This window comes from Schistocerca americana, chromosome 5 (genome assembly GCF_021461395.2).
Source record: "Schistocerca americana isolate TAMUIC-IGC-003095 chromosome 5, iqSchAmer2.1, whole genome shotgun sequence".
Taxonomy (NCBI): domain Eukaryota; kingdom Metazoa; phylum Arthropoda; class Insecta; order Orthoptera; family Acrididae; genus Schistocerca; species Schistocerca americana.
In genome coordinates this window covers 608255932-608400110 of record NC_060123.1, presented here as the reverse complement: position 1 = coordinate 608400110, position 144179 = coordinate 608255932, and the positions used below count along the sequence as shown (strand labels likewise).

At 44.8% G+C, this 144179-nt stretch overlaps 1 protein-coding gene across 1 annotated transcript; it reads left to right on the top strand.

Moving 5' to 3' along the window:
• Positions 1-31884: 31884 nt before the first annotated feature.
• LOC124616583 lies at positions 31885-76983 on the top strand. Its single transcript, XM_047144904.1, has 3 exons — positions 31885-32253; positions 35555-35662; positions 76609-76983. Exons 1-3 carry the CDS (start codon positions 31885-31887, stop codon positions 76981-76983), a joined length of 852 nt encoding a protein of 283 aa, XP_047000860.1.
• The last annotated feature ends 67196 nt before the right edge of the window (positions 76984-144179 follow it).

The following is a 144179-nucleotide window of genomic DNA, read 5'->3' as shown; positions in this document are numbered from 1 at the left end:
CTGTGGAACGGCTTGCCATGCCATTTCCACCTGGCGCCTCAGTTGGACCAGCGTTCGTGCTGGACGTGCAGACCGCGTGAGACGACGCTTCATCCAGTCCCAAACATGCTCAATGGGGGACAGATCCGGAGATCTTGCTGGCCAGGGTAGTTGACTTACACCTTCTAGAGCACGTTGGGTGGCACGGGATACATGCGGACGTGCATTGTCCTGTTGGAACAGCAAGTTCCCTTGTCGGTCTAGGAATGGTAGAACGATGGGTTCGATGACGGTTTGGATGTACCGTGCACTATTCAGTGTCCCCTCGACGATCACCAGTGGTGTACGGCCAGTGTAGGAGATCGCTCCCCACACCATGATGCCGGGTGTTGGCCCTGTGTGCCTCGGTCGTATGCAGTCCTGATTGTGGCGCTCACCTGCACGGCGCCAAACACGCATACGACCATCATTGGCACCAAGGCAGAAGCGACTCTCATCGCTGAAGACGACACGTCTCCATTCGTCCCTCCATTCACGCCTGTCGCGACACCACTGGAGGCGGGCTGCACGATGTTGGGGCGTGAGCGGAAGACGGCCTAACGGTGTGCGGGACCGTATCCCAGCTTCATGGAGACGGTTTCGAATGGTCCTCGCCGATACCCCAGGAGCAACAGTGTCCCTAATTTGCTGGGAAGTGGCGGTGCGGTCCCCTACGGCACTGCGTAGGATCCTACGGTCTTGGCGTGCATCCGTGCGTCGCTGCGGTCAGGTCCCAGGTCGACGGGCACGTGCACCTTCCGCCGACCACTGGCGACAACATCGATGTACTGTGGAGACCTCACGCCCCACGTGTTGAGCAATTCGGCGGTACGTCCACCCGGCCTCCCGCATGCCCTCTATACGCCCTCGCTCAAAGTCCGTCAACTGCACATACGGTTCACGTCCACGCTGTCGTGGCATGCTACCAGTGTTAAAGACTGCGATGGAGCTCCGTATGCCACGGCAAACTGGCTGACACTGACGGCGGCGGTGCACAAATGCTGCGCAGCTAGCGCCATTCGACGGCCAACACCGCGGTTCCTGGTGTGTCCGCTGTGCCGTGCGTGTGATCATTGCTTGTACAGCCCTCTCGCAGTGTCCGGAGCAAGTATGGTGGGTCTGACACACCGGTGTTCATGTGTTCTTTTTTCCATTTCCAGGAGTGTATTAGCGTCCGCGCTAGATGTGCATCTATACAGTTACGTAAATTATATAAAACAAATGTCTTTCAAAGAATAGGTCTCATGTTGATCATGTAATATACATCTAGGTGAATGCCTTTCCAAGGGTACTCACGGCTTTCATACGACGGAAATCCCAATGATATTACAACTTACAACGCATGCAGGTCTTGACACCTATGAATTTGCGTTCATGGTGACGGTTTTGTCAGGGGTTCGTCACACACGGCGCGCATGTGCAGGGCTTACTGTCATCCATCCTTCTCGCGGATGAGACTACCTCTACAAGGGGAGACAGCATCAACTTTCAAAGCACCCACGTGTCGGCTCTGGTGACTCTGCTGGTACGGTGGCAGCGAAACATCAGCACCAGTTCGGCCTGAGTGTGTGATTGGGATTATCAGCGACCACCTACTGGAATCAGTCACCTGTCCACATCGCCTCACAGGGAGGGCATATCTGCACTTGCTGCCTCCTTTGCTGCAAGACGTGCCTTTGGTTGTGCATAGGGTAGCACTGCTACTGCACGATGGTGCTCCAGCTCACTGCCCAGCTGAGTGTGAAGCTCAAACATAGGTACAGACTGAACATTCCCACTCTCCTGGTATGTCCTAATGTGTACTTTCAACTACTGAAACCTGCTCTGTCTAATATCTGTTACCTTCACCTTCAAGTTGATGAGCCTCCTTTGGAACGCATTTTCGACCATGTGTCCATGGGACTTCTCTTGCTCCTTGTCACCAGAATTTCCTAAAGTTTGACGTCATTTAGAAAAATCGCCCTGTGTAGAGGAGAACATATTACACTGCTGGCCACCGTAAATGCAACACCAAGAAAGACAAGAGGTAGCACAACAAAATTTATTTTGTAGATAACATGTTTTACAGACGTCTGTGACATGTGGCTCCTGCCAGAATCAGTAGCCAGAGTAGCCGTCATTGTTGGAGATCACCGCTGCCACACGTCTCGGCATTGAGTCAAAGCGACGTTGGATGTGTTCCTGGGGTACAGCAGCCCAAGCAGTTTCCACACGTTGCCAAAGATCATCTGGTGTGGCAGCTGGGGATGTAATCTGGGTCACTCGTTGAGCAACCATGGACCGCATGTTTTCTATCGGCGAAAGATCCGGAGAGCGAGCCGGCCAGGGAAGCAATTCAATCTGGTTATTGACGAAGAACCTTTGGACAATGCGTGCCACGTGTGGTCGCGCATTATCCTGTTGAAATATGGCTGTGGCCGAGCCCTGAAGGTAAGGAAGGACAACTGGCTCCAGCACCTCGGATATGTAGCGCCGGCTATTTAAAGTACCGGCAATGCGTACTAGAGGTGTGCGAGAGTAATATCCAATACCGCCCCATACCATAATACCCGGTGCAAGAGCAGTGTGGCGGTGCATAATGCAGCTGTCCAGCATCCTCTCTCCACGCTGTCTCCACAGTCGAATCCGACCATCGTGGTGCTGCAGACAGAAGCGTGCCTCGAAAGTAAAGACAACGTCATTCCATTCTGCCGTCCAAATCCGTCTGTCATCACACCATTGGCGGCGGAGACGTCTGTGGTTCTGCGTCAATGGTAGACGAAGCAATGGACGTCTTGCGGACAGACCACTCTGCTGTAAACGGCGTCGAATGGTACGCGCAGACACTGGATGATGCGTTACAGACGCAATGTGCTGTGCTATGGTTTGGGATGTCACTGAGCGATCCGTCACTGCCTTGCGCACAATTTGCCTATCAGCACGTGCAGTGGTGCACCGAGGTGAATGCGATCGACCACGTCGGTCCGTCGTGCCCGCCTGCGTCCAACGGTCACATATCCGCATTACAGTTGTTTGGTTTCGTCCAACACGACTAGCGAATTCTCTGTATGATAATCCACAAGCTCGGTAAGCCACAATCCTTCCTCTGTCGAACTCGGATACTTGATCAAAAGATGTTCGCTGTTGTCTACGAGGCATAACTGATCGTCTTGTGAAACAACCACAAGGTAAACACACGTGCCGAACGTACACTCGTCGAAATCGCCAAGCGTTAAATGGCGCTATGAGGTGGCGCCACAGGCGCGCGTGATGTGCGTCTGCGCTGAAATTCTAATCAGTTGCATATCTCATCGCTGCAAACCCATGGTGTAAATTTCACTTGATTCGGATGCTTCCTTCAGGGTGTTGCATTTACGGTGGCCAGCAGCGTAGTTTCCACCATTCAGTTGGTTCTCACAGCAGATCACAGTAGCAACCAATGTCGAAATGTGGAGGACAACTGGAGGAGCGGAACGATGGCGAGCGGATCGGAGTGGTGGTTCGGCGAGGGCGAGACGCACTCGCGGCGATGGCGGGCCGGTGTTATTTGTTTAGTGGCGTGCCGGCGTGGCGCGGCGCGGGGCGAGGCCACCTGCGGGCCCGGCGGGCTGGCATGCAGGCTCTCAGCCACTCTGGCTAATGGCCGCGCCGCCGCCGCCCTGGGGACCCGCCAGCCAGCCGCCAGTCGCAGGGTCCCGCGAGGCGTCACCGCGCTGACGTCGCTCTGACGGCGCGCCGACGCTCCGCCATTTGCGGCCGGCGGCGAATCTCTCACGCGACCCAGCAGTCGCGTCACCTGCTGTGGCGCAACGTTACAGGTGTTGCTACTGTGGTCTTCAGTCCGGAGACTGGTTAGGTCCAACTCCCCACGCCACTGTGTCGTATGCCAGCCTTTTCATCTCCCTATAAACTACTGTAACCTACACCCACTTCAGCCTGCTTACTGTATTCAAATTTTGGTCCCTCTCTACAACACTTAACCCTACATTTCTTCATACCCCCCCCTCCTCCCCCCCCACTCCCCAATCACCCTCGCCCCATGCCAATGCTCACTACAGCGTTCCCTCCTCCTCCCCACTGCCGGCCGCGGTGGTCTAGTGGTTCTAGGCGCGCAGTCCGGAACCACGGGACTGCTACGGTCGCAGGTTCGAATCCTGCCTCGGGCATGGATGTGTGTGATGACTTTAGGTTAGTTAGGTTTAAGTAGTTCTAAGTTCTAGGGGACTGATGACCACAGAAGTTAAGTCCCATAGTGCTCAGAGCCATTTGAACCATTTGAACCTCCTCCCCACTCCCCAATCCCCCTCGCCCCATGCCAATGCTCACTACAGCGTTCCCTCCTCCCCCCCACTCCCCAATCCCCCTCGCCCCATGCCAATGCTCACTACAGCGTTCCCTCCTCCCCCCCACTCCCCAATCCCCCTCGCCCCATGCCAATGCTCACTACAGCGTTCGGCATTTAAGTCCGCACAAATGAAACTTTTTTTATTAAAAAAGTACAAATGAAAATCCTTTTACATGTACAGAGTGTTACAAAAAGGTACGGCCAAACTTTCAGAAAACATTCTTCACACATAAAGAAAGAAAATATGTTATGTGGACATGTGTCCGGAAACACTCATTTTCCATGTTAGACCTCATTTTATTACTTCTCTTCAAAACACATTAAACATGGAATGGAAACACACAGCGTGACTCCAAACACTTTGTTACAGGAAATGTTCAAAATGTCCTCCGTTAGCGAGGATACATGCATCCACCCTCCGTCGCATGGAATCCCTGATGCGCTGATGCAACCCTGGAGAATGGCGTATTGTATCACAGCCGTCCACAAAACGAGCACGAAGAGTACCGGAGTTGCATAGACAAGACCTTTCAAATGCCCCCATAAATGAAAGTCAAGAGGGTTGAGGTCAGGAGAGCGTGGAGGCCATGGAATTGGTCCGCCTCTACCAATCCATCGGTCACCGAATCTGTTGTTGAGAAGCGTACGAATACTTCGACTGAAATGTGCAGGAGCTCCATCGTGCATGAACCACATGTTGTGTCGTACTTCTAAACGCACATGTTCTAGCAGCACAGGTAAAGTATCCCGTATGAAATCATGATAACGTGCTCTATTGAGTGTAGGTGGAAGAACATGGGGCCCAATCGAGACATCGCCAACAATGCCTGCCCAAACGTTCACAGAAAATCAGTGTTGATGACGTGATTGCACAATTGCGTGCGGATTCTCGTCAGCCCACACGTGTTGATTGTGAAAATTTACAATTTGATGACGTTCGAATGAAGCCTCATCCGTAAAGAGAACATTTCCACTGAAATGAGGATTGACACACTGATGGATGAACCATTCGCAGAAGTGTACCCGTGGAGGCCAATCAGCTGCTGATAGTGCCTGCATACGCTGTACATGGTACGGAAACAACTGGTTTTCCCGTAGCACTCTCCATACAGTGACTTGGTCATCAACGTTACCTTGTACAGCAGCAACTTCTCTGACGCTGACATTAGGGTTATCGTCAACTGCACGAAGAATTGCCTCATCCATTGCAGGTGTCCTCGTCGTTCTAGGTCTTCCCCAGTCGCGAGTCATAGGCTGGAATGTTCCGTGCTCCGTAAGACGCCGATCAATTGCTTCGAACGTCTTCCTGTCGGGACACCTTCGTTCTGGAAATCTGTCTCGATATAAACTTACCGCGCCACGGCTATTGCCCCGTGCTAATCCATACATCAAATGGGCATCTGCCAACTCCGCATTTGTAAACACTAACTGCAAAATCACGTTCGTGATGAACACTAACCTGTTGGTGCTACGTACTGATGGGCTAGATGCTAGTACTGTAGAGCAATGAGTCGCATGTCAACAGAAGCACCGGAGTCAACATTACCTTCCTTCAATTGGGCCAACTGGCGGTGAATCGAGGGAGTACAGTACATACTGACGGAGCTAACATGAGCTCTAACATTGAAATCAAGCGTTTCCGGACACATGTCCACATAACATCTTTTCTTTATTTGTGTGTGAGGCATGTTTCCCGAAAGTTTGGGTGTACCTTTTTGTAACACCCTGTATAACTGGTGGTATCTTTCAAGAGTAACGTTACTCGATGTAACCCCCTTGAGCCATAATGACTGCCTTCAACCTTGTCCTAAGGCGAACACACGCACTCTTTAAAACAGCGCTGTCCATATTCGCGAATGCTGCTTCGAGAGCGGTGCGTAGAGATGCAACATTAGGGTGCCTCATCTTATTGGCAACTCTATCTACATCTACATGGTTACTCTGCAATTCACACTTAAGTACCTGGCAGAGGGTTCATCGAACCATTTTCATAGTACTTCTCTCCATTCCACTCTCGAATAGCGCGAGGGAAAAAGGAACACCTAAATCTTTCCGTTCAAGCACTGATTTGTCTTATTTTATTATGATGATCATTTCTCCCTACGTAGGTGGGTGTCAACAAAATATTTACGCATTCGGAAGAGGAAGTTGGTAATTGAAATTTTTGTTTCAGTGACTGCCACCGCATCTCGCGTATCATATCAGTGACACTCTCACCCCTATTGCGTGATAACACGAAACCAGCTGCCATTCTTTGCATTTTTTCGATGTCATCCGTCAGTCCTACCCGGTAAGGACCCCATACCGCGCACCAATATTCCTGCAGAGTACGGACACGTGTAATGTAGGCTGTCTCTTTAGTGGGCTTGTCGCATCTTCTAAGTGTTCTGCCAACGAAGCGCTGTCTCTGTTTTGCCTTCCCCACAATATTATCACTGTGGTCTTTCCAATTTAAGTAGCTCGTAATTGTAATTACTAAGTATTTAGTCGAATTGACAGCTCTTAGATTTGTACGATTTATCGTATACCCAAAATTTATCAAGTGGTCCAAATTGCTCTAAGCACTATGGGACTTAACATCTGAGGTCATTAGTCCCCTATAACTTAGAACTACTTAAACCTAACGAACCTCAGGACATCACACACATCCATGCCCGAGGCAGGATTCGAACCTGCGACCGCAGCAGTCGCGCGGTCCCGAACTGAAGCGCCTAGAGCGGATCGGCCACAGCGGCCGGCCAAAATTTATCGAATTTCTTTTAGTACCGATGTGGATGACCTCGTACTTTTCTTTGTTTAGTGCTAATTGCCACTTTTCGCACCATACAGAAATTCTCACCAGATCATCGTCTGATGATTTTACTAGACGGTGAATTACAGCGTCATCTGTAAACAATCTAAGGAGGCTGCTCAGATTATCATCTAGACCATTTATATAAATCAGGAACAGCACAGGGCCTATGACACTACCTTGTAGAACTTTCGTTCTACTCGATGATCTACCGTCCATCACTACGAACTGTGACCTCTCTGAGAGGAAATCACGAATCCAGTCACACAACTGAGACGGTAACCCATATGCATGCAATTTGATTAATAGTCGTTTGTGAGGAACGGTATCAAAAGCCTTCTGAAAATCTAGGAATATGGAATCGATCTGAGATCCCTTGTCGACAGCACTCATTACTTCATGGGAATGAAGAATGATATTTTCTGAATCCGTGTTGGTTATGTATCAATAAGTCATTTTCTTCAAGGTGATTCATAATGTTCGAGTACAGTATATGCTCCAAAATCCTACTGGAAATTGAGGTCAGTTATATGGGTCTGTAATTCAATGGGTTACTCCTACTTCCTTTCTTGAATATTGATGTGACCTTTGCTACTTTCCAGTCTTTAGTAACAGACCTTTCGTAAAGTGAGCTGTTGTAAACGATTGCTAAGAAAGGTGCTATTGTGTCTGCATACTCTGAGAGGAACCTGATTGGTATACCATCTGGACCGGAAGACTTGCCATTCTTAAGTGATTTGAGTTGTTTCGCAACATCTAAGATATCTACTTTTATGTCAGTCATGCTAACCAGCTGTTCAGGTTTCGAATTGTGAAATATTCACTTCGTCTTCTCTAGTGAAGGAATTACGGAAAACTATTTAGTAACTCCGCTTTAGTGGCACCATCATCGATAACATTTCCATCGCTATCGCACAGTGACGGTATTGACTGTTTTTTGTCACTGACGTACTTTACACACGACCAGAATCTCTTTGGATTTTCTACCATATTTTGAGACAGTATTTCATTGTGGAAACCATCGGCTACGCTCCGAACGTAGTAGTCGAGGGTGTTCAAATCCGTTCTATTCTTGGGCCAGAACTCCTATGACCAGAACATATCAAAGTTATCCGAGAGGCAGTTTTGGACTGAGTGGCTCGTATGAACCGGTGCAGCTTCATGTTGAAAGACATACTGTCTCCCTGAGGCCACTGTTAAAATCTACGGTTTCGCGACATTCGTCAAAACTTACAGCAGACCTCAGTAGTTACTGTGCTTAGAACAGTTGCAAAATTGAAGAGGAAGAAGAAGGTTCTGCTGTTAGGTAGTTCTCATGGCAGAGGTGTAGGCCAGCAGTTGCAGGAAGTGCTGGGGAGTGAGTACCAGGTCACCGGCATTGTGAAGCCTAATGCAGGGTTGCCTCAGGTGACTGTTAACATAAGGGGGTTATGTAGGGATTTTACTAAAGAGGATCAGGTAGTGATTGTTGGTGGGGCTGGTAATAGTATTGATAGGGGTGGGGAGTATAACATAGATGGTGACCTGGAAAAGATAGCCACTTAGACTGGCAACACGAATGTGCATTTCGTGGTACTCTTTCAGCGTCACGATCGGCCTCATCTTAATACAGCCGTCAGGCGTAATAACATGAGACTTGGGGTGCGCTGATGACAGAAACCATGGGTCACATTTCAGTGGTGTCGGTGGAGTCTATCAGCAGGACGGGTTTCACTAGACATGGCCTGCACCTCAACAATTATGGGAAAGGGAGGTTGGCAAAGCTTATAGGTGACAGCATAGGTGGGGTTGGTGGGATCACTCATGGGAAAATTCCTGCAGTGGTGGGTGTTAAAGCTGCATCTTTTTTAGATTGAAGTCAGCTGATAGGTATTCCTGCTTAAGGGAAGTCTCTCTAACAAGGGAATCACTTTTGACAAAGCTTAGGTATCCGAGTAATGAGGGAATTAGTATATTTCATCAAAATATACAAGGTATTAGACATAAAGTTAGTGAACTGCTTATAGATGTTGACTCTGAAATTATTGGTATATCTGTTCTTAAATAAGGAGATAATTCAGAGGCTTCCTTTACCAGGATACAGGTTGGCTGGCAGCTTTTCGAGGAGCTCTTTGCGGTGTGGGGGAGTAGCCATGTATGTGAAAAACGGCATCCCATTTGAGTCAATTGATGTTTCAAAGTACTGCACTGAAAAGGTGTTTGAATGTTGTACAGGTGTGGTTAAATTTAACGGAACTAAACTTCTAACTGTTGTTATTTATAGATCCCTAGACTCCGATTTCACATTTTTGCTAAAGCTAGAGGAGGTTCTTGGTTCACTTTATAGGAAATTAAAAAAGTTAGTTACATGTGGTGACTTCAATATTAATTGTATAAGTGATTGTGCAAGGAAGAGGATGCTGGTAGACCTCTTTAATTCATATAACCTTATGCAAACCGTGTTCTTTCCAACGAGAGTGCAAGGGAACAGTAGAACTAACATAGACAACATTTTTGTTCATTCCTCATTACTAGAAGGGCATTCTGTAAGCAAAAAGGTGAATGGACTTTCAGATCATGATGCACAAATTTTAACTTTAAAAGATTTTTGTGCTGCAACACGTGTTAAATACAGTCATCAGCTGTTCAGGAAAGCTGATCCAGTTGCTGTAGAGACTTTTGTAAACCTTATAAAGGAACAAGAGTGGCAAGATGTATATAGCGCTGATACAGTAGACGATAAATATAAAGCTTTTCTCAAGACTTTTCTCATGCTCTTTGAAAGTTGCTTTCCGTTAGAACGTATAAAACAGGGTACTAGCACAAACAGGCAGCCTGGGTGGCTGACTAGAGGGATAAGAATATCTTGTAGAACAAAGTGGCAATTATATCAAAACGTTAGAAACAGTCAAAATCTAAATGCAGCAGCCCATTACAAACAGTATTGTAAGGTGCTTAAAAATGTTATTAGGAACGCAAAAAGTATGTGGTATGCAGATAGAATAGCTAAGTCTCAGGATAAAATTAAAACCATATGTTCAGTCGTAAAGGAAGTTGCTGGTCTGCAGAGACAGGTCGAGGATATAGAATCAGTGCGTAGTGGGAATGTCCGTGTTACTGATAAGTCGCATATATGTACAGTATTTAATAACCACTTTCTGAATATAGCAGGTGAACTAAATAGAAACCTAGTCCCAACAGGAATCATATAGCGCTCTTAGAAAAAAGTGTTCCAAGACTGTTACCTGAAATGCTCCTCCATGATACTGACAAGAGGGAGATTGAGTTAATAATTAAATCACTAAAGACAAAGAACTCTCATGGATATGACGGGGTATCTAGCAGAATACTGAAGTATTGTTCTATGTATGTTAGCCCAGTTCTCAGCCATATCTGTAACTTTTCCTTTAGGAGTGGTCGGTTTCCTGACCGATTAAAGTACTCGGTAGTGAAGCCACTTTATAAAAAGGGAGACATTGATAATGTTGACAATTTTAGACCTAATTCTGTGCCACCGGTGTTTGCTAAAGTTATCGAGAAGGTTGTATATACAAGGTTACTGGAGCACTTAAATTCACATAATTTGCTGTCAAATGTTCAGTTTGGTTTTAGAAATGGTTTAACAACTGAAAATGCTATATTCTCTTTTCTCTGTGAGTTTTTGGACGGATTAAATAAAAGGTTGCGAACGCTGGGTGTTTTCTTTGATTTAACGAAGGCTTTTGACTGTGTTGACCACAAAATATTACTGCAGAAGTTGGACCATTATGGAGTAAGGGGAGTAGCTTACAATTGGTTCGCCTCTTACTTTAAGAACAGAAAGCAGAGGGTAATTCTCCGCAATATTGAGAGTGGTAGTGATGTTCAGTCCCAATGGGGCACTGTTAAGTGGGGCGTTCCCCAAGGGTCGGTGCTGGAGCCACTGCTGTTTCTTATTTACATAAATGATATGCCTTCTAGTATTACAGGTGATTCAAAAATATTTCTGTTTGCTGATGACACCAGCTTGATAGTGAACGATCTTGTGTGTAATATTGAAACAGTAACAAATAATGTAGATCATGAAATACATTCATGGCTTGTGGGATTAATTTGATGCTAAATCACAGTAAGACTCAGATTTTACAGTTTATAACTCACAATTCAACAAGAACCGATATTTTGATCAGACAGAATAGGCATATTATAAGCGAGACGGAACAGTTCAAGTTCCTAGGCGTTCGGATAGATAGTAAGCTCTTGTGGAAAGCCCATGTCCAGGATCTTGTTCAGAAGCTAAATGCTGCTTTATTTACCATTAGAACAGTATCTGAAATAAGTGACACTTCAACACGAAAAGTAGTCTACTTAGCATATTTTCATACACTTATGTCATATGGTATTATTTTTTGGGGTAATTCTTCTGATTCAAAGGGGTATTTTTGGCTCAAAAACGGGCTGTTCGAGCTATATGTGGTGTAAGTTCGAAAACCTCTTGTCGACCCCTATTCAAAAATCTGGGAATTCTGACATTGCCCTCACAGTATATATTTTCTTTAATGTCGTTTGTTGTTAGCAATATTAGCCTATTCCCAAGAGTTAGCAGCTTTCACTCAGTTAATACTAGGCAGAAATCAAATCTGCATGTAGAATGCATTTAGTTGAATCTTGTGCAGAAAGGAGTGCAGTATTCTGCTGCATCCATTTTCAATAAGATTCCACAAGAACTCAAAAATCTTAGCAGTAGACTAAACACTTTTAAGTCTAGACTGAAGAGTTTCCTCATGGCTCACTCCTTCTATTCTGTCGAGGAGCTCCTGGAAGAGCTAAAAAATTAAGCAAATTCCAGTGTTACATTGTTGATTTTCTTCATTTAAACTTACGACTTGTCACCTGAATATGTTTTTTTGTATTTCATTTTATCTGTTTCTAATATCGTGTTATAATTTCATGTATTGACTCGTTCCATGACCATGGAGACTTCTCCTTAATTTGGTCCCACGGAACAATAAATAAATAAATAAAAAATAAACTTCTTTTGTAACAATTCGCCCTTTTCAAAGAAATCCGGTGGCAATGATATAACCCTTACTGGACACAACACCTAGGAAGTCTACCTCAAACTTCTCCCAGGCATTATACTTGCCCACAATATCGTAAACAGTTGTTCTCGGGTATCCGAAGAGCGGAGATAGCCGCGGCTCTTCGTTTGTACTCCGCACTTGCCCGTAACATTTCGTCCATTTTGAGGTTCTGACTGTTTATACTACATGCCTATGGCATTCATGAACACGAACGGCGACCTCCGCCGGAATTATGATATGACCATAAATTCAGCTTGAAATTCGTCCGGATTTAAGCGCCGCACCCTGTGTACTGACCATTCCCTTGTGCCTGAGGATGTGTACCATCAGCAGAGTCTTTGTTTAAGTCAAGTTTCCCCATAAATTACTATTTTCTTATTCGATTCATAGCCCTCTTCCCTTCAGTTACTCGATCTTCCTATTACAACCTCAGCATTTTTCGGCAGCATCAAATTTCAAAATCGTCTGTTCTCTTCCTGTCTGAACAGTTTTACTTCAGTGTTGCTCTTCCAGTCAAGACTACACACCTAACAAAGTTTCCAAAAACACACCCTAACACGTAAATTTGTATTCGATGTTGAAAAATTCGTCTTTTTAAGAAACGATTTTCTTGTTATTTGGAATTTCCTTTTCATATCCCCTATACTTGAGCCGTAGGCAGCGGCCTTGCCGCAGTGGGTACACCGGTTCCTGTCAGATCACCTAAATTAAGCGCTTTCGGTCGTGGCTGGCACTTGGATGGGTGACCATCAGGGCCGCCATGTGCTGTTGCCATTTTTTGGGGTGCACTAAGCCTCTTGATGCCAATTGAGTAGCTACTCGACCGAATAGTAGCGGCTCCGGTCACAGAAAACCATCATAACTACCGGGAGAGTGGTCTGCTGCCCACACGGCCCTCCTATCCGCATCCTCTGCTGAGGATGACACGGCGGTCGGATGGTCCCGATGGGCCACTTGTGGCCTGAAGACGGAGTGCTATATATACTTGAGCCGTCGTCATTTATTTTGCTGCCAGACTAACAAAAGCCATCTATCGCTTTAAGTGTTTCAATACCCAGTCTAACTCCCTCTGTTTCGTATGATTTGATTCGAGTAGCTTCCAATACACATGATTTATATGAGAAAAAATACCACCACAGCTGTATTTTAAATATGTCTTTATTCTATCACACTACTAGTTTCGGCGCCACCCTCAGGCCTCACCACTGCCAAAACAGTATTTGATTTCGTTGGCGCATTTGCAGTGGGATCCTTGTTACTAACACTGGCACTGTTACTGTTCACCTTAGGTACATGTGATGGCATTGGAGACAACACTATGTCTCGTATAGACTCCTGATGACAGCTACCCCACGTGTGGTCGTAACAAGGATCCCACAGTGTTCCGGCATATCGACAATCGCCAGCACGAAGTTGCAGAACGCAGGAGCAGAGAAGGCTGTGAGACGACGTCGGCCAATAGTGTGCTGACTAGGACCGCACCACGACAGGAGCAGCATCCATACGAAGGCAATATAAACACCGCTCCTGACAGCCTCGGGAGAGTAGAAGACGGACAGTAGCAGAGAGGCCTGGAAGAGCAGTGATTTAACGATAGCAGTGTCTTATGAGCAAGTGTGAATGCTTCCATGGACATTATACATAGTGAACGACACTGACTGTTTGCATGTCGCCAGCGCTTGTGTCAACTCGTTGTAAATCCAAAGTTAAGTATTGTCAATTTCTTTATTGTAATAAAAACTATTGATGTGATTTGCTTGAATTGTTGTATATCTATCAGAGAAGGCAGCAGCTTTTAGGCACCTTGTAAGAGACGAGTGGGCAGGATCCTAATCACAGTAAATGTGCCAAAGAAATCTAATACTCTTTTGGCAGTGGTGGGCTATGAGGATGGCAGAAATGCGCCGCCAAAACTAGTCGTGTGGTAGAATGAAGACATCCTCAAGACGCAGCTGTGATGATACTTCTTCTCATATACATCGTCAGCTGAAGTCCCTCGTCCATGCAATAAGATGGACATCCATAAATTTTGCACTTGCTTTATATTATTCTTGCCGCCGAATGTTTGCCAACATCGATAGCAGCTTTTTATTACAATGACAGATTTACGCTGCTATCAGCGGATGTTGTAACATTATTAGATGTACAGTCATGCTCAAAAGTATCCCAACGACCTGTGTTGCATTTCGCCTGATTCGCATGCAACCCACATAACGCAGCTGTCTAGCAGGTCCTCTAATCGCTCCTCGGTACAGTCGTTTGACTATTGAAAATGGTTCCAACAAGTCACCACTAGAAAACACTGCTCTGCATCGTAATAACTCAAGATGTAAAGTAATACCACGATACTACAAATATCAGGGAATACCTTATCACAGATAAGACGGTCCTTAAGGCTTGTAAACTCACACTTATTGCAATAAACAACTTACCTGAAATTTTACCACTCTCATTATTACGTCAGAACGGTAATGCACGTAGTAAGTTCATCGTATTCATCATTTCCTCTTCAAAGTAACATACCGTACTTGTTATTTAATACAAAATGGCATTAAAAAATTAAGTTATTCACGAGCAGCTAGTTGAGAATATGTATGAACTTCAAATGACACGACGAACCGTATCGTTCCGCATATGGGTTCAAACTTAGGTCAAACAGACTAAGATTTCGTGACTGACGGAAACTAACAGTCATTCCTGACTAGGCATACAAAGAGTGATATACCTCGATTTTAGACAGTATCAGTTAGCAAATATCAACTTTAAATTACATAACGTAAACGTTTTTAACGGACGCAAATTCCTACCCAGCACCTATTGTCCCTGTTAAAGAACTACTTGAAATGCCGTGAGGTAAAGCTTTGCATTGGATTCGATTGTCGCTTAGGCGCAAAAATTTATATCCTTACTTTCGATTCAAACACCTAGCAGCTGGTAAGAAAAACCGATACGTAACATTTGATTTTACTTAGTTAACAGTCCGATTACGTGTTGGGTTCGTATCTCCGTCACAGAACTTCACATAGTTCGCTTCATCTTTAAATGCATACACACTTTGTTACTTCTGAATGGAGGTATATCAAACATCTTTCGTGGTTAGTTAACAGGGATGAAAGGGTCTTGATAGGAGTTCCGGTTTGTTACAAAAAGTGTCGTCTTTTATTTTCAAGTTTAGGTTTGGTTACTGATATTGGCGAAAATTTCGGCAATTCATGACTCTTGAAGGCTAGTCAGCAATATGATATGATAAGATTAGATTAGATTAATGCTTGTTCCATAGATCTTGAATACGACATTTTGGAACATGTCATTTTAATGACAGATTTCTTTACCTACCAGTATTCAATTTCTTTACAACAATTTTTTACCCTCTCTCTCATTCTTTTTTATTTCTCTCTCTCTCTCTCTCCCCCGCTCTGTTCTCTCTCTCTCTCTCTCTCTCTCTCTCTCTCTCTCACACACACACACACACACACACAAACAACCTTTTTTATTTTTGTTTGTTCTGCTCGACTATCGGCGAGGCACGAAAACGTCCGTGAAAGAGTTTCTTTGTTTTGAGTACAGTTACGAAAGAAATATAAGAACAACTCTGAGAGTTACTGATTTATGATGCCTAGCTTGCAGTCAGTTCTGAGTATTATTAGTAACTACGCTCCAGTGCCTAAACTTAGTTACAGAAATGCGAATCAGACGCATTACGTATTCCAGGCCGTAGCAGTCGCGTCTTTGAGACGACAGCTATGGTCACTTCCCAGCCCGCTGTAGGATCACATCGGTTCGTCTTCTTCCTGCTAGTACTGTAACTGAGATTTGGCAACAATGCAAGGTATGTTTGGCAACTCTGTGATCGACGAGTTACTTCCTGGTGTGCACGGAATTAAGCCTCAAAGTTCACTTGATTTTTCCTGTCATTTCCTTTGAATAATCTGAGTTATTATCGATTGAGGTGTAACAGAAGATTGTAGCTTTTCGGTTTCCAGCCCAGTAAAGTCGTTGCACGTGGAAATCGCAACTGATCTCGTCCTTTAAATAGCGGTTTTACGAGTTCTAGCTATATTTGGCCTCGTAAGAGGAAAGCACAACACATACTTCTTCGCTAGCTCTGTGGTGACGTACTGACCTGTAAAAAAGCGTTTGTTATGAATCCCGTCCACAAAGTCCTCTTTGGCTTCATTACACCCCTTAGAAATTATATTCAACTGTTCACAGGAAAAGCGCCCACTGTCCTGAACCAATCGTTGCCTGAGTTGTTTAAAAGTTTCAGCCTTGTCCAGTACCTCCGTGCATCGTACAAAGGGGTTCATTTATCTCAACAGGTGCTTTCTTACTTGCAAGAACTGCTTCTCCGGCCAACCCCCTGTTTCAGCCAATGAGAGGAGATTCTCCTATAAATGCCAACATATCCTCGGACGACCTACCGTTAAAGGGAGCTGGATCCACCACTAGACTGTACGATTTCAACAGACCCAACCCTTCCGCCTTCTCTACCAGCTTATCATTCACAAGCACTTTTTCTGCTCTTAACTGAGCTAACTGATGGACCAGTGATTCCATAGTTTCCTCACCACTATCTGATTTTCCCATTGCCCTTACTCATTTTTACGAACTCAGCAACAATAACTCAACAATAACAAGGACAGAAATACACCTTAGCTTCCCACACGACCACACTTATTTCATCTATCTAATTATGAGGCGTCTGAATTACCTGCACTGGCAAAAACGATGACACGTAACACAAATAGCTGCCACAGACTGAGCACGCGGGGCAGAATGCCCAAGTACAGTAAATATCGCCGGTATATATCTATATTTCTTGGAAAATATATCGTTTTGTCAATAAATCGAAGTTTTATCAAAAGCCCTACTCTGCACAGTGAGCAAAGGAAGACACAGCAGTCGCAAGACACCCACACAGAAGAAGATGCAAGAAGCTACGATGGCCTTCTACTCCAAGTTAGCGGAGAGATACTACTCCGACGAAGATTCGGACGAGGCGGCAAAAGAGGACTACAACATCGATGAAAACGGCATAGCCGGACACACTTCGGACGGGTAGACGCAGCTAACTAATGACCTCCCAGGTCTTCGCGCGGAACAACTGCGACTTTGATTCACCTGCTCCTCCGCTGCATATCCAATACAGCGGGGACGACTGGGCCGACTACCACGGAGCAGCCGAAAACTTTGCTTCCTTAGAGGTCGGCGTGAATTGCTCTATCAAAGATACGCTCGCTGCTGAAGGTGACTCTGTGGACGGACGCGGGACCTGGGTCACCGAGAACAACTGTTTCATAGAGGAACGTTACCGCCACAGACGTAGGGGAACGCTGGTGACCCATGCGAGCACCACTGCACCAGGGCGGAAGCAGTCGCCGTGAGCCGAAGCCGGCTAGGGTCGCCGGAATGTTTGCCTCGCATTGCTAACAGCGTGATGTGTACTTAGTGTTGAATAAAACAGTTTTGTTTGTCAGTAGTGTGTTTCTGGTTCCACCGGCCGTCACCATCAGCACTCTCCCTATCGATTGCTGTGTGCACTAGACGGAGTGGTGTCACGAGAGATGACGTCGCCGCCAGTGGACAGCGGAGGGTGTACCACCCGCTCCTGTGTAATGTCGGAACAGCTACATGTGATATCTTCATTGTAGCGTGAGCGTGGCTGTTATTTATGTTCTCGTGATACTTGGGGGTTCGAGAATTAGGGGGCGCCATTATGGCAAAGCTGCTTTCGTCAAGCCAGTAGATGTCTCTCAGTTTAAGGATAATTCTATGGATGAATGGGTCGAGGCTGTGCAATGTCCACACAGTGCAAGTACACACGGTCTGGCAGTGTGAGGCAAGTATAGATGGCACAAATTGTAGTCCGATCCGATTGCAATTGGGGGGGGGGGGGGAGGGGGTGTGTGAATGGAATGACAAGATATCTGATGTGAAGAAATAGTACACCAGTTGCGTTAAAAATAATTTTTAAAGCACCTGGTGTGCTATTTATTCACATTGGCATTCTTCAAAAACAGCTGCTGAAACTGATCAACAAAAATCTAAATAACAAGATTGGTCTTTGTGGTAGGCGAAGAAGTGTAAGGCAAATGCTGACGTAATCGGCGCTAGACGCTCCCAACAGGAATGTTTAACTTCAGCACGCAGTTTTGACACTACAACTGCTGGGTCGCTGGCGCTTGCAGAAATAATAATAATAATAATAAAAACATGGAAGTCGACATGAAGTGTTCCATACAAATCTGACAAGTGACGAAACCGAAGGACGGTCCCATCGAGCACCTTTCATTGAGCCGCTTACATGCAGTTCCCGTTGTTAGCAAAGTGGTTATCGGCAAGGGTGAACGTGCTTCGCTTTCCTTTCAATTCTTGCTCTGACGGGGGGTAAGCAGCCTGCTAGCCTGTTGATGTGCAGAATATCTAATAATGAATCAATACTTAAATATATAGCTCTAAAACTGGGAGTACATTTACAATGTGCAGCTGATATTATTTTTTTGGTGTATCGATTCTTTCCTTCGATTTATCGAAGTGTCGAAAATACCTTTCCATATATTGAGGCCTGATGATAAAATTTTCTCACATATCGTGAGGGAACATACAGCCCCGTCACGGAAATTTCGTTCAGAAAGCGGGCTCGATTCTACCAGTGCAAACATCGACACACACACAGTGCGACGACGCCTGCAGCACAGCTGATTGCTAGCACGGTGGTCATGGCTGCGGCAGTTGAGAGTGAGGTGTGCTCCGGCACACTGAACAGAGCCGTGGAAACCCGTCTTCTTTTAAGATGGATCCCGATTCTGCATCACGGCGCATGTAGGACACCAAGGAGAACGATCATTGCCAGGTTGCATTCGTCACACCGCTCTAGTAGCTGACCGGATTGCTATCGGTAGGTTTTGGATATACAAAACGAATACCTATGGTTCGCATTGTTGCTGATTTGGATTGCAGGTGCTTGATGACTGAAGTGATAAGTCCGGTGACTTTACTCGGTCTTGCAGTTCTCCAGCTTTCATCAAGATATGGCGAAGTCACATGTCGCCCATGCTGAATTGACTTATGACTTACGCCGACAGACAGGGCGTTCGACCAGTACTCTGGCCAGTAGTTTCTCACGACTTCTCCCCAGCGACTGGCACGTCACTACTCGTCACCCACTATGATTGATCAACTGCCATAGAGTTGATGAAACATGGAATGACGTACATGAGCCGCTGTCTTGTAATTATTACTTCTTATATTTCAACTCCTCCAAGATTTTTGAACACCACAGAACAATTAGCAAATAACCTGAAGAAGTATCCTATGTTCTCTGCCGTGTACCAAACGTCTTCATTGACTCATAATAATAATAATTATTATTTCTATCCTTCCATTGCACATTCATCTCTGTACAGCAGGTGAATGAGACTTGGAGCAGATATCAGGACTGTGACATATAATGAATAGCCAAAGAAACTGGTACATCTGTCTAACATAGTGTAGGGCCCACTCGAGACGCGGAAGTGCCGCATCCCGACGTGGCATGGGCTAGACTAATTTCTGAAGTAGTGCTGGAGGGAATTGACGCCACGAATCCTGTCGGGCTAGCCACAAATCCGTAAGAGTACGAGGGGTTCTCTCCAGAACAGTACGCTGCAAGGCATCCCAGATATGCTCAATAATGTTAATCTCTTGAGAGTTTGATGGTCAGCGGAAGTGTTTAACTCAGGAGAGTTTTCCTGGAGCCAATCTTTAGCAATTCTCGACGCGTGGCTGAGGCATTGTCCAGCTGGAATTGCCCAAGTCTTCCGGATTGGGCAACGGACATGAATGTATACAGGTAATCCGACAGGACACCTACGTACATGTCACCTGTCAGTCATATGTACATAAATCTGGGGTCCCATATCGCTCCAACTGCACTCGCCCAACACCATTAGAGAGCCTCCACTAGCTTGAACAGTCACTTGCTGACATGCAGGGTCCATGGATTCATGAGGTTGTCTCCATACCCGTACACATCCATCCGCTCGATACAATTTGAAACGAGACTCGTCAAACCAGGCAACATGTATCCAGTCAGCAACAGTCCAATGTCTGTGTTGACTGGCTCAGGCGAGGCGTAAAGCTTTGTAACGTGCAGTCATCAAGAGTACACGACTGGGCCTTCGGCTCTGAAAGCCCATATCGATGACGTTTCTTTGAATGGTTCGCACGCTGACACTTGTTGATGGCCCAGCATTGAAACCTGCAGCAGTTTGCCGAAGGGTTGCACTTCTGTCACCCTGAACGATTATCTTCAGTCATCGTTGGTCCAGTTCTTGCATGTTCGTCTTCTGGTCGCAAAGATATCGGAGATTTGATGTTTTACCGAATTTCTGATATTCACGGTATACCCCTACTGTTCAATCTGTACATCGAGGAAGCAATGACGGAAATAAAAGAAAGGTCTAGGAGTGGAATTAAAATTCAAGGTGAAAGGATATCATTGATACGATTCACTGATAACATTGCTATCCTGAATGAAAGTGAAGAAGAATTACATGATCTGCTGAACGGAATGAAAAGTCTAATGAGTACACAGTATGGATTGAGAGGAAATCGAGGAAACACGAAGGTAATGAGAAGTAGTAGAAATGAAAATAGCGAGAAACTTAACATCAGGATTGATGATCACGAAGTACATGAAGTTAAGGAATTCCGCCACCTAGGCAGTAATATAACCAATGATGGACGGAGCAAGGAGGACATCAAAAGCAGACTAGCTATGCCAAAAAAGGCATTCCTGGCCAACAGAAGTCTACTAATATCAAATATCGGCCTTAATTTGAGGAAGAAATTTCTGAGGCTGTTCGTCTGGAGCACAGCATTGTGTGGTAGTGAAACATGGACTATGGCAAAACCGGAACACAAGAGAATCGAAGCATTTGCGATGTGGTGCTACAGATGAATGTTGAAAATTAGGTGGACTGATAAGGTAAGGAATGAGGATGTTCTGCGCAGGGTAGGAAAGGTATATGTGGATAACACTGATAAGGAGAAGGGACAGGATGATAGGATATCTGTTAAGACATAAGAGAATGACTTCCATAATACTAGAGGGAGCTGTAGAAGGCAAAAACTATAGAGGAAGACAGAGACTGGAATACATCCAGAAAATAATTGAGGACGTAGGTTGCAAGAGCTACTCTAAAATGAAGAGGTTGGCACAGGAGAGAAATTCATGGCGGGCCACATCAAACCAGTCAGACGAATGATAACAGAGAAAAAACTAGCAGTATCCATGCCTGTCGTCCAAGCTCATTTCTGTTTGATGCCCAGCCAGGTTCGAGCAGTGTTCGCACACTATATTCCTCCAAAACACATACAAAATCCACCGTCCAGTCACATTAATGCCATCACCTTTCAAAAGTCGGGGTAACCGCCATTTGCAGCGTGGATCTCTACGAGACCTGGAGGAAGAGAGTCCGTGAGGATCTGTAAGGTATTGGTTTTCCATTGAAAGTGTGTTGCCGCTGTCGCCAACTGTGTGTCTGTCAAAGTGACCTCTTGGTAACAAGCTATCAGTGTCGTGGCCAGATACGCGAGGTTTCTCGGTTGAGGATATATGGTACAAACAGCCAGCCTGAGGTGGACCCACAGATTCTGGATTGGATTTAAATGTGGGGAGTTCGGAGGCCAGGGGAGTACGGTTGTATTGTCCTGGTGTTCGTCCAACCATTCATGTAGACTGCGAGCTGTGTGACACATTGTACAGACCTGCTGGTAGTTGCCATCGTATTGATGAAGAACGAACTGGGTGTAGGGGTGGATGTGGTCCCCGAGAATAGGTGCATACGTCCATTGATACACTGTGCCTTCCGAAATGACGAAATTACACACGGAATGCCCTCCGGCCTGGACCCTTCCGGTGATTGTTCTAGGGTGTTCCCTTTCAGACGCTTCAAAATAGGCTCGTCAGCTGCCAAGTGTCCAGTGGAGCTTGAAACGTCATTCATCTGGAAAGGCCGCCTGTCGCACTCAGTGGACGTCCATTTACCGTGTTGTTGGACAAATTCCAGCCTTCATCGCTGATGAACATCAGTCAGTATTGGTGCCTGCATAAAGCATCTGTTTCAGAGGCTCATACGTAACAACAGTCATTGATGTTGATGATGATGATGCTTGGTTTGTGGGGCGCTCAACTGCGCGTTTGTCAGCGCTCGTACAAATTCCCAATCTTTACTCAGTCCAATCTCACCGCTTTCATGAATGGTGGTGACATGATGAAGACAACACCAACACCCAGTCCCCAGGCGAAGAAAATCCCCAACAGTCATTGAGGAGACACTGTTGGTAGCCCCCTGGTTCACCTCGGCGATCAGTTGGTCAACAATTACACGTGTATTCGCCCGTGTAGTCATTGTTCACCCCTGTCACGTATGGCCCCTGGCACATGTAGCCTCGATGCTGGTTTTAGTCGGCGTCATTTTGGCATGCATGGTATACATTCAGCAGGACGGCACGCCAACAGTTTACAAAGTTAGCCCTTTCGGAAATGCTTTCACCCTTGGCCCGAAAGCCAACGATCACGCCCTTTCGGACGTCAGATAAACCGCACCGTTTCCACGTTACCATAACGACTGCACTGGGTCCCGTGTCCCCGCGACAAGCTTTTGATACCTTCTACTGCTAGTGCTGCCATCTGCTGTCTGTGAGTGGTTACTGCATGTTGATGTCGAACTTATGCGGTGGTCACATTAATGTGACTGGACAATGTACCAGGCAGTAAACTCAGAATAAACCAAATTTCTCAATTTGGCATCCCTTCTGGTGTTGGATGTGGGCTGTGTCGGCTCGTATCGATTTCTCTTCCGGTCGACTCCCTCCGATTGGTTTCTCCTCTGGTCGTCAGGTGGCGCTGCGAGACTCGTTTGGACGGCGCTAGGAGGAAGGTGGGGCTCGGGGCTGAGGCGGTCGGGACGACGGTTGGTAGAACGTGCGGGAAGTGACCAATGGCTCCTTTCTGCGAGAGGGCGATGGCTATTGGTTTTCCATCGAACGTGTGTTGCCACCGCCGCTCATTGTGTTGCCGTCCGTCGAAGTGACCCCTCGGTAACAAGCTGTCAGTTGCCGATTTACGTACAACTTTTTCTGCTGCCTGTGATTTCATCGGGAACGACCGTTCGTTGGTCGGTAGGTCGTTTCAGCGGACGAAGTGTATCGGGTCTTTTAGCCCCTTGCGCGTCCTGTGTACCCCTGATTACTTGCAGTTGGTCCCTGTTGCTCCACAGTGACTGGTTTTAGTATTGTTTGAGTTAGCTGTGGTGTTGCATTTTGGTGGATCTGTGAGGGGATCCAACTAATAGGAGTCATACCGGGGTTGACAGGGCAATTATTGCGCCGAGTTGTTAAACCCTTTTTTAAAACTGTTTCAGAATTATATTGGCCATCCAATGGGGTGTCCATAGCCGTAGCCGTACAGGGAGATGGCTGTCATGTAGCGGACACTGTGGACTGTTGATGAATGCCCTATATTGGTTAGGTGCAATATTTGTGTTTAGTGAAATTTTCGAATGAGCAGTCAGTCTTAACGCTGTCCGAGTACTGGATTTGTGAAGGCAACTTGTTATAATTACTTTGGATTAATGTTTTGTTTTAATGTTACCCTCTTGATCCCGGAAGGTAAATGCAGGCAAGGGCAAATTTAACAAGGAACGGAAAATTAAGATGATCCCTGGGACAGAGCGTCGCAATAAGCATAGGAACCAAAATTAAATGACCGACGACCGCAAGCGCAGCTCGGAACGGAGCACGGAATACCGGTTCCCAGTGAGCTCCTAGTACCGGCCTCTGCCCACAACGGCACCCGCTTCCTCTCCCGTCCTCAAGACGGCCGGCTGGTGAGGCACATCGGAACAGCTTGTGGTCCAGTAGGCCAACTACGAGCTGTGTGAGCATACAATACGGGTAACTAGTCCATCCTGCATAACTGTATTTCTGTGATGTCCTCAGTCATACGACCACACCGCCGCCTGATAGATCGATCCGCCGGATGCGATTCTCTCGATAAACGGAACAGAAGAACGGCTGTGTTAGCCAAAGTGTACACAGCCAGTCGCAGTACTTATGTTCGCCGCTAGGCCACTTCATGTGCAGCAGGAGAGTAGTGCAGTTGCGCCAGTCTCCAGTTCGTAGCCGCGCTCAGTGGTCAGCCAGCGCCAATGTTTGTCATCGTCTGCAGCTCAGTCGTTGCTGCCATCAAGTCTTTGTAGCCCAGTTACAAGTTACTCTTCAAATTCACCGGATTCGACATTCAAGATTACGAGAGATTAATTCGTCACTGCAAGATTTGTGACTTGTAAATTACGTCTTTCCACAAACGCTTAGTCTAGTCGCGCCTTCTGTATTTGTCAACCAACTGATCAAGTAATAAATACTTTTTTATTTTGTACTCCTGCTAATTAATTGTATTTTCCTGTTGTAGCTACCAAGCAGTCTTGGCGTAGTAGAAACCACGTTTAGACCTCCTCGGCTACCTCATATTTGCCACCTCATGTTGATGGTCTCGATTATGGTGGAAAATCGAGAGCCATCAATTTCAGAGTTCTAATGACAAATAATTGTTTTATTGCAGCTATCTTTCATTATTTCTTGGGCTTATTTGAGAGATTGTCATTGGTTTTTTAATAAAAACGGGGAACAAATCCGCAGAGGATTCAAGTGGTCAGTTATTGTTTTGGTTTACGTGGTTACCGTCTAAGTTGATCTGGTCGGTACTAGTGTAACCTCCCCTTTCTGAATCGGCCTATTGGATTGCGATGTAACTGACCATGATCGCATGTGCCTAATGAAATTTGTCACTTTGTAATGCTATCGTTACCAAAGGAAAATAACGCCGGTTAGTTGGAGGAAAGTGTACAACAGAATCTTCTGAACGAAGAATCTATTCTAAACTTGAGCTAAATATTGATGACAATTTTGAAGTGGGTGGAGCATAGTGCAATCGCACACGAACTGTATAGTGGGGAAAAGGGGCACAACTTAATATTTGCTACAGCAGTCACTGATAACACAAAGAAAGCACTGATTAGCTAGAAAAACAGGATAATTAAACGGTCGCCAGCCCACTAGGGCAATGAATCTCCCGAAACTTGAGAAATATAAGCAAATACTCGTTGGAGTGGCGACAGGAGGTTGTCACGCTTTCCGACAGCACAACAGTTCATGAGAAAATAAATGAATCAGAAAGCACTGTGTTTGCCGTTACTTATTCTGAAATACTAAATCTTGAAAGTAACGTTAAATGAAATTACTGGTTAAGCAAATGACTGGTTTAACTTGAATTTTGTTATATAAAAAAAAACATTCAATGACTTCAGTGTAACGTGCTGCAAATTTTAGAAAGAGGCAAGCAATGTACTTTTGATTATTGAAAGACTGAACTGAATTTACTTTAAGCAAATGAGCAACTGATTTTACTTTTTAAATAACAACAATAAAATACATACCAAGCAAGAAGCAGTCACTCGGTAAGCTAAACAGAGTATAAATGAAATTGCGCACTTTTAATTTGTGCTGTATCTTTAGTTATTAGATTCTGCAATGAAATTTTACTTTACTTTTAGTAGCCTCTGTCATGTAACACCAGAACAAACAGTTACTGAAGCAGAAAATTTAGACTGAAACTAGTCAACACCAAATACAACAAACTGGCAATAAATATTTAATCAATTTTCGTATTCTTACGACACTCGGTAATTGCATAGAAAGGGAAGGTACCCGGCTTGGTAATAATATCTGAGGACAATGACAACACAGGTGCCCTACAAGTTTTAACTATTGCAAGTTATTATTCAAGTTGTTCAATCTTTGTGAAATGTTGGTGGGCAAAGCCTCTACATTTCTATGTTTGTGAGTTAATAGTCTTTCGATGTTGCAGCTGTGAGTACGACTAAGAATGTTGTCAACGACAGTGCTGGGCTGCCGTTGTTGTTGCTGCTTCTGCTGCTCGATAAAAAGAACCTCGAGTCGTCTCCAGAGCCATGGATAATTATGAAACAGGCAACAGCTGGAATTGCAGCTTCCTCCGCCTCTCCACTCACACCGTGATCTCAACACTCGCAGGTTAACGAACTAGGCGCGTCTGCAATGGCGCGATCATAGCTGCACACCGCATCGCCGGGAGCGCCCAACAAACCCATCCGCACTCTTTCATAACTCAAGTTACTCTGCCTCCTCTCTGCTCTCCATACTCAGAGATAAACAACGGCACAGCTGCTACCATTTCGTCGTTGCTATCGATACATTTCAAAAAAGTTCCCTTGGCTATTACCCAACAATTTACAATATTTTCATTATAATTGCCATCAGTTATATACAGTCAAAAATAAATGCACAAGTGCATCGATTATGTATTAAATATAGTTTCTGTAATACAGCTTATTGTCTCATAATCAAACGGACAGTGGAAGTTATCAACGAATATTAAACGGCGAAAAATTTGGATGGTGCCGAAGATCTTTTATCTGCATCTTCGGTGTCACACTAGGACTTCACTGGGACCGCTACTCCGTGCCGAGTTGCGGTTGCGGGTCTTCGGTCACTTACGAACCTTACGCTTACTGCGACGGTCTGTCCTGGGGATCTTCTTAATTTTTCGTTCCTCATTAAATTTGCCCTTGCCTGCCTTCCCATTCCGGAATCAAGCCTCAAATTGGGCAAATATTAAGGTTTCAAGCCACTAGACAGTTACCAAATTTCACCAAGGTAAACTCTATTTTAGCCTCCGTGAGTTACTTGGCCAGTGCCAGCGCTTAAACTTTGATTAATAAGTTCATTACAAATCGTGCCCTAAAATTAAGATGACAAGAATTATCTCGGAGCACATTTACACGTCGAACTACCAAATGAACTACAAGGTAGAATAGAGGACGTATCTTGGCGTGTCTTGAAACACCAGAGCCGGAACTACTCACTAATCGTTGCACTTCTGGCTACGTCTTTAACCACGCTTCATGTCGGTTGGTTGGGCGTAGTCACACTTCCTCGACTGCCGTCACGATGGTTAGTCACGACACCGATGTAAGTGATAAACAACTGAAACAATTTCAAAGGATTTTTAGTTGTTGTTGTTGTGGTCTTCAGTCCTGAGACTGGTTTGATGCAGCTCTCCATGCTACTCTATCCTGTGCAAGCCTCTTCATCTCCCAGTACCTACTGCAACCTACATCCTTCTGAATCTGCTTAGTGTATTCATCTCTTGGTCTCCCTCTACGATTTTTACCCTCCACGCTGCCCTCCAATACTAAATTGGTGATCCCTTGATGCCTCAGAACATGTCCTACCAACCGATCCCTTCTTCTTGTCAAGTTGTACCACAAAATTCTCTTCTCCCCAATCCTATTCCTCATTAGTTATGTGATCTACCCATCTAATCTTCAGCATTCTTCTGCAGCACCACATTTCGAAAGCTTCTATTCTCTTCTTGTCCAAACTATTTATCGTCCATGTTTCACTTCCATACATGGCTACACTCCATACAAATACTTTCAGAAATGACTTCCTGACACTTAAATCTATACTCGATGTTAACAAATTTCTCTTCTTCAGAAACGCTTTCCTTGCCATTGCCAGTCTACATTTTATATACTCTCTACTTCGACCATCATCAGTTATTTTGCTCCACAAATAGCAAAACTCCTTTACTACTTTAAGTGTCTCATTTCCTAATCTAATTCCCTCAGCATCACCCGACTTAATTTGACTACATCCCATTATCCTCGTTTTGCTTTTGTTGATGTTCATCTTATATCCTCCTTTCAAGACACTGCCCATTCCATTCAACTGCTCTTCCAAGTCCTTTGCTGTCTCTGACAGAATTACAATGTCATCGGCGAACCTCAAAGTTTTTATTTCTTCTCCATGGATTTTAATACCCACTCCGAATTTTTCTTTTGTTTCCTTTACTGCTCAATATACAGATTGAATAACATCGGCGAGAGGCTACAACCCTGTCTTACTCCCTTCCCAACCACTGCTTCCCTTTCATGTCCCTCGACTCTTATAACTGCCATCTGGTTTCTGTACAAATTGTAAATAGCCTTTCGTTCCCTGTATTTTACCCCTGCCACCTTTAGAGTTTGAAAGAGAGTATTCTAGTCAACGTTGTCAAAAGCATTCTCTAAGTCTACAAATGCTAGAAACGTAGGTTTGCCTTTCCTTAATCTTTCTTCTAAGATAAGTCGTAAGGTCAGTATTGCCTCACGTGTTCCAGTGTTTCTACGGAATCCAAACTGATCTTCCCCGAGGTCGGCTTCTACTAGTTTTTCCATTCGTCTGTAAAGAATTCGTGTTAGTATTTTGCAGCTGTGGCTTATTAAACTGATTGTTCGGTAATTTTCACATCTGTCAACACCTGCTTTCTTTGGGATTGGAATTATTATATTCTTGTTGAAGTCTGAGGGTATTTCGCCTGTTTCACACATCTTGCTCACCAGATGGCAGAGTTTTGTCAGGACTGGATCTTCCAAGGCCATCGGTAGTTCCAATGGAATGTTGTCTACTCCGGGGGCCTTGTTTCGACTCGTGTCTTTCAGAGCTCTGTCAAACTCTTCACGCAGTGACGTATCTCCCATTTCATCTTCATCTACATCCTCTTCCATTTCCATAATATTGTCCTCAAGTACATCGCCCTTGTATAGACCCTCTATATACTCCTTCTACCTTTCTGCTTTCCCTTCTTTGCTTAGAACTGGGTTTCCATCTGAGCTCTTGATACTCATACAAGTCGTTCTCTTATCTCCAAAGGTCTCTTTAATTTTCCTGTAGGCAGTATCTATCTTACCACTAGTGAGATAAGCTTCTACATCCTTACATTTGTCCTCTAGCCATCCCTGCTTAGCCATTTTGCACTTCCTGTCGATCTCATTTTTGAGACGTTTGTATTCCTTTTTGCCTGCTTCATTTACTGCATTTTTATATTTTCTCCTTTCATCAATTAAATTCAATATTTCTTCTATTACCCAAGGATTTCTGCTAGTCCTCGTCTTTTTGCCTACTTGATCCTCTGCTACCTTCACTACTTCATCCCTCAAAGCTACCCATTCTTCTTCTACTGCATTTCTTTCCCCCATTCCTGTCAATTGTTCCCTTGTGCTCTCCCTGAAACTCTGTACAACCTCTGGTTCTTTCAGTTTATCCAGGTCCCATCTCCTTAAATTCTCATCTTTTTGCAGTTTCTTCAGTTTTAATCTACAGGTCATAACCAATAGATTTTTAGTACACTGGCATATTCAACTAAGCCGCACGCAACCCACCGAAGCAACTCGGCGACTCCAATTCAGTCGGCCGGCGTAGCTTACAACAGACTCGAAGGAGCTTGTTCTTCCGACCTCCAGGAAAACCAAATCACCATGGGCGGTGGATCTGCCCTCAAGACTCAACACGCCGTAGCCGCTGGCCCCGCTCCTTCGTTGTCCGACTCGTCCTCTTGCCGTCCTTCCTAAGTACACAGTCCCACGTGACACTCGCTCACCACCGATCCCGACACACCTCCCCAGCAGAGCGCACGCGCTGTCGTTAAATCCACTCCGCCAAAGATGAGCAGAAGACAAATAAGCATCAAAGTCGACTTAAAGATCAAAATGACGATCGATGTAAACCGGCCACAGAAACGCACCAGCTCACCTGTCTCTGAAGAACACTCGCAGTCGAGAACAACATACTTGGTTCTATTGGTTAAGCAGTCTTCGAACCATTCGCATATGTGTGAACGTATTCCGCATGCTTGCACCTCGATTAACAGCCTGAAATTCGGCACTGAGTCAAATGCTTTCCGGAAATTTAGAAATACGGAAGCTACCTGTTGCCCTTCATTCGTAGTTTGCAGTACATCACGAGAGAAAAGAGAAGCTAAGTTTCCCACAAGCCATAGTTCCAAAACCACACTGATTAGTGTACGTAAGCTTATCAAAAATGGTTCAAATGGCTCTGAGCACTATGGGACTTAACATCGGAGGTCATCAGTCCCCTAGAACTGAGAACTACTTAAACCTAACTAACCTAAAGACATCACACACATCCATGCCCGAGGCAGGATTCGAACCTGCGACCGTAGCGGTCGCGGGGTTCCAGACTGAAGCGCCTAGAGCCGCTCGGCCACACCAGCCGGCGTAAGCTTTTCACTCTCAAGAAAGGTTATTACATTCGAACTAAGAATATGTTGAAGGATTCTGCAGCAAAAAGATGTTAGGTATGTTGGTCTGTAATTTTGGGGTCCGTACTTTTACCCCTCTTATACAGTGTGGTCAGAAAATGTCTGAAATGCTTTTAGGGATGTTGCACGGCAGGTTGCACTGAGATATGAATGTTACAAAAAAAAAAAAAAAAAAAAAAAAAAAAAAAAAAAAAAAAAAAAAAAAAAAAAAAAAGAATTCGATACGTTGCGCCGTTTCCGAGTTATTTAGCATTGAAGTTAGCCAATCAGATCGTCGCGCTCGTAAATTCAAGTTTCAGCTAACGAGACAAAGCACTCATTGGGCAACACCGGCCCTGCCAGGCCGCTTGAATGTGAGCGCGCGACGCCCCGATTGGCTACATTCAGTGCTTAATAACTCGGAAACGGAGCAACGTATCGAATTTCTTTCTTAACATTTATGTCTCAGTACAGCCTGCCCTGTAACGTCCCTACAAGCATTTCACACATTTTCTGACCACCCTGTATATTGGAGTCACCTGCGCTTTTTATCAATCGCTTGGGACGTTGTGCTAGGCTAGATATTCACGCTAAATGCAAGCAATGCAAGGGATGAAGGCCATAGAATATTCTTTGTAAAATCGAATTGAGATTCATCCGGACCCGGTGATTTATTTGATTTCAAATGTTCCAGCTATTTCTGTACGCCAGGTTGGTCCTGGGTTTGACTCCCGGCCGGGTTGGGGATCTGCTCTGCCCGGGGACTGGTTGTTTGTGTTGTTCTCATCATTTCATAATCATCATCATCATCATCATTCGTTACAATGGCTAGATTGGACTGCGTAAAAAGAAAAAAAAAGTGGACTGTGTAAAAATTCGGAAATTGTATGGGCGCTGATGACCAAACATCATCACATCGTCTACGCCAGGTATGCTTATTACTATCTGGTCCATACGGGATCGGTCTGATGGTCAAATGAAGGTATGTTCATACGATTCTCCTGTATAAACGATTTCTTAAACGTGAAATTTAAAACTTCGGCTTATCTTCAACAGCCACACCAGCCTGGTCAACATGGGACTGAATGAAAGCCTTTGATTTTACATAGGACCAGGATTTTCTCGGTTTCTCTGCCAGATCTTTTGCTAAGGTGTGACGGTTGTAGCTGTTGTATGCTTCGCTTATTGATCTCTTCACAGACGCCCGAATCTCTACTAACCTTCGCTTTTTGTGATTAGTGCGTTCCCTTTTGAACCGAGAGTGCAACAGCTTCTGCTTCCTCAGCATTCTCCCGGATTTCGTTATTAAACTATGGTGCTTCTTTTCCATCATTTGTCGATTTACTAGGCCCTTAACTCTCCAGATCACGATTTATAATCTGATTGAACTTTGCCCATAATTCCCCTGCATCAATCTTACTGCAACTAAGTGATGCCAGTTCTCTATCTAAGTGAGATGCTAATTACTGCTCCCTACTCTTATATCTCAGAAGAGTCTCGGATTTCGTTCGCTAAATTACGAAAGATCTTTGGAATCGCTGAAATGGAGGATGAGAGGAAGAGGGAAGAGGCCGCTTCTCAGCGCAGAGGAGCCGCCCAGTGCCGGCGGTGGATGGGGGCGGTCGGCCACCTGCCGGTGCGCGCAGTTCCTCGCGGACGGCTTCCAAATCAATACGCAATCATCGGAGAGCGCCGGCCCCCGGCCGCAGACGGATGGTCAAATCTTGGGCCCACCGGTCAGATGGATGGCGCCGCGCCGCACCCTCAACCAGTGCGCACCGGCCGCCTTTGCTGTGCTCCGTCCAGCACCTGCAGCCGCAGCTGCGAGTCTGGTGCAAAGGCACGGGCGGCTCCCGTGTCTTCTAGTCCAGGGGTGTCCCACCCGCTGCCCGTGGGCTGGATGTGGCTCGAAGCAAGTACAAGGGGGTAAAAGAAAGGAACTATTTTTTAAAAGCTACATATTTTCATGGAGAGACATACAATGTACTGCTGTCTCTCCATCATCCATCTTACACCAGAAAGTAAGGATAAGGATTGGAAATGAAATGTGAGAAGGAAGCAGCATTGGACGAGGTGTCAGACAAGGTTGTTGCCTTTCCCCACTGTTGTTTAACGTATAACTTGAAGAGATTCTTGCGAAAAGTTTAGATGGGAAAAGAGGAGTATGTATTGGTGGAAAGAGAATAGAATGTATAAGATTTGCTGATGACATGGTATTAGTGGCAGAAAGTGAGCGGACAGTGAATAACATGCTCAAAGATTTGAATGAAGCTTGTGTGGAATATGGGATGCAAATAAACACAGCAAAAACAAAGAGTATGGTCATCAGTACAAGACGCAGACTGTCCAATATTAAAATAGGGTAATCCACCATTAGCCAAGTAAGTGAATTTAAATATCTCGGAAGCACAATAACTGAAGACTTGAGATGTCACCAGGAGGTGAAAACTCGAATTGCCATAGCGAAGGAGGCATTCAACAGAAAGAGAAGGCTCGTATGTGGCAAATTAGGTAAAGGACTAAGAAAAAGGCTTGCCATACGTTTTGTCTGGAGTGTGGCACTATATGGGGCAGAAACATGGACTCTGAGACGAGAGGATGAAAAAAGGTTAGAAGCATTTGAGATGTGGATGTGGAGGAGAATGGAGAGAATAAGCTGGATGGAACGAGTGAGTAATGAAAAAGTATTGGAAAGAGTTGGTGAGAGAAGATGTCTGCTGAAGGTTGTAAGAGAAAGGAAAAAGAACTGGTTGGGACATTCATTGAGAAGGGAGTGCTTGCTAGTAGATGCTTTGGAAGGATTGGTTTGTGAGAGAGATGAGAGGAAGAAGGAGATACAAAGTGATAGACGACATAAACGGAAGAGGAAATTATGTAGACCTGAAGAGGGTGGCAGAAGACCGGACAGCCTGGAGAACTACCATGTGAAAACGTGCCTATAGCCAGAACACTGATGATGATGATGACATATTTTCAAATTGTTTACAAAAAAGACTTATCCTCATCAGACTGCTCCCCATTACTACTAATTCATTTGTCCCACATCTGCTTTCGAAACGTTTTTTGTCCTCATCTTTAGAAGCAGCTGACAGCACCTCCCTAGTCTTCTTCCTCGACTTCTTCGATATTGTCTAAGCGGTGTCCTTTCATAGCCCTTTTCTTGTATGAGAACAAGAAAACGTCGCACGGAGCCAGGCAAGTAAAATGCGTGGGGCAACGGAAACATACCATTTTAGCCAAAAACTGTGTAACAAAGATGGCTGTGTGTGCAAGTGCGTTGTGGTGGAGGAACCAGTACCTGCCTGCCACTAATCGGGTCTTTTTTGACGAACACTGTAGTGCAATCTTCTTAAAACTTACGAATAAAAGGATTGGTTGATCATCTGAACTGGGGAACAAACTCTGAATGAACAACGCCCTCGGCATCAAAAAAGCAAATCGGCATTATTTTGAAGTTTGATTTGACTTGACGACACTTTTTGGACGAGGTGACGATGATGTCTTCCATTGGCTTGACTGTTGCTTTGTTTCTGGGTCGTAACCATAGCAGCACGACTCATCACTAGTAATGACCTTTGACAGAAAATCTGGATCAGTTTCAAGCTATTGTTTCAAAGCGCTGTGGCGGCCCACTTCATACATCGTAGCGCCTACTGTATCGGCATCCCACTTCACGTCCAACCAACACGGGATGCCTGCATCACAGGGCATGTATGATACCAGGAGAACCTTCGTCGTCTGTGTTGTCATCATAAATATTTACCGGCAGTCACAACACCAAGTCTCCACCAACGGCCGCCAGTTACCACTCCCCGTTCGCGGAGCCTGTAGAACAGCTTCAACAGAGGTTGCAGCTAGGACAGGAACTACTTAGGTACGACAGCCACGTGATATCAAGTAGTTCCGGCAGATACATCAGCCTAAAGGACTTTATAAGGCGGCGTACTGCCGGCAAAAAGAGTTCAACGCACCAGTTGCAAGTCTACAGAGCTGCCACCCAGGCAGCCACGGCCAGACGCTTCTAGCTGGCCGATCTCTTGTAGACGACTTGGTATAGTCGACGAACCTCTTTACACTGTACAATTTTGCTATCGCTCCCTATGAAGAGTCGGGTCTTTTATATTATTATGATTAGTTAGTTTATGTTTTTGTTGATCAGCAGTGGGGATAAAGTCTGTTGTTCTTTTGGGGATTGTATTATTGTATCGTTTTGGTGGTTTCCGCATTTTTATTCTGCTAGCGCAGATACCTCCGCCCGCATCTCGTGGTCGTGCGGTAGCGTTCTCGCTTCCCACGCCCGGGTTCCCGGGTTCGATTCCCGGCGGGGTCAGGGATTTTCTCTGCCTCGTGATGGCTGGGTGTTGTGTGATGTCCTTAGGTTAGTTAGGTTTCAGTAGTTCTAAGTTCTAGGGGACTGATGACCATAGATGTTAAGTCCCATAGTGCTCAGAGCCATTTGAACCATTTGATACCTCAGTGGCGATGAGTTGGTTTACGAGTTTCCCGCGTTTGATCGGTTGTTTTCCGCTATGGCAGAAGGTATTCCCCGTATTGATTAACCCTCAGCGCGAGTCATAACGCTGTTGGAAAGTATGCAATAAACGAACGAGCTCATTATTTAGCATTTACAGGCGATGTCCCCCCCCCCTAACTTCCCCCCTCCCCCCTCCCCCCGCCCCCCGCCACCCCTTGAGGTGCCTCTGCAGGTGCCCCATCCAGCTTCCCCGCTTCTGGGGGTCCATGCTGCGCCCCTGCGTTTTCCAAGTTCGACAAATCCGTTGAGCCTTGGAGCAACTACGTGGCTCGTCTGGAGAAACACTTTATTGCTCATGATGTCGCTGGTGACGTTGAGCGTCGTGCATTTTTTCTCGTCTTCTGCAACAGTTGCATCCGATACGGAACCTCATGCTCTCTCCTACGAGGCGTTGACATCTAGCCTACTGCATTACTTTGACTCTCAGGTGCACGTGGCGGCGGCGCGTAACAGTTTCTTATATTGTCAGAAGCTTCCCGTGCAGTCATACAGGGAATGGATTGCTACGCTGCAAAGTCCCTCCCGTAACTGCAGGTTTTTCTGTGGCAACGCCCATTGCAAGCAGTCTTATTGTTCGGTACTTATTCGTGATATGGTTCTTGTTCATGCCCCAGATGATACCTTACATACAGATCTTCTGAAGCTGAAAGATCCCTCTTTAGACACATTATCCGCGCAGATCTTCGCCGCCCGCTACCCGCGCCGCCGGTTCCCATCATCGCAGCCGCCACAGTGGCGCTGGGGGCCCCCTTATGAGGCCACGCCCGCCCTTTTACCAGGTGTACAGGTATGAAATGAGCGTTTTTTTGTGAAAATGGAACACTAATTTTGAATTGAAAAGTAAAAACATTTTATTCAAAGTACTGACCATGGCTTTCTATTCGTTTTGACTACCTTTCTGGCAATTTGTGGACACCGCGCCAATAGAAATGTTCGTCTTTTGAAGGAAACCAATCAGACACCCAATTTTCGATTTCTTCGTAGGAATCGAAGTGTTCCTCAGCCAATGCGTGTCCCATTGATGAAAACAAATGTTAGTGGGAAGGGGCCAAGTCTGGTGAATACGGCGGGTGGGGTAGCAGCTCCCAGCCAAGTGTTTTGATTGTATCCTGAACCAGTATTCCTTTGTGTGCATGTGCATTGTCGTGTGAAAAAATTACTATGCCATGTCTTCTGGCCCATTCTGGTCTTTTTTCGATCAATGCATAGTTCAAATTGATCATTTGTTGTCTGTAGCGATTAGTATTCACAGTTACGCCGGGTTTTAGAAGCTCATGATACACCACACCTTTCTGATCCCACCAAACACAGAGCATTGTCTTCTTGCCGAATCGATCTGGTTTTGCAGTCGATGTTGACTGTTGTCCCGGGTTAACCCATGATTTTTCCCGTTTAGGATTCTTAAAATAAATCCATTTTTCATCGCCAGTAACAATTCGACGCAACATTGATTTTCTTTCATGTCTCTGAAGCAAAATTTGACAAATGGTTTTTCGGTTTTCCATCTGTCTTTCATTCAATTCACGTGGCACCCATTTTCCACAGTTTTGGATCTTTCCCATAGCTTTCAAACGGTCAGAAATTGTTTGTTGTGCAACATTTAGCATTGCTGCCATTTTTTTCTGACTTCAAAGTATCGTCTTCTTCCAATATTGCTTGCAATTCGGCATCTTCGAACTTTTTTGGTGGTTTTCCACGTTCTTCATTTCTTACATCAAAATCATCTTTTGCACGTTGTTTCTGATAGAGCATGATCACCATATGCCTCGACAAGCATTCGATGCGACTCTGCAGCACTTTTTTTTCAAATGAAAACAAAAAATTAATTCTTTCCGCAAATAATCACTTTCTGGTACAAAATTCGACATTGTTAACACGTTGAAAACATATGATGTTGTTTGTTCCATGACTTGATGTATACTAAATATCTTTGACATATGTCATACCAAGCAAACAAAAAAAAATTAAGGCTCATTCACAACAAATGTTCCCTATCGACAAATTTGTATCTTAACGCTCAATTCATACCGGTACACCTGGTAGACTAGGGCGCCAGTCCCCACCTCCGCCAACAGCGGCCGCAGCGGCAGCAGCAGCAGCAGAGACAACGGTTGCCCTCTTGTGCTCAATGCTTTGTCACACATCAGAGGCAAGATTGCCGCTTCCGGCGGGTGACCTGTTCGACCTGCGGAAAGCAGGGTCACAAAGCCGAGGTCTGTCGGTCGTCGTTGTTGATAGCCGAGGACCACACTGCTGTGGACGCCTCCGACTCCACAGTGGATGAGACGGTCCCGCTGCCTCCAACATCCTTCGTGCAGTCGGTTTTTCTGCACACGGTGGCAGCCATCACTCTGACTGTGCGGTTGAACGGCACTCCTCTCCTTTTTCAAGTGGATACGGAGTCTTCCGCCACCATCATCGATGGGGATTCCCACCGTCAGTTAGGTTCACCACCGCTTCGTCCGTCCATGTTTCCATAAAGAGCTATAGGAACGACATCATCCGGCTACAGGGGTGGTTCTTGGATCTGGTCCGGTACCTCACTCACGATGTCACAACCCAGGTATTGGTCCTCGCCGCCCCCAAGGCCACCAACTTATTGGGAATGGATCTTTCCCCTTTACTGGGCCTCGAGATGCATGACTCGGGCCCAGGCGTCGTTATTGGCAGACAACCATTTACAGCAGCTTTTGAATGACTTCCAAGGCCTTTTTCTCTGGCACTTCTCCGGGGGTCTCCGGGTTCGATGCCCATATCGAACTCCTTCCCTCGGCTGTCCCGAAATTCGACGAGGCTCGCTCAGTACCGTTCGCCCTCCTTGACAAACTTTCCGTGACTGCCTTCCGAGGTACAGGAAGACAAAGTCGTAGCAGTGTTAAGCCTGTATGGCAAAGTCCACACACATATAGCCGAAACATGGGAACAATTTACGACGTAACAGGTGCCTAATGGTGTGAAACAGGTCTGACTAGACCTCAGACGCCACGTCCCATCACACATTTTTGTAAGTTGCTACTCACCAGTGGTGGTTTATGAAGGACAGCCTCAGACATGTTCCAGTTGTGGCAAAGAAGGCCACGTCCATAATAAATACGTGCAACTACACATCACACAACGACGGCACGACGACAGGAACACCAACTGAACGACAACCGCCTTTTTACCCACCTATGCGATGCTCCTGCCCTTCGAGCCCTCGAAAGACACAGTTCATAACCCCCTCTCAGGACAGACACAAATGGAAACGTCACAGCACCTTGCAACCGGCAGTGCCGCCAACGAACGTGATTTCCAACTGGAGACATCCACACTCACAAGGATACAAACAAGAACCTTATGGAGATTGATGACTGCATTTTACCACCCGCAGCTTTTGTACCACAATGACACAAGTCTCGTTTTTCCTCAGACAAAAATACACGTTGCTAGAAGCAAAGGTCGCCCAAACGCCACAGGAAACGCCGCAAGACATCAAAATCGGACACTGGTCACATTCACAGGACTATGAGATGGCGCACAGATCTAGCGGCATACGTGGTAAATCTTTTACATTTCCACAGAATCGGGTCCCCCACCACACCGTTGGTCGTCCACCAAAGATTATGAGCAAGAACCATGCCCAGAAGGAAATTAACGTGGAGACTGATGACTGCATTATACCACCCGCAGCTTTTGTCTACCAAAGACTGTAAAGAAGAACCATGCCCAGAAGGAAAACATGCACCTCGTCGTCGAAGCGATTCAGCCGACGGCGAGCAGCGTCGCCATCTCTCGCCAATCATGAAACTGACGGACTGTGTTCATAGGCAGCTGACGGGCATTTGTCACTTCCACCCGCCGGCCATTGTGGCCGAGCGGTTCTAGGTGCTTCAGTTTGGAACCGCGCGACCGCTACGGTCGCAGGTTTGCATCCTGCCTCGGGCATGGATGTGTGTGATGTCCTTAGGTTAGTTAGGTTTAAGTAGTCCTAAGTTATAGGGGACTGATGACCTCAGATGTTGAGTCCCATAGTGCCCAGAGCCATTTGAACTTCCACCCGACGCGAAAATGGCATCTATATCTCAGCTAGACCAACACGAAAATGGAGGATCTTCCCACGACGACTCCTGCGACCTCTCTCGACTTTCACAATCCTCCACGACAACCTTCAGCAGCACTGTTCCCTAATCAGGTACACCGAATAATTTCGATCAACACAGTAATATCTGCTTCCGCGTTAAACTTCAACAACTCCACTATACGCTTAGAGCAATAGACATCGACATCGATATCGACATCACCTTGCTACAAGAACAGAGGACAGCAATTTGGACTGGGCCTTCACGAATATAAGACGTAGTCCACCCGGACGGATATGGAACACATGCGCGCAGCTATCCTCTTCCAAGAAGAGATTGCAGTTTCGGTTGTCATACATCTACCAACGTCATGAGGGTTGGCCCTGATAGCTGAGGGAACCACAATCATAAATCTCTACACACCATCGGAAATAGATAAACGGAGGGATTGGCCCCAGTTCTGTGCAGAAGATATCACGCCTTTTTGTCTCGGCAAATACGATGACCTCATCGTGAGCGGCGATTTCAACTGTGTTCTCGAGCGTAGAGAGGAATAACCACATTTCTCCACATGCCTGGAAGCTCGCTTCCTGATCCGCTGACTTTGACTCGTCGACACTTGCAGAGCAGTGCACGGCGACCACCGGGGCATAAATACACCATGAGGACCTCTGGCAGCCTAAGCGATAAAATACATGTCGCTGATGCTCTAACACCCGATCTTCTCGATGTGCAACACTGGCTGTCTGCCTCTTCGGATTGTGATATCTACATCTGTACTATCAACCGTAGTATAAACAATCTACATGCCACAGAACAAGACCCTGGAAACTCAACGTTGTGCTATTACTAGATCCCAAATTTTGAGAACATACCACAGACATACAGCACACTTGAGTTAAACACATCACACTGGAGTGCGGGATACTGCGCACCGAAACGACTACCCGCCGCACCTTGACACAATATGATAAAGCCAAAGCCAGGAGGAACCACCACGTAACAGATTTTTAAAATAGCTTTCCATGTGGTCTCGTGGATCATCCCCCATCCGAAGACTGTCAAAACGAAGCTCAACATATCAAAGGCAAAGGTGCCGTTTGGAGCACCTACCTGATGGATGATGGCTGTCACTGCGAGCTCCCATCGTCAGCACCTTCACAATGCGCTACGGAGGCTTCTACGAGGAAGTACTGGCCGTTGTGGAGGCTATTGCCGAGGTTCACCAGAACGTTCATCACACGATAGACGCCATGGCTGCAACCCTCCTTACCACATAAGAGACCACTGACCATCTCCTTGCAGCTGTGGCCAAAGGATGACTAAATTTGTCTCCCAGCCCAGACAGACAACTTTTACAGAACCTTGCAAGATTTGATGTTATTGGAATGGAGAGACATGTACTGGGAACTTCAGTCTGGTGTGGTGTTCCCGTCAGCGTCGTTCTTGGAAGGCTAACTTACACCAGTGCTGAAACCCACGGCAGGAATACGACATGATAGTTTCTGGCTGATCAAGCTACTAAATGATGGTTTCAAGATTATTACGTGCCTTCTAGTTATGCAACTCAAACATGGACAAACCTGGTTAGATGGCGATAATAACAGACTGCCCTCAGGTAATATCGAGTGTTCGACAGATTCAAACATGCATTCCTCAGCACAATGATGGACCAGATGGCTATTTTTACACAGGCGCTCATGAGCCTCCTTTGAGGCGTGACATACAGGTTTCTTATGGAGGGAAGATTCTAACAACTTTTACGGATCGAACATTCAGTATGGTGGGGTTGCTCACTGTCGTCTGTGTTTTACGCCATTGCGATGGAACCACTCATTTTCGGATTAAGACGACGCTTGACTGGTATTCCACCCTGGGAGCGCATTCCTACTCGGGCAACTTGGCCCTCTCCGTACATTCAGCGGCTAAAATTGAAGTCACGGTGCAATGGATTACCAATTACAGCACAGGAGGAGGAAGCACATTGAGCGTCACATGAACATCGGCTGGGGCCTTCCTACACATAGCGTAGCTCCCTTTCACCATGTGGATTCCCTCCACTGTCTCAGCGTGGTGTACTCACGAGATCAACTTTCGTGTGCTACTGCAACTCATCCGGATGAATATACACATCCACCTACCACACCTGCTGAATATGTACCAAAGGGTTACTTCTTGCCTATATACATCCGACGGCCCAGATACCCCAAGTAGCGCAGACTGCATCCACCCCTGCGACAAATGTGGCCAGGGTGCAGGCGGCCTTCAGGTATTTTATGTGTTCTGGAATATCTTCAAAGTCCTGTATGATACCCTTACCTTACTGAAGCTCTCGTTAAAGTTAGATGGTTCATATGGCTCTGAGCACTATGGGACTTAACTTCTGAGGTCATCAGCCCCCTAGAACTTAGAACTACTTAAACCTCACTAACCTAAGGATATTACACACATCCAAGCCCGAGGAAAGATTCGAACCTGCGACCGTAGCGGTCGCACGGTTCCACACTGTAGCGCCTGACGACCGTTTTGGCACGATTGTTTTATGTATCTCCACTGTAGGGTGTGATTTTAGTTCAAATGGCTCTGAGCACTATGCGACTTGACGTCTGAGGTCATCAGTCGCCTAGAACTTAGAACTAATTAAACCTAACTAACCTAAGGACATCACACACATCCATGCCCGAGGCAGGATTCGAACCTGCGACCGTAGCGGTCGCTCGGTTCCAGACTGTAGCGCCCAGAACCGGACGCCCACTCCGGCCGGCTGTGTTTTTAGTGTATTTTTGCTTCTGATGAAGGTATATTTAGTGTGGTGTCACCGCCAGACACCACACTTGCTAGGTGGTAGCCTTTAAATCGGCCGCGGTCCATTAGTATACGTCGGACCCGCGTGTTGCCACTGTCAGTGATATCAGACCGAGCGCCACCACACGGCAGGTCTAGAGAGACGTACTGGCACTCGCCCCAGTTGTACAGCCGACTTTGCTAGCGAAGCTACACTGACCAATACGCTCTCATTTGCCGAGACGATAATTAGCATAGCCTTCAGCTTAGTCATTGGCTACGACCTAGCAAGGCGCCATTACCAGTGTATAGTGAAATGGAGATTATATCTGTACAAGAGCGATGTACACCGATTATGGATTAAAGTTAAGTATTACAAGATTTTCGTACTTTATTGCAATTCTCAAGACATTGTCCTGTTCCAGACCTCACGCCGGTCTGCGTGTATTTAGACGCGTGCATTTCGGCCTCCTGTAGCGACACGATGTTGGCTCTTGAGCCAACACTACAAAATTTAGATATACCGAAACCGTGGTCAAGGATTTCAATAACTCTTTATCCTGCAACTGTTTGGCTGTTATCATTTACGGTAAAGATTTTCAACAGTTGCTGCTTCAGCCATGTTTAAAATTTTGAAATAAAGTCATCAATGTCATGGTGAGGCAATAACGCCCATTTTTCCTGCGGAGCTGCTAGCAAGTCTTGGAGAGTGGTTGCCGGCCGGTGTGGCCGTGCGGTTAAAGGCGCTTCAGTCTGGAACCGCGTGACCGCTACGGTCGCAGGTTCGAATCCTGCCTCGGGCATGGATGTGTGTGATGTCCTTAGGTTAGTTAGGTTTAATTAGTTCTAAGTTCTAGGCGACTGATGACCTCAGAAGTTAAGTCGCATAGTGCTCAGAGCCATTTTTTGGAGAGTGGTTGGACGTTATGCAACTCGCCTCCCTAGTGCATCCTACACGTGCTCAATGGGGGTCAAATAGTGCGAGCGAGCAGGTCACGCCATGCGTGCAGAATCTTTCCTTCCCAAGAAAACATCAACCACTTGTCTCTATGAGTTCGAGCACTATCGTCCGTCAATACGAGGTGTGGGCGCACAACATCTCGCAACAACCGTACATGACGTCCCATAACCTCATAACGATACCTATCAATAGGTAAACCTTTCCGATTCACCCGTACAATTTCATGAAGAGATGTTCGCGTGTTCAGCATGACGGTTTCCCTCACCATTAGTGATCCTCCTCGATGTCGGTCTCTTTCCACAATCTTTGAGTCTCTAAATAGTATTCCACATTCCCCTCAGATGCGGCTCCCTCGAGAATCACTCTACAGACCCAGTCGGGACTGATCTGTAAAAAGAACATTGGCCCACTGCACGACTGCAGGTGGCATGATAGCAACTCCACTCTAGACGTTCTCTTTTGTGAAAACACGTCAGAGGCACACATATAGCAGGTCTCCGCTAATAAAGGCCACTCTGTCCAAGCTTTCTGTACAAAGTTTGCTTCGATGCAACACGTCCAGTGGACGCTGCGACGACAGATGCCAGTTGCAATGCAATATTACGGCGGTACCGTCATCCCCTTGCATCCATATAACGGTCCAGTCTTTTTGATGTCACACATGGTCGGCCCTGCCCTGGTCCTCGTGATACAGTTTCGGTCTCTGTAAACTGTCGTCTCATCCGAGGAACAACAGAACGATTCACGTTGAGCCATCGGGCCACATCATTTTGCGACTGTCCTGCTTCCATTATTCATATAGCACTGCACCGCAGAGAATCTGGTACACGTCTTCTTTGTGCCATACTGAACCGTCTGTGACTGAACGCACAACGACCGTTGATGTGGGACTACTCGGAAAACACTACCCCCCCCCCCCCCCTTTTGCCAGGTGCCTTGATTTCATCGTTGGCGTTCGTGCAGAACAAGGTCGTACGTACATCTGTTGACAGTTTGTATGATTACATCATGAGTTAGACACAACACAGGGGAAGAGTGGTTTGTTGCTTTAATTTTGGACACCAGTATATACCACAATACAGCCTTATTCATGAAATTCTCAGAAACAGCTTACTCTCTTGTTTAGATACAGATGACTGTTACATTTACTATACATGAAAATTGCCTTCTTGACAATTTTATCTTTTACATCTTTCCTTGTGTCTGTAACAGGAGGCAGATGAAGTAATACATCAGCTTAGGCTTCACCTCGAATTGATTTTCTTGGGCCCTGATGCGTGTTGCACAGTAATTCCCTTGTCTGTAATGGCTGAAGGCGTATAACTCGTTTTATTCGTCATGTCTTTTCCACGCTTGCGTAGTGCCTCTGCTCTTCGGGATTTGAATCCTATTGCACTATTTTGTTTATTACGGCGAATTCTGAAACTGTCGCAATTCCTCTCCGTACGTGGCACATAAGCTTCTACATCTCCATTTGCATTTTGTGAAGCATAAAACTTTGCATATCCATCAGTAATAAAATAAAATCTTCACAGGATTAGCAGTTCATTAGGCTTTCCTCATCGCAGTAAAAGTGAAATGTAATCAGTCAAAAGAGTTCTGATGTCGGATGTTCGTAATAAATTGAAATACAGCTATGCTAATAATGAAAGTAGTTGGTCACTGAAGTATTCTGGCGGTCCAGATATCATACGTGTTTGTTTTCAGTTCAGCTGATTTCATCTTTTGCACTCGCAAACGCCTAATGATGCCTATTTTATATTAACAGTATTCTCGAATTCACCTGCATGTGCATCTAGTTTATTACATCAAAATGTGATCTGTGTCATGTTGCAGATATTGTGGAAAAAAACAGTAAAATTTCAGAACTGACCTCACCTCTGTATCTAGTGGTCCAAACAATGATGATCACTTCTAGTGTGCATGTTGTGCACATAAGCGCGTAATGCAAGTCGCTCTAGAAGTACCGGTAACATTCAGGAGACGGAAACACGTGTCACAGGCTCCCGCACCTTTGTGAAGAATCTACACCTACTGTCACTGGCACTAAAAAACAACTAGCTTTCCGTTTTTTAGCACCGCTTTGGTATGAAGCGAATTCTCTGCGTTCGGCATTAAGGCGTGGTAACAGAATCTGACAACAGCAATAGCGGAAACTGTGAATGAAATAAAAATATCTGCATGACGGAACAGTATAATAAAGAGTGTTATAAAAAACGTAAGTAAAACATGTCGGGAAAAAAGATTTTTTTGTGACGAGGACAAACTCCAGTTTTCATGCTGCCCTCGTGTATTAACAGTGACAGCAATACATTTCAAACTTTCTGATACAGCAACGAACTCAGATATCTGGCGCTATTATAAATTGCTTTAAACTAATCTTCTAGAATCCTCAGTAAAAGCGACAGCGAAGCGTAACCATTATCAAATTGGAAGAGATTGTTTTTACGAATAGAAATCAAAGCTGTAGGACAAACATCGGAATTCTGGAGAAAGTTTCGTTAGCTAAATTTAAAAAGAATTAGCTAAAAATACATTCACTTGTACGGAAACCACACATCTGCGACACCAAAGTTTATTTAAGAGATCTGATTAAAAGATTTTCACCTGAAAGGGTTTTTATTACGCTGCTTTCTTACCGAGATAGAATCACAGTATGTTACACACTGTGCGTATAGTAATAATATACTTTTGTCAAAATATTTTTACTAAGCAAAGTACTGTGCGAAATAAATGACTTAGGGGTAGTGAGCTTCGAATGAACAATAGCCTTCATACGGGTTTATCACTAAAGCACGAAGTATCAACAGTATCCTTGATTCGTATTAACAGTGCACACATGCATATCATAATTACTGTGTAAGCTACATACGTCATGCATACACGCTGTATTTAGGTTTTGAACTTTATACACAAATATGCAAGTGACACCAATATTGTACCTAATACTCGCATTTGAAATTGATTAGCCTAGTATAGGCGCAGTTGCAAAAATACTAAGGACTAAAAAAAAAAAAAAAATCGCTGACCGGAGTGGCCGTGCGGTTCTTGGCGCTACAGTCTGGAGCCAAGCGACCGCTACGGTCTCAGATTCAAATCCTGCCTCCGGCATGGATGTGTGTAATGTCCTTAGGTTATTTAGGTTTATGTAGTTCTAAGTTCTAGGTGACTGATGACCTCAGAAGTTAAGTCGCATAGTCCTCAGATCCATTTGCACTAAAAAAATCGACGGAAGTTTTCCGAGAACATTTGTATGTTTTTTATGGTTTTCTTATTTTGTTTTGCTTCTTTGTTTGTTGTAACGATACACTAAACCGAAGTAAATTAACAACAGGACCAGACAGCAGCGCCAGGAACTGAACTTTAGTCAGTTGTGTTGGCTCACCTCCGTTCTTAATTGTGGCCAGTTGTCTCAGGTTTGCGGGACATATATCTGGAATGGTGTAGACCCACTGTATCATTTTGGGTTCCATCATTTCACTGATAAAGCGGACTGACTAGTATAGACATTTTGTTGGTGCGCCTGCTTCAACACAACACTGGTGCTCAGTGCTGTACAATGTAGTACACAAATGATTGTGCGGTAGTGCGTAGGACACTTGCTTGCGCTCCTCACTCTATACCTGCAGATTTGCTTATTGTGTTGTTTCTGATCTTCACTTTTTGTCCAGTTGAAACATGGCTGCAGTTTTGTCTCGTTTCAGTACTTAGCGTGAGTTGCTATGCGCGATGAAATTTCAGAATATGCGTACTTGAGTCAATTGACGTTAGACTTCGTGCAACTGTCTTTGGATTGACATACCAGCAGATTGACAGAAATGTCACGCTGAGTTCTGTGGAGAACGACCAATCAGGTCTTGAGCGGCGAAAATTTTAAACATTCGATTTTTGCTTAACACTTGTTGTGAAACCCCGGAGCTGGGTGGGCGCAGATCTAGATGGACCCACATGTTGATTTAATTGGTAGGATCGCATTACGCTCTTCACCACAGAGAGTACATTGGGCTTTTAATTTTCTACGTTAAATTTCTGGTATAGCGCGCCGCGGAATTTGAATCCCCGCCAGACGTCATGGACTTCGAGGTCTCTGCACCATCGCGCCGTAAGCTGTGGCGGCGCGCGCCTCCTGGCCCGAAATTAGCGGGAGGGCGCCACAGTGGAACACGTGGTTGCAGCGGCCAATAGTGACGTCCCTGACAGAGTACTTAAGCGCCTACCTCTGGCTCACCCAGTCTTCTTTCCCACCTTCCTTCCTACGTCACCATCCACAATATGGATTCCTACTCCTTTTTCCCCTCCGCTGATGTGCCCCAGGGCTCCGTCCTCTCCCCTCTTCTGTACCTCTTGTATACGGCGGACCTGCCGCCGCCTTCACCCCCCATTCGCCTTCTCCAGTACGCCGATGACACTGCCTTCCTTGCCCTTGCCCCCACCCTGCAGCGCTCCCAACACCTTCTCCAGTCCCATCTTGACCGGTTCACCGCTTGGTGCAACCAGTGGTTGCTTAAGGTCAATCCTGCCAAATCCCAGGCGATCATAGTAGGCAAAACCACTCCATCCTTCCGCCTCCTCGATTTCTACATCACCATCTATGGCCGTTCTATCGCCCTCACCACCACCCTTAAGTACCTTGGAGTCACCCTGGTCCGTCGCCTCTTCTGGACCCCCCACCTCCGGACGATCCAAGCCAAGGCACGCTCCCGCTTCTGTCTCCTCAAACTCCTCTCCGGCCGAACTTGGGGTCTGGACCCCTCTACCATCCTCCATACCTATAAATCCCCTTATTCTCCCTATCGTTTGCTATGTCCACACCGCCTGGATCTCCGCTCCCCCTACCTTTTACAAATCCCTTCAGATCCTGGAACGCCATGCTCTTCGCCTCGCCTATCGCATCCGCCTCCTCTCCCGCTCACGAATCCTGTACGACCTAATTCCCTTCCCCCACCTCCTCCTTTTCCTCGAACGGATACGGTTCCTCTACACCTTCCGCAAACTCAATCCTCCTCACCCGCTGGTCTCTCCCACCCTCTCCCACCCCCATCCACTGCCGCGACTGTACTTCCATGTCCCAGCTGCTCTCCATCTCTGCACTCTCCACACCCTCTCCCAAGGTGGCTTCCACCAGCTCCCCCTCCCTGATGATGCCCTACCCCCTCCATCTACCCCTCCTACCAACTTTGATCCTCCCTCCCTCTTCCAGTGTTTGTTTCCTTTGGGCACCCTCTCTCCCTTCTCTCCCCTCCCTCCTCCATTTCTCCCCACTTCTCCCCCAGGCTTCCCCTCCAGTCCTTCCACCGTTCCTACTACCGTCTCCTCCGCCATTGGCATCCTTGCTCACCCTTCTCCCTCCCACTCCCCCTTCTTACCCTCTTGGCAGGTCCCCCGGACTCGTACACGCTATGTGGACATTCGCACACCGGAGATCATCGCCATCAGCCTTGCGTGTGTGTGCCGTCGTTTTGTGTTTCTTAGTGTCCGCCGTCACGCTCATACGTTCACTTGTGCCGTCGAATTCATCAGTGTTATGTGCGCCGTGTCAACATGTTTTCAGTGTCGCTATCGTCGAGTGTGAACGGGTCCGTGTTTTTTGTATTTCTGTGTCCACTATTTTTTGCCCGTTACTATGTATATTCTGGATCTTCATTCTGTGTTATATCATTGTCAACGCTAATGCTGAAGAGCGGCGTAGCATACCGCTGCCAGCCTACCTGATTGTACAGGTATGAAAATAACAATAAAGGAAAAAAAGCTCACCCAGTCAGTCTAACATTGCGTACGTCTCTTGACATATCGCCTCGCCTTAGACAGCGTATTTACTTTCGTGTTTTGTTTACGAGTGGACGCGGTTGTCTAGTTAGGTTTTCTTGACTCTGCTGTCTCGTTCTTGTTTTATGTCGTAAGGTCCTTCGATGGTCGTGTCCGTCATCTCCGTTGTGTTGTTGTTCGCGGGTCGCTTTTTCCGTTACTTCAACCCCGCGACTGTTCCGATCACCATTACAAAAAAATTCATTTTACTTCCGATGTTTCTTTCACGCAAGGTAAATGCACTCATTTCACTGACGCCTCGGGTGAATCGGAAATCTCTGTTCTGGGGATGAGTTTGAGCTTTGTGCCACGTGATCGAGGATATATATTCAACATTTCATAATGTGTTCAAGTATAATGCTTATGTAGATACTCTCAGGATACTCCGTACCCAAAGACTGGAAAGTTGCACAGGTCACGCCAATATTCAACAAAGGTAGTAGGAGTAATTACAAGCCCATATCGTTAACGTCGATATGCTGCAGGATTCTAGAACACACATTGTGTTTGAACATTATGAATTACCTCGAAGAAAACGGTCTAAATGGTTCAAATGGCTCTGAGCACTATGGGACTTCTGAGGTCATCGGTCCTCTAGAACTTAGAACTACTTAAACCTCACTAACCTAAGGGCATCACACACATCCATGCCCGAGGCAGGATTCGAACCTGCGACCGTAGCGGTCTCGGGGTTCCAGACTGTAGCGCCTAGAACCGCTCGACCACGCCGGCCGGCCAAAACGGTCTGTTGACACACAGTCAACATGGGTTTAGGAAAAATCGTTCTTGTGAAACACAACTAGCTCTTTATTCGCATGAAGTATTGAATGCTATTGACAAGGGATTTCCGATCGATTCCGTATTTCTGCATTTCCGGAAGTCTTTTGACACTTTACCACACAAGCGGCTCGTAGTAAAATTGCGTGCTTACGGAATATCGACTCAGTTATGTGACTGGATTTGTGATTTCCTGTCAGAGCGGTCACAGTTCGTAGTAATTTACGGAAAGTCATCGAGTAAAACGGAAGTGATTTCTGGCGTTCCCCAAGGTAGCGTTATAGGCTCTTTGGTGTTCCTTACCCATATAAACGATTTTGGGGAAATCTGAGCAGCCGTCTTCGGTTGTTTGCAGATGACGCTGTCGTTTATCGACTAATAAAATCATCAGAAGATCAAAGCAAACTGCAAAACGATTTAGAAAAGATATCTGAATGACGCGAAAAGTGGCAGTTGACCCTAAATAACGAAAAGTGCGAGGTCATCCACATGAGTGGTAAAAGAAACTCGTTAAACTTCGGTTACACGATAAATCAGTCTAATCTAAAAGCCGTAAATTCAACTAAATACCTAGGTATTACAAAAACGAACAACTTAACACTTGGAAGGAACACTCAGAAACTGCTGTGGGGAAGGGTAACCAAACACTGCGTTTTATTGGCAGGACAATTAGAAAATGTAACAGACCTACTAAGGAGACTGCCTACACTACGCTTGTCCGTCCTCTTTTAGAGCACTGCTGCGCGGTGTGGGATCCTTACCAGGTAGGACTGACGGAGTACATCGAAAAAGTTCACAGAAAGGCAACACGCTTTGTATTATCGCGAAATGTGGGAGAGAGTGCACAGAAATGATACAGGATTTGGGCTGGACATCATTAGAAGAAAGGCGTTTTCGTTGCGACAGAACCTTCTCACGAAATTCCAATCACCAACTTTCTCCTCCGAATGCGAAAATATTTTGTTGACACTGACATACATGGGGAGGAACGATGACCACGATAAAATAAGGGAAATCAAAGCTCGTACGGAAAGATATAGGTGTTTATTCTTTCCGCGCGCTATACGAGACTGGAATAATAAAGAATTCCGAAGGTGTTCCATAAACCCTCTGCCAGGCACTTAAATGCGATTTGCAGAGTATCCATGTAGGTGTAGAGGAGGAAAGACGTCATTTGAATGTTTCTGAAGCCTTCTGTCTTCCAGTGTTGAGAAAATTGTTCAGGATAAGCGTTTTTCTTTGTGAAGATGAAACTCACTAGTCTGAATAATATATGCTGTCAGCTCTCCATATCTCCATTGCTAAGGGACACTCTGTGCTGTCCTGAAGCATCGACTACACACAGACCAGCGCAGCGCGGCGAAACGGCATCAAGAAGGCGCTGAGCCCAGTGCCGCAGGGAACAGCGGGCAGCCGCACACCTCCGGGAAGGCAGAGTTCAACGCCCCCTGTCAACGCTGAATTAATCTGCTGCCCTTCATTGGTCGGCCCAGTTCGGTTGCAGTCTTAGAAAGCATACTAAGCCTGCGTTATGCGAGCAGTAACAAAAAGTACTTGCATGTGGGAAGCACAGCAAGCATAAGCCACTTCAAAACGAGAAGTGAAGTTACGATTCTTCATTTTTTTAAAATAAAGTGTTCCATTAATTTGAAAGTGTATGTACATATGTGTCCTGGGAGACTTTCGCGACGGCATAGTTGAACAGAACGTTCTCTGTTTTCCAGCCGCGTCAATTCGAATAAAATCCTCGAGCTTTCGATGACCATCTCCGCCATCGGCGTCATGAGTTCACTGACTGCCGGGGCTGTTGCGGTCTCCCGCTTATATAGGCATTATGACATCATCAGCAGCCAATCAGATAGTCCCAATGTAGCGCGCGTGCGTATAAGTCGACCCGGGCAGCTAGTGGAGCTCCATCTCCGGCGGTAATCCGGAAGGATACCGCCCTTCGATTCACCTTTCGGTTCTAATCGAAGCGTTAGGTATATTGCAGGTGCCAGCCACCCTGCAGCGGTCCAGCCAGCAGCCAGCAGCCAGCAGCGGTTCCTGCCAGCAACCAGCGCGGTTCCTGCCAGCAGCCTGCAGCCAGCGTCCAGCAGCGGTCCCAGCCAGCGTCCATCAGCCTGCAGCGGTCCAGCCAGCAGCCAGCAGCGGTTCCAGCCAGCAGCCAGCGTCCAGCGTCCAGCAGCGGTCCCAGCCAGCAGCGGTCCCAGCCAGCCTCCAGCAGCAGCAGCAGCAGCAGCAGCGTCCCCACCGGCCAGCCAGCCAGGTCGCCTTCCCTGCCAGCAGCAGCAGGGTGGGGCTTCGGCCCCAGTCTCCTTCATCGTTCTCCATCCCTTTTACTCTGTGTCTCTCGTCGCCTTGCCCATCCCTCGTTTGCTTCTTTGTCCTGTCCAGTGTCTTTCCCCCTATCGCAATGTCGACCCCCACCACCACCACTACTGCCACCACCACTGCCATCATATACACATCCCCCTCCGCCGCCGCCGCCGCCACCACTATCACGTGGTGTGCCCCATCACCCCCCCCCCCCTCAGTCTATCGCCCCACTCCTCACTCTCCCATCTCCCTCACTATTTGTCGCCCCATCCCCGGCTCCTCCCTCCCGTGCCTCCTCTGATCCCTTCCCTCCACTCCCTCCCTCTGCTCCTTCCGTTTCTGCTGCCCTCGCTAGGGTGGTCGCCCAGAGGGCCATAGCCCACACTCAACTCTCCCCTTCACCTTCATCACCATCATCGTCACCGTCGCCTTCGCCATCGCCCTCACCATCTCCAGTGCCGACTCCAGCACCGGGACCTGCCCCTCCCCGCCATATTCCAGTCGCTCCCATCCCCCACACCTCCTCCGCCACCGTCAAGAGCCCCAGTGGCACCCCTGCCTCCTCTACTCCGAAAAAGGCTCCACCTCGTCCCCCTTCCCCAGCCCATTATGCCATGGATGTCTCCCCGCCTGTCCCTGCCCCCTCCCCCTCCGCCTCCTCCACCCCCTCCTCCTACTGCTACCTCCTCTCCTGTCCTGATCCCTCCCTTCTTGAGGCCCGGGACCTCACCCTCTTCCTTCACCAGAATTTTCCTGGTGCCCCCATCTCCCTCCTCACTCCTCGCCGTGATTTGGTACTCATCTCCTCCCCCAGCCCTACCCTCCACACAGATCTCCTTTCCTGTATCCCTGTCACCCACTTTGTCCCTAATGCCTCCCTCACCCCTGCTCCTTCCCACCTCCCTCCCGCCAACCCCAACCCCCACGTCACCCGCCGACCCTCACCACCGTGCTCACCCGGCTTAGTCTGGTGATCACGGAGGAGGAGGTGTTGGCGGAGCTCAAGGCGCATCCCCATCTGGAGGTGCGTGCGGTTTGCCGCATCCATAACTCAGACGGCCCCACTCGCCTTATGCGGGTCTTTTCCGAACACGCCCCCTCCATAGACTGTCTCCTGAAGGAGGGTGCCCTTCTCTTTCACCAACGCTACCAAGTTGACCCTTCCTTTTCCCCTCCTCAATCCCTCCACTGCCAAGGGTGCTTGTGGTATGATGCACACTCGACATCTGAGTGCCGCGAGGCCCCCACCCCTGCCCGCACTGTAGGCAAGCCCACTTCTTACGGCAGTGCCCCAATCTCCAGTCACCCCCCCTCCTATAACACCTGTAACCTCCCTCATCCTACTTATTCCCAGATGCGTAAGGCCCAACCCCCTCCTACCACTCCTGAACTCACCGTTCCTGTCCCCCCTCTGGACGCCCCCACCCCTCCCGGCAATTCCCTTCACCCACCCCCTACTGCTGAGGACATCATCAGATTACTCACCATCGTCCTCCAAAATGTTCACCCGTTCCAGCGCCCCCTCACCCTCCAACAGATATCCCTCGCCGCTCGTTCCATTTTCCACTTTAAAATGTATGCCACCTACTCCAACAACCAGGCCCATTTCACCTTCTCCCTTCTTGACACCCTTGTCTAAATCCCCGTCATGACATGACAGCATTGTATCCCTTTCAACAACATCTGCTCCCTTCCCACCAACAAGAACCTCTTCCTGAACACCCTTGCCGCCCACCGCATGGATGCCTTCCTCCTCAATGAAACCTTCCTCCAACCCCACCATGCCGTCCACACTTCGCCCTACCTCCTTCACCGCTCCGATAATCCCCTCCCGATTGCGTGTGGTGGAGTTTCCATTGGTCACCACCGCCAGATCCCAGTTCGGCTCCAACCTCTTCTTCCCGACCCCACCGAACACCTGATCCTTAGTCCTTTCTTCCCCGGCCATACCGTCACCTGCGCCACCATCTATGTCTGCCCTAACGCCCCTCTTCCCTTCGACTTCCTCTCCCTCATTGACCGTACCTTCTCCTCCTATGTGATCGCCGCAGACCTCATCATCCATAGTCGTTCCACTGCCCAGTTATGGAGGTGGCATCGGTTCCTCTCCTCCCTCCAAGGCGACCTCATCCCCATTCCCCAGCACACCCGTCCCGAATCCAACTCTATTCCCGATGTTACCCTTTCCTCCCCTAACCTCCCTGGCTGCATAACAGTGGATGTCCTGGAGCCTATTGGTAGCGACCATCTCCCTGTCCTCCTCACCATTTCAGACGGTCACTCCTGCCCTGACCCTCATTCTGACCCTCCCCCAAAGTACGTCCATGACTATTCCTGTGCCAACTGGAATGCCTACCGGGATACCCTCTCCACCCAGGTCAATAGCCAACACTTCACCTACCACCACCCTGACGATGTAACCCATGCCACCTCCTTTCTCCAGCAGACCATGTCTGAGGCCGTGGAGGCCCATGTCCCTACTGTCGCCATTCACCCCCACCATCCTACCTTACCCCCACAGGCCATCCTCCTCGTCCGTGAATCCCGCCGTCTCTACCGTGCCTTCCTCCACACGCATGACCCGGACACAATCTTCCTCTCCCTGAACCTCGAATGTGCTTATGACTGCGTATGGCATTCCAGTCTCCTATTCAAGCTTCACACCTTCGCCCTTCCCATTAACTACGTCCGTCTGATCATCTCCTTTCTCTCCCACCATCCTTCCTATGTCACCATCCATAACACGGATTCCTACACCTTTTTTCCTTCCGCTGGTGTGCCCCAAGGCTCCGCCCTCTTCCCCCTTCTGTACCCCCCCCCCATCCACCTTCTCCAGTTCGCCGATGACACCGCCTTCCTTGCCCTTGCCCCCATCCTGCAGCGCTCCCAACACCTTCTCCAGTCCCATCTTGACTGGTTCACCGCTTGGTGCAACCAGTGGTTGCTCAAGGTCAATCCCTCCAAAACCCAGGCGATCATTGTAGGCAAAACCACCCCTTCCTTCCACCTCCTTGGTTTCTATCTCACCATCTATGGCCGTCCTATCGCCCTCACCCCCACCCTTAAGTACCTTCGCGTCACCCTCGACCGCCGCCTCTCCTGGACCCCCCATCTCCGGACAATCCAAGCCAAGGCACACTCCCGACTCTGTCTCCTGAAGCTCCTTTCTGGCCGTATGTGGGGTCTGGACCCCTCCACCATACTCCTCAACCATAAATTCCTCATCCGCCCTATCCTTTGTTACGCCCATCCGGCCTGGATCTCCGCCCCCCCTACCTTTTATAAATCCCTTCCAATCCTTGAACGCCATGCTCTCCGCCTCGCGTATCGCATACGTATCCCCTCCCCCACGCAGATCCTGATGATATCATTCCGTTCCCCCACCTCCTCCTTTTACTCGAACGGATACGGATCCTGTACACTTCCTGTAAACTCGATCCTCCTCACCCACTTGTCTCGCCCATCCTCTCCCACCCCCGCCTGCTGCCACGCCTGTATTCCCATGTCCCGCCCAGTCTCCACCTCTCCACCCTTATTTCCCCCTCTCCCAAGGTGGCTTCCATCAGCTCCCCCTCCCTGATGATGTCCTCCTGCCCTCCATCTACCCCTCCAATCAACTTTGATCCTACCCCCTCCCCCCCCCACTTCCTGTGTCTTTTCCTTTAGGCACCCTCCCTCCCTTCTCTTTCCTTTTCTTCCCCATCCCCGTTCCTTCACCCCTCTTCCCATTATCCCTCGGGCTTCTCCTCCCCCTTCCTCCCTTCCCCCTATCTCCCCTGTCTGTGGCATCTCTGCTCGCCCCTCTCCCCCCCCCCCCCACCCCCCCTCCTCCTCTCTTGGCCTTGGCAGGTCTCCGGACTCATACACGCTCAGTGGACTTTCGCACGCCAGAGATCATCGAGATCATCGCCATCAGTGTGTCGTGTGTGTGCCTCCGTTTTGTGTTTAGTGTTCTCTCGCCGTCACGCCACCACTGTTCTGATGTGCCGCCTCAGTCATCCGTGTTATGTGCGCCGTGTCAACAAGTGTTAGTGTTTTTTCTCGTCCAGCATGAACCACTTCATGTTTACTGTTTTTTGTATCTACATTGTTTGCCCGCCGTTTTTATTGTATTGTCCGCACCACCTATATGTCATACTACTGTCCCACTCAAGGCTGCAGAGCAGCGTAATATGCTGCTGACAGCCCGCCTTGTATGAGGTGATTAAAATTACAATAAAGAAAAATAAAAAACTAGCGGAGCCATTGCCCACGGCAACACCGGTCACGTCAGGTGGCGCCAGGGGCTCCCGCGTCGCGAATCTGTCTCTGCTTTCTTTCTGTGTCCGACGCCCGTCCCTATGCCCTGCTGAGCGTGTGTCCCTGGTCTCTGTTGAAACTGTTGTTTGTTTAAACGAATCTCGGCTGCTTCCTTTATAACGGAGTCCCAATATGTAGACGCATGAGCCAACACTTTTGTATTTTCGAACTCTATTTTATGTTCGTTTTCTAGGCAATGCTCCGCTATGGCCGACTTGTCAAGCTCCCTTTGTTTTATATGGCGCTTGTGCTCAGTACAACGCTCCGCAACAGTGCGAATTGTTTATCCAATATTCATGCTGCCACATTCACAGGGTACACTGGTACACCATACACAACGGACACTCGAAGAGCAATGTATTTAACAGGGCGCAACATATCTCGTATCTTGGGGGCGGGCCGGAACACTGGTCTTAGCCCATGTTTCTACAGCAGACGACCTAACTTACTGCTAGTTGCTCCACAGTATGGCAGGGATACAGTCCGTTTAGCCTCTTCTATTGATTCACCAGGTGTCTTTCGTCGGCGGCCCGTGAAAGCGTTTGCGATGTCTCTTTTGCTGCATCCATTTTCCCCGAAAACACGTTTTAAGTTCTGCAATTCACACTGTAGGTGGTCGTCGTCAGATAATCTTGGCTCTATGAACCAACGCGTGGAGGACAGCTTTCTTGTGTAGAGAGTGGTGGAAACTATTGGCGTTCAAATACCGATCATTGTGTGTTGGTTTCCGGTACACTAAATGACCAAGCTGGTACCTTCCGCTCAACCAAAACATCCAACAGTGGTAGCTAGCCGTGCTTCTCCATCTCGACAGTATGTACGAATGGTGTCCATCCCAACATTAATCTGACTGGCTGCTGATGATGTCATCATGTCTATATAAGCGAGAAACCGTAGCAGCCCCTGAAGTCAGTGAACTCATGACGATGATGGCGGAGATGGCCATCGAAACCTCGAGGATTTTATTCGAATTGACGCGGCTGGGAAACCGTGAACGTTTTATTCATGTATGTACAGATAATTTTGGTTTCCTCTCACCGGCCATCGTAACTTCTCATCTTTCATTTTTGTGTCGGTGCTGATTCTCACAGTAGACGACACAACACATTCACACTCTGTGCATGGGTTTTGTATACTGTTGATTTGCGGCCCCATCTTATATACAGGGCGTAAAGGCTACAACTGCAGATATTTTTATACGTAGTACCTTAACACGTATGATTTTCTCTACTTGAAACGGCCTTCCCAAATACGTGTCTCAAACTTTATAGTCTGATGTTTTCTGTACGGCTATAAGTGTACCACTAATTAGACTACGTCTAAACCGTTTTGCGTCCGTGGGTCTACATTTCAACACCTGATCTGCAGTTCAAGGGAAATAAGTGTTAATGGCTTCGTCTGCCAAGTATAAATGGCGCTAATACCCAACCTTAATACATACATATGAGATGTAATAGCTATAATTATTAATCTGCAGATGACGCAGATACTGATGTAATGTTGTTGCGTGCGTCACCATCATTCAACAATAGAAATATCTGCACTTACATCCATTCCACCCTGTATCTTGTGTGCCAAATGTTACTGACTGAATGTAAGGAGATTAAAAAGACCTCGTCCTGGGGTAAATAACTTTCACGTGATTTTCTTCCGGTTTCCCCCCTTACATCCACCCCAGGCCTTCACACGCCTGTCTATTTAACTGTTGTTTTCTCTCCAGCTGGCATGCATTAGTAGCAAAGTATTTTGATACCCTGCAATTTTCATATCGACCAACAGTGCATTCAGTGATCATGTGCAGTACATTTCTTTGAGTCGGAATCCACTCGTCTCTCTCCACTTACTGAAATGATATCCTTCAATCCTGCGGCCAGTTGCGTCTAGTCTTAGCTTTTAATGTATTCATTTAGGTTTTCTCGTTTAACAGACTGCACTCACATTTGCATTGTATTCATCATTCCTGGAAGGAGGAGTCAAGTTACATTGATGTCCGAAGTGCGCGTTTTAAATTTTCAGAGCCTATCCATTAATGTGTATAGTAAATTGGGACAGAAGGACAGCTATATTACAATTCGCTTACTGTATACGGTTGTATCGAGAACGCATTATTATATATAGAAGAAACATTTACCTGATAATTGGCTTACCCCGTCAGGATCTATAACATGACAGAAGGAAACAGTTATCGTATATATTAAGATAGAAATGGTTTATGTATGTAAATGAAGGGACAAGAATTGGTGATTCAACAATGCCTGAAGGTACGTACGAGTGAGTGGTTGATGAATTCCTGAACTGTTAGCAGACAGACAGCTGTCACGGGACCTAATGGCACGTTTCTCAATAAGTTTTCATTTCTGGGCACGTGATCATATTTCTTCTCTTGCTTTAAGCACTAAGGTCTCCTGCAAGGGTACGGGACATTCTTTTAAAAGGGGGAACGACAGGGTGACGGGCGATAATATTGCTCAAATTTAGATTTTTTTTCCGTACTGGAATGTAGTAGGCAAATGGGGTTTTCTGCAATGAATAATGCATACATTGAAGTTTTTATTGGTATTTTTCCTTGAAAAATGTTAGTATCTTCACTGTGTAATTGGGATGTTCCCTAGGCAGGTCTGAAAGGAGGTAGATCGACGGTTGTCGTCGCAAAATCCGGTTACGGTTATCTGAAACTTGTAATTAACACATCGTCCTGATTCCTACAGATGTAATTTTAGTTAATCGTAGGGATTCGCAAAAAAAAAAAAAAAAATAAATAAATAAATAAATCATTCCGAAATTATTGAATTATTGATATTTGAAAGAAATGGCAATTTTTGGACCCCTCTTTTTTGGTCGAAAAGAAGTACTGAATACCAACATAAAACAGTCGGTTACGACGTACTGAAGAGCATTGACTTTGCTTCAAGGGGGCCAAAAAAAATCATTAAAATCGTATGAAAATTGTAGCGTGGGTGACGAAAACCATGCTGAAAACTTGGTTTTGAGAAAAACGCTTTTAAAGTTTGACATGTATTTATGACATTAAAAAATGACAAAGCTAGGAACTTACGGGATATCATCGGTTCCTGGACCACAATAACTATCGCCCGTGATAGTGGATTCCCGTTTTCTGCTACTTTGACCTGATAAGCCCTCATTTTCGTACTTAAAGCCCGTTTCGTCGCTGAGCATATCACCGCTGGCGTCTCTGTCTTCAAAGAATCGGCGTATTTCATCCCTGACTTTGATTCACCAAGTGCATTATTGCAGTAGGACCTACACTGAATGTACATTTGTAGCAGTGTTAACAATATGATTCTGCTTATATTCTGCTGTTATTTTTGGAGCGTATCTCCAAATGAGGCTGCTGAAACTTTAGTCCTAATTTTGAGTAAAACCACCCCCAAACAAAGCTCCAGAAAATCAGGTTTACTTAAATCGTTGTAGCCGGCTGCTGTGGCCAAGCGGTTCTAGGCGCTACAGTCTGGAACCGCGCTGCTCCTATTGTCGCAGGTTCGAATCCTGCCTCAGGCATGGATGTGTGTGATGTCTTTAGGTTAGTTAAGTTTATGCAGTTCTAAGTCTAGGGGACTGATGACCTCAGATGTTAATCCCCATGTTGCTTAGAGCCGTTTGAGCCGTCAAATCGCTGTAAATAGGGGTGATAGCACAGATAACGGCTTGTGTGGCAATGCCGTTTTGTGCTCTGCACGCTCTGCTTCAAACTCTCACAGAATAGTCACTTTTTGGTGTTCGCGTATAAAATTTTGGGGAATAATTCTTCAATGTACACAGAAGACCCAGAGAAACTAGTACACCTGGCTAATATCGAATAGAGCGCCCGCGATCACGCAGAAGTCCCGCAACACGACGCGGCGTGGACTCGACTGATGTCCACAATAGTGCTCGAGGGAACTGACACCTTGAATCCTGCAGGGTTGCCCATAAGGCCGTAAAAGTACGAGGGAGTGGAGATTTCTTCGAACAGCACGTTGCAAGGCGTCCCAAATATGCTCAATAATGTTTATTTCTGGGGCGGTGGGGGTGGAGGGGGGGGGGGGTTGGCGGCCAGTGGAATGTTTAAACTCAGAAAAGTGTTCCTGGAGCCACTCTGAAGCAGTTCTGGACGTGTGGGTCGTCGCATTCTCCTGCTGTAATTGCCCAAGTCCTTCGGAACGCACAATGTACATGAATGGATGCAAGTGATCAGACAGGATGCTTACGTACTTGCCATCTGTCAGAGTCGCATCTAGACGTATTAGGGGTCCCACATCACTCCAGCTGCACTCGCCCCATACCATTGCAGATCCTCCACCTGCTTAAACAGTCCTCTGATAACATGCTGGGACCGTGGAATCATGAGGCTGTCATCATAACCGTACACACCAATCCGCTCGATACAATTTGAAACGAGACTCGCCCGACCAGGCGACATGTTTCCAGTCAACAACAGTCCAAAGTCGGGGTTGACGTGCCTAGGCGAGGAGTGTAGGTATCAAGTGTACATGAGGGTGAGTCTTCGGATCCGGAAGCCCATATCGATGATGTTTCGTTGAATGGTTCGCACGCTGACACTTGTTGATGGCCCAGCATGCCTATAAGGTGCAAGTTTGCAGGCTTTCGTGGGCGTTGTCACTGAAGTTAAAATCTTCTGGCTTATTAGGCCGCGTCATGTTTCTTCTAGAATGATCGACGTTTCGATCCCTCTGCTGGGATCTTCCTCAGGACCTTCTGGTGTCCACTACTGCTAGAACACTGTCAAGAGACGAGTGTCTCGTCCTCTTATAAAGGGGGAGTTTTCATGCGTTCGTGTCGGAGAAGTGATAGTATTGGTTAAAATTCATATGGCTACCATTGGAGGGCCATAGTCATTGGCTAATATTCCCGCTCTGATGCAGAAGAAGAGGCGTTGGTAGTTCATCTCCTGTGGATACCACTGGCGGCCCATCGTCATTGGATAGAAAGGCACTATTCCACACTTACGCTGGAGAAGGGTTATTGGTTGAAATGCCTGCTACCGCTATTGGTTGGTCGTCATCAGTGGCTAGATTCGAAACGGACAGAGCTAGAGAGGGGGAATGTTTAGCCAAAATATTGTCCGCCGAGGTGTCTTGCAGCGCGTTGTTTATTTAGATGCATTTTTAGAAATTGCAACCACTTCTCGGACCTTTCTTCTATAAATGTTCGTTTCTTTAGTCAGTACTCCTACGTTTTTAAAGTCGATGTCAGAGCCACAGTTCTCATGATGTTCCGCTACTGCCGATTTTGCACTTTGTTTTAGCCGCAAGTGCCGTTCGTGTTCCTTAATGCGTTCCTTAACAGTTCTTCCCGTTTCGCCTATATACACTTTGCCGCAGCCACATTTCACTTGATAGACGCGTGCATTGTGGAGGCAATCAGGTGCATCTGTTTTCCGTCGGAAAAAGTCTTTTATTCAGTTCTGACTGAAGAACGATGTCTGAATACCATTTTTCTTAAAAATTCTGCTTATGCGGTCAGTGACCCCAGAAACGAACGGCAACCTGACGGAGTCAGAAGGCGGTTCCTCATCATTCTTATTAGCGGTATAAATATTTAGAAGAAATAAATCAGAAGAAATAAATATTTAGAAGGAACATGACGCGCCGCGCGGGATTAGCCGAGCGGTCTTAGGCGCTGCAGTCATGCACTGTGCGGCTGGTCCCGCCGGAGGTTCGAGTGCTCCCTCGGGCATGCGTGTGTGTGTTTGACCTTAGGATAATTTAGGTTAAGTAGTGTGTAAGCTTAGGTTCAAATGGCTCTGAGCACTATGGGACTTAACTTCTGTGGTCATCAGTCCCCTAGAACTTAGAACTACTTAAACCTAACTGTCCTAAGGACATCACATACATCCATGCACGAGGCAGGATTCGAACCTGCGACCGTAGTGGTCGCGCGGTTCCAGACTGTAGCCCCTAGAACCGCTTGGCCACCCCGGCCGGCGTAAGCTTGTGGAGTGATGACCTTAGCAGTTAAGTCCCATAAGATCTCACACACACATTTGAATTTTTTTTAAACATGATGCGGCCTAATAACCCAGAAGATTTTAACTTCAATGCCTATCAGTTACTTTGGCGTTTCACTGTGTATACCTTGGAATTCCGTAACTAACAAAGAATCGAGTTTTTTTTTCCTGTCAAGCTGCAGGCTGTCGTTCCCCCTTAAACACTCTGTAGACAGGCAAATAATTGTAACATTTCGGCATTCGAGAAAGCTAACGTCATTTATTATTTCCACAAAGAGGGGGAGGGACGCACGCAGAGGAGGTTACAAGATCGCTTCACAGGAAGAATATTAGGCTGTTGACGTAGCGGACGGAGGGGCCCCACGTAAGCCGCAGTTCTCCTCGGGGACTCTCATTGTGTGGAAGCTGCTCCATGTTTGCCTCTGGTCGGCTCTGCACACAGACCGCAGCCAGCAACACGAGGCAGCCCGTGTTGACAAGTCAATCAGTCTCACCCGATAACGACCTGCGCATTTCGTCACCTCTGCGATCCCTGCGGGAACGTCGGACGCCTGCGTGTTTGTCTGGAAGTCTGATTCTGCACAATGGCCGACAATCAACTGCAGGAGCATCATTAGTTGTTCCCTGCGGCAAACGAGCTGCGTTAGTGCTGACAAGGAATCGAGATGTGAGATCTCGTTCAGTCTGACCGCCTTTATCCGTTAACTACCACGCAGTGTTGCCACGAAGCCTCGAGAACTAATTGAGTATATGCAGTACTCTTCCATCATTATCGTTGATGTAACTGAATTCTTTTGACATCACGCCAGCCGCCGAGCCCTCTTCAATTATTAAGAAAGATGTCTCCGAAACAAAGAATTAAAAATGATGGTTACCACACAGATATTACGAAATAGTGTGAATTTCACATTCTTCGATGTTTTGTAATTTGTTCTAGTGAACAGCCTGAGCTTCGCACGTGTTGCACTAAGCATCCGTCGGATGACTTGTCTGGCGCAGCGGTAACTTTGTTTAAACGTTTAAGCTCTGCAGCTTTTTAGTTATGTGTAATATCACATTTTTCGACTGAAAATGTCAACTAGTTGACTTGCTTTCGCTAATTTCGTTCACTAATGTCTTGTGGTCATATGCTGAAGTTCCTCATCACTGAGCCGAAAGGGCTGTGCTTCACAGAAGTTTGTAATTAGAGTAACATGTGATGTCCATCCTAGAATATTCTATGGGCAGCTCTATAACGATTTGAGCATACTGACAACAGTCTCGCCGCACATTTTCTGCCTTATAAAGCTTGTTAATAGTCACACACAGTTTGAAAACAACTACAATGTCATAATGTTAGTAAATACAATACTGGGAAGAGAGATGATTTACCCTATCCCTCTCTCAGCCTTAGTGTGACAGAGAAGGGAGTGAGGTGTTCACCCATAGAAATATTTGATCACCTACCAAGTGACATGAAGAATTTCATGCATAATAAAATTTACTTCAAACGTAAACTGAAATAGTATCTGATTCACTTCTCCTTCTCTGTTGTGGCGTGTGTGTGTGTGTGTGTGTGTGTGTGTGTGTGTGTGTGTTTAAACGAAAATAGTTAAGTATAAATCACTATACTCATACCAAAAGAAAAACACAGATGTTATGATTGGCCAGCATGTTGCCAAATCAAATGGCTCTAAGCACTATGGGCCTTAACATCTGAGGTCATCAGTCCCCTAGACTTAAAACTACTTAAACCTAACTAACCTAAGGACATCCTGCACGAGGCAGGATTCGAACCTGCGACCGTAGCAGCAGCGTGGTTCCGGTCTGAAAAGCCTAAAAAAGCTCGGAGCATGTTGCCATATTTTCCGGTGAGAAAATGTAGCCTACTACGATATTGTAAGACTGACTCATTTCCTATTATAGGTCGCAATTATCACCAATTCAGTATAAAAATTAACTGAAGTAGGTTGAGTCTTAAGCAATCATGAAATTAAACCTATCTTCCAGTCACAGATAAAGATTACAGAAATTATGTGCTGTAAAACAAAATTGAACTTCAAGAGTCCCAAGGTGCAAGTGTGGGATCAGTTACGTGGAACAGCCTATATGAACTATGACCAATAGTTGTGCTGAATAGAGATGTCATCTACAGACAACCTGCATTACGGCGTTTCAGCATAATGGCAGAAATTGTGCCACCGTTTCATTTATAGCTTAAGTATTCCATTAGGTAAAAGATTTGGTGCAGTGAAACGGTGTCTGCCATCATTAATTGAAGCTCTAGTTTTCATTCTGGTAGGAAAAAAAGACATGTGTACTATTTAAAAAACTTTTTGTTGAAAGTAATATTTGTTTACACGTAGTATGCATTCCTGCCCATTGTGTGAGCCACTGACACAGGTGCATTCCTGGCCAATTGCATTTTTCACAGTTTATTTCATTTCGGAAATATATGAGTTGACGAAGATAGGTGGACACCCGCTATAATAAGATTACGTCCGCACAGACGAAATTTCTGACCCACGCTTTGACCACTGATTTCTGCAACATAGTCACTGCTGAAAACGAACTCATCGACCAAATTTATCCAATGATTGTTCACAACTGTACAAATACGGGCTAGCTATCTCAAAGGACAATTTTGCCCCAAAAATAATAATGGCAACGGTATCTACTTTAATATTCAAAAGAAAATTCCACGACCAACACGATGGTAAACGTCGAACAAAATGTGAATTTCCCGCCTGAACTTCTAAACTCTATGCAAGTACCAGGAATGCCATTACATTGCCTTCGACTTAAAATTGTATCTCCAATCATACTATTCAGGAATCTCAACTCATCAAAACTATCTAATGGAACAAGGATGTTTGTCAAACAGCCATCGAATAATATGATCGAAGCTCAGCTTATGACTTGAAAGTACAAACAACATAACACTATTTATCCTTATAACACCACAGATCTCTAATGAGCTGCCAATCCAGTTTAAAGACTGCATTTTCAAATCAAATTAATCTACAGTTTTCAATTAACAGAGCGCAATGACAAACTTTAAAATATTGCGGCGTCAACCTCAAAAACTCCTGCCTCTCTCACGGTCAACTATACCTAGTATGCTCTCGAGTAGGAAATTGGAAAAAAATTGTACATACGTAACCTGGATAACAAATGGAAAAATGTTGTTAATAACAAGTATCGTAAAGAATTAAAATATGTTTCGGATAATTTTCATCTACTATTTAAATGTTTATCCTCCTTAGACTTGGCCACTGTTTCTATGTTTCGATACAGTGTATCGATACGTGGAACTGTTTCAGTGTTTCGGAACGGCTGTGGTTCACTGTTTCGAAATAGTGGTGTTTCATTCCGCCCCTGTCTCGCATAACCGGAACAGATTCGATCTCGAGCCAGACACAGAAACTGTTTCGTTGTTTCAAAATAAGGCTGTTTCAGTCCACCTGTGCTTGGAACGGACTAATTGTATCGAAACAGTGATGTTTCATTGCGCTCTGTATCGGACGACGCTCGGGCTCGGCACAGGTACTGAAACACAACATACCACTTCATGAAACACTTTCAAGAGTGTCGAAATCTTTTTGATAAGAAATAGCATGAAGCTTAAGATATCCGAAAATAAAGCTTCGTTTCTAGCTGACTGTCCTATTACGAAATGGCATAACATCTGCTTTATAAACACTAACCAAACAATAAAACAACACATACTATTCACATTCAAAATAATAAATATGTGAAAATCATTCGATTAAATTACACTTTTTTTATAACATACGCTTCTCTTTTCATCTACAGTAATCATATTAAGAAACGCAAGTAAGTCTACAACATTTTGAATAAAAAAAGGCGCAGAGAGACAGTTATTAGACATATACATAAATTTGATGTAGGTATAATTGCAAGTAATCTGTTTGACATATCACTGATAGTGTAATGGTGAACGGGAAGGGCTGGCAAACATGGTGAATTTATAGTAACGGTTCGAAACACCTGAAAGATAAAATTTTTTCTGTTATATTTTGTTATTTATTCGAATTATTTGGCGTTATTTGTGAGACTATAGTCACTGTGCCTATTATCAAAAATGATTCCCTTTGTGTGCATGGAAATTAGCAGGATGGGTATATTACCCATACTAACGGAATGTGGGAATCACAGTAGCAAATCCGTTGTTTCTGCAGTTTGCTCCCACCTCCAGTTCCGTTCGTGGTGGTTCTTCTGTCTTAGGCTATGGCTGTCCTCAGCCAATTTAAAAGTATGAAAGTCACACGACACGAAAGCAGCGCATTTGCTGCAGGAAACACGAAACTGCCAAGACGTCTAAGTGATAGTTTCATACTTTCTGCGATATGATTAGGGCTCTCGCACCTCATTTGTGTTTATATGGACATACTTACCCAGTAAACATTCAAGACGGTAAAATGTGTAGGTTTATTGGATAACAAAACACAAACTGTTTCACTGTTTCGAAACAGCGTATCGAAACATTACATTGTACTGTTTCATTTGTTTCGAAACAGTTACGTGTTTCAGTTTGCCCATCTCTAATCCTCCTATCCCAACTACTAAACAATCTCATCATGAACTCCTTCATCGAGCCCGGATACGCCAATTACTTATCAAATCGAACACATAAACTTCACTAAGAACAGGAAACGGAGCTCAATCACCATTTTAAGTTATATAACTCACCACACTAGCCATTCTTTGCAGTGACTTTAACGGATATTAAAACTCAATTTTGAAATAATGGCTGCGAGAGAATTAGAGGAAATAATTCCAGAAGGGCATTTCTACACAACTTCCGTTAGTAGCAAGCAAACGTTATGAGACAGATGTATGGTTTGTTTCAACATCGGAATTCAGTTCCTTTTTTTATAGCCTTTAAAATCTAATTACGTACTTCTTTCGTAGCGTTACATTAGCTCGAGGGACATTAAAAAACAACATTTTTAATATTGCTTATTTTCTTTAACATCACAGATCGATGTCCTATAAAAATACTTTTCTTAGCCTCTCAATAGATTCTATTCAAGTTATACTAATTATTTCAAAAATCTCTCTGAGCAGTATGGGACTTAAAATATGAGGTCCTCAATCCCCTAGAACTCAGAACTATTTAAACCTAACTAACCTAAGGATATCACACACATCCATGTCCGAGGTATGATTCGAACCTGCGATCGGAGCGGTCGCGCGTTTTCAGACTGGAGGGCCTAGAACCGCTCGGCCACACCGGCCGGCACTAATTATTTCGGTGATTTACTTTGAACGAACATGCTGCCATCTGTCGATCCCTGATAACACTTCCCTGTCCCTGCCCATACTAGAATTATCCATTTTGGCTAACACAAAGCGTTCCAAGACTGTCCCTTTAGTATCGCTCGCCAAGCGCATATCACATTGTGTACATAGAAAGCAGTTATCCACATATCACAATCTAATCCTCAGTGCGAGACTCGTTAGCACAAGGAAACGAAAAGAAAAAAAATGAAGTAGACACACATAAACTTGAGCGAACTATACTGCTCCCTCACAGCTTAAGCTGTCAATGACAGTTTAGAATTATTTAGTAAATGCCACGTCAGGTAAATAAAGGAGCTCATCCAAGTATGGTGTCGTGTGCAAACGACAGTTGCGCGTTCCACCTTGGACGTATACACCGATTAATACAGGGAGCGTGGTGGTGGTGGGGGGTGGGGGGTGGGTGGGGGGTGGGGGAGGGTGAGACTAAAATATGGAAACAAAATGCAATACCGTTGTCATTCAAAAGAGTTTCCAGTCGCGTTAGAATGTATGCGTACAGGTCATGTGTCGTTTGCAAGGGGATGTGATAGTCTTCGCGCAAAATGGTCTCTAATTCACGCAACGATAATCGAGATGGATAGCAATGACACACCCTCCTCTCCAAAGTAGACCAGAAAGGCTCAGTGGTGACTTTTGCAACGCGAGTAGATAAGACAGCTGATTCTTGTGCCGTAAGATGCGAGCTGTGAGAACAGGGTGCTGTCATCTTGGAGCAAGGGATCCGCATAGGGTGATAAACGTTGTATCATAGGATGGACTTGATCAGCCAACATGGTAATATAGTCCTTGGTAGCAATGTGACTTTGCAGAGTAACCTTGGGGCCCCTGGAATACCAGAAATGGCTGCCCGAATCATCGCTGAACCCCTCCATGTTCCATTCTTGGGACGTAAACGCTGCCAGAAGATGGAAACAGTGACCAGTAACACTGATATGACCAAATGACTACCTTTCATTGGTTTGTAGTCCAAGTTCTATGACCTGGGCAGCACGTTTTACTGATACGGATGTCTGAATTACTGATGTAGCTCCCCCTACAACTCACAGCTTATGAAGCTTTCTTCGTGTTGTTTTGGTGCTGACAGTGTTCGCTAGTGTGACGTTTAGTTCTGCAGTGTCTTTTACAGCTGTCGTTTTCTTATTTTACGTGACAATCCTCGTCAATGAGCGCCTGTCACGATAACGCAACACATACTTCCGTCTGCGTTCTGACTCAGGAGATGATATTTTTCCGCTTTTCCTGTATGCGGTATAAATCTTCAAGGCGGTTCCTCTTGAAGGACGAAATACTCCTGCTATCTTGCTTCCCCAAGCACCCACAAAATATTTGCACACATTCGACTTACAAGAGAAACCGTACGAACTTCCTCTCACCGATGTGACGCGTACTGACAGGGTGTGTAGGGCACCACTAGGACTTCATATGTAAACAGGAAGACACTAATCTCAGCCGCCTTAAGAAAATCAGCTTCAATAATTTTAGCCGCTCTTATAATCTTTTCACGATATTCTTTTTTTTAGGAGCCCGCCGCCAACTGAGTAAGCACTTGGTTTGATAAGCCTGAGATTCAGTCGATTCTCTATACCACTATCTTTTTTTCATTCCCTCATAATCCTAACAAGAATTTTGCTATGGCTGTGCAAATTGACAAATTTGGTTGTGGATGCTCTCTCGCCAGACATGACCCTAACCTTGTAATCCTGCGGAACATAGTCGCTGTCCAGTTTCGCCTGTTTCTCTTCGGGCTTGTAATAGTCTGATGGACATGAAGTAACTTCTTCGGTTTCTTCAAAAACAGATCTCCTTCGTCGATCACTTTTTGTGCAATTAGTTCGTTTTTTTAACATGATTTGTTTCTTCGGTAGTATTTCAAGATATCTCTTTCGCAATATTCATGTTTTCTTATCTTATCATTGCAGAGGGATTCGAAGCGATAAGGTTGTTTTTGAGAAATTGCTGTTCGCTATACACGACCGCCATTTTTAATCGCACATTTGAAACCTCACTGTACAAAGATTCGACTTCATAATCAGGCTCAATTTCTCTTGCTGAAGAAGTAAAGGGCACATCACTCCATTTACTCGTAATATCAGACACATTGGAGCAAGACGAACGAACTATCTCGGGGAGCTAATATAGGAGTGAAGTATTACGTGGCTTTGTGAATGCCGTTCCTGTTCTCCATCCACCAACCGAAAGTCACTTGCGCACATGGAGCTGTTTCTGATGGCTCGGGTGACAGTCGTAAGAAATCCGTCGTTAGTTTTGCATGGGAATGAAAGAAAAAGGGAAAACACGAGTACTGGCACCGAGATTCGGTCCACAAACCACGTGACTAGGAAACTATGCGCTTACTCGCTCTGCTACGGACTTGTTCAATAAGTGCGATCATACAAAGGTAATAAGCATGCCTAATACACTCCTGGAAATGGAAAAAAGAACACATTGACACCGGTGTGTCAGACCCACCATACTTGCTCCGGACACTGCGAGAGGGCTGTACAAGCAATGATCACACGCACGGCACAGCGGACACACCAGGAACCGCGGTGTCGGCCGTCGAATGGCGCTAGCTGCGCAGCATTTGTGCACCGCCGCCGTCAGTGTCAGCCAGTTTGCCGTGGCATACGGAGCTCCATCGCAGTCTTTAACACTGGTAGCATGACGCGACAGCGTGGACGTGAACCGTATGTGCAGTTGACGGACTCTGAGCGAGGGCGTATAGTGGGCATGCGGGAGGCCGGGTGGACGTACCGCCGAATTGCTCAACACGTGGGGCGTGAGGTCTCCACAGTACATCGATGTTGTCGCCAGTGGTCGGCGGAAGGTGCACGTGCCCGTCGACCTGGGACCGGACCGCAGCGACGCACGGATGCACGCCAAGACCGTAGGATCCTACGCAGTGCCGTAGGGGACCGCACCGCCACTTCCCAGCAAATTAGGGACACTGTTGCTCCTGGGGTATCGGCGAGGACCATTCGCAACCGTCTCCATGAAGCTGGGCTACGGTCCCGCACACCGTTAGGCCGTCTTCCGCTCACGCCCCAACATCGTGCAGCCCGCCTCCAGTGGTGTCGCGACAGGCGTGAATGGAGGGACGAATGGAGACGTGTCGTCTTCAGCGACGAGAGTCGCTTCTGCCTTGGTGCCAATGATGGTCGTATGCGTGTTTGGCGCCGTGCAGGTGAGCGCCACAATCAGGACTGCATACGACCGAGGCACACAGGGCCAACACCCGGCATCATGGTGTGGAGAGCGATCTCCTACACTGGCCGTACACCACTGGTGATCGTCGAGGGGACACTGAATAGTGCACGGTACATCCAAACCGTCATCGAACCCATCGTTCTACCATTCCTAGACCGGCAAGGGAACTTGCTGTTCCAACAGGACAATGCACGTCCGCATGTATCCCGTGCCACCCAACGTGCTCTAGAAGGTGTAAGTCAACTAACCTGGCCAGCAAGATCTCCGGATCTGTCCCCCACTGAGCATGTTTGGGACTGGATGAAGCGTCGTCTCACGCGGTCTGCACGTCCAGCACGAACGCTGGTCCAACTGAGGGGCCAGGTGGAAATGGCATGGCAAGCCGTTCCACAGGACTACATCCAGCATCTCTACGATCGTCTCCATGGGAGAATAGCAGCCTGCATTGCTGCGAAAGGTGGATATACACTGTACTAGTGCCGACATTGTGCATGCTCTGTTGCCTGTGTCTATGTGCCTGTGGTTCTGTCAGTGTGATCATGTGATGTATCTGACCCCAGGAACGTGTCAATAAAGTTTCCCCTTCCTGGGACAATGAATTCACGGTGTTCTTATTTCAATTTCCAGGAGTGTATTTTTAAACTCTACTTTCTCGAAAACGGTTTTGGAGTTAAGTCTTCCTCTTAACATATGCTGAAGTCCAAGTCATTCCCAACACGCCCCATTGTAAGCTGGTCATGGCATTCTGATTTTTGTATGTTATCAATAAACACGTCAGAGAGAGAGACCAAGTTACGTCACTGCTAAGCAATATCTGGTCTTCATGTGGCACAGTCTTTGCCTCTGCGCAATCTGATGCATTATTAGCTGAAGCGTGGTAGGTGATGGACATATTTGGTAGCGCCGTGTCGACTTGTAATGATATCTGTTAGATGGAGGAAGATTGATTGTAAAGGATAATAAGATGTATGTACTAGGAAGCGAAGAGAAATTTTGAATAATGTTTTTATTTTTTTGAATAGAAGAAGCTTGAGGTAAGACTGCAGCACTGCGCAGTTAGTTTGCCAGAATGAGTATTGTCAGCTACTTAACTTTCTTCATTTGCTCAGAGCTGACAGAAAGACCACCCCACTTCCCTGAGTCATGCATTAACATATTAATTGATTAAGCTGTTTGACTTCTGCAGAAATTCTCTGTTAACATTGTACCCTCTTTACATCATCGTTCACTTTGTTAAGCTTAGTACTGTTCAGACTTATGTTATGTGCGACGTTCACGAGAAGCTTTACTTTGTCTTTTTGAACAGATATTTCATTCTAAAATCATTGTCTTGGAATGTCATTTCATAGGAACATTTACTCTCTGCGTGCCACTGTTTATTATTAAGCACTATCACATTTCACAATTTGAATAAAGTTTTGAAATTTTATTTGGAAATAGAAATCTAGCTTAGCTACTGCCTGCTTGCTGTTTGCTGCTGTGATTTCGAGAAATCTGCAACAATGTTGCCAAGACGCGAGGCAAGTGGAAATTTCGGTTAGGGCCAGGCAATTGTTTTGCTTCAATTGTACATTTAATATAGTCCAATCCAAATTAGGCTCTGTTTAGTCAACGGTTAGCGTTCGAGTTTAAGTTGGATAATATGGGGACATATACTGAAGAGCCAAAGAAACTGGTACACCTGCCGTATATCGTGTAGGATCCTCAAGAGCACACAGAAGTTCCGCAACATGACGTGGCATGGACTCGACTAATGTCTGAAGTAGTGCTAGAGGGAACTGACACCATGAATCCGTAAGAGCACGAGAGGTGATCTTTTCTGAACAGCACGTTGTGAGGCATCTCAGATATGCTCAATATTGCTCATGACTGGGGAGTTTGATGGCCATCGGAAGTGTTTAAACTCATAAGAGTTCCTGGAGCCACTCTGTAGCAGTTATGGACGTGTGGGGTGTCGCATTATCCTGCTGGAATTGCCCAAGTCCGTCGGAATTAACAATGGACATGAATGGATGCAGGTAATCAGACAGGAAGTGTCACTTGTCACGGAAATAATGCAAGTGTCACTTGTCTCAGTCTTATCCAGACGTACCATGGGTCACATGTCTCTCCAGCTTCTCTCGCTCCGCTCTATTACAGAGCCTCCACAAACTTGAACAGTTCCCTACAGACATGCAGGATCCATGGATTCGCGAGGTTGTCTCCATATCCATCCGATCGATACAATTCAAACGAGACACTTCCGACCACGCAACATGTTTCATCAATAGTCCAATGTCGATGTTGGCCGGCCCAGGCGAGGCGTAAAGCTTTGTGTCGTTCAGTCATGAAAGGTACACGAGTGGAGCTTCAGCTCTGAAAGCCGATATCTATGATGTTTCGTTGAATGGTTCGCACGCTGACACTTATTGATGGTCCAGCATTGAAATCTGTAGCAATTTGCGGAAGGTTTGCACTTCTGTCACGTTGAACGATTCTGGTTCAAATGGCTCTGAGCACTATGGCACTTAAGATCTAAGGTCATCAGTCCCCTAGAACTTAGAACTACTTAAACCTAACTAACCTAAGGACATCACACACATCCATGCCCGATGCAGGATTCGAACCTGCGACCGTCGCGCGGTTCCAGACTGAAGCTGTCCACAGCGGCCGGCTGAACGATTCTCTTCAGTCGTCGCTGGTCCCGTTCTTGCAGGATCTTTTTCTGGCCGCTGCGATGTGGAAGATTTGATGTTTTACCGCATTCTTAATATTTACGGTACGGTCGGGAAATGGCCGTAGGGAAAAATGCACATTTCATCGATACCTCAGAGGTACTGTGTCCCATCGGTCGTGCGCCGACTATAACACCATTTTAAATCCTGATAACCTGCCATTGTAGCAGCAGTAAGCGATCTAACGACTTCCCCAAACACTTGTTATCTTATATAGGCAAGACCCGAACGCCGTATTCCGGGTGTTTACGTATCTCTGTATCTGAACACGCATGCCTCTACCAGTTTGTCTGGCGCTTCATTGTAGTTCTGATAATACGTAGATTTTAACAGAGTGAGGGGTAAAGTTTGGTTTAATTTCCTACAGAAACAAGTATGAAGGTGAGGTTACACAATGTGAATCACGTTAGTGTAATACGTTTCGTACGATCCCCTTGTTAGCTCGGAAATACACTACTGGCCATTAAAATTGCTACACCAAAAAGAAATGCAGATAATAAATGGGTATTCATTGGACAAATATATTATACTAGAAATGACATGTGATTACATTTTCACGCAATTGGGGTGCATAGATCCTGAGAAATCAGTACCTAGAACAACCACCTCTGGCCATAATAACGGCCTTGATACGCCTGGGCATTGAGTCAAACAGAGCTTGGATGGCGGGTACAGGTACAGCTGCCCATGCAGCTTCAACACGATACCACAGTTCATCACGAGTAGTGACTGGCGTATTGTGACGAGCCAGTTTCTCCGCCACCATTGGCCAGACGTTTTCAATTGGTGAGAGATCTGGAGAATGAGCTGGCCAGGGCAGCAGTCGAACATTTTCTGTATCCAGAAAGGCCCGTACAGGACCTGCAACATTCGGTCGTGCATTATCCTGCTGAAATGTAGGGTTTCGCAAGGATCGAATAAAAGGTAGAGTCACGGGTCTTAATAAATCTGAAATGTAACGCCCACTGTTCAAAGTGCCGTCAATGCGAACAAGAGGTGACCGAATCATGTAACCAATGGCACCCCATACCATCACGCTGGGTGATTCGCCAGTATGGCGATGACGAATACACGCTTCCAATGTGCGTTCACCGCGATGTCGCCAAACACGGATACGACCATCATGCTGCTGTAAACAGAACCTCGATTCATCCGAAATAATGACGTTTTGCCATTCTTGCACCCAGGTTCGTCGTTGAGTACACCAACGCAGGCGCTGCTCTCTGTGATGCAGCGTCGAGGGTAACCACAGCCACGGTCTCCGAGCTGATACTCCATGCTGCTGCAAACGTCGTCGAGCTGTTCGTGCTGTTGTTTTGCAATCGTCCCCATCTGTTGACTCAGGGATCGAGGTGTGGCTGCACGATCCGTTACAGCCATGCGGATAAGATGCCTGTCATCTCGACTGCTAGTGATACGAGGCCGTTGGGATCCGGCACGGGGTTCCGTATTACCCTCCTGAACCCACCAATTCCATATTCTGCTAACAGTCATTGGATCTCGACCAACGCGAGCAGCAATGTCGCAATAAGATAAACCGCAATCGTGATAGGCTACAATCCGACCTTTATCGAAGTCGGAAACGTGATGGTACGCATTTCTCCTCCTTACACGAGGCATCACAACAACGTGTCGACAGGCAACGCCGGTCAACTGCTGTTTGTGTATGAGAAATCGGTTGGAAACTTTCCTCATGTCAGCACGTTGTAGGTGTCGCCACCGGCGCCAACCTTGTGTGAATGCTCTGAAAAGCTAATCATTTGCATATCACAGCATCTTCTTCCTGTCGGTTAAATTTCGTGTCTGTAGCAGGTCATCTTCGTGGTGTAGCAATGTTAATGACCAGTAGAGTACTGGCGGTGCGGTCGAGAAATTGTGGTACAGGAAAATCCCCACTATATCGGTACCTGAGATGTACTGTGTGCCATCGCTCGTGCGCCGACTATAACACCACGTTCAAATTCACTTAAATCATGATAACCTGCTATTGCAGCAGCAGTAAGGGATATAACGACTGCACCAGGCACATGTTGTCTTATACAGGGTGTTACAAAAAGGTACGGCCAAACTTTCAGGAAACATTCCTCACACACATAGAAAGAAAATACGTTGTTGTGTGGACATGTGTCCGGAAACGCTTACTTTCCATGTTAGAGCTCATTTTATTACTTCTCTTCAAATCACATTAATCATGTAATGGAAACACAAAGCAACAGAACGTACCAGCGTGACTTCAAACACTTTGTTACAGGAAATGTTCAAAATGTCCTCCGTTAGCGAGGATACGTGCATCCACCCACCGTCGCATGGAATCCCTGATGCGTTGATGCAGCCCTGGAGAATGGCGTATTGTATCCACAATACGAGCACGAAGAGTCTCTACACTTGGTACCGGGGTCGCGTAGACAAGAGCTTTCTAATGCCCCCATAAATGAAAGTCAAGAGGGTTGAGGTCAGGAGAGCGTGGAGGGCATGGAATTGGTCCGCCTCTACCAATCCATCGGTCACCGAATCTGTTGTTGAGAAGCGTACGAACACTTCGACTGAAATGTGCAGGAGCTCCATCGTGCATGAACCACATGTTGTGTCGTACTTGTAAAGGCACATGTTCTAGCAGCACAGGTAGAGTATCCCGTACGAAATCATGGTGGTGAATCGAGGAAGTACAGTACATACTGACGAAACTAAAATGAGCTCTAACATGGAAATTAAGCGTTTCCGGACACATTTCCACATAACATCTTCTCTTTATTTGTGTGTGAGGAATGTTTCCTGAAAGTTTGACCGTACCTTTTTGTAACACCCTGTATAGGCAAGATCGCAACGCCGTTTTCTGGCTGTTTACATATCTCTGTATCTGAATACGCATGCCTGTACCAGTTTGTTTGACGCTTCAGTATAGTTCTGATAGTAGTGTTTTACACAGTGAGGGGTAAATTTTGGTTTAATTTCCTAGAGAAACAAGTATGAAGGGGAGGTTACACAATGTGAACCACAATCGTACGATCCCCTTGTTAGCTCGGAAATAATTCCGTTACAGCAACGGTGAACACTATTTTCTGCCCATGACTAACACTTGCAACGTACCAAAGACACTACGCAGGTGCCGTTCGTTGTCGAATACAAGAGCGCAACTCGCAGGCATGGCCAGCAACTGTGAGCATGGATTTGTCGCGGTGTCTCCGTATTTTTGTCCAACCACCGTGTAATGACCTCAGCTGCCTACTACAGTACGTAGGATGCCTTGATTGGTACTAAAGTAATGATCCTAGCAAAAGTCAGCAATGTCACAGGATACTGTTGCCTTACCGCCTTTTTAACAACAGCGAGGGTAGACCGTGAAATAGAAGTCGGGTAACAAAGTGTATTGGTGAACATCCGTCCGGCATGCCTTACGGGTGCCGGGTAGGGTGGGCGCATCACGTTTACCGCCGTTTTATGCCAGTTAGCCGACGGCCGGCGTCCCGGGAGAAATAAAAATCCCCAGCGCGGAGGACGCGGCAGAAATGAGATTTCGCTCGCAGTCCGGGCCAGGGACGGGCGGGCGCTGCTGCCGCCGCCGCCGCCGCCGCCGCCGCCACTGTGCGTCCCGGTGGCGGTCGCGACCCGGCCAGTGATTACGTACGTAAATCTAATAACGCGGCGCTGAGGCGGCGCCGCCGGCCCCGGGCTCCGCTGGCCGACCTGCGGGGGCGGCGCCGCGCACGGAGCGACGGGCGTCCGGAGGCGACGCTGGCCGGAGGCGGCCGGATTGACTCTGGCCGAGGAAGGCGGCCGAAAGGAAAGGAAGAGGAGGAGGAGGAGGAGGAGGAAGAGAGGCGGAAAAATACGGGGCGGAAAAAGAGCGCCGCGCGCGAGCACACACACACAGAGGAGCGAGCGGTAACTACTTTACGTCCGTGCGGATGAGGCTCGCCTCGGGTGCGGATTTACGGGCGGCGGTCGGATACACAGCCAGGATTTCCCTCTGAGGTTCGCTGTCAGGCGGGCGCCTTGTTTCCGCTACGCGGGACTCAAACAGACGTCGGCCCAAATCTTTGTCCCGGCTGCCTGCCCGCCGTTTACCATTTTCGTGTGCGGGGCCCGCGTTCACTTCGCTGCTGCTGTCGGAGCGCGCAGGAAAATGACACCGTTCTATGCAACAACGACGCAAAAATTACGAAACACTGGTATAATTCTATGGATATCGCCGTTCTTTTGGTACTTCCCAGATCGATTACGACCACTCCGTCTACTTTTAGGTGAAAATTACATAGTAAACTACACTGTCCACACAGATTTATGTGACCACCTGTCGAAATCCCGAACAACCACCTCTTACGACTGCGAGACGTGCAGGAAGAGAGACAGTCAGGTTCTGGAAGGTACCGCCGGGGATGTGGACTGTGGTGTGCGTACTGTAAGACCTTCGGTACACACACCATCAGATTATTTGACTTGTCGCTCTAACGAAGTAGGCGAGTGTCAGCATTACGTCTCTTGGTCTTATCGTGGAGTGTTTATCTTGTGCCGTTATTTAGACGGTAGAAATGCCACTTGCACGCTTACAGTAGCAGATTGGCGGTGACCAACTTTAAACAGAACTTGATTAATTTTCACACACATCTATTAAAATAATAAAAACATAGACATTACGTAACTTGATTCTGGATGCTGTTTACAATTGACAATCGGAAGTTCCTTTGCTTCAAATGGCTCTGAGCACTATGGGATTCAACTGCTATGGTCATCAGTCCCTTAGAACTTAGAACTACTTAAACCTAACTAACCTAAGGACATCACACACATCCATGCCCGAGGCAGGATTCGAACCTGCGACCGTAGCGGTCTCGTGGTTCCAGACTGTAGCGCCTAGAACCGCACGGCCACAGTTCCTTTGGTCTTGGTTCGTTAATCTTATTCTCACATATCTCTGATACTTGACGAAGTGCCTATACATTTCTCTTCAGGGCTATGTACAGGAATATGATAATCTTATTAGGCGCAGACTGAAACTTGACTACAGACTGGTACAGACTAATGTAGACTGGTACAGACAGGTGCAGATAAATGCAGACTCGTACGGACTAATGCAGACTGACTAATCAGAGGTCTGTACACTCGTTATAATAGCTCGCACGTTCAGGTATCACTGCGCAAGTGTGATCCGCGAGGAGAAAAGGTTATACGTTAGCAGCAATCTCATTGGCTGCGTTACATATTAATACGCGGATCGGCGGAAGCAGAATTTGGTCCGTCTCTAAGGTAGCGCCATCTCGTAGTGCGGAGACGAACGAGCGCTGTGCCTACGCTGTTGTGCTTAGCGGGGCGCGCTCTAGTGGGAAAGTTGTGTACGCGCTGACTACGCGGAACTATGTACACAACATGGACCCATACCGACTCAAGCGGAGGTTTCTCGGCTGAGGTTCCATGTCTCGTATAGCCCGATCCCACAAATTCTCGATTGGCTTTAAATCCGGCGAGTTCCGTGAACAGCGGAGTACGGTAAGTCCATCAGGGTGCTCTTCGAACTCCGCAGGTACAACAGGAACTGTGTCACACGTTGCATTGCCCTCATCTACATATGCATCTACATGGATACTCTGCAAATCACATTTAAGTGCCTGGCAGATGGCTCATCGAACCTCCTTCACAATTCTGCATTATTACAATCTCGTATAGCGTGCGGAATGAATGAACACCTATATCTTTCCGTACGAGCTCTGATTTCCCTTATTTTATCGTGGTGATCGTTCCTCCCTATTTATGTCGGTGTCAACAAAATATTATCGCTTTCGGAGGGGAAAGTTGGTGATTGGAATTTCTTTTAATGATGTGCAGACCAAATCCTGTATCATTTCTGTGACACCCTCTCCCATATTTCGCGATAATACAAAACCTGCTACCTTTCTTTGAACTTGTTTGATGTACTCCGTCAGTCCTATTTGGTAAGTGGTGAGGACTCCCCACACAGCGCAGCAGTATTCTAAAAAAGGACGGACAAGCATAGCGTAGGCAGTGTCCTTAGTCTAGGTCTGTTACATTTTCTAAGTGCCCTGCCAATAAAACGCAGTCTTTCATTATCCTTCCCCACAACGTTTTCTATGTGTTTCTTCCAATTTAAGTTGTTCGTAATTGTAATACCTAGGTATTTAGTTGGAGTTACAGTCTTTAGATTTGACTGATTTATCGTGTAACCGAAGTTTAACGAGTTCCTTTTAGCACTCATGTGGATGACCTCACTCTTATCGTTATTTACGGTCAACTGCCACTATTCGCACCATTCAGATATTTTTTCTAAATCGTTGTGCAGTTTGTTTTGATCTTCTGATGGCTTTATTAGTCAATAAACGGCAGCGTTATCTGCAAACAACCGAAGACGGCTGCTCAGGTTGTCTCCCAAATCGTTTAAATAGATAAGGAACAGCAAAGGGACTATAACACTACCTTGGGGAACGCCAGAAATCATTTCTGTTTTACTCGATGACTTTCCGTCAATTACTACGAACTTTGAGCTCTCTGACCGGAAATTACAAATCCACATAACTGAGACGATATTCCATAAGCACGCAATGTCACTACGATCCGCTTGTGTGGTACAGTGTCAAAAGCCGTTCGGAAATCCAGAAATACGGAATCGATCTGAAATCCCTTGTCAATATTACTTAACACTTCATGTGAATAAAGAGATAGTTGTGTTTCACAGGAACGATGTTTTCTAAACCCATGTTAAACTGTGTGTCAATAGACCGTTATCTTCGAGGTAATTCATAATGTTCGAACTGCCCGCATCTCGTGGTCGTGCGGTAGCGTTCTCGCTTCCCACGCCCGGGTTCCCGGGTTCGATTCCCGGCGGGGTCAGGGATTTTCTCTGCCTCGTGATGGCTGGGTGTTGTGTGATGTCCTTAGGTTAGTTAGGTTTAAGTAGTTCTAAGTCCTAGGGGACTGATGACCTAAGATGTTAAGTCCCATAGTGCTCAGAGCCATTTTTTTTTGTTCGAACACCATATATGTTCCAAAATCCTAGTGCATATCAACGTTAACGATATGGGCCTGTAATTTAGTGAATTACTCTTACGACCTTTCTTGAATATTGGTGTGACCTGTGCTACTTTCCAGTCTTTGGGTACGGATCTTACGTCGAACGAACTGTTGTAAATGATTGTTAAGTATTGAGCTAATACATCAGCATAGGAACCTAATTGGTATACAGTATGGACCAGAAGACTTGCTTTTATTAAGTGATTTAAGTTGCTTAACTACTCCGAGGATATTTGGCTCTGGCTCTGAGCACTATGGGACTTAACATCTATGGTCATCAGTCCCCTAGAACTTAGAACTACTTAAATCTAACTAACCTAAGGACATCACACAACACCCAGCCATCACGACCGAGGATATTTGCTTCTACGTTACTCATGCCGGCAGCTGTACTCGATTCGAATTCTGGAATATTTACTTTGTCTCCTTTTGTGAAGGCATTTCAGAAGCCTGGATTTAGTAAGTCTGCTTTGGCAGCACTGTCTTCGATAGTATCTCCATTGCTATCGCGCAGATAAGGTATTGATTGTTTCTTGCCGCTAACATACTTCACATACGACCAGAATCAGTTTAGATTTGATGCCAGCGCCAATATTGGAATATGTATGTGGACATGGTCCCCATGGATAGCTGTATACATGTGTTTGTTGACGAATCTTCTATACTGACGATATCACCTAGAAAATGCCAGAGAACGTTCCCCAGATCATACTCTTCCGACGATTGTAGCAGGGTGTTTAGTTTCAGACGTCTCAAGCTGTACACGCCAACGGCCATGTTTCTGATGAAGCATAACATGTGATTCACCTGAAAAGGTCACCTGTCACCAATCAGTGGACGTCCATTTGCGGTGTGGTGTGAAAACTCAAGCCTTCGTCGCCGATGTACAGCAGTCAGCAAGGGTGCGTGAATCAGACGCCTAGTGCAGAGGCCCATATGCAGTAATGTTCGCTGAACAGTCGTTGAGGAGACGCTGTTGGTAGCCTCTTGGTTCATCTGAGCGGTCAGTTGCCCAACAGTTGCACGTCTAATCGGCCTTGTACAAATCTGCAGCCATAGTTTGTCGTCTATGGCCCATGGTGAACCATCACCTGTGTGATCAGTTGCTCAAGAGTTGCATGTCTATTCAGCCGTATACAACTCTGCAGCCGTCATTCACCCTGTCGTCTATTTGTCTATGGTCCACGTTGAACCATCATCTGAGCGATAAGTTGCTCAAGAGTTGCATGTCTATTCGCCCGTATACAACTCTGCAGCTATCATTTACCCTGTCGTCTATGGTCCATGGTGAACAATCATCTGACCAATCAGGTGCTCAACAGTCAGACGTCTATTCGCCCGTATACAACTCTGCAGCCGTCATTCACCCTGTTGTCTATGGTCCATGGTGAACCATCATCTGAGCGATTAGTTGCTCAAGAGTTGCACGTCTATTCGCTTGTATACAACTCTGCAGCCGTCATTCACCTTATCGTCTATTCGTCTATGGTCCATGGTGAACCATCATCTGAGCGATCAGTTGCTCAAGAGTTGCACGTCTATTCGCCCATATACAACTCTGCAGCCGTCATTCACCTTGTCGTCCATGGTCCATGGTGAACCATCATCTGAGCGATCAGTTGCTAAAGAGTTGCACGTCTGTTCGCCCGTATACAACTCTCCAACCGTCATTCACCTTGTCGTCCATGGTCCGTGGTGAACCATCATCTGAGCAAATAGTTGCTCAAGAGTTGCACGTGTATTCGCCCGTATACAACTCTCCAGCCGTCATTCACCCTGTCGTCTATGGCCCATGCTGAACCATCGTCTGACTGAGCAGTTGCTCAAGAGTCGTCGTTTAATCAGCCATATACAACTCTGCAGCTGTCATTCACCTCTGTCATCTATGGCCCGTGTGAACCATCATCTGAGCGATCGGTTGCTCAAGAGTTGCACGTCTAATCGCCCGTACAACTGTGCAGCCATCCTTCACCCTGCCGTCTATGGCCTATGGTGAACCATCATCTGAATGATCAGTTGCTCAAGAGTTGTCGTCTAATCGGCCATATACAACTCTGCAACTGTCATTCACCTCTGTCATCTATGGTCCGTGGTGAACCATTATCTGAGCAATCAGTTGCTCAAGAGTTGCACGTCTATTCGCCCGTGTACAGCTCTCCAGCCGTCATTCACCCTGTCGTCTATGGCCCATGCTGAACCATCATCTGACTGATCAGTTGCTCAAGAGTCGTCGTTTAATCAGCCATATACAACTCTGCAGCTGTCATTCACCTCTGTCATCTATGGCCCGTGGTGAACCATCATCTGAGCGATCAGTTGCTCAAGAGTTGCACGTCTAATCGCCTGTACAACTGTGCAGCCATCCTTCACCCTGTCGTCTATGGCCCACGGTGAACCATCATCTGAGCGATCAGTTGCTCAAGAGTTGCACGTCTATTGGCCCGTATACAACTCCACAGCCGTCATTCACCCTGTCGTCTATGGTCCATGGTGAACCATCATCTGAGCGATCAGTTGCTCAACAGTTGCGCGTCTAATCGCCCGTATTCAACTCCACAGCCGACGTTCACCCCTGTAATCTATGGCCCGTGGTGCACCACAGGTGCCTTGGCAACGATTTTCGATTGGGCCATTTTGCCACACACAGTATACTTTAACCACGGCTGCACGTAAACAGTTCACAAACTCACCTGTTTCGGAAATTTGTCCGCAGTTAGTCCGAAGCCATTGTCCCTTTGGACGCCAGACAAATCATTCCGTTTCTGCAACACGACAACAACTCCACTGGCTTTCCACGTCCCCTCGACAGGCTTTGTATACCCCCCAGTGACGGTGCTGCCGCCTGCCGTTCGCGAGTGTTTCTTACGCAATGACGTCGAATATTGGCAGTGGTCACACTGAAGTGACTGGACCATATATAACCTGAAACTGTACTTAATAATGGCCAATTCAGGTGTAAATGCCGTGGAATGTTAGTTCTGAACGAACAAGCTGGTATATGTCTCCAGACTTATGCTCAAGTACAGCAACTGACAGCATCAGCGGTAAATGAATAATTGTGTCACAACAGGCTTAATTTAACTTCATTACCTAATAAACACCACAACTGCACCTTGTTACTCCCGTGTGTAGTGTCCACCGTCACGGATGATCGATGTGAAGTATGAAGTGAGAGTGGTTTCAGCACTGTGTAAGTGAGGTTGTTTACCACCATTGAATAGTGAACGCAATGAGGCAATAGCTAGTGCGGAAGAATTCAGTGTGTAATGTTTACATTTGTATCAAATTTACAATGAACTGGCCAGAAGGTGACTTCGAACTGGTCAACGCTACAAGTTATACGAGGTGCATTCAAGTTCTAAGGCCTCCGATTTTTTTTCTAATTAACTACTCACCCGAAATCGATGAAACTGGCGTTACTTCTGGACGTAATCGCCCTGCAGACGTCAACATTTTTCACAACGCTGACGCCATGATTCCATGGCAGCGGCGAAGGCTTCTTTAGGAGTCTGTTTTGACCACTGGAAAATCGCTGTGGCAATAGCAGCACGGCTGGTGAATGTGCGGCCACGGAGAGTGTCTTTCATTTTTGGAAAAAGCCAAAAGTCACTAGGAGCCAGGTCAGGTGAGTAGGGAGCATGAGGAATCACTTCAAAGTTGTTATCACGAAGAAACTGTTGCGTAACGTTAGCTCGATGTGTGGGTGCGTTGTCTTGGTGAAACAGCACACGCGCAGCCCTTCCCGGCCGTTTTTGTTGCAGTGCAGGAAGGAATGTGTTCTTCAAAACATTTTCGTAGGATGCACCTGTTACCGTAGTGCCCTTTGCAACGCAATGGGTAAGGTTTACGCCCTCGCTTTCCCAGAACATGGACACCATCATTTTTTCAGCACTGGCGGTTACCCGAAATTTTTTTGGTGGCGGTGAATCTGTGTGCTTCCATTGAGCTGACTGGCGCTTTGTTTCTGGATTGAAAAATGGCATCCACGTCTCATCCATTGTCACAACCGACGAAAAGAAAGTCCCATTCATGCTGCCGTTGCGCGTCAACATTGCTTGGCAACATGCCACACGGGCAGCCATGTCGTCGTCCGTCAGCATTCGTGGCACCCACCTGGATGACACTTTTCGCATTTTCAGGTCGTCATGCAGGATTGTGTGCACAGAACCCACAGAAATGCCAACTCTGGAGGCGATCTGTTCAACAGTCATTCGGCGATACCCAAAACAATTCTCTCCACTTTCTCGATCATGTCGTCAGACCGGCTTGTGCGAGCCCGAGGTTGTTTCGGTTTGTTGTCACACGATTTTCTGCCTTCATTAAACTGTCGTACCCACGAATGCTCTTTCGACACATCCATAACTCCATCACCACATGTCTCCTTCAACTGTCGATGAATTTCAATTGGTTTCACACGACGCAAATTCAGGAAACGAATGATTGCACGCTGTTCAAGTAAGGAAAACGTCGCCATTTTAAGTATTTAAAACAGTTCTCATTCTCGCCGCTGGCAGTAAAATTCCATCTGCCGTACGGTGCTGCCATCTCTGGGACATATTGACGATGAATGCGGCCTCATTTTAAAACAATGCGCATGTTTCTATCTCTTTCCAGTCTGGAGAAAAAAAATTGGAGGCCTTAGAACTTGAATGCACCTCGTAATTTACTCCTACCTAATACGTAGCTAACATGAGTGAAATGCAAAAGTGTCTGAAATTGTTTTCGCGGAATACTACGGCAGGAGAAATGATGTTGTTTTATTCGATACAAATTGATATTGTTATTTAATACAGTCATTGAAATGAAAATACAGCTCTATCTTTTAAATAAAACTTTCTTCATAGGGCATATTCTGATACCTGGTTTTCTGAAAGTGTTATCTGTTTGTTGACTTTGGTGCAAGCCAAAGTTACTGAGTGGCATCTGCTCTGTATGGTTCCTTAAGTCCGTGTCGAAATGTGTAAAGGAATTTATAATGTCGTCTATATATGCATCGGATTCGAAATCTGTTAACCAATAAAATAGGTTTTTATTTGCGGATACTGAAATTATAATTCGTCAAGAATGTCGACCGACAGTCCACATTTCTACACGAAGTGGCACTTAGTGCAATTACTAAGGCTAAAAGTATTGGTTAAGGGTGACTTCGATTTCAAAGGTAATTCGAGGTGATCAGATTACTTGAATAAAAATCGAGATTCTTTTTATGGTGATGGCAGTGTTATCTTATTCACATTGCAGATACTTAAAATATTTTAATCCTTTATTTAACATACATGACTGCAAATAACGGCTTGAAACAGTAATGGCTGAAATTAATAAAAGTAGCACCACAAAGTGAGATTGAAACGACTACAATAGACAGAAAATTTTCGAGACTGTTATGCCTGGAAGCTATGTTACAGAGAATATTTTTATTTTAGGTAATTAAGAAGAAACACATGTAGTTCTTCAGCCTCATAACCTCCCCCCCCCCGCCCCCCCCCCCCCCTCCTGCCCATGATTCGTCATTGCTTTCGGCCGGTACATAATATTGGTTGCAATTTTCGATCCATTCTCATATCGATCTTTTACGCATATTTACTTTGTCAGCAATTTTCGTGTGGATCAGGGTTCCATAATTCGTTTCTCTTCTTAAAAAATCACCAGCTTTACTGATGTGCATTATAAATCACAATTATCGCACATGACGTAACTGATTTTGTGGGGGAGCGCTGCTCCTCGTAATTCGGACTCTTTTTTAGAAAGTCTTTTGAAGAAATTAAAGTATTTCAGTCGAAAGACGAGATAAAAATACCATAGCTAATTTTACTTGAAGGATGATGTTTTAAATACTTTTTGTTAATTATGTAGACGATAAAGACATATTGGCAACTCTTGCAATACTTTGTCTAGCCAAAATTGAATTTAAGTTTCGTAATAGTCAGATCAAGTGGAATAGTTTGATACACACCTTAGAAACATTATATTTCATTTTTATTTTAGAATTTTTCTAGTGATTTTGGTTTTTGCTTGTATTTTGTCCTTCCACTCCCTTTCAACACAGCTCAATTAATGTTGTACAGACACGATTTGCATGCGAGAAGAACCGCTGCTCTATTTTAGGGAGATGAACATTAAATGAGGTACATAAACTGGCTGCCTTAGAAATAAAACTTGGCCATGTGCTTTTTGTATGAAACATCCAGACTGGTCATTAAGCAGCTCAGGAAAATCTAGGGAAAGCGAAGCCTTGACGGCCGGGATGGGACTGAAACCATTGCCCTCACGAATGCAGGTCCAGTCTTTCACCACAGCTCGATAAAATAAAAGCGATTTAAACGTTAAAATAGAAGTAAATCATACGGAGTCGGTGACATTCAGATGAAGCAAAAGAGATATTAGAATTCCAGTTTTATATAGACTGCGTGATGGGCGCATAAGCAGTTTAGCAAAATAGAAAAAAAGAAGCTTGAGTACAATAATAATTTGTAGAGAATGGGGAAATGTGAAATACAAGAGCTATTCAGAAGTGGAATGTAGAGAGTGAATTGAAAAGGTATTACAATGAATTTTTGAAGCGTAGGCGTTTCATCAGAAGAATTGGCCTTTTGTTGGGATGACCGCGAATATTCAGTTACAGAACTGAGACAACCCTTATAGCAGATAATCGGTACGATAAAAATGACACGGTAGTTGAGAACGGTAAAACTATGCGATACTAAAACCTGAAGAGACTTAGACGAGATACGATGAAATGGATGTTCGCACCTAATTAACAGCGGCACTAATTACCAAAGCATAACGGAAGAATACAAACAACGTAGGTAGCTCTATTGCTGAAAATCTGTAGGAATCTTACTTAAGACACACACAAACGCCCACACACGTACACACCCACACAAGAAAAGAGAGAGAGGTGCACCCATATATCCACATATGAGAAACATATGAAGACAGAGAACAGTGAAAATAGGTCTCACAAATAAATTAACTGTTTGATATAAGATTTGTTGAAATGTTATTGGACATATGCCAAACCGGCAAACAGGAATTTTTAATACGTGTGATAAACAAGTATTAAAAATTCGGTAATTATTTTCGCAGAAAGCAGTGTTTAGTGAACCAAACCTTATGCGTAGGGGGAAGGCGCGAAAGAACTTTTGTGCACAGGAATTCATCAGGAAGTATTTACTTAGAAATTCAGTAATTTATCGGTATTTTGTAAAGGCCAATTTTTACAAGGGCTCGTACGTACACATTGTCCAATATTATCTAACAGTACTACCAGAAATGAAGCAAATTATATGAACATACAAACTACATTTTTGAATTATTCTGTGCCTGCGGTATTATGGATGTCTTGTAAGTCTTTGCATAGAGCAGCGTTTTGGCTTACTAAGGACATGTAAAAGTAAATATTAATTAATATTTTAATTAAGAAAATAAGTTTGAAACTGGCAGTATAAACAAAGCGTACTCCTCGTAAAAGTATGGGCGAAGATGTTGGAACAAATTAAAGAAAAAGGGAATGCAACAGAGATGAAAACGCCGAAATGGGTAAGATCTGTACAGTTTTGTAAACAGAAAAAGGACTGACATCGCACCTAAGAAGTCTTTCGTATTTTGATACATGAGCACCTGCGCAACTAACTTATCCTTTCACATAACGATATTTTGTACGCCTCTGTCATCATAAAAAATAAGCCTCTTTGTTTCATATATGAACAACGTACTTTCAGATTTCTGTGTGGTTTCTCATTGAAAGCACGTTGTTTTGTGTTTATCATCCTACAAACGTGTGCTCCAAACGTTCAGTTTCTGAAAGGCACTTCTCAGTCACTCACTTATGGAAGACGAAAATGTCATCAACATGCCAGATCCAACAAGTACATCTACATCTACATCATATTCCGCAAGCCACCCAGTGGTGTGCAGCGGAGGGTACTTTCGGTACCACTATCTGATCCCTCCAACCCTGTTCCACTCGCGAATAGTGCGTTACTGATTTTACATACGACAAAAATCTCTTAGGGTTTTTACCAACGTCGGCTGACAACGTCTTACTTTCGAAATCATTGAACGCTTCTCCCATTGCTCTCCTTGCTCTCATTTTTGCTTCGTTCAGCTTTTGTTTGTCAGTTAGGTTTTTACTTCTCTTGAATCTGAGATGAAGTGCTCTTTGTTTACGTAGCACTTTTCTGACACGGTTATTAAATCATGTTGCATCATTCCCATCCTTTAAAGCCTTACTCGGAACATACATGTCTAGGGCATAATGAACGATGTCTTTAAATTTTTTCCGTTTGTTCTCCACATCTTAATCCTCATCACCGAATATTTGATGCTGACTGCTGAGATATTCTGAAATATGTATCCTGTCACCCTTGCTGAGCAAATATATCTTCCTACCTTTCTTAACATTCCTTGTAGTACTCGTCGTCATAGGTACTGTCACAGCCTTATGACCACTGATACCTTCCTCTACGTTAACTGATGAAAAAGCAAATTTTTTCTTGGCCGTCCCATGGAATGTTTCTTCAAATTTTTCTATACTGACATTTCTTTCAAGAGAAGTGACTGCTCAGGCAAATAAATAAACAGAGCACTAGATCTTAAAATACTGGAAGTTCTGTGTAAAAAGAACCAGCCAAAGGGAACGTATTTCTGTCACTCTTACAAAAAGTTACAGATCGGGTCTGCACAGTGATAATAAACACCATACTGATACAGTGTTTAAATTGTCGGGAATGCTGTGCCCACTATTTGCTACGGGGAGTGTATAATAAATCCCAAGGATATGCAATAAAGTGGAAATAAGGACTGCATACAGAAGCATCAACACCCGGCTTAAAAACCACAAGAACCGTCCAGTCACTTGGCTACTGTGCAAGAGCATACAGAGTGGCCATAAAAATTTTAAAAACACCTAAAAGACTTTGACAGAAAAGAAGAAGAGCTCAAAATTAGACAAGTTATGTGCCTCAATGCTAAATAAATCAAACAACTTAAACTCTTATGCAGCACAAGATCCTTAACGCATGTCGGTAACACTGTCACTCTTGTCAGGGATCAGATGACGTCACCACGGACGTAGAATGGTTACGTATAAACAGTTAGGTTAGCAGAATTTTAAGGCTGAAGATTCGCGAACTACTTCTTTCCAGCCACTGAGGATGTCTCCAGGATTAATAGACGAAACATTAGACACAGAAACGTGTCTCGGACTACGGCCTAATGCCCATAAAAGAGTAAATACCGGCCTAGAAAGCCTCCACTGTATAGTATGATGACAATCTATCACCATTTTCATTTTGCCAGATTTAAGTGGGAGAAAGTAATGCGTTCCTTGAGTCGTGTTGGAACGTGAACCTAGCCATGACATGCAACGCCTGCCTTGCAGCAGCGTCTGTCACAGGACCTCGCGTTGACTACATAAGGCTGTGACTAAACTACTTGAAACTAGTCGCATAAGCAAACTTTCAAACATTTTAGCTATTTCATGTGGTGACCGTAAGGATGTTTATGCCTCACCTTACGTGAAGTAACAACAAAAGTTACACGATACGATATGTATAGGTAATACTCATCAGACAGTTGCATACTACACACGTTTGCAACGAAAGCTTCAGTTTCGCACAATTAAATTAATAAAAACACCTCAGAGCTGACATAAATAGTTACAGCTTCTGAAAGCATATGACAGGTCAATGGGGTCCGACCGACCGCCGTGTCATCGTTTCCCAGTGGCGTCACTGGATGCTATGTGGTGGGGCATGTGCTCAACATACCGCCCTCCCGTTTGAGGAGCTCCTCAGTTGGCATCACGAGGCTCACCGTAACTCGTACCAGAACTCCGTCGGGATGGAAAAACCGATCGGTTGAAACTGAAATCCGTATTTTAGTTCTGAACAACCGGTACTTTTCGGTATGTGTTTGGTCTCGGCTATAGCAGTTCCTTCCATTTCTTACTAATAACTGAATAGAAAAGCGGCATATCAATTTGCCACTGCAACAGGATATAATTTTTTATTTCTAAATAAAACTTTTATTTTCAACGAGTAGCGTTTATTCGTAAAGTTTCTATTTCTTTGGAATATTGGATTGTTATAGAAACTGGGAAAAGCCGCTAGCACTATTTTAATAATAACGCCTATGGTTAGAAACTAGCAACAAACACATGACTTAAGAGTCGGTAAACATTGCAAATCATATACGTCCAAGATCGTACAGAGTGGCTACAAAAATTTAAAAAAACACCTAAACGACTTTGACAGGAAAGAAGAAAAGCTCAATATTAGACAAGCTATGGGCCTGAGTGCTAAATAAATCAAGCAACTTAAACTCTTACGCAGCACAAAATCCTTAACGCATGTCGGCAACACTCTACACAACACAACACATTGCATCGTCCTTTAGATGAGCTAGGGCAGTGGTTCCCAACCTTCCCCAGACTATTAGCACTTAATGAAATCAGATTTTAGCTAGTACACCCGCCCCCCCTTCCTACCATCTGTTACCCCCTCTCCCACATTATCACCAACTCTGGCACCTAACTAAGCTCTAGAATGAAAGATATTTTTTCGAACACTTTTATTTTTAAAGTGGTGAAAGATGAATAATATACAGTTTGTGTGTGTGTCTTAGAATGAATGACGAAGGAATTCGTCGTTCATCGCTAGTGCTATCCACAACTCCTCTGAAAAGAAAGCTAACTATGCGAAGTAGTGAGGGTACACTCTTGTTACGAAACATACTTCCCTGCATTACTCCTCTCCCCTGCGGCACTTGCTTGACCTGCACACTGCAACCCGATTTAAAATCATGGGAAGTCAGGTGTGTTTATCCTTACTGTTTGTAAATCACTTAGTTGCTGCACTCCTTACTTCTGAACTGGAAAAAACTGGAAGACGTCAGCCTGTTAATGCTTTGTGTCTAACCACTCTAATAGTAATAATAATAATAATGTGTGCAGCATTATCGTAGCCATTATGTAATTACTGCTGTGTCATGCTGCAGTTAATTCGTCCGTTTCGAAACGCACTGCAAGTACTATCTACAACTTGGAGACGACATTTTATTGAGGTATGTTGCATTTATTACGTATATGTCTCACTGTTATCATTAGCAATGTGCGGGACAAAGTACAATATATGTGTGTAGTGGGTGGTCAGTGTGAGGAACCTGTAACACCCACCGCATTAATGCCACTAACTGAGAAGAAGTAATTATTGATAACTTATACAGGGTGATTCAAAAAGAATACCACAACTTTAGGAATTTAAAACTCTGCAACGACAAAAGGCAGAGCTAAGCACTATCTGTCGGCGAATTAAGGGAGCTATAAAGTTTCATTTAGTTGTACATTTGTTCGCTTGGGGCGCTGTTGACTAGGCGTCAGCGTCAGCTGATGCTAAGATGGCGACCACTCAACAGAAAGCTTTTTGTGTTATTGAGTACGGCAGAAGTGAATCGACGACAGTTGTTCAGCGTGCATTTCGAACGAAGTATGGTGTTAAACCTCCTGATAGGTGGTGTATTAAACGTTGGTATAAACAGTTTACAGAGAATGGGTGTTTGTGCAAAGGGAAAAGTTCTTGACGGCCGAGAACGAGTGATGAAAATGTAGCACGCATCCAGCAAGCATTTGTTCGCAGCCCAGGAAAATCGACTCCCAGAGCTATCAGAGAGCTGCAAATTCCACAATCAACTGTATGGAGAGTCCACATTGGCACTTATCTGTCCGTAACTACCTGAACGTCAACTACCCGAGGCGATGGATCGGCCGCCAGGCAGCCCGTGACAGAGCACTTCATCACTGGCCTCCAAGAAGCCCTGATCTTACCCCCTGCGATTTTTTCTTATGGGGGTATGTTAAGGATATGGTGTTTCGGCCACCTCTCCCAGCCACCATTGATGATTTGAAACGAGAAATAACAGCAGCTATCCAAACTGTTACGCCTGATATGCTACAGAGACTGTGGAACGAGTTGGAGTATCGGGTTGATATTGCTCGAGTGTCTGGAGGGAGCCATATTGAACATCTCTGAACTTGTTTTTGAGTGAAAAAAACCTTTTTAAATACTCTCTGTAATGATGTATAACAGAAGATTATATTATGTTTCTTTCATTAAATACACATTTTTAAAGTTGTGGTATTCTTTTTGAATCACCCTGTATAATCAATATCAGAGTCTTACAAAATTGTTGTAACAGCAATGATCTTTCGCAAATAATTTAGTTTTGTGACTGAAACAGAATCGAACCGTTTCGATTTTAGCCCTTAGAAAATTTCATTTTACCCATCAAGGGGTAACTACACCCAGGATGGGAGCCACTGACTTAGGGGAATGCATCTGGCTGACGACATCGACAACCGCAGATATGTCGACAGGAGCACACCCTGCCGTTTTGGCGGTTGTGAGCTCGAGGTCCTTTGTCTTACTATCCCCAGTTTATAAGTGTGATAGCAGTGAAGTCCAATAGTCGACTTGCTTTAAAAGATTAAAAACTGGAGTAGTTGCAAAAAACTTGCAACATCATAGAAGGAGAAAACCATGCACAGTATTACTTGGAAGAAAAGGTAAATTTGATTCATATATCTACAATGTTGTTGACGTGATGTGAATCTGGGATAATAACTGACATCTTAATTTTGTGGTTGATGCAGGGTGAAAAGGTGACGCTGTCCAAAAGTGATAATGCAGGTAAGTCATCAGCTTGTGACCTTTCGCTCCCACTGTTTCTGTGCCCGTCTCCTCCACCTTCGTAATCTTTAGAGGAGATAATGAGAGCCATTTCTGGCGCAGCCTCAGCTCCGTATTATTTATGTCCTACAACTTCTTCACCTGCGTTGGAACTGTACAATCTTTTTTTTTTCGAAGTCTACGTTTATTACGGACATGAGTAGTTATAAAAAATCGAAAATCTGTTACTTCTTAAACCGGTTATTTTGAGCAGTCGTAGCTGTCAGCTTAAACTGGAGAGGAGAAGAACCAGTGTAACCGAGAACCTGTTGTTTCAGCTGTAATCGCCATCCCTTGTTCCCTGACAAGGATAAATCCCTGTCAGCACCGGGAACCGAATCCGAATCCTCCGCAAGACAGTCGGCTGCACTGCCCACTCACCTCCGGAGGTGGACGGTACCATATGAGAGATCGTTCCTATCTAGTAAATGCTGCACTGATTCTAGTCGCATTCTGGTAAAACACAGAACTCGTAGCTAACTAGTACCCACATGGCACGCTGAAGCTCGAATTTAGCATTAATTTCCTCTCCAACGAGTACATCACACATTTCCCTGTAAGAAATTAACAAAGAGTTATTAAACACTGAGCCGAGAGACGACCACAATAACAGCACATGGACTCACATGAAGGCACGTGGCAAGAAACTCGAACGAACGTTTTGACACGCTAATTTACGGAAGAACGTATGTATGGAAACACACAAAACGCAGCAGTGCAGTGCGTTTATGAAATAAACGACCAGAGATAGTATTAAAACTGACTAATGGTAGACAGACTGTAACACCATAGCTCTAATGCTGTACTGATTTATTTTGCTTTTGTTTCATTTAATGTTACATTGCTGTGCTTCTGTAAATGTGTGTGATTGAATCGATAACATAAAATTGTATACTGCTTTCTTTATACAAACTTTGATGTCATGGTTTGGTTCTATGCTGTGTAGCATATCTTTCATTTAAACTCTTCGTCCCATTTGGAGGGAACAAGACTTATTGTATATAATTGCAATTTTGTGTGAATAATTTTTTGTAGAGATGTTAACATGTGTAAATGTTTTGTTTTATTTAATGCATTTGGTTGCTGTTATGTAAATTGCTGATCCTCACTTAGGGTTCTTAGTTAGTTTGTATGTAAATGATGTAGTGGTTCCCCTCGGGAACGGAACTGTGTAGCGCGCGCAAATTGTGGTTGGCCTAGGTGGAAAAGGTGGAACTGATAGTCAGTCGGGGACGAACCACCAGTCGGGGATGAGCTACGAGTCCGTGCACTGCCATGTAACAGATGGATATTGTTCTGCTTCCGAAAGAAGCTTTTTCTGCTACTTTCCAATGCCTCGGATGGATGGATAAATAGCTGGAACGATTCTGGAATTTGTATCTATCATCGTCACCAAGAAATGACCGAGTCCAGCAATTCTGCCTGCAACTCCACCTACCAACATGCAGTTGCCACCACATTGCGCAATCATTGCAACGTAATACTATAATGATGTACAGTGAAGGATCAGCTTAATGGATGTGCTAATGTGCTGAAATATAAGGTAATTTATATCTGAATTTATGCACCTACCTTGATTTTTCTCTTCATCGTAACACCTCTCAGGGTCCTCTCCGTTTGAACTAAAGTGATTACCGAGTGTCCTTACTGAAAGTACATTAAAACCCAGTTTTCTAATTAATGCCTCTTGAACATAGTAAAGAGAAAGGTAAAGTTACTGTGGCAAGAGAGTGAGTTAAAGTTAATGATGCTTGCTGAAATAATTTTCCTAGTATAACTGCTTATTAATGTGTTGTTGGCAACTTCAAATTAAAATTTCTCAAGACTGAGGCTTATAAAGTTTTGCTTAGTAAATGATCACATTACTGCCTGTTGTTAATCGCAGAAAGTGAGTCAGTATCTTACATAAATGTTAATATTATGTCTCACGGTAGTAAAAGTGGAAAACTGCATAGTAGGAAATTATATGTTCATGATTACTAAGTGTTTGTCTCTCTTGTGTATTATAAGTGCATATTAACAGTATAACAGGATCCACAGTTTGTCTAGTGTGCTAATGCTAGGTAACAAACAACAGAAAGATCTCTATTTATGAAAACCATAATCTATTTATTAGAAAGACAGCGATAAGTTACCTGTCAGTGAATTTCAACTAACTTTCATTTTAAATAGTAAAGTATTTAACTGGGAGAGACTTAACCTAAACCTATGTCCAATTTATGATCCTAGAGGGAATGTTAATGGTAGTGTTATAAGGACCACTCAGTTTGTGTAAGCCCTGAAAGTGGTAGTGTTTTTCTGTACCTGTTATAATTTTGCAAATAGTTTGTGCTGCTCTAACTGTTAGTTTCAATCTTATCGTAAACATATGTATGTGTCAGAGTTCACTGCACTCGCGTGTGACAAAGTATAGGGTGTGTTTACCCATTAAAGTTACTAATAACTATTTTCTTGAACGAGAATGTTAATCATTCTCTTGCCTAGTTAGGCTGGCGACCGGCTTCGTTATCCGTTAAACAGTGCAGATAGGCAATATTTTGTTTGTCACTGTTTAAATATTTACGTAATTCTTACTTTCATTTCCGATAAGCCACCTCCGTTAGGAACAACACGGTCAACATAACAAAATTCCTCTCAGAGGGTAACACTGCTCTGTTGCTTTATACCATAATTGCTAAAACAAAATAGATTTATTTAAAAACCTGTTTCCAGCTTTAAGGTTATGGTACAGTAGTAGCAGGCAGAAATGTTATAAGACATGTGGGCTTTCAAGAAACTTCAGTCATAATTCTTTAGTTAACAATGTCATGAATCGGTTTCCGGAATTCACTTCAGTAACTAAACTGATATGGGATGCGAAAAAGTCAATATCAAGTTAAATTTCGCTCACTCACATAGGAATCATAACCACCCCAGTGTACCCTCACAGCGAACAGCGAAGGCGGCGAGACCCGTCACAGGAAGCGGCCCCCAAGGCCCGACAGTCTCCACGAGACTGTGTTGGCCGCCCTTTGTTCCGCCGTTCCTGCCACAGACTAGAATATCTCAGCTCGACAGTCATTTGTCCTATTGAACACAGCAAAGACCTTGTAAAAAATAACTAGACTCACTGATGGCGCTGCAGTCGCAGGACAATTTGAACCTTCGGCTGGACGTCATTATAGTGGTTGTAGTCTGATGTGTTGTGTAGTATTGTTGTTTATGAAGACCCTGATTCAACGTTGTATATTTGTTGGGGCGTACATACAGTATTTGTTACTCGTAATTCTACTATCTGTACGTTCCAATCAAAAGAAGTACAATGGTGAAGAGTTGTGCAGCGATTAATTGTACAAATAAATTCGAGAAAGGAACGAGTATTACATTTCACAGGTATGTGAATATTTTAAGTTGTTTTGTGTGTCAGTGCACTTGCTTAATAAATTTTTTTGTAACACGGTATTAGCATAATGTCTGTGCATCTATTTGCAGGTTTCCTTTCTCAAAACCACAGCTGTTACGAAAATGGTTACACGCTGTCAGGAGGCAAGGTTTCCGACCGACAGAATACCATTTTATATGTTCTGATCATTTTCAAGAAAGTTGGCTGATCGGTAGTGTTTTCATGGTCTAGGTTAGGTTGAAACTTGATAATTTGGTCGTGAGTTGCCAAAACACTATGCCATATATAACGCACTTCTCGTCATAAAATCTAAAGCAAGGTAGAGTCAGAAAATATCTATTAATATAGTGGGCAAATCTTTGAGTATTTTGATGCATTTTGCGTACATCTATCGTAAATGAACTACGAAAAATGCTAGGGGTCATGTACATAACTTTTAGCTACGGCGGATTCCATGTAGTACGTAAAATAAATTCATAAACAGTGACTAGTTGCTGTTTGTTCATAAATCAAAAATTATATTGAAGTAATGTATTTAAATGGGGCGTTATGTTTGCGACCTAACTCAAGGGAAGGCATTTTATAACCAAAAGCGATGTATAAACATCCGAACTCCGCGCGTCCGTTTACCACTCTAATGGCCGCCCAGCTATTCAATTTGTCCGCTCTTCACAGTCGACCACTCGTGCGGTTGTGGGGGCCTGGACACAGCTGACGTGGGGTCTTTGACAAGACGAAAGCAAGACCACTCCTGAGAAATGCATGTCTGTTTACTATACACAGGACTTGAACCAAAATTGATATGTATACTAAACTATGACATAAATATCTAATTTTAGACTGTTACTCAATCAGTGATAAATATATGCAGACTAAAGCTATGAACGAAATTTTTCACCAAGGACAGGATTCCAACTGGTGTCTGCTACTCATGTGGCAGATGGACTAACCAGTACGCTACGCTAGCACAGCACCTTTGCACAACTGGATGGACTACCATAGCTGGTGTTGTGACTTGGCAAGACAGCCAAGTCACAATGAGAGGAAGCCGAAAGGCACGCGTTTAAGCTCACGCAGGCTGGCGCGAGGTCTGGAACAGTTAAGGGAATTAATAGTAGCAAATAAAGTACGTAGTTGATATAATACAGGGTGATTCAAAAAGAATACCACAACTTTAAAAATGTGTATTTAATGAAAGAAACATAATATAACCTTCTGTTGTACACCATTACAAAGAGTATTTAATAAGGTTTTTTTTTCACTCAAAAACAAGTTCAGAGATGTTCAATATGGCCCCCTCCAGACACTCGAGCAATATCAACCCGATACTTCAACTCGTTCCACACTCTCTGTAGCATATCAGACATTGTGACGGTTGACTTTCCCGTTAGTGTGGAAAGTTGCTTCATCACTAAACACAATCTTTGAAAAGAAAGATTCATCTGTTTCCATTTGAGCAAGGATAAAATCTTTTAATCTTATCAGCTGCAGACAGTGCTTGAACCAATTTCAGACGATAAGGTTTCATAACTAACCTTTTTCGTAGGACTCTCCATACAGTTGATTGTGGAATTTGCAGCTCTCTGCTAGCTCTGCGAGTCAATATTCCTGGGCTGCGAACAAATGCTTGCTGGATGCGTGCTACATTTTCATCACTCGTTCTCGGCCGTCCAGAACTTTTCCCTTTCCACAAACACCCATCCTCTGTAAACTGTTTATACCAACGTTTAATACACCACCTATCAGGAGGTTTAATACCATACTTCGTTCGAAATGCACGCTGAACAACTGTCGTCGATTCACTTCTGCCGTACTCAATAACACAAAAAGCTTTCTGTTGAGCGGTCGCCATCTTAGAATCAACTGACGCTGACGCCTAGTCAACAGCGCCTCAAGAGAACAAATGTACAACTAAATGAAACTATATAGCTCCCTTAATTCGCCGACAGATAGTGCTTAGCTCTGCCTTTTGTCGTTGCAAAGTTTTAAATTCCTAAAGTTGTGGTATTCTTTTTGAATCACCCTGTACTTAACTTTAATCCACAATTGTAGAACATCTCTCTTGACGGTACATGTTATAACCACAATATAAAATAATATCAAATGCTATGGCGCCTTGCTAGGTCGTAGCAAATGACGTAGCTGAAGGCTATGCTAATTATCATCTCGGCAAATGAGAGCGTAGTTGTCAGTGATCCATCTCTGGCTAAGTCGGCTGTACAACTGGGGCGAGTGCCAGTACGTCTCTCTAGACCTGCCGTGTGGTGGCGCTCGGTCTGCTATCACTGACAGTGGCGACACGCGGGTCAGACGTATACTAATGGACCGCGGCCGATTTAAAGGCTACCACCTAGCAAGTGTGGTGTCTGGCGGTGACACCACAGCTTGCCTCTCTCCTGAATCTAAATTCTCGTTCACACCTTAACTCACTTGATACGCAGCTTGGACTTGACCAACATTGCTGAGGCTCTCTGACTGTATGGGGAGCACTTCGGCGTCCAACGAAACGGGGGATCTTGCCTGAAACCCAGGCATAGGTGCATTAGTCAAATGAAATTGTATGGTTCGACAGACCTTTTCATGTCTCACACATTCATGATGTATACATGCAGACTAAAGCAATGAATCAAAATTTGTTCCAAGGCCAGGAATCGAAAACAGGTCTCCTGCTGACCAAGCAAATGCACTAATCACTAAGCTATCCTGGCACAGCGGCTTTGGAGAACTAGATGGACTGACTACCTAGCTCGCCTCCCTGCTCAATCCAAATTCCCATTCACACCTCAGCCCACTTAGTATTCTGCTGATGGCCAGACCGCAGGGGAAGATACAGCTGTACTCTACTGCGCCGCTTATACAGGGTTATTACAAATGATTGAAGCGATTTCACAGCTCTACAATAACTTTATTATTTGAGATATTTTCACAATGCTTTTGCACACACATGCAAAAACTCAAAAAGTTTTTTTAGGCATTCACAAATGTTCGATATGTGCCCCTTTAGTGATTCGGCAGACATCAAGCCGATAATAAAGTTCCTCCCACACTCGGCGCAGCATGTCCCCATCAATGAGTTCGAAAGCATCGTTGATGCGAGCTCGCAGTTCTGGCACGTTTCTTGGTAGAGGAGGTTTAAACACTGAATCTTTCACATAACTCCACAGAAGGAAATCGTATGGGGTTAAGTCGGGAGAGCGTGGAGGCCATGACATGAATTGTTGATCATGATCTCCACCACGACCGATCCATCGGTTTTCCAATCTCCTGTTTAAGAAATGCTTCTGCTTTAACCTTTTCCGTAAGATTTTCCAAACCGTCGGCTGTGGTACGTTTAGCTCCCTGCTTGCTTTACTCGTCGACTTCCGCGGCTACGCGTGAAACTTGCCCGCACGCGTTCAACCGTTTCTTCGCTCACTGCAGGTCGACCCGCTGATTTCCCCTTACAGAGGCATCCAGAAGCTTTAAACTGCGCATACCATCGCCGAATGGAGTTAGCAGTTGGTGGATCTTTGTTGAACTTCGTCCTGAAGTGTCGTTGCATTGTTATGACTGACTGATGTGAGTGCATTTCAAGCACGACATACGCTTTCTCGGCTCCTGTCGTCATTTTGTCTGACTGCGCTCTCGAGCGCTCTGGCGGCAGAAACCTGAAGTGCGGCTTCAGCCGAACAAATCTATGAGTTTTTCTACGTATCTGTCGTGTGTCGTGACCATATGTCAATGAATGAAGCTACAGTGAATTTATGAAATCGCTTCAATCATTTGTAATAGCTCTTTATTTGCTATTACAGTCGTAAAACTACAGCAGTTTCCCACAAATTGTCGTAAGTAAGCGTAGACTACGGTAACTTTCCTGGTCGTACCTGTGTTACTTGTATGTTAAGTGTGTTGCATAACTATCAGGCGTTACCTCATAAAGACTGCTTTCATTACGATATGCGATCAGTGTCTCACTAGATTGTCCCTAGAAACCAGAAGCATTGAACCGTCTAGAAACTGAGTGAGCATTGCAGAAGCCGTCCAACTGTACTGGAATACTAGCTTTGCTTGAAACGAAACGGGTTGGTGTAATGGTTACCGCATCTGCTGAGTGTGTAGGTGACCTACATTCGAATCCCGACCTTAGTACAAATTTTCATTCAGCACTTCAGTCTGCATGCAATCATCATATATGTTTGAGACTTGCAAAGGGCTCTGAAACCACATAGTTTCATCAGTTACTGCGTCAGCCTCACATAGCAGGGTGCCTTTCCACTTCAATTTATGCGTGGTTCATACATGAAAGCGATCATGGCAGGAGGGAAAATATTTTATTAAACGTACCAGGTAAGAGCCTAGACTAGGTGTACTCAACAATCGGCCAAAAGCGGGCACACTAAGTACGTGGGGAGCTGAATGACTTTGAGTGAGTTTGTGCGTTTCTAAGTAATGTCTTCAACGTATTAAGTTCAAAGCAATTAACGAAACTACTTAACTGTGTTTAGTTCGTTTGCTGCATTTAACCGAGTGAGGACAGCGGAGACCGGCGATGGACGCCTCTTCTTCCACAAGTTTAAGTAGCGCCAGTCGCGGAAAACCTGCCAGCTGATGGCCAGACCGCAGACAAGATACAGTTGTACTCTACTGCGCCGCTGATATTTGCTATTACAGTCGTAATACTACAGTAGGGTTCCATAGATTGTCGGAAGTAAGCGTAGACTACAATAACTTTCCTGGTCAGTTAAAGTCGTACCAGTGTTACTTGTATGTTAAGTGTGTTGCATAGCTATCGCGCCTTACCTCATAACGACTGCATTCATTACGGTATGCGATCAGTGTCTCACTAGATTCTCCGTAGAAAATAGAACCGATGAACCGTCTAGAAAATGAGTGAGGAATTATAAAGAAATCTACAGAACGTTCTTGTTCTGGATAGTTATCTTCCTGTCTCTTACTTAAAATTAAACAGTATTTATAGCAAAACTGAAACTTCAATGTCTCATTTAGGTTTTACCCTAAAACTGTTGACCTGTAACATGAAACAGAGGGATATTGCGATAAAATTAAAGAAAGTTGTACAGATTTATCATATAGCGCTAGAAAACGTAATCTCCCCAACAAAAAAGTAAAACAAAAAAAAGCACCAAACAGAAAATATCAAACATCACTTTACTACTTCGTTGAACTAGTATAAAACATATTTCTGTTATTGATAAACAAATATCGGATTTATCAATAATAACAGGAAACTCTTACCTTTCATCATGACGAAGAACATTCAGTTGAGTGTAAAATAACAGCAACAATTACATACTTTTTCTAGGTTTTGTGCATGTAAACTGTACTTGCAAAAATAATTGCTTTCGTTACATAAAACCGCAGAAGTTACACGATAGACTAATTTGTATTACTTATTAATTGCAGTTAATATTCTATAAGGATATAAAATATGCAATAGACCAACATTGAATGTTGTGTGGTTCTAACATCTACATCTACATCTGCATATATCAAAATAAACAAACAAATAAAAAATGAGTAGTGGCCGGCTCCCAGTTTCTCTCTTATACATACGTTTATATAGTTCATTCCCTACCTATTCCAGCAGTGCTACCGGCAATCCTATCATTTACTGTGTCATTTATGTAGTGTACCAAAACTACCGAAAAGTAATTTTCGTAGAGCGCAACCATTAGACTCAGAAGAAGGCCGCTGCAATCGTGGCCGAAACGTTGGTTTTTCTCCAGCAGCAGTAGTTTTTTACCAAACCCAGAAAACTTTTATGACGACTGACTCTGGCCGCGTAAGCCTACGCAATTATACAACTCTAATTGGTGTATATCATTAAGGAAAATAGAAATATATCATCCTAAATGCATCAGATGTTATGAATTGTAGATTAAACAAGCCATGTCCATCTGATGAACTATAAGGTTTTATATGCCAAGCTGTTCACATCTTTGAAAGTATCACATTTGATTACGTCGTTTTCCTATTTACTGTGTGTGTGCACCCTCTAGTACTATGGTAAACTTGTTGTAGAATTTAAATTATAAACGACTAGCGAAGTTCTGTCGAAAATGAAGATGAAATAAATTAAAATAATGGTCTGAAGAGTATTAATGAACGTCTTTGAAAAACTGAATTTGAGAAACTAACATGACCATTGAAATAATTTTTCAGTGATTAAACGCAGATTAAACTAAAGATAGTAAGCGATAATCCTTATCATAGATAGTCATATGTTCAATTTACTGAAGATATATCGAAAGTACATGATCAATAGTAAAATTTGTATAAGTCACAATTCATTAACAAAACGTCGGCTGCAGTAAATGATCAATAGAACGTCACTGGAACAGCAAAGACATGGAATCGTATGTTTTCAAAACTACAGTAAAGCGAATGCGACGAAAACAGTATTTTAAACTACAGAATATTTTTTCCTCCAATAGCCCGCTTTTACGAGAACGTAAAAGAAGCTTGTAATCACGTGAGATATGATTAGGTCACAAATCTAGCTCTGATGAAACTTCGTAGAAGAATATCTCTACGTAGTGATGAAACGTCCCCTTTGAACGATTATACAATGAAACGTCCCCTTTGAACAATTAAACACGACTGTCCTTAAACTGACACACAATATTTTTATTAGCGCAACGCAATCTGACTATCAAAGATCCCTGCAAAAGAATGGCCCTGAGTAACATTAAACTATACCTTTCAGAAATCACTTACCTCACAAAAATCTTCATTACTCGAACTACTGCAGTACAGCGAGCGCCACTACTGCCAGCTAACTAAAAGATTCAAACTAGGGAAGCCACTAACTACTGATAGGGATAGTTAGCAAATGAAAGATATTAATAGAGAACAAACAATGTATTTACCTTGATAGTCATAATATATATATATACAGCAGTTCATGACAAATTACAAAACTCCGCCATCTCTCTCCCCACATCCATCACTGCTGGCGGCTCACCTCCAACTGCGCAACGCTACGCGCTGTTCACATCCAGCTGCCGCTGCCCAACACTACAATGGCAGATAACAATGCAAAATAGCCACAGACTGCACACAGCACAGCCAGTGATTTTTATACAAAGGTGGCGTTACCAATAAAAAAACCTAAACAGCCTACTTACAGTGACAACGCCGAACCAATGTAATGACATCCTCTCGATCGCATTTAACTACTGCGGCGAGAGCTGATCCCAAAATAGAACGTAGCACCACAGTGTACGAGGCAGAGATCATGTACCTATATACTTGCAGCAAAGAAAACTTTATTCAGATAGACCACAGCAGATTTTTACACATTTTGTGGTCTGCTGAAGTCGTGCAGACAGTGCACGCCACACTGTGCTTCAGTTTCCACCCTCCGTCAACTACCTGTAAACTATCCGTATGCTGAAATTTGTTCTCTTAATGATGTGAGTTCCTAGACAATAAGAGCAGAAATGATCGTTGTAAAGACTGCTGCCATGACGTCGCAAATTTTTCATGGAAACAATGTGCATTAACTGATCAGAACTATCTTAAACACTTGCTACTGGACGTGGGTGTGTCAACTCAACGTTTTTATGAGCGCCTGAACTCTCACCGGGACACTTCCAGTGAGGCATTTCAGTATCTGTGGAGCCGAAAACCGGAGAGGGTAGCGATATTGGATGCTGGGGTCGGGGGCGAAGTCGTCTTTCTAACTCATCCCAAAGGTGTTCCATTGAGTTCAGGTAGGGACTCTGGGCAGGTCAGTCCACTTCAAGTACGTTATTATCCACAAAACATTGCCTCACTGATGCTGCTTTATGAGAGGATGCATCGTATTGCTTTCTTGAGACTGAGAAGCTCGTCTTCATGAATCAGCATGGCTTTAGGAACTATCGCTCGTGCGGAACAGCTAGCTTACACTGAGAGCTATGCATGAAGGGCAACAGGCAGATGTCATATTTCTAGACTTCCGGAAAGCATTTGACACGGTGTCCCATTGCAGGGTATTAACGAAGGTACGAGCATATGGAATACGTTCACAGCTATTCGTATGAGGAGTCCAAGCTAGGTACGAATGACGATTGTGATGATGAAATGATGAGGTCAACACAAACATCCAGTCCCCTGGCAGAGAATCGAACCCGGGACCCCGTGATCCAGAGGCAGCAACGCTAGCCACTAGACCACTTGCTGCGGACGGATGGTGAGTGGGAAGATCAAACCTGTAATGTTCAGATACAGTAAAACTAGTGTCCTGCTTGACACAGTGAAGTCGTTTGAATATGTGGGCGGAACGTTGCAAAGCGATATGATATGGAACGAGCATGTGTTGGGAAGGCGAATGGTGGACTTCGGCATATTGGGAGAATTTTAGGAAAGAGTGGTTCAAATGTAAAGGACTCCGCATGTAGGACGCTGGTACTACCTATTCTTGAGTACTACTGCCGTGTTTGGTATCCATGTCGGGTCGGATTGAAGCAAGGCAACAAAGCAATTCAGAGGGGGCCTGCTAGATTTGTTACCGACAGTTTCGAGCAATACGTGAGTGTTATGCAGTTTTGTCGGTAACTCAAATGGGAATCCCTGGAGAGAAGGCGACGTTCTTTTCGAGAAACACTATTGAAAAAATTTAGAGAACTGGGATTTGAAGCTGACTGCCGAACGTTTCTACTGCCGCCAGCATACATTGGGCGTAAGGAGCACGATGATAAGATACAAAAAATTAGGGCTCATACGGAGGCATATAGACAGTCGTTTTTCCCTCGCTCTATTTCCGAGTGGAACAGGAAAGGGAGTAACAAGTAGTGGTAGAGGGTACCACCCGCCACGCACAGTACGGTGGCTTGCTGAGTATCTATGTAGATGTAGATGTTACAACCATCTTCGTCTCTGAACTGTTCCTCTTCGATATCAATGTACACAATGACGTAAAATGTGCTCATATCCTTCTGCATTTAGCGCTTGCTTAAGCGCAATAAGGGGACCATAACCTGCTCACAAGAAACACTCCCATCTCATTATAGCAACTCGTCCATACTTTACTGTTGGCACTACACACGATGTCTCCAGACATGCGCGAAACCCAAACCCTTCCATCGGATTCCCACAGGGTATAGCGTGATCCGTCATTTGTCAGTCATCCAGTGTCCAGTCCCTATTAGCACCACCTCAAGCGTTGCTTAGCACTGGATCTAGAAATGTGTGGCATAAGTTTCTCTTCAACGGACATCTACCTACATCTACATCTATGTAGCTACTTCGCAAGCCACCATACGGTGCGTGGCTGAGGGTACCCTGCACACAGCTGTACACAGCTGTTATCCATTGTCAGTGATAAAATCCGCTACAGCTGTTAAAGTTATTGATTTCTAAAAAGCGAAAGCATTACCCGGTTCCAGGGAAATGGTACATATGTCCCGAAACCGACTGATGCTTTCCTATTTTGAAGTAAATAATTTTTATAACTGTAGCGCATTTTATCATCATAAATGTGCGGATTACGAGGCGCCGTTCGATCATTGCACCACATTTTCTTTAAATCAGTACATACAGTCAATGTACTAGCTGGACTACTGGTAGCGCTTTGGAACTCCCGGCTGATTCCTTCCCCTTATTTGGTGCGATATTTTACGACCACTCTTCCTCAGTACCTGAGGTGCACTATGTATCAAAATTATCCGGACACCCCCAAAAAGATACGTTTTTCATATTAGGTGCATTGTGCTGCCACCTACTGCCAGGTACTCCATATCAGTGACCACAGTAGTCATTAGACATCGTGAGAGAGGAGAATCGTGCGCTCAGTGGAACTCACGGAGTTCGAACGTGGTCAGGTGATTGGGTGTCACTTGCGTTATACGTCTGTACGCGAGATTTCCACACTCCTAAATATCCCTAGGTCCACTGTTTCCGATGTGACAGTGAAGTGGAAACGTGAAGGGACACGTACAGCACAAAAGCGTACAGGCCGACGTCGTCTGTTGACTGACAGAGACCGCCGACAGTTGAAGACGGTCGTAATGTGTAATAGGCAGACATCTATCCGGACCATCACACAGGAATTCCAAACTGCATCAGGATTCGCTGCAAGTGCTATGACAGTTAGGCAGCAGGTGAGAAAAATTGGATTTCATGGTCGAGCGGTTGCTCATAAGCCACAACCGCCCGACCGTTACGGTCGCAGTTTCGAATCCTGCCTCGGGCATGGATGTGTGTGATGTCATTAGGTTAGTTAGGTTTAAGTAGTTTTAAGTTACAGGGGACTGATGACCTCGAATGTTGAGTCCCATAGTGCTCAGAGCCATTTGTACCATTTTGAACTATAAGCAACACATGACGCCGGTAAATGCCAAACGACGCCTCGCTTCATGTAAGGAGCGTAAACACTGGACGATTGAACAGTGGGAAAACGACGTGTGGAATGACGAATCACTATACACAATGTGGAAATCAGATGGTAGGATGTGGGTATGTCGAATTCCCGGTGGACTTCATTTGCCAGCGTGTGTAGTACCAACAGTAAAATTCGGAGGCGGTGGTGTTATCCTGTGGTCGTGTTTTTTCATGGATGGGGCTTGCACCCCTTGTTGTTTTGCATGACACCATCACAGCACAGGCTGTTGATGTTTTAAACACCTTCTTGCTTCCCACTGTTGACGAGCAATTCGGGGATAGCGATTGCATCTTTTAACGCGATCGAACACCTGTTCATAATGCACGGCCTGTGTCGGAGAAGTTACACGACAATAATATTCCTGTACTGGACTTGCCTGCACAGATTCCTGACTTGAATCCTGTAGAAAATCTTTGGAATGTTTTGGAAGGCCGACTTCGTGCCAGGCCTCACCGTCCGACATCGACACCTCTCCTCAGTGCAGCACTCCGTGAAGAATGGGCTGCCATTCCCCAAAAAAGCTTCCAGTCTGCGAGAGTGGAAGCTGACATCAAGGCTAAGGATGGGCCAACTCCATATTGAATTCCAGTATTACAGATGGAGGGCGCTACGAAGTTTTAAGTCATTTTGAGCGAAGTGGTCGGATACTTCTGATCACACAGTGTATGCGAGCTCTCGGTTTCGCTGTGACTGTTCCATCACTTCGCAGTTATATCACCCACACTCGACATGGGAAGCTTGTCCCTGATAGATGTGTTATTCGGATGACATCCAGTTAATAGTTGTTGTTGTTGTGGTCTTCAGTCCTGAGACTGGTTTGATGCAGCTCTCCATGCTACTCTATCCTGTGCAAGCTTCTTCATCTCCCAGTACCTACTGCAACCTATATCCTTCTGAATCTGCTTATTGTATTCATCTCTTGGTCTCCCTCTACGATTTTTACCCTCCACACTGCCCTCCAATACTAAATTGGTGATCCCTTGATGCCTCAGAACATGACCTACCAACCGATCCCTTCTTCTGGTCAAGTTGTGCCACAAACTTCTCTTCTCCCCAATCCTATTCAATACCTCCTCAGTAGTTATGTGATCTACCCATCTCATCTTCAGCATTCTTCTGTAGCACCACATTTCGAAAGCTTCTATTCTCTTCCTGTCCGAACTATTTATCATCCATGTTTCACTTCCATACAAGGCCACACTCCATACAAATACTTTCAGAAACGACTTCCTGACACTGAAATCTATACTCCATGTTAACAAATTTCTCTTCTTCAGAAATGCTTTCCTTGCCATTGCCAGTCTACATTTTATATCCTCTCTACTTCGACCATCATCAGTTATTTTGCTCCCCAAATGGCAAAACTCCTTTGCTACTTTAAGTGTGTCATTTCCTAATCTAATTCCCTCAGCATCACCCGACTTAATTCGACTACATTCCATTATCCTTGTTTTGCTTTTGTTGATGTTCATCTTATATCCTCCTTTCAAGACGCTATCCATTCCATTCAACTGCTCTTCCAAGTCCTTTGCTGTCTCTGACAGAATTACAATGTCATCGGCGAACCTCAAAGTTTTTATTTTTTCTCCATGGATTTTAATACCTACTCCGAATTTTTCTTTTGTTTCCTTTACTGCTTGCTCAATATACAGATTGAATAACATCGGGACCGGCCGGTGTGGCCGTGCGGTTCTAGGCGCTACAATCTGGAACCGCGTGACCGCTACGGTCGCAGGTTCGAATCCTGCCTCGGGCATGGATGTGTGTCATGTCCTTAGGTTAGTTAGGTTTAAGTAGTTCTAAGTTCTAGGGGACTGACGACCATAGATGTCAAGCCCCATAGTGCTCAGAGCCATTTGAACCATTTGAATAACATCGGGGAGAGGTTACAACCCTGTCTTACTCCCTTCCCAACAACTGCTTCCCTTTCATGTCCCTCGACTCTTATAACTGCCATATGGTTTCAGTACAAATTATAAATAGCCTTTCGCTCCCTGTATTTTACGCGTTCAAAATCACTTAGCTTCGCTGACCGACCCATTCTGCTGTTACTGTTTGTATACGGAAAGCGCCATGTTTCCTGCCTGCTTTTACACTGGCGGGTCGACTTATCGTGGCCCCTTGTGATCAATTGCTCATTCCATATGAGTGTATGGTTACTTTTAATAACATGGTGAACGTTGCTACCTTAAGTTGTCTGGTTGGAGTGGAAGGGTTTGGGAGGAGGAATGAGAGAGATACTATCCTGCAGAGTGCTTTCATATCACAGCTAACAGAGTTGGTTTTCTGGTCCATTGTAATTCGTTTCTTCCCTGTTTTCGTCGTTCGCTGCGGAAGAAGTGACGGGTAAGGCACGCACGGGAGGAGAAGAAGTAGACCAAAGAAGCGAGTGGGCAGGCCCAGAGAGGAGGCCTGCTCGTCTGGCGCACTCCGCGCTGTAGAAATCAGGAGAAGAGCCGCCGAACCGGCGGCAGACAAAGCGATTGAGCCGCGGGGGCCGGGGGCGTGGGCGGAGCGGCGCGGGGCCGGGTCCCCTGGGGCGGGAGGCGGCCGCTGTGATCTGGATTGCCGGCGCCCTGGGAGTACATCCATTTATCGACGTTAGCTCCTTACCGGCTGAGGCCCCGTCGTAGCTCTTAATTTCTGACGTAGGCCGCGCCGGCCAGAAGCGGCGTGGGACGTCTCCAGAGCCCCCGCTGCAGATTGTTCCGCAGGGCGCAGCGAGCGCACCGAAACTAATCCCGGCCCGGAAATCGGCGGCTGCTCGCCCGTCAGTCCCGTTTTGGGCACCTGCAGACCTAGGCTGGCGAGTAACTGAATTATAGATCACTACCGCACAGAAGAGTCAGCGATCTTATTGTCCCACTGATGCCGATATTTTGATGTGTATTGCTGTGAGAATACCCTCACACCACACTGACCATGTGGGCGACACACGGGCTGAACTGGGCGTGGTATTTTAGTAAATTTGTTAAAAGACAATTCTGTTCTCTACCGTGTGTTATACAATCATTGTCTTTCGGCGATGCGCCATTCTCAAGTGCTTCTTATATCCTTGTAATCTTACACAGCCACCTTGTGTGGTCATACTGAACTGTGAGTCTTTCATTTAAATATGGGGTGGTAAAAAATATTCCATGTTATTATGGAATACAGCATGGGAAAATACGTTCAGTGAACATGGGTACTAAAATTAATACTTTACGAGCTACAGCATTTGTACATCTTCAATGCTTCGAAACAAATCACTTCTAATGCAAGCCCTTTGCTGCTGCGAAAGGAACTACAGAAGGCAGTAAACAAATGAGAACACGTCATTCTGTTACTGTGAAACGGCAGTGCTTCTGAAGTAATCCCCACGCCATTACATACGATTTGCACTCGTGAACCAGCGTTAAACGAGATGCTCAAAATGGTGAGAATTCACAGTAAGGCATGGTTCTGTCCAACGGCCTAGGGAATCACATATTCTTCGAAAAACTGAAGTTTGGTCATAGATTCGCTGGAAGGCATTAATGACGCATTCACGCGGTGTTTATAAGTCAGTAATGGGGCTTGCATACTTAATCCAAAATCAAGATAGGGAGAATGAGCTGCCTAACTTACTGGACCTCTCCGAACTGTCAAAATGTCTGCATGAGGTTTTTTCGGACGTTAGGCAGAAATTGGGCTGGTGCTTCATCATGCATGGATCACACCTGCAGCCGTTATTGCAATGGTACCTCCTCTTGCAGAGTAGGCAAGTCGAACCGACAACACTGACAACACAGTGTCCCTATCTTTTTACTACATTCTGTAGATCGTTGGTAACAGCAAACAGCTTGCAATTGAAGAGATGTATCACAGTAGCGAAGATGAAAAAGTTCTCATAGGTCTTAAGGTATCCATTTTACAGATCATGTTTACTGGACATTTTTGCTGTTTCGATCTGTACTACAATGGCTCAAAATATGAAGTAACTTTTTTTAACAACCCGTATATAGCTGCTGTCGTACTAACTCGCGCGAACACAACACTCCTTATTTGGCAATGGTTTGAAATTACCTTAATACAGTAGTGGCGCACGTATGCAAACATAAAATCGCACAATATACCGTCCATAACATTGATCTCTGTCTCAGAGTCAGTAAGTACCTAGCAACAAGAGAGACTTATATTTCACCAACAGTAAGGCTAACATTGCCTATTACGGAAGAGCTTGTACCACAACAACTTGTTTAAGGATAAGTAGCTTCTCGTTCTTATGAATAAAGAGCGCTGTTAACACATGCGTTCAGCAATATTGTAGCTAGAGGATACCAGCCACCAAACAACATCCTCCCCCTTGCTCCCCCTGGTACAAGACTGTACAGTGTCAAAGACTACACAAAAGTTTCTCCGTCACTTTAAAAGATGTACACAGTAGCGAAAGCCTCATAATTGCACCCATTACTATGATGGACGTGGGCTCGACCCTCTGACCACCGATTAACTGAACAGCGAGGTCACTGAGACTGGCAAGCTCTTTTTCTCCCCCTTCTAGAGAAGCAAGTTTAGTGTCGCCAACGAGTTCATCATATCTCTCATCGCCATTAACAAAGCAAACACAACACTACACTCTTCTTTCAAGGGTGGAAACTAAGCAGACGAAGCAAAGTAAGTGCGCAAATCTCAGCTCTACACGGCGTTTCCGTAAGAGTGTGAAAAAATTTAACAGGATACAGGGAATGCTCCACTGAACAATTTGGAGTAGGGATCCTGGGGTCGGAGAAGCCAGCTTAAAGAGATAACAGCAATAAAATTATATTACTGTGTACTTTTTTGTTTACGTTAGTACAGTGAACTCCAAATACAATCATTGACATAATGAACGTACCATTTGTCCTGTATTCTATAAAATGTGCTGAAACTGACGGCCATCAACCCCACAGCAAGCATGTCATCGGTGAACAAGATTCTAACGCTCCCGAACAAGTATCCCTGGTGTGTTTCGAATCACATCACAGGCAGCTACAATTCTGGGAACTAATTTCATCTCCATATGCAGTGGGATCTTATACACAAGTGACTTTAGATATCCGCATAGGAAATAATCAAGCGGATTCAGGTCAGAAGACCTCACAGGCCATGGAATAGAACCTCCCCTTCCAATGCAGCGCCCAAGAAATACAGCATGGAGTTGGTTGCGGGCATCCACACTGAAGTGTGGCGGTGCGCCGTCATATTGTATCCACATCCTCTCACGAACAGTCAAGGGTACGTTCTCCAACGACTCAGGCAGAATTTTTGCACGAACCTCAAGTGCAGCTGCTCATTCAGTACTCGCCAAACGCTAGTACGTGCAGCGCCGATCTTACGTGCAATACGACGAGTAGTTGTAGTGGCGTCCGCTGCAACACGTTCCAGCACCTCATTTTAAAATCGGGTGTGCGAGTGGTCCTTCGTCGACCGTGAGAAAAAAACACTCTTCTTGACGGATGACGCGTGTTAGGAAATCGTTCCCTGTACAGCCTTTAAGCAGCGAGAGCATTGCAACGTACTTCCCCATACACAAAGTGCATGTCAATGAGTTTTGGAAAACTGTATCGGTACTGCCCCATCGTATTGCACTGTAAGTCTCTGAACAGCACTGAGTAATGAATGGGTCAGTCGTTGATTCAAAGCATGTTCTGTAATGGGGCAACGTAAATACAATACCTCAGTAGTAGCAGTAGTAGCTTTATTCATCCGTAGATCTGTTTTTACAAGGATATAGGACATATCAAAGTATTTACAAGTTTACACCAATTTAAAATAAGCTAATTCGTATGCACATATATTTACAGGCTTCTAGTTAGACATAATCTTAGATTTACTCCTGATATACAATACTTTTCTACAAATAACTTATTAAATAATGTAATGCCACACTGTTCACTCATATATCACTATCAGTCACTGCACGCACTGTACACATATTGTTTCATAACACTTCACTCACGACACACACACGCACACACACACACACACACACACACACACACACACACACACACACACACTGACGATCTCTGGGCCATTATCTGTACCGCAACTTCCTGAAAAACTGAATCAGCATCTCTCAATAATGAGTGAGATGTTGAGCTCAGAAAGAGGAAGAGGTGTTAGTATTGTGCTATGCATAACTTGGGGGTTAGTATTTCTAGAAAGGAAAAAACATAAAATGAAGATGTTATGTGGAATGTTGAATGTTTTATAATGATTATTATTATTATTATTATTATTATTTATTTGTACAACATTTTTTTATCAAACCCCTACACGCACTTTTTAGCTACCTTTTTATATAACTGTATTTTTGCAATTTCTTTAGTCTCTTTTGTAATTTATTGTATAATTTTATTCCATGGTAGAAAATGCTGTTTTGAGTTTTATGTTTCTTTTTTCTTGGTAAATGTAAGTTGAGTCTATCTCTTGTTGCATGGTCATGGACAGAGCTGTTTGTGCAGTAACTACCAATCTTATTTTTGATGTTTATAACTGACTGGTAAATATATTCACATGGAGCAGTTAAAATCCTCAGTGTTTTGAACATATCTTTACAATGAGCTCGACTAGTATTTTTGGTTATTATTCTTATGGACCTTATCTGCAATTTGAAAATTGTGTTCCTATTTTGTGCGTTTGTTCCTCAAAAAAGAATGCCATAGCTAAGAATTGAGTGTACATATGAACAATATGTAACTAAAAGACACTGCATGTTACACACTGATGATAGGATTCTAAGGGCATAAAATGCTGATGACATTCTGTTTGCAAGTACCTTTGAGTCAATATTGAGAGTCAATATTCATTCCTAGAAATTTTGCATTTGTTACACTGTCTATAGAGATGCCATCTACATGTAACTTAACATTATCATTTTTCCTCTTCAAACCGGAATTCATGGCATTAGTTTTTTTTGTGTTCACTGTCACTTTATTGCATATTGGCCAATCATAAACTTCCTTGAGAGTTTCATTTGCTTTCTCGGCAAGGAGTTCTCTTGTTTTCTCAGTGACTATAATATTGCTGTCATCAGTGAAGAGAATTATTTCACCATGAGTAACACTACTGGGAAAGTGATTGATGCATATCAGAAATAGTACTGGTCCGAATATGCTAGCTTGTGGAACGCCAATATTAATATATTTTGGTTCTGATAAGTGTTTTACTAAATGTTTGGATCTGTTTGAAGTATATGTTATCTCTACTCTTTGTACCCTATCTGCTAGGTATGATCGTAGCCAGTCATTAGCTACCCCTCTTATTCCTAATGCTTCTAATTTATTCAATAGAATCTTGTGGTCGACTGTATCAAATGCCTTATAAAGATCCAAAAATGTGCCTGTAACCACTCATTTTTATCAAGATCATCAAGTACAATTTTTGCGAATTCTGCTATGGCTGACTTCGTATTATTGCCACTTCGGAAACCAAACTGTGTTTCGCGTAAAAGATTGTATTTATTCAGGTAATTCATTAATCTATCTTTCATAATTGCTCCTATTGTTTTTGAGAATGCTGACAGCAGGGAAGTGGGCCGGTAATTTTCTATGTCTTCTGCATTACCTTTCTAAGCAAAGGTACAACTCTTGGCTGTTTTAACTCCTCTGGAAATGTACCTGATGTGAAGGATTCATGTATTATATTTGTTAAGGGGCCTTGTATGATCCCTATGCATTGTTTCAGTACACACATTGGTACTTCACCTAAGCGTACTGAGTTTTTATTTTTTAGTTTTTGAACAGTTTTATTGACTTCATTCTCTGTGGCTGGAAGTAACATTATATATATTATTTTGTCATCAAATGACTTTTTTGCAGCAATCAGATCTTTTTGTATCTGTGACAGTGCAACATTATTTAAAGGTGTTATATTTATTTTGGGAATATTTGCTGTTACTTCTCTGCAACACTTTAAAAATGCTCGTTTTCATAGTTTTCTAAGTTTTGTGGATCATTTATTACCGTATGCCCCTCCCTTAGCAGTATGTTATTCTGCGATTGTTTGTTTCTCCCCGTTTCCTTTTTTATAACATCCCAGACTGCTTTGCTTTTATTCTCTGCATTATATATATTATTTTGTCATCAAATGACTTTTTTGCAGCAATCAGATCTTTTTGTATCTGTGACAGAAATTTAAGAATTCTAGACCATTGCGAATGTTTTCCATGGAACTGAGGTGTTTAAATGTTTTGGAGAACTTCTTAATACCTGCTGTTATCCATCAGTTTTTGTGAGATGTTGATACAGGCATGCATACTTTTGGAAATGTCTTTTCAAAGTTCAATGTAAACAATGTGGAGAAGTTAAGAGAATTTCATGTTCACATTGATTTCCTTACATACTTCATCCCAGCTTTGTTTTTCTAGTTCTTTTGGAAAATCTGTTATTTTGATTTCTGATAGATGTAATTTGTAGGCTTGTAGTTCACGGAATTCTTCAGTGCCTGATTTTACTGTTGTTATTTGACAGAGATGGTCTGATAGTCCGAGATCTTTTACAGCTACATCACATTTTTCCTTTTGGACAAGTAAAGTAAACAAAATCAGCATCATGACTTCCTTGTAATCAGGCTGGTCCTCCTTGTTTCCTTGCAGAAAATAAATAACGTTTATTTAAATAAACAACACACTACGTGTGAACTTGTATACATGTTAGTTGTAAATAAGCTGGAAAAGAGCGCTAGATAAGTGTACTTCCGCGTCTGCTGGAGATAGCTTCTCCGGCCCCAGACTGCCTACCTCAAATCGTTCAGTGGTGCATTCTCTATGTCCTGTTTCATTTTCGCATGCTCTTACAGGAACAGCCTGTATTAAACACTCACATCTCAGAGGAACACACATGCCGTGCATGACTTCATTCTCTGTGGTTGGAAGTAACATCATTGTATTTAGTGCAACATTATTTGCAGGTGTTATATTTATTTTGGGGAATATTGGCTGTAACTTCTCTGCAATACTTGAAAAATGGTCTCCTCCAGAATGGGAGGAGAAAATGAAATGAAATATCACAGGTTAACGAGATATGTGATGTTATACCTGTGATTACAAAAGAGAATCATATTTAAAAAAAAAAAGAAAAGGCATGGCATTACGAGCCCACGTAACCGTATGTGGTTGCACCCGTTGTGGTCGGGATGCAAGCACTGATTCGATTGCGGAGTGTGTCATGAAGCTGTTGCATCCGCTCCTCAGGATAGCTGGCTCCCAAATTTTATATCCGGTTCCCCCGACATCTTGCATATTGGCACTGGGACAGAGTTGACGCCGGCCAGAGTGGCCGAGCGGTTCTAGGCGCTACAGTCTGAAACCGCGCGACCGCTACGGTCGCAGATTCGAATCCTGCCTCGGGCATGGATGTGTGTGATGTCCTTAGGTTAGTTAGGTTTAAGTAGTTCTAAGTTCTAGGGGACTGATGACCTCTGAAGTTAAGTCCCATAGTGCTCAGAGCCATTTGAACCGTTTTTGAACAGAGTTGACGTCCGACTGGTGCCATGCGTGTTCTGTCGTGTAGAAGTATGGAAATGTGGCTGGTCAAGGGATTACCTCAACTTCATGCAGACAGTTCATACAAATCCAGAATGAGATTTTCACTCTGCAGCGGAGTGTGCGCTGATATGAAACTTCCTGGCAGATTAAAACTGTGTGCCCGACCGAGACTCGAACTCGGGACCTTTGCCTTTCGCGGGTAAGAGCACTTGCCCGCGAAAGGCAAAGGTCACGAGTTCGAGTCTCGGTCGGGCACACAGTTTTAATCTGCCAGGAAGTTTCATATCAGCGCACACTCCGCTGCAGAGTGAAAATCTCATTCTGGAAACATCCCCCCAGGCTGTGGCTAAGCCATGTCTCTGCAGCATCCTTTCTTTCAGGAGTGCTAGTTCTGCAAGGTTTTCAGAAGAGCTTCTGTAAAGTTTGGAACGTAGGAGACGAGATACTGGCAGAAGTAGAGTTGTGAGTACCGGGCGTGAGTCGTGCTTCGGTAGCTCAGATGGTAGAGCACTTGCCCGCGAAAGGCAAAGGTCCCGAGTTCGAGTCTCGATCGGGCAAACAGTTTTAATCTACCAGGAAGTTTCAGTTCATACAAATACCTGCCCTGTGTTGACCAGAATTGGCCTTTTGGAAAATGGCACCACGATGCAGTCGCACGAGATGTAACACATCAGGACGCAGGATATCTGTGACGTACTATTGTGCGGTCATGCTTCCCTCAGTCATTACCAACTGTGAGCTCTGAGTCCCAGCTGTGCCCTCGGAGTCATAACTGATGGCTCCGCAAACCATGCCGCCAGGAGTAGCACCAGTGTGCCACCAAAACTATGGAAGACGGAGACCTCTTTCCAGGTCGCCGACGATGATTATCGGGATAGAGTTGAAGCGCGATTCGTCGCTGAACTAAATTCGGCGCCTTCGCCATCAGTCCGTGCTTGTCGGTCACGGCACCAGACGAGACCCAGCCGTTTTGTGTTGTGGCGCCAACAGCAGCCAACGCACGGGCCAGTGTTTCTCCAGTCTTGGTGCTGCTAGTCTCTGACCAGAAACTTCCCCTTAGTGCTTACAAAACTCTTCTCCGGTTTAGATCTGAAGCCAAATTGGCTTGCACCCCAATCAGTCACCAACACTGGACTGATTTACCGCCTTGTATTTAACTGTATCAATTTTACTCCTCTTACAAACAGCACTGTTACGGTTAAACCAGTTTTCTTCGATCGCCACAATAGAACTACCAGATTCCAACAACGCACACACAAGTTCCTCATTCACAACACAGCATACAACAGATAAATCCTGTTCCTCCCATCTACTTACCGCATGAATATCTTTCCGCTCCGTTCGTACCTCTTGTTGTAATTGTCAGGACGTCTCCGGCTTACTCTTCCGACAATTTCTTCTAATGTGACCCAGCTTCCCACAAATCCAATCCTTATCTTACTTTCCTTTTCCCACTGCTGATTGGTAGAAATAATTTCCTTCCTATTCCTATTATTCGCTTGAACATTCCTATTCCATTCTGTCTTATCCAACCGGTTCTCTCGTCCACGTAACCTTTCATAATTGATGGCCTGCACCGCCCTCCGTGAGTGTACATACATAATATCCTGGATGTGCCTCACTAATTCATTCAGCTGGGCAAACGTTTGCGGTGACCCGCCAGATACTGCCCTCTGTCTGTCGTCTGAACAATATGTAATACAATTTCTCTTTCGCAGTATGGCAGGCACAAGGCTAACGCACTCTCTCTAACTCTCTCAACAAAGTCGACAATCTTTTCATTATCCCCCTGCTCTCTATCATACCACCTATAAACTAATTCTTGCAACGCACGGGATGGAACCAAGGTGCAAATTTTTCCTTAGCCTCTCATGAATCGCGTTCTACAGGTGTTCTACTAACTCTCCCTTTACCTTTCCCACTAAGAGTTTCAAAATTTCCAAGTCCGTCGTGTTAACAGCTCGCGCTTTCCTCTGAAAACCAGTGATGGAATACAAAAACTCCACAATATTCTCCACCGAATCTAAACATCATTCCTCACATGCTGTCAAATAATCTTGCATGGTGTGAGGTAATTTCGAATACAGCCAATCTGAAAACGCATCCCCCGCCACACAGCGTCGCTCGATCTACTCCGGCCGGCCGGTGTGGCCGTGCGGTTAAAGGCGCTTCAGTCTGGATCCGCGTGACAGCTACGGTCGCAGGTTCGAATCCTGCCTCGGGCATGGATGTGTGTGATGTCCTTAGGTTAGTTAGGTTTAATTAGTTCTAAGTTCTGGGCGACTGATGACCTCAGCAGTTAAGTCGCATAGTGCTCAGAGCCATTTGAACCATTTGATCTACCCCGCTACACTTCCCGCTTCACCTTACACTCCTCCGACGCGAGACAGCCCATCACTGTTTCTCTTTAATCAATCCCTTATTACATTCTGTTCCTCTCCATACCTACTAAATCATCCACCCGATTTAGGAAATGGGCATGTCTCGCTTGTAACCTCCTCACCTGCTTTTCGGTTAGTGAACCAATATCCAAATCGTCTACACTTTCCAACATTTCCTCAAGCCGCGCAACTATAGCTGCAGTGGCCAAACTTACCTCTCTTTTCTCAGTAATTTTTAGCGTTACCGGAATGTGCGTATTCTTCCATAATAATTCCAACAATTCAGTTACATTGCCTTCGAAGTTCGTACATCAACTCGCTTCTTCTCAATAAAGCCGCGTCCTTCACCACATTCGATGGCATCCTGGAATAATTACGGCAGTATCAGGTCGAAAATAGTAGCGAGCGATCGTATACTACAACCTAATTTTCGACAGTTTGAAGACACTTCCCTCCAGGCAATCAAACACGGTCTGCTGCCAATGTTCGGATTTAGTATTTAATTTAGGGGAGACTAGACACTTCAGCAAGAACAACAAACAACGGGATTAGCGTTGCCACAACTTAACTAATAGCCTCTGGTCCCCTAATGTTACATTAATGCCCGTTCCCAACTGGCAATGGTTGATTGGCTAATGGGAAGGGGTGCCTTCAGTAACTGCTTACACAACATTACTGATTTACTTAATTTATTAATAATAGTAATAATAGTTCACAGAAAAACAAGTCTTAGAACACTTCATAGAAAGGCTGATTAAATAACTGCTGATTTGATTAATCAGGCAATAAATTCTCAACCAATAATAGAAGCAAACATCACTCCCAAATAAAAATTACAGAATCATAGTGGTAGAAAGGTAGCTTACAAACTTCAGAATTCACTTTCATTTAACACGCAAATACAAAAACATATCCAAAACTCACAGTTAGCGTATTTGGCAAATCCCAGTATTTATAACCCGCTGAACTACAGCGCAGAACTGACAATTTCAAATCTGTCCAATGAGTAATCCTGATAACAGAAAATCATGTTCACAAATAAGAAATATAATAACTTTACGACAACGCCCATCCGGCACTGCCCACACTTATACACAATCGTAAATTCCGTTGAAAAGTAACAATTACTGCTCAGTCTCCATACAGTTAAGTAAACTAACACGGCAGAAGTCACTGAAGGTTAATGCACGTACCGCATCCCACACCTTTCTTCTGCAATACCATGACATATTGTGGGCGGACATGCTACAGCACAGCGTGTTCACGTTGGGCCCCCGCTGTCTTGTTTATCAGCCGTGGCAAAACACCCGTGAAGGACCTCGGCCCCAGCTCGCCGTCAATTGCGTCCATATAATTGCAGAGCCCACGACTTATCGTTCCACAGCATCGCTGAATTCCCAAGCATCTCGGTTTCACCATCAGTTCATTACCACAGAGTGACAAAATTATTAATGAATAGTATGGACCATCCGGACCCTAACACTCTGCCGTTCTGTCCTTCTCTCTCGGTACTCTCCAACCCTCCTCTCCTCGTCGCCAGAGGACTACTCGCCGCCAACTTGGCGCCCCAGTATCTCTGGCGAGGCCAATATCGACCTTAACACTTGCGGCCGGAACATTTTAGTCAAGCAAGAGTCGATGACCAGTTGTATCGAAAGATCTGATGGTGTGCGCAGAATCTATCTTAAAAGCATTACTAAGCCTTTCCATATGTCTCCAAGATGAAATGAAGTTCAGTTAGTGTTCTCCACTGAGTCCGATTCGGTTGCAAGTTCTGTAATATTTAACATAACAGTCTCTTTTAACACTTAAACTTAGATAGCACTCATATGGATGTTTTGATAGCCTAGAGGCGTCGTTACTGTGTAACAACCTGGTATAAAACATGAGAAAAATGCGCTAACTGCAAGGTACTATATAGAATTTCCGTCCCATGCTCACTTAGGGCAACCTCTTCTTGTTCCTTTGGTTCTACTCTGTCTTAAGTAGTCTGTAAACTGAAAATTTTATTCATCAGGCGTTTCTTGCACTTATTGACAAGGCATCACCAGTAGTGATTACAAACAGACAGTACTTTTCGTTTCTTTGCTTTTATAGAATGAATGACAGTTTAGCTTAAGAACGACATATTCGAGACATTACTGTCGGCACTTTTTGTTCCTTGTTTCACATTCTCATCAGAACCTCTTTCCCTTTCCTGCTACCAGAAGCTATAATCGAACTTGCGATACAATCATTTACTTCTTTAATTTTCTTCCTGTGTTTTGAGTCCTATCTCTCGGTCATTGCGGAAGATTCCCTTCAATATTTGCTTTCCTGATTTCAAACTATTTGTTCTTCACAGCTTATGAAATTCCTTATCAATGTTTGTGTCCTGTAATCTGTGTTATGTTGTCTTTTCATTTGTATTATTATGTGTTAGAGGTGCTGCCAACGAAATCTTTCATAAGGAAAACTTTTTTCAAGAGTACATTATCAAAATTAATGTTATTCACGTATAATGTTGATAACTTTCACTTATGGCAGCGAAACAAAAAGAGAGCTACTCAAGGGGAGAGCTACCTAAATAACTTCACCTCATTTTGTGGTCAAATCTCCTTTCCTTATCCGTATTTGCTTCGTAATATGTAATGTATAGAATACTTGAAGCAAATGAAGTGCTGCAGTTGTACGTCCAACGGCATCAGTGAAAGCTAGAAGCACATTTTCTTCCTCGACGCCATTAGCATATATCAGTTGTTGACTAAGTGTGCAGTTGTTTGCTGGTTACTCTCTGGAAGATGTCCTGAACAAATCAAATAAGCCCTGGATGGCACATCTGTGTCCAAATTGCCAACAATCTGATTTTGCAATGTATCTGCGAACTCTCACCTTGACTTAGTGCTTTTATCACCTGAGGTCAGTTCAAGGCGTACGAATATCTTTCTTTGGGTAAACAGTCAATTGACCGTGATTCTACCAGCTATAAACTTGTGTAGCACAAAGTTTCATCAACAGAGGACGGTATTATCTTCTCAGATTCTGTGCAGTGCGTCAGTGTAAGCTGAGTCCACATAATTTTTACGCAACTTTGACTCTGCAGGAACAGAGTGATGGCAGAAAACATTAGAAAATAGGATTTTTCTAGTTTTCGAAAAGAGGTGTTTGGTGCCACAGCAGCATGACACGAGTCACTGCAGAATTGATTCTTTTTGGTTGATTCATCACATGTTTTCGTTAAAAGCGATTGCTTCAGTTTTGATTTTTGTACAACATTTGCCTTATGTAAGGCGCCATCTGCATGTAGAGTTATGTGGGACTTTTAATAACTCGAAACCTAATACAAGAAAGATACAAGATGCATTATAGAAGTTTGTATAAAAAGTATTTTGTCTTGTTACCGGACACCAAAACTTAATTTTAGAAAAACAAAAAATTACAGAAAAGTACAATACAGTTTAGCAGTATTAGTTTTCCAACTGTCCTGTCACTGAATAGGCTTTTGTTACAACTCAACACTTTAAAAAAATCGAAACCTGGTACGACATTTTCACATTGCTTTCTTTTCCTTCGTATTGAAATCGGTAACTTAAAAATTATCATAAGAGTGAACGGTTGATTCCTAATGTATCTCAGTACCATATGAAACAATATATAAAAAATAATCTGCTTCACAAATGCTACGGCGTTGAAAGATGTGAGAAGAAACTCGCAATTCCGAAAAAAACTAAAAAAAACATAAAACATAACAACTAGCTTCTTTGTTCCATGCTTGCCAGAACATAATTTTTCCATGTACCATATAGTGCAGGAACTCTGGCATCCACAGTCTTGTACGACTAGACTTTGAACTAACTGTTTTCGCCATTTTCTTCTGCTGAACTATTCTTGCACTGAAACTAGAACAGATTTTGAGCAATAACATATTCCACCTTACACGTCCATCGGTTCACTTAAGTACTAGTTTAGTTTGGTGAGTGGATAATAAAACTTCGGCAATGGCCTTGCTTTCCTTCAATGACAGTACGTGTTTAACCAAGGAAAGAGGTTCTTTACTACAATGGCTAGGCCCCTTTAACTCTCCCCTTCAGTATGTGTTTTTTTCATCTGAAATCAGTTCAAGACAGTTGGCCATGATTCTATGACCTATAGACTTCCTTTTTTTCAGATATCGCCTGCAGACCTCGAACCTTCGATTCTTGTACGGAATTCTGATTTCTTGAAGACACAATAATTTTATGTTACGTTGAATAAATAGGTACCTTTTAATATTTTAAAGCTAAAATAGGCAAAAATAAGCGATAACGTAGGAATAGGCTGTTTTAGGTGCTATAAAATTAACGGCTTACAGTTTAACTTGTCATGAAACGCATGAGTAAAAGTTGATTTGCAACTAGGAGCTCGGAAGAAAAATATGTTTTAACTTTAAGATCGGAGGTCTAGTGATCACTCAAATCCTGACCGTGTATACGCCTCTTATATTCCCTACCAGTCTGGTAACTGTAGTGACTTGGCAAGACAGCCAAGCCACTAGGAGGAAGCCGAAAGGCACGCGTTTAAGCTCACGCAGGCTGGCGTGAGGTCTGGAACAGTTAAAAGAGTTGAGTCTAGTAAAAAAAAGTACGTAGCTTCTGGAATACTTAACTTTAATCCATAATTGGTGAACATCGGTCTGACGGTACATGCATCACAAGATAAATAGCAAATGATAATGGCGCCTTGCTAGGCCGTAGCAAATGACGTAGCTGAAGGCTATGCTAACTATCGTCTCGGCAAATGAGAGCATAATTTGTCAGTGAACCATCGCTAGCAAAGTCGGCTGTACAACTGGGGCGAGTGCTAGGAAGTCTCTCTAGACCTGCCGTGTGGCGGCGCTCGGTCTGCAATCACTGATAGTGGCGACACGCGGGTCCGACGTATACTACCGGACCGCGGCCGATTTAAAGGCTACCACCTAGCAAGTGTGGTGTCTGGCGGTGACACCACAGTAACAATACTAAACACAAACAACACTAATGCGATCTAGTGGCCGTTCTATCTGTCACAGAGAACTGCAGCTCTAAACTTTTAAATAACCGCCAATTCTGTACAGCTTATGAAGTTACGTTGACATCCGCCCATGGCTTCTGGATACTTCGCTTTCTCTGTGAGGCAGTGTAAGTGATTTTGGGTGTCATAAGCATTTTACATAATGCGATATACGTTTCGGCGGTTACACTATCGATATCACGTGGAAACCATTGTTCACGTAACTGTTCTCAATCGAAAGCGTCAGTTATTTAATACGAGTCGCAACCTAATCTCTAAGGTAATCATGATGTAGCCGCTGAAAAGGCTTAGTGGACAAACTAAAAGCTCTGTTACTAACACAGAACAATATATTTCTTAGTTTTAACTACCAGTCTCAATCCTCACTACATACTCTACAGTTAACTTAATTGTTAAAAATTAAAGTAATTTCTTTCCTTAATTCCAGTCAACGATCACAAATAAATTTCCGGTCTATCGATTTCGGTCCATGGTGATCATCTTCGAATTTTTGTTTCTTTGTGTTATCCTAACACGATTGAGGCAAAGCGACATCTTCTTCTCCTTCTTCTTCTTCCTGTCCTTAGGGAGCATCCATAAGTTGCGTCACACGTTAAGGGTGAGGGAGGGCATCAACAAAGTATGACATAGAGTGGCTAAGTGGGAGAAGTTGGGCTCAATTCGGTCCACTGGAGACAGATGAGTGGTCTTAGAAAAAGAATTTTTGGCCTTTCATGACATTTAAATCTGTATTAAGTTAATAAAAAGAAAAAATCTTCCATACTGTTACTTGGTAACCACTGGTGTCTCTGCACACCACTTCTCTAATGTCCGTCCTATGCGGTGCATTTTGCAGTATCGGCCGCATACCACTTTGATTACTGCAGGGGCAGATGCTGTGCATGGGCTATGCCTGTATTTGTCACACTTGCAGCTCAGTATGTAACTAGGAATGCAAATTGTAAAATAGAACCATGACAAATTACACGTTATTAGTGTAATGAAATGAGCGTATGGCATTGTTGGCTGTAGCCGCGCGGGATTAGCCGAGTGGTCTGGGGCGCTGCAGTCATGGACTGTGCAGTTGGTCCCGGCGGAGATTCGAGTCCTCCCTCGGGCATGGGTGTCTGTGTTTGTCCTTAGGATAATTTAGGTTAAGTAGCGTGTAAGCTTAGGGACTGATGACGTTAGCAGTTAAGTCCCATAAGATTTCACATACATTTGAACATTGTTGGCTGTAAGGCCCCATCCGGGGAAGTTCGGCCTCCAAGTGAAAGTCTTATTTCAGTCGACGCGACATTGGGCGACTTGCGTGCCGGTGATGAGGATGAAATAATGGTGAGAACAACACAACACCAAGTCTACGAGCGGAGAAAATCCCAAACCTGGCCGGGAATCGAACCCGGTGTGGCGGAACCGGTTTATACTATTTCGTGACTTTAATTACTTATAAATGATATTTCAGGTAGATCACCTATTGTCAGCGTAACAATTCGTTTGATCTCAAAATATGATTATCCCGGCTAATACTTTTCACTCTGCTAAAGATATCTCCACTTGACGTTGTGTGGAAATGTTGTCTGTGAAGTTGTGGGAGTGGCACTACATTGCATATCATTTATCAGATTTTACAAAACTGTTACTTAAGATGGAAGCACTTTTCTCTAGCAAAGGGAACTTCAGTCACAAAATACTACCCGCGCACAACACTGACATATGTCTCCTATTAAAATAATTCATGTAAATCGTCCGAAATAATTAGGCTTCATACATCAGCAAATAATAAATTGATATTACCTAACGTGCTGTGAGCACTGTTTTTAAAGATTCAATCTGAGCTGAATTCTGTCTTTTAAAGTAGATTCGGGACCACCAGTGCAAATTTATTTCCATTCATTTATATCTAACAATATTTATGTTTGTTAAAATTCTCGATTCAAAACTGCCGCGGAGATATTTTTGCTAAGATGGCGGCAGACAGACGACAGTCAATTTTCGATTCCTTTTATATCAAGTTAATATATTCAGATAAAAGTCCGTAAGCCTTTTGCTCAGTATTCTTTAGCATTTAAAACTATTCTCAATGAAAAACGTTTCAAATTTTTTATACCAGCTATTAGTAAACTCCGCTGTAAGTTACTAGGGCTAGTGGCTGCGCTCCTAATTGTGAAGCCGAAAATAAACACTTAAAAACATTAATTACATTGGATTAAAATTGAAATAAATAAAAATCCACGTCTAGACAATAGCGACTCTATTTTTCAAATAATAATTAACAATATAGTTTCAGGTTTTCTCTTTACAGACCTCACACGTCGCACGTCCGAACAGTTCATTGGTTAGCACAGGAAGAACAACTGAACCATAATTATCAAGGGTACCAAAAAAAGGATTATAATTGTCGTTGTCTATGAATGTAGTTCTCTGATAATAGTTTTAATTCACACAGAAATTAAATTATTACAGAAATAATGAAATAATTATCGCCATTTTTACACGATACAGTCTTTTTTTATACGTAGTATCGATAATATTTGTTGAAGTTTGTACACTTAGCTCATTTTAACATCTTTTGGCTAGAACATAGTGTCGTGGATATTACACCGGGCCCGGTGCATGGGAGGCAAGCATGTAACCACCTAACTAAGTATGCTAGTGTACTATAATTCTATTACGAATATGTGTCTCGTTTGTATAAAATTATCATTTCAAGTGTTATCTTCCTTGTAGGATGGTTTGAAAATGTACACAGGTGTCCGAAACTAGGCACCAACAAGAAATTAAAAACTAATACTTCTCAATGCTACGTATGACGGAGATACAACCATTTACTTCAATTATGAGACAGGTTGCAGACCTATTTTTTACCTGCAGCATGCTGCAAGTTCGTTTGACACATTGTTGATTTTATGAGGAAAAGATTTTCTGTAGAAATAAACAAATAATGCTTGTAGTGCTGTATAAATTTAATAATTTCTAATTTTAAAATTGTGAAATATGTGACGTCGCACCAGGATATGGGGTGTCACAGAAATGTCATCACCAGTGACGAGAAATCACGATATTCGTGTGACGTAATTTATGGATGTGGGCCCATATGACGTTTGTCCACGTGGTCAGCATGTTAATATGGATTTTGCGATGTTGGAGGTACTGGGTGGCGAGATGCGCTTTTCGAAGTGTCCACTTCCCCCGGAACGATATTCGTGTACTCCATCGTCTGCGTCTGGAGTTGTCTCACGTGAAGGTATGGGAGCGTTTTCAGAATATTTGTGAATCATCCAACTGAGGCGTAACTCGGGTACCAGCCCGATATTCACCTATTCGCATGTCAGAAACCGCCTAAAAACGACACCCAGGCTGGCCGGCACAACGGCGTTCGTCAGTCCGCCGGGCGCATGCGATTGGGTGGTCGGCCAGTGTGCCTCCCGGCATTCGGTGGCGAGCGGCTTAAGGGGGAACGACAGGGTGACGATCGAAAAAAAACCACTAAATTTTTTTATTACGGAATTCGAATGCATATACATCGAAAAATTATTGCCAAAACTATAATGCGCAAATTCCAAAACGTAAAGATTCTGTGAACATTTGAAGCCGAGCATGCACGAAACGCCTCGGTAATAGAGAACCGGTTCCTCGCTCGCTCTCCCTATTTATACCGATTTGAGAAAACCTGATTTGCTGGAGTGTTGTTTGGGCGGTTTTACTCAAAATGTGAAAAAACTTTCAATAGTCTCATTTGGAGACACGCTCCAAAACATCCAGCCGAAGCGAAGGTATCAACATTGCTTCAAATTTGGCCGCATGTCTATTCAACGTAGGCCTCACTACATTAATGCACGTGGCAAATGCCCTTCAAATCAAAATCGGCGACGAAATGCGCCGATTTAGTGAAGATAGGCGATGCGCTCGGCGACGAAAAAGGCTCTGACGACGAAAGTGAGGGCTTATCAGGTCAAAGTAGCAGAAAGCGGCCACCCACTAGCCGGGTCGATAGTCATTGTGCACCAGGGAACGATGATATCCCGTTTCAAGCTTTGTCCCATTTTTATATGATAAATACTAGTCAAACTTTAAACGCGTTTTTCTCAAAACCAAGTTTTTCGGCCTGTTTATCGCCGCCCACGCTTCAATTGTCATCCGATTTTAATGATTTTTGGTCTCCTTTGAGGCAAACTGAACTCTCTTCATTTCATCATACCCGAATTTTTTATGTTGACATTTAGCATTCTTCTCTGCCAGAAAAGAAGGGTCCAAAGTTGGCCATTTTTTTTTCAAACATCTATAACTTCGCTATTTCCTTTTCTTTACATCTGTAAGGGTCAGGGTGATATGTCAATTTCATGTTTCAGATAACCACAACCGGAGTTACAGAGAGTTATGGAGAAAAAAAAATCCTGAATTTGAGCAATATTTTCGTCCGTCACCCTGTCGTGCTCCCTTAATGCGTTCGGCTATCCGGGTAGATCGAGCCAAAGCGCCATCTTCAAAAGAAGTTGACTTAATCATATTATTGTAATACACTGAACCACCATAGATACTAGTATAGGCATGTTTATTCTCATACAGAGATACGTAAACGGGCAGAAACGGCGCTGCGGTCGGCAACGCCTATTTAAGACAACAAGTGTCAAAAAAAGGGGTCAAATGGCTCTGAGCGCTATGGGATTCAACATCTGAGGTCATCAGTCCCCTAGAACTTAGAACTACTTAAACCTAACTAACCTAAGGACATCACACACATCCATGCCCGAGGCAGGATTCGAACCTGTGACCGCAGCAGTCACACGGTTCCGGACTGAAGTGCCTACAACCGCACGGCCACCGCGGCCGGCAATAACAAGTGTCTGGCGCAGTTGTTAGATCGGTTACTGTTGCTACAATGGCAGGTTATCAAGATTTAAGTGAGATTGAACGTGGTGTTATAGTCGGCGTACGAGCGGTGGGACAGAGCATCATCGAGGTAGCGATGACATGGGGATTTTCCCGTACGACCATTTCACGAGTGTACCGTGACTACAAGGAATTCGGTAAAACTACAAATCTCCGACATCGCTGCGGCCGGAAAAAGATCCTGCAAGGACGGAACCAACGACGACCGAAGACAATCGTTCAACGTGACGGAAGTGAAAGACCTCCCGCAATGGTGTGGGGCGTGTGCTGTTGGAGTGATGTGGGATCTCTATACATCTGGATACGAATCTGACAGGTGACACATAAGCACGCATCCTGTATGATCACCTACATCCATTCATGTCCATTGTACGTTCCGACAGACTTGGCCAATTCCAGCAGGACAATGGGACACACCATAAGTCCAGAATTGCTACAGAGTGGCTCCAGGTGTTCATCTGGCCATCAAACTCCCCAGACGTGAACATTTTTGGGCATATGTGGGATGCCTTGCAACGTGCTGTTCAGAAGAGATCTCCACCCGTCGTGCTCTGCCGGCCGTTGTGGCCGAGCGGTTCTAGGCGCTTCAGTCCGGATCCGCACCGCTGCTATGGTCGCAGGTTCGAATCCTGCCTCTGGCATGGATGTATGTGCTGTCCTCAGGTTTTTAGGTTTAAGTAGCTTTAAGTCTAGGGGACTGATGACCTCAGATGTTAAGTCGCATAGTGCTTAGAGCCATTTGAACCATTTTTGAACCTCGTACTCTTACGAAGTTATGAACAGCCCTGCAGGATTTATGGTGTCAGTTCCCTCCAGCACTACTTCAGACATTAGTCGTGTCCATGCCAGGTCGTGTTGCGCCACATCTGCGTGTTCCCTGGGCCCTACACCATATTAGGCAGGTGTACTACGGCGGCGCGGTTCCGTTCAAGGATTAAACCAGCAAGAACCAGTGAAGTCGGCGCAGCAGATCACCGATACGTAAGCCGAGCAGAAACGTATCCTACTGCAACTCGCAGCAGGCTGCATACATACAACGTAACCATTCTAAAAATCGGGAAAAGGTCTTAATTTTGAATGAAAGGTGCAAATACTGCGAAAAATTCGGTATATTCTGAAGTTTAGAATTACAAGTTCATCGCCAAGCCCGTGCTAATCCTAACACAGTCATGGTCAAACCCTTTCATTCACGTTAGCAAGTTTATGATAACGTACTTCCAGAAATCTGAACAGCTACTAAGCACGTATTGTTCTTAAATGAAAATGCTCGCCTTACTCTTAAGTTTTTCAGTGTCTAAACCACTCCAGTTTTTAGTCACTAATCTGCTCAATATGCCATCCGTAATTATTGTCTTTTCTCATGCACAAAATTGCTTAACAATCCGTACTTTCTAAAAAAAAAAAAAAACACCGGAATAAATATGCCTTCACTTTTTAAAGCACTTTTGAGGCATGTAGCACAACTGAAACCGGAAAACTATAACTTCCTTCGGAGCTCATACTACAGAGGACGGTACCATTGAAAGGCTGGGCTGCAACTCCTTTAGACTGTCGTAAGAAAAGACGCGCGAAGAATACACCGTTCTGATTGGTAAGTTTTCTTTAAAGGCAACAGAAAAATTTTATTCTCCCGCGCTAGTCCGCGCTTTTCATGGCGAACCAATAAACAAATAACACAATTTCGAACTGAACTTTTTCCCGAAATTAATATTTGACTTTCTGATATTTTATTTATACTTTACTTGGCTCTGAGCACTATGAGACTTAACTTCTGAGGTCATCAGTCCCCTAGAACTTAGAATTACTTAAAGCTAACTAACCTAAAGACATCACACACATCCATGCCCGAGGCAGAATTCGAACCTGCGACCGTAGCGGTCGCGCGGTTCCAGACTGTAGCGCCTAGAACCGCTCGGCCAACGCTTTACTTTATTAACTATTTTAATTTCCACTCGAATTAGCTGCCATTTTACCATAAACTTACTTAACATATTATGGTACAAAATTCCCCGTCGTGTGCATTCACTCTGCCTTAAAAATTTCCCACGCTACTTCGTACAGCGTTTGTCAGTTTAACAATGATCTACATATTTACTTTAGACCACATTCACGCATCATTCATACTACTAAAAACATATACAAAACTATACAAACATAAAGAAGCAAAAAGCATCCAAGAAATAAACAGGAAAATTCAAAAAAAAAAAAAAAAAAACATTCTCTTGACCGCTTTCTTGAATGTCTCTGTCTGCCACTGTAGCCTGGTGGATGAAAATTAGAATTACATGCTCGACTGAACCCGCTTCAGAGCATCTGTCACTGTGCACGCATGTGTCATTCTCCCGATAGACAGGGTCCAGAAAGGAGCCATACAAAGGCCTCTGTACCAGTTTCCTTGGCTCTTGAGTGTATAAGGCTTCTTACGTTTTGATCAGGCCTGAAGATGGTCATTACGAACCGACAACGTTTTGTCTGCGATGGCTGACTGGAATTAAAGGAATTCCATTTTCCTTCCTGTCAATGTGGTACACTGAAAAAAAAACTGTAAAATACATGCGTATAAGCGCAAAGGGATCACTGTGCTGCTCCCGGGCTTCCAGAAGACTTGACTGCGCCGGTGTCGCGTTCTCCCCCAGGACCGGCCGCTGTCAGGTATTTGAGAGGCGGTATTCAGAGCCCAGTGTTTGGAGCGCCGTAAGTCGCCGGACTTTAGGGCCGTCCAGTCGCGCGGGGGCGGCGCGGCGCGGCGGCCACGTCGGCATTCCAATAACTTTTAAAAGCCCGCTAAAAGTTTCAGCAGCCGCCCGACGGCCAGGTGGGCCGCGTCCCTGCGGAGATTTCGTCACGTCCGCGGGCCGCCCAAGGAAGGCGCGTAAATATCTCATGACGTCATTTTCCTAATGGACCGCTGCATATGCGCCCCTCCGCTACACACACATGAGAAAAACGCGCACACGCGTCCCCGCACGCGGCCCGCACGTGGGCGGCTCCTCTCCCCTCCCCACGCTGGAGAGCCCACTGGAGCCCTCTCTGCTCTGATGACACAACGGAGACCGGAATCTCCGAGGACTCGCTTTTGCTAGCGTTGTTGCGGCAGCTACGAGTGTCAAAAAGACTCAAAATATCCATTCCCCTCTGAAATTATACTGGAGTCCAAAATTAAAGCAACAAACCACTCTTTCCCCCTGTTGTTGTTGTTGTCTTCAGTCCACAGACTGGTTTGGTGCAGCTCTCCATGCTACTCTAACCTGTGCAAGCTTCTTCATCTTCCAGTACCTATCGCAACCTACATCCTTCTGAATCTGCTTAGTATATTCATCTCTTGGTCTCCCTCTACGATTTTTACCCTCCACGCAGCCCTCCAATACTAAATCGGTGATCCCTTGATGCCACAGAATATGCCCTACCAACCGATCCCTTCTTCTAGTCAAGTTGTGCCACAAATTTCTCTTCTCTTCTATTCTATTCAATACCTCTTCATTTGTTATGTGATCTACCCATCTAACCTTCAGCATTCTTCTCTGGCACCACACTACGAAAGCTTCTATTCTCTTCTTGTCCAAACTATTTATCGTCCATGTTTCACTTCCATGCATGGCTACACTCCTTGCAAGTACTTTCAGAAATGACTTCCTGACACTTAAACCTATACTCGATGTTAACAAATTTCTCTTCTTCAGAAACTCTTTCCTTGCCATTGCCAGTCTACATTTTATATCCTCTCTACTTCGACCATAATTAGTTATTTTGCTCCCCAAATAGCAAAACTCATTAACTACTTTAAGTGTCTCATTTCCTAATCTAACACACTCAGCATCACCTGATTTAAATGTCGTCGGCAAACCTAAAGTTTTTATTTCTTCTCCATAGATTTTAATTCCACCTCCAAATTTTTCTTTGCTGTCTCTGACAGAATTACAATGTCATCGGCGAACCTCAAAGTTTTTATTTCTTCTCCATGGATTTTAATTCCGACTCCAAATTTTTCTTTTGTTTCCTTTACTGCTTGCTCAATATACAGATTGAATAACATTGGGGATGGGCTGCAACCCTGTCTCATTCCCTTCTTAACCACTGCTTCCCTTCATCCATCCTGCAATTCCCTCAGCATCACCCGAGTTAACTTGATTATATTCCATTATCCTCGTTTTGCTTTTGTTGGTGTTCATTTTATATCCTCCTTTCAAGACACTGTCCATTTCATTCAACTGTTCTTCCAGGTCCTTTGCTCTCTCTGACAGAATTACAATGTCATCGGCGAACCTCCAAGTTTTTATTTCTTCTGCATGGATTTTAATTCCTACTCCAAATTTTTCTATTGTTCCCTTTACTGCTTGCTCAATATACAGATTTCCCCTTCCTGTTGTCTAATTCACGATATAATTGTACAAACCGTAAACAGATGTCCGTAGGATTGTTTCCCGCACGCAAGTTGGCATTCTGGTCAACGGACAACCACGCCAACGATCACATCAGGGCGCCTGTCAAACGGGATAGTGTGTACCGGGTAGTCCCAAATACGCAATGGCTGTGTACACAGTCACAGACGGTGCAGTATGGCACAGAGAACACGCCTACCAGACTCTCTGTGGTGAAAGGCGCGACGTCCGCCTTAGTACTGCACGGAAACTGGCATGTGACCTCGCAGCATCCCCTGGACGTGTTGTAGCGAGGAAAACTGTGTACAGAAGGCTTCGGCAGAGTGGCCTATATTGTCGGAGACCTGTTGTATCTGACGCTTCATAGAAAGGAACGTCTAGAGTGGAGGCATCAAAATGCCACCTGCACGGTCGAACAGCGGGACAACGTTCCTGTCACAGATAAGTCCCGATTTGGTCTGGGCAGTGATGGTCGACAGATTCACATCTAGAGGTACTATGGAACACCATTTTGGGCCCAACCACTGTGGAAAGAGATCGATGTCGAGGATGATACCTATGGGGGTGCGCATGTTGACCATTCGAAAACCTCTTCATGAATATGTACGGTTAAATTGGCAAGGTTTAACTGCTGTCAGGTATCGTGACGAGATCTTGGGACCTCATGTGCGGTTGTTCCGAGGTACTGTGGGCACAGACATCGTAGTGCTCGCTCTCATAGCGCACGCGTGGTTGATGTTTTCTTGGAAATGGAAGATATTGTACGCATGGCGTGACCTGTTCGCTCTGCCGATTTGAATCCCATACAGCACGTCTGGGATCCACTATGGAAACGGATGGCATCATGTCACCAGTTACCAACCACTCTCCAAGACTTGCGAGCAGCAAAATGAGATTGCTGACATAATTCACAGAAAACATCGTTCTTGTGCAACGCAGCTTGCTCTTTATTCGCACGAAGTAATGGCCGCTATCGACAGGGGATCTCAAGTTGATTCCGTATTTCTAGATTTCCGGAAAGCTTTTGACACCGTTCCTCACAAGTGACTTCTAATCAAGCTTCGGGCCTATGGGGTATCGTCTGAGTTGTGCGACTGGATTCGTGATTTCCTGTCAGGAAGGTCGCAGTTCGTAGTAATAGACGGCAAATCATCGAGTAAAATTGGAGTGATATCAGGTATTCCCCAGGGAAGCGTCCTGGGACCTCTGCTGTTCCTGATCTATATAAATGACCTGGGTGACAATCTGAGCAGTTCTCTTAGGTTGTTCGCAGATGATGCTGTAATTTACCGTCTAGTAAGGTCATCCGAAGACCAGTATCAGTTGCAAAGCGATTTAGAAAAGATTGCTGTATGGTGTGGCAGGTGGCAGGTGGCGCTAAATAACGAAAAGTGTGAGGTGATCCACATGAGTTCCAAAAGAAATCCGTTGGAATTCGATTGCTCGATAAATAGTACAATTCTCAAGGCTGTCAATTCAACTAAGTACCTGGGTGTTAAAATTACGAACAACTTCAGTTGGAAAGACCACATAGATAATATTGTGGGGAAGGCGAGCCAAAGGTTGCGTTTCATTGGCAGGACACTCAGAAGATACAACAAGTCCACTAAAGAGACAGCTTACACTACACTCGTTCGTCCTCTGTTAGAATATTGCTGCGCAGTGTGGGATCCTTACCAGATGGGATTGACGGAGGACATCGAAAGGGTGCAAAAAAAGGGCAGCTCGTTTTGTATTATCACGTAATAGGGGAGAGAGTGTGGCAGATATAATACGTTAGTTGGGGTGGAAGTCATTAAAGCAAAGACGTTTTTCGTCGCGGCGAGATCTATTTACGAAATTTCAGTCACCTACTTTCTCTTCCGAATGCGAAAATATTTTTTTGAGCCCAACCTAAATAGGTAGGAATGATCATCAAAATAAAATAAGAGAAATCAGAGCTCGAACAGAAAGGCTTAGGTGTTCGTTTTTCCCGCGCGCTGTTCTGGAGTGGAATGGTAGGGAGATAGTATGATTGTGGTTCGATGAACTCTCTGCCAAGCACTTAAATGTGAGTTGCAGAGTAATCATGAAGATGTAGATGTAGATGCCCCATCGTTTGTCAGCCCTGTATTGCTGCTAGAAGTGGTCACACCCTATACTAAGTGCATTAACCAGTTGTCGGAATGTATCTGTAAATCCGTTAAGTTTGAAAAAAACGGAGAACATTTTTGTGTGCCGTTATGCATGTTGCAGTTATTTACGTCATGTATTATTTACATTGTTTCTACTTTACAATTATCTGATTAAACACTTTTTGGTAAAATAAAGGCAACCTTGCAAAATTTCGGTTTGTTATTGTAACTTTGGACACCAGTGCGGTTTGTTTTAGATTATACCCGTGCGCTATAAGCTCTTATATCCGACTGGATGTTTACGCAGGGTTCGTCTATCTTACTAAAAAAGTTGAAAGGGGCCTGTAGGTTATTTCATGGACATATCTCTAGTATTTGGATGTCATGAACGCCTAAGCGCCTCTGCAAAGCTTGAAAAAAAAAAAAAAAAAGCGCGCAGTGTTATCAGAGATGCTGTGTCGCCTGGAGGTTTGCTTGGACAATCTCTGCTTTGTGAGATTGGGGGGGGGGGGGGGGAGGAGGGCATTTGATGCACACTGTTAATCATGGAATGAGGAGACACAGTAGTCGGCAATTGTGTATCATGAGCAGTAGTACGGCATAGGCCTAGAGGTACCGTCGCAGTTATGTTCTGCTGAGGAAGTGCAACATGTTGACATACTGTTTACTTATTTGAGATGAGGAAGGACATTGAATCACTATGAAAAGAATATTTTGATTATTTTGATGAGTAATAGAAGCGGATTTAATTTAAGGTAACTGATTTTAGACTTTGTACTTTTTTGCGACAGCTTGTAGGTACGCATTCTTGGTTCCGACATCCAGAGACTTGAGTTTAGGGAAAGACAAATAGCCAAAGTCATTGTCCGCTTCCAAAGTGCATGTCAAATTATGAGTTATTATTTATACTTATTATTCTTACGTTCAAAGTTTACCACTTCCTTTGTTGAAAGTTTAAGTAAGCTTACAGATAGCTTACATTGCCAGCAAGCAAATTTTTAATGAATAATGTGGTGTCACCGCCAGACACCAAACTTGCTAGGTGGTAGCCTTTAAATCGGCCGCGGTCCGTTAGTATACGTCGGACCCGCGTGTCGCCACTATCAGTGATTGCAGACCGAGCGCCGCCACACGGCAGGTCTAGAGAGACTTCCTAGCACTCGCCCCAGTTGTACAACCGACTTTGCTAGCGATGGTTCACTGACAAAATACGCTCTCAGTTGCCGAGACGATAGTTTAGCATAGCCTTCAGCTACGTCATTTGCTACGACCTAGTAAGTCGCCATTGTCAGTTACTATTGATATTGAATCATGTACCGTCAAGACCGACGTTCATCATTAATGGATTAAAGTTAAGTATTCCACCAGCTACGTCCTTTTTTCTAAATTCTAATTTCCTTGTCCTGTTCCAGACCTCACGCCAGCCTGCGTGAGCTAAAACGCGTTTCTTTCGGCCTCCTCTAGTAACACGGTGTTGGCTCTCCTGCCAACCAAAACAAATAACAACAATCATATTATTTTTATTAAGATAACTATCGAAGTTACGTCACCTGTTGCTGAAAAAATTAACTGATGATGCATCCAGGTTTATATAGACTTCTCTATTTTTCACTCTTGCCTCTGCGTTTTATTTTCAAGAATATATTCATCGTTATTGAAGCTGTGCTTCGAGCTGCCTGTAAAAATTTTTAAAAGTTACCACGAATTGAATCATTAGAAATTTAGTTCCTCCGTTTTGTTGCAGAATATTCGTTACTGCAGCATATAGGAAACACTGATATTACAGAAGAACTATATCTTGAGCCCATTAAAGCTATAACGGAAAGATACCGGCTAAACTGGAAAGACCGTGTGCAATGTATAATGGGCGTTCAGAAAGTTTCCATTTGAAGACCATACAGTCCAGAATCGGTACGCCAATCAGACAAAATCGCTGTGAGCACTGAACCAATCATCCTTGTGACTCTCCAGGTGGAAGATACCTGTTTGGTAGAACGCCATGTCCTGCTGCGTGAAGAAGTCCGTAGCTGCCTGTTGCACATCCTCGTCCGACAGGAAAATTCGACCATTTAATGCTTTTTCTGAAGGGTCCGAATGCGTGATAACCGCATGGGGAGAGTTCAGTAGTGTAGGGCGACTGCTAGACTGTCTTCTACTTGGGCCTACGAAAATTCTTCCTTACAACATTAGCGATATTGCGGCGTTTTGGGGACCAGCTCGGAACTTCGCGCTTGCCCCTTCCTGAAACTTGAGGGTGTTGAGTATATACCACAGTTATCAGTTCTCACAAGTCTAGCAGTAATTTGTCTTCGATATCCTAAATCAAAGATTTAGCTTTGACAAACACTACAGGAAATTCTTTGGATTTTTTAAAGTTTATTTTTATTACTCCACTGTGAGGAGTATCAATTTATAATTTTTCTTGATTATTTTTGCTGCTATTAAATGATATTTTATTAGCCGTTCTGACATTTTTTCTATTTCAGCCTTTTTTGTTTCCGGTGAAAACTACCGTTATTTGTCAATGAAGAAAAATATTTTTTGGTGAGAGACTCGTTGAATACCCCGAATGTAATCAATACGAAGTTGGAACTTCATTTCGTTGAATAAAAAGGCAGCATTCATATTTGTACTATAAAAATGTAATAATGAAATATGATGATTAATTGAAACCCTCAGCTGCCGACAGGTGTTGTTGACATACCTTGATAGCGTCAGCTGAAAATGTGTGCCCCGCCCGGGACTTGAAACCGGGATCTGCTGCTTACAGGGCAGACGCTCTATCCATCTGAGCCACTGAGGGCACAGATGAATAGCGCGACTGCAGGGACTTATCCCTTGCACGCTTCCCGTGAGACCCACATTCCCAACGGTCCACAGTCTACATACGTAATGTTTCTACTAGATACTTCGCCCATCCACTCGTTACTCGCGCCCACTTAAGTTGACGTTTCCATAAGAGTTCGGGCAACCTGTGAGCACTCGCACAGACGAAGGTCAATGGCCGGGTAGCCATTTAACTGTATATGAAGACAGTAACTGTTCTCGAAAGAACAGATACAATTGATGACTTACGTGGGCGCGAGTAACGAGTGGATGGGCAAGGCATCTATCAGGAACATTACGTATGTAGATTGTGGACAGTAGGGAATGTGGGTCTCACGGGGAGCGTGCAAGGGATAAGTCCCTGCAGTCGCGCTATTCATCTGTGTCCTCGGTGGCTCAGATAGATGGAGCCGGCACGGTAGCTCAGCGTGTTCGGTCAGAGAGCTGGTTTGCCTCTGTAAAAAAAAACTGAGTTTAAGGACCAACAAACGAACTTTAACGGATGTCGACCAAACACAACGATTAACAACGAACAAACTGAAAAAAAAAGGCTAGAGCGTCTGCCATGTAAGCAGGAGATTCCGGGTTTGAGTCCCGGTCGGGGCACACATTTTCAGCTGTCCTCATCAAGGTATGTCAAAAACACCTGTCGGCAGCTCAGAGTTTCAATTAATTATCATTTATTCTAGAGAAGCTGCACGGTCATCAATTGTACTTGTTCTTTCAACAACAGTTACTGTCTTCATATATAATGAAATATAATTACCATTTCAGTATCATACTAATCTACTTTTAAACACTTAGTGAATACTCATCATGTGTTTGAAATACAATACATTTTGCACAGTTCCCGTCGAGGGAACTATATTTCCTCAAGCTCTCACAGTCTTATAAAGAGTAGCCATTTCACAATCTTTCCCCCTCTTGGACGAATTTCTGCTGACGCCCAAGGCTGTTGCTCTAACTTTTTAATTTCTTTGGTTATAGTATTTATGGAATAGAAATTACACACAAAAAGGATTTTACATATAAGTTTAATACCTGTATATCATATAACACAAATGGCATAAATGAAGGAAGGAAAACAAGTAAGTAACTAACCAAAGAATATTCCGTCACAATAAATCGCGAAAAGACCTAGCTAAGTGGACTTTTCAAACAGCGATGAGCGATGCTAATGTCAGTCTAGTCATAATGGCAGGTGTAACACAACATTGTATAAATTAAATTAGATACATTGCTCGTTCCATAGCCTGTAATGACTCCACTGTCTTGTATCTTGAATTTTCCTTTATTTTCAGTTTCATTCTCCAAATTGCGAAAGGGCTGGCAACAGCTAGGTTGGTACCCTTCACTCGGGCTGCTGTTTTTGTGGTTTTGCAGTTCGAATACCGGTTTGATGCAGTTCTCCACACTAGTATTTACTGATGACATCCTCCAAGATAGTCTTCACTATTTTGTCTCCGGAATACTTAACCGAAGAGGATTACGACACCATTTAACAATTCAGTAAAGCAGCATGTTGTCGGGAAAAATAACTCCTATAGTTCTCCCGGGTTTTCAGCCATTCGCAGTACCAGCAAGTACCGTAAGGATATGTCAGCCAATGTTACAAGAACAGATCAGTCAGTCATCCAGACTGCTGCCCTTGCAGCTACTGAAAAGGCTGCTGCCCCTCTTAAGCAGCCACAGGTTATTCCGGCCTCTCTTGTGGTAGCCTTCCTTTGAGGTTACAAGTAAACTACAGCTGTCTGTATCGTTGAGGCACACAAGCCATCCCACCTTGGCGAAGTCCATGGTTGATGCAAGGCTTCAGCCATACAAAGTTATATCGAAACAGAAAAATAAATTCGTTAAAAATAAATGTCGTACTTAGGTGGTGATTCATATTCAAATGGCGACACTATTGTGGAGGTTTAAAGTTAATGAGATGAAGTTTCGTGATACCGTGTCTTGATGATGATGTTTATGACTTGACTGCTGGTATATCAGGTGATGAGGTTGATGAAAATGCTGCTGTTGGTACTTCTGATGAAGACTTTAAAGGTGCTGGACTTGGTAGTAAGGGCAATGCTGAGACTGCGCAGCTGCAAGTACTCTGAGTGATATTATTGTGCAAGTAGTATGTCCGGTTGCAGGGGAACATACTGGTCGCTGTGTATAAACGGAATGCGGGAAAGAAAGGCAAAATCATAGGAGTGTGGGATGATGGTGCTGTGTGCTTCAGTTGGTGAATGCAAAATGTACAAGGACTGAGTGTTAGTTGAAGAAAGATTGCAGTTATAAAAAGGTTGGTGTGATGAGGTTTGTTATCAAGCTGAAATAAATTTCAGGCTGAAGGTATTATCTAAAATAATGTGTCCGGGCAGTTGAAAAATCAAATAGACATGGTTGTGGGAGTAGGTAGTTTCTACATTTCAGTGGAAAATGAAGTGGACTGCAAGATCTATTTGGGATAGGATATGGTGACATAAGAAGGAATGCAGAGTGGGTGCAGAATAACATGGCTAGCAGATGCACATTCAGAAGGGTGAGTGTGGAGAGAGCGGTAGTGGTGGGGGTTGCGGGCGGGAGCTGTAGGGGAAATGCCGAGCCCTGCAGGGGAAGTGCCGTTCTGAACTGAAGTATACACTAATATTTTTGTGAATACGAAGTGGAGCCACTCCATACAAACACATGCAAGATGACCATTCGAAAACATCTACTGTCGCCCCTGCTTTGGTCAGTATGTGAAACAAAGTACACTGAAAATGCAACAAATGCGGCCATTTATTATCATCTGCTTCATGTGATGTGTTTTGAGTAAAGCCCACAGTGCTCCTATTACTTTGTTAAAATTGGCTTCTTTTGCCCAAAAAGAAATCGAATTTACACAATGTCATACACTCCTGGAAATGGAAAAAAGAACACATTGACACCGGTGTGTCAGACCCACCATACTTGCTCCGGACACTGCGAGAGGGCTGTACAAGCAATGACCACACGCACGGCACAGCGGACACACCAGGAACTGCGGTGTTGGCCGTCGAATGGCGCTAGCTGCGCAGCATTTGTGCACCGCCGCCGTCAGTGTCAGCCAGTTTGCCGTGGCATACGGAGCTCCATCGCAGTCTTTAACACTGGTAGCATGCCGCGACATCGGACGTGAACCGTATGTGCACTTGACGGACTTTGAGCGAGGGCGTATAGTGGGCATGCGGGAGGCCGGGTGGACGTACCGCCGAATTGCTCAACACGTGGGGCGTGAGGTCTCCACAGTACATCGATGTTGTCGCCAGTGGTCGGCGGAAGGTGCACGTGCCCGTCCGCCTGGGACCGGACCGCAGCGACGCACGGATGCACGCCAAGACCGTAGGATCCTACGCAGTGCCGTAGGGGACCGCACCGCCACTTCCCAGCAAATTAGGGACACTGTTGCTCCTGGGGTATCGGCGAGGGCCATTCGCAACCGTCACCATGAAGCTGGGCTATGGTCCCGCACACCGTTAGGCCGTCTTCCGCTCATGCCCCAACATCGTGCAGCCCGCCTCCAGTGGTGTCGCGACAGGCCTGAATGGAGGGACGAATGGAGACGTGTCGTCTTCAGCGATGAGAGTTGCTTCTGCCTTGGTGCCAATGATGATCGTATGCGTGTTTGGTGCCGTGCAGGTGAGCGCCACAATCAGGACTGCATACGACCGAGGCACACAGGGCCAACACCCGGCATCATGGTGTGGGGAGCGATCTCCTACACTGGCCGTACACCACTGGTGATCGTCGAGGGGACACTGAATAGTGCACGGTACATCCAAACCGTCATCGAACCCATCGTTCTACCATTCCTAGACCGGCAAGGGAACTTGCTGTTCCAACAGGACAATGCACGTCCGCATGTATCCCGTGCCACCCAAGGTGCTCTAGAAGGTGTAAGTCAACTACCCTGGCCAGCAAGATCTCCGGATCTGTCCCCCATTGAGCATGTTTGGGACTGGATGAAGCGTCGTCTCACGCGGTCTGCACGTCCAGCACGAACGCTGGTCCAACTGAGGCGCCAGGTGGAAATGGCATGGCAAGCCGTTCCACAGGACTACATCCAGCATCTCTACGATCGTCTCCATGGGAGAATAGCAGCCTGCATTGCTGCGAAAGGTGGATATACACTGTACTAGTGCCGACATTGTGCATGCTCTGTTGCCTGTGTCTATGTGCCTGTGGTTCTGTCAGTGTGATCATGTGATGTATCTGACCCCAGGAATGTGTCAATAAAGTTTCCCCTTCCTGGGACAATGAATTCACGGTGTTCTTATTTCAATTTCCAGGAGTGTATTATTAAAATGTTGTGCAGACACAACCGCAAGAGAATTTTCCAACAGTTGTTTATTAAGTGTGGAAATGAGGAAAAGTAAGGTCAATAGTTAACGCAAAAGCACATGCTCAATACAAAAAGTAAACGTGTAACGTTTTAACCTATGTTGTTCCAAAACCCACAACATTTCTCTTTTCACTAGCTGTCTATTACCCTTAAAAATTACATACTTTCATCGAAAAAGTCGGTAGTTAATCGAATAACACGGTAGATAATGAAGTCTTGCATAATCACCATGCAGAAAAATATTATACTCTTTATTTGATATTATTTACCAGAATCTAATTTAGATATCTCAAACCGTTTATGAAACCCGAGGAAGGTTATTGATATCTCATATTGGCTTTACCGCTGGTGCACGCGATCGCAAATGAGTGTGCTACATGAGATCAATTTTCTAGCGTTTGGTGACCTCTACGCGCATCTAAAGAAAACTTAAGTATATTAGCTAGAATTCATACGCAGTCAAATGGTGTGTATTATGCACCAAACGCAAAATCATGGCGACCCCTATTTTTCATTGCACAATTTTTATAAATTTCTCGCAGTGTCTTACTTAAAAGCAAATATCATAATAACTATGACCATTAACGAAGTGATAGGCACTTCATGATGGATCTGACACATAAAGCAACAAGCAATGCAAAAATGAAATTTTTTACCAAATAGTGTATATAAAATCGTTTGAGAATGACTGCAGGGCGTGCGCCTCGATTCTGTCATCATGGCGCGTCGCTGACCGACCGAAAGAGGGCAATAGTGGCCTCTACTTACGAACAGACGAATGAACTCAACCAGTGCTGCTTCGCACTTGAATTCCTCTTCTTGAGGATGTTAAGGGGGAGTTTGTTGTCGTTAGACGTTTACTCCACTTAGATGGGTTGAGGTATGCTGGGACTTTTGGGAATAACTGGGACGATTGTGCGTGTTTGGGTACATGTGAATTGCCGGTCAGAGACAGGCGGTAGGTCACGTGAGTTGACAAGTATCATCGGCTAGGGACCTTTACTTGACTGGCCCTGTCGACGCCTGGGGCTGTCAGTCAGCGACTGACAGAGCGGATATTTGATGATGATGGTGATGGGTGTCGGACGCAGTGGGGAGGAGAGTCTTCTAAGTCCTCCTGGCGTCTGGGTACCTCTTCTTGTCCTTGTCCTTCTTCTTCTTCTTGTTGTGGTGTGTGTCTGCTTGTGACACTTTAGGATGTGTCACATCCTCCCAGTTGGCAGCATCGGCGTCTTCAGCGGTCCTCGCCCCTTGTTCTTGGCTTGCGTAGTCTTCTTGTTGTTCTATTGAGACGAAGAGAGCTTCCCACTGGACAGGCGTGAGAGGAGGGTGGGCGTTGTAGGACCTGAGAGTATCCAAGTGAATGGACACTACCTTCTGCAACTGCGACTTGGAGAGGGGGCAAGGAGCCTCCTCCATGATGACTTGGGTTGCCATGTTCTTCGCCACAACGATTGTCTGTGCGGCTGCGTCTTGTGTTTCCACCCTCGTGGCTTCCTGTATTACTACAGGTTCCACGGGGGCGGCAGTCTGCGTATCGGCATCCTTCTTCTGTGCTGGGACGGGCTGGCTGGCCAATGCATCACGGAGACTGTGCACCAGCAGCCGAGCCTCGGCTAGTTCGGCTTGGAGTGTTGCCCTCTCTTCCGCCATTGCGGCTTTGAGGGCAGCAATTTCTTCATCGGCGGCGCACGCCTCGCTGACTGCGTCCGGTGGTACAGCCACGTCATCAGCCACCACGGATCCGCCAGAGGCGGGGGGTGGCGAGGACGCAACGGCCTCGGCTGTATCCGCCTTCTTGGTGATCTTGTGTCTCCGTCTAACTTTGTCATCGCGACTCCAGTTCTTGATGTAGCTGCAGCCGCGGTAATTCGCCGCATGAGGGCCGCCACAATTGGCGCAGCAGCGTGTGGCGTCTTTCTTGGCGCAGTGGCGCGAATCGTGTGCTTGCGCACAACGAAAGCACGCCACTGCATTACGGCAGTACTTGGCAACATGGCCAAGTTTTTGGCAGCGATAGCACTGCTCCTTCCGCTCCGCCGTCTTCTTGCGTTCGCCGTCTTCTGATGCGCCGAGCACGAGGCCCAGCAATTGCAGCAGGGCAGCAGCTTTGCCTCCCTTTCCGCCACGTCCGTACATGCTGGAGAGCTAGCGCTTACATGCAGCGATTA

Coding starts and splice junctions, on each gene's coding strand:
- LOC124616583 (XM_047144904.1), top strand. CDS start 31,885: ATGGAGGATGAGAGGAAGAGGGAAGAGGCCGCTTCTCAGCGCAGAGGA. Junction 32,254..35,554: donor TGGGCTGGATGTGGCTCGAA/GCAAGTACAAGG, acceptor TTATCCGCGCAG/ATCTTCGCCGCCCGCTACCC. Junction 35,663..76,608: donor CCCTTTTACCAGGTGTACAG/GTATGAAATGAG, acceptor AGTCCGGGCCAG/GGACGGGCGGGCGCTGCTGC.